The sequence below is a fragment of the Perca flavescens genome, chromosome 2 (assembly GCF_004354835.1).
Source record: "Perca flavescens isolate YP-PL-M2 chromosome 2, PFLA_1.0, whole genome shotgun sequence".
Taxonomy (NCBI): Eukaryota; Metazoa; Chordata; class Actinopteri; order Perciformes; family Percidae; genus Perca; species Perca flavescens.
In genome coordinates, this window is record NC_041332.1 from 14,256,142 (window position 1) to 14,400,320 (window position 144,179).

At 40.1% G+C, this 144,179-nt stretch overlaps 10 protein-coding genes across 10 annotated transcripts in view; 4 read left to right on the forward strand and 6 right to left on the reverse strand.

Annotated features, from left to right (window-relative positions):
• Window positions 1-100, reverse strand: part of krt94 (keratin 94) — a 3,345-nt gene extending 3,245 nt beyond the window's left edge. The window contains exon 1 of the mRNA XM_028593708.1: window positions 1-100. This exon is cut by the window's left edge and continues 443 nt beyond it. Coding sequence (XP_028449509.1) covers window positions 1-7 — 7 coding nt within the window. The 5' untranslated portion in view covers window positions 8-100.
• Window positions 101-15,109: 15,009 nt separating this feature from the next.
• On the forward strand, window positions 15,110-19,779 carry krt98 (keratin 98). Its single transcript, XM_028590908.1, has 8 exons — window positions 15,110-15,457; window positions 16,013-16,095; window positions 16,205-16,361; window positions 17,058-17,216; window positions 17,361-17,486; window positions 19,180-19,400; window positions 19,545-19,555; window positions 19,681-19,779. Exons 1-8 carry the CDS (start codon window positions 15,119-15,121, stop codon window positions 19,776-19,778), a joined length of 1,194 nt encoding a protein of 397 aa, XP_028446709.1. The 5' UTR covers window positions 15,110-15,118; the 3' UTR covers window position 19,779.
• A 3,453-nt stretch (window positions 19,780-23,232) lies between these two features.
• LOC114563905 (keratin, type I cytoskeletal 13-like) lies at window positions 23,233-27,881 on the reverse strand. The gene is made up of 8 exons (XM_028590896.1): window positions 27,564-27,881; window positions 26,751-26,833; window positions 26,478-26,634; window positions 25,868-26,029; window positions 24,611-24,736; window positions 23,779-23,999; window positions 23,624-23,634; window positions 23,233-23,508 (listed from the first exon to the last, which is right to left on the reverse strand). The coding sequence occupies exons 1-8, from the start codon at window positions 27,864-27,866 to the stop codon at window positions 23,411-23,413; spliced, it is 1,161 nt and encodes a 386-aa protein (XP_028446697.1). The 5' UTR covers window positions 27,867-27,881; the 3' UTR covers window positions 23,233-23,410.
• Window positions 27,882-30,931: 3,050 nt separating this feature from the next.
• On the forward strand, window positions 30,932-33,975 carry LOC114562308 (keratin, type I cytoskeletal 13-like). The gene is made up of 8 exons (XM_028588643.1): window positions 30,932-31,270; window positions 31,845-31,927; window positions 32,064-32,229; window positions 32,339-32,500; window positions 32,645-32,770; window positions 33,380-33,600; window positions 33,745-33,755; window positions 33,878-33,975. The coding sequence occupies exons 1-8, from the start codon at window positions 30,932-30,934 to the stop codon at window positions 33,973-33,975; spliced, it is 1,206 nt and encodes a 401-aa protein (XP_028444444.1).
• Window positions 33,976-35,360: 1,385 nt separating this feature from the next.
• krt15 (keratin 15) lies at window positions 35,361-37,825 on the reverse strand. The gene is made up of 7 exons (XM_028598520.1): window positions 37,225-37,825; window positions 36,854-36,936; window positions 36,563-36,719; window positions 36,276-36,437; window positions 36,021-36,146; window positions 35,685-35,902; window positions 35,361-35,573 (listed from the first exon to the last, which is right to left on the reverse strand). Exons 1-7 carry the CDS (start codon window positions 37,729-37,731, stop codon window positions 35,483-35,485), a joined length of 1,344 nt encoding a protein of 447 aa, XP_028454321.1. The 5' UTR covers window positions 37,732-37,825; the 3' UTR covers window positions 35,361-35,482.
• A 5,786-nt stretch (window positions 37,826-43,611) lies between these two features.
• Window positions 43,612-50,198, reverse strand: LOC114568891 (keratin, type I cytoskeletal 19). The gene is made up of 9 exons (XM_028598532.1): window positions 49,848-50,198; window positions 48,489-48,617; window positions 48,138-48,220; window positions 47,765-47,921; window positions 47,425-47,586; window positions 47,152-47,277; window positions 45,414-45,643; window positions 44,667-44,707; window positions 43,612-44,550 (listed from the first exon to the last, which is right to left on the reverse strand). Exons 1-9 carry the CDS (start codon window positions 50,148-50,150, stop codon window positions 44,444-44,446), a joined length of 1,338 nt encoding a protein of 445 aa, XP_028454333.1. The 5' UTR covers window positions 50,151-50,198; the 3' UTR covers window positions 43,612-44,443.
• Window positions 50,199-58,820: 8,622 nt separating this feature from the next.
• Window positions 58,821-59,314, forward strand: LOC114561964 (gastrin/cholecystokinin-like peptide). Its single transcript, XM_028588145.1, has 2 exons — window positions 58,821-59,064; window positions 59,238-59,314. The coding sequence occupies exons 1-2, from the start codon at window positions 58,821-58,823 to the stop codon at window positions 59,312-59,314; spliced, it is 321 nt and encodes a 106-aa protein (XP_028443946.1).
• Window positions 59,315-59,479: 165 nt separating this feature from the next.
• hap1 (huntingtin associated protein 1) lies at window positions 59,480-85,167 on the reverse strand. Its single transcript, XM_028588655.1, has 16 exons — window positions 85,146-85,167; window positions 84,536-84,853; window positions 83,955-84,143; window positions 70,990-71,066; window positions 70,611-70,727; window positions 70,404-70,498; window positions 70,041-70,149; window positions 69,413-69,491; window positions 69,195-69,325; window positions 69,038-69,112; window positions 65,807-66,018; window positions 64,918-65,148; window positions 63,816-64,153; window positions 63,064-63,252; window positions 62,102-62,204; window positions 59,480-61,245 (listed from the first exon to the last, which is right to left on the reverse strand). The coding sequence occupies exons 1-16, from the start codon at window positions 85,165-85,167 to the stop codon at window positions 60,849-60,851; spliced, it is 2,682 nt and encodes an 893-aa protein (XP_028444456.1). The 3' UTR covers window positions 59,480-60,848.
• A 14,347-nt stretch (window positions 85,168-99,514) lies between these two features.
• jupa (junction plakoglobin a) lies at window positions 99,515-121,652 on the forward strand. Its single transcript, XM_028590918.1, has 17 exons — window positions 99,515-99,617; window positions 100,094-100,232; window positions 110,741-110,790; window positions 111,165-111,332; window positions 111,937-112,184; window positions 112,596-112,834; window positions 113,201-113,402; window positions 114,269-114,413; window positions 114,591-114,694; window positions 114,814-115,152; window positions 116,449-116,601; window positions 116,744-116,863; window positions 117,285-117,435; window positions 118,406-118,527; window positions 118,794-118,833; window positions 119,617-119,752; window positions 120,635-121,652. The coding sequence occupies exons 3-16, from the start codon at window positions 110,778-110,780 to the stop codon at window positions 119,748-119,750; spliced, it is 2,178 nt and encodes a 725-aa protein (XP_028446719.1). The 5' UTR covers window positions 99,515-99,617; window positions 100,094-100,232; window positions 110,741-110,777; the 3' UTR covers window positions 119,751-119,752; window positions 120,635-121,652.
• A 2,615-nt stretch (window positions 121,653-124,267) lies between these two features.
• Window positions 124,268-128,516, reverse strand: LOC114567764 (Kv channel-interacting protein 2; the record flags this gene model as incomplete). The annotated part of the gene is made up of 7 exons (XM_028596873.1): window positions 124,268-124,574; window positions 124,687-124,749; window positions 125,992-126,096; window positions 126,202-126,309; window positions 126,774-126,844; window positions 128,155-128,224; window positions 128,376-128,516. Coding segments are annotated over 7 exons (606 nt in total), but the record flags the coding sequence as incomplete, so codon positions are not given.
• Between the last annotated feature and the right edge of the window lie 15,663 nt (window positions 128,517-144,179).

Here is a 144,179-nt window from a genome sequence, read left to right on the forward strand (position 1 = left end):
AAAACATGATGGCTGACTGTCTGCTGGTCAAGAGAGAACACGAGGAGAGAGGGCCGTGATACAGCTGTAGACTGTAGCAGGATTGTGGAGTTTGGTAAAGGGAGGCAGGCTCTTGATATAGTGCTGGACCTGGGGCGGGCCTGGCTGGGAGGAGGGAGGTGGAGAGGGTAGGAGGGAGGTTTCCTTTACAGTTAAGCCACGGGCTTGGCAGAACCTCCATTTGTTTTCCTTTAAGGATGGTTTCTTTCCACTCCTGTGAGGACACCGTTATGGAATGTGTGTTTTTTGTGTTTTCTGTGTTTATGTGTAAGGGTTTGGTCCATGGGGACCTCTCTGAGTGCTTATACGTGTGTGTGTGTGTGTGTGTGTGTGTGTGTGTGTGTGTGTGTGTGTGTGTGTGTGTGTGTGTGTGTGTGTGTGTGTGTGTGTGTGTGTGTGTGTCTCTATCTGCATATATGATTTGTGTATGCTTTCATTAATACCTGCAGGTCTATCTTTCATCAGTGTTAACAATGATGATAAGGTTGTGTTAAAAAAACGATCCAGATGAAACATTTAATCATCATTCAGTCATTATATGTTTTAAACAGAAGATAACACCAAACTGGTTTCATGAATCACTTGTTTGCAAAAAGATTATTTGTAGCATCATTAATTAATAGTAACATGATGTTACTTTGTGAGCAAATAGAGTTTTTTATACAGTTATTCTTTTAGACACAAAAAAGAGTACTAAAAGATAGAAGACTTTGATATTTCATTAAATGCTAATTTTACCTGAATGACATTGCGGTCGACCACATAAAATTAACTATTACTGATTGAAAGCTGCCCGAACACTTTGGAGCCTTGAACTAGTGAATTCGTCAGACCCCCATTGTTCACCATATCACACACAACATCCACCCTCAGTCCTATATCCTGTGTGTGTGTGCGTGTGTGTGTGTGTGTGTGTGTGTGTGTGTGTGTGTGTGTGTGTGTGTGTGTGTGTGTGTGTGTGTGTGTGTGTGTGTGTGTGTGTGTGTGTGTGTGTGTGCAGTCCATTTTGTTGGTTTTGGCCATTGTCACGGGCTGTGTAAGAGATGAGAGAGCGCCTCAAAGAATTCTGTGGGGTATCTTTGTGTGGGCAAATGTGTGGCTGCCTGGGTGTGCACACAAGTGTGTGTGCAAACACAAGTTTATGTTTTTTTTGTGTGTGTGTGTGTGTGTGTGTGTGTGTGTGTGTGTGTGTGCGCACATACCTGCATACGTGCGTGTGTGTGCGTGTGTTTGTTTGCGTGCGTGCGCGCGTGCGTGTGTGCGCGTGCGTGTGCGCATGCGCGTGCGTTTGTATCCTCCTTATCTCACTGTTGGGCTCTGGCCAAATTCTGGCCTCTTAGCAGAACATCTGGTGTCAGCTATAGAGGGAGGTGAGGGAAGCACATGGGGGTCACCTCTGAGTCAGAGGGAGAAGTGAATCATGCTTCTAATACTGCTTCTAATACTGCACCATGTAATCTACCTAAACAAATTTGGTGATCACAGACAAAATTAGAGGATTCCTTCTGGAATAAGATATAAAGTGTAAACCATAAACCCGTTTTAGCCTAAACTTCAATTTTCTCATCTAACTTTCAGCATATTTCCCAAAATGTCAAACTATTCCCTTAAGACAACACAACTACACAATTGAAAGTGTACTGCAACATCTTATTCTTTCTTCTCATTCCTTTCTGTTTTATTCTAGACACTTTTAGGCTTCTGTACATAGTTTTCTCCACCAAATGCCTTTTTAAGGGAAATAACTTTTATAACATTAAAATAAATCATTTTGGAAGCCTCTTGTGGTTTTGGGATTCATAACAGTCTAAGAATAGGATATGGGTCAAAGACCAAAATGTCCAATATGTGGTTCCATGGTTGTTCTTGCCTTATAGGATAAAAGTTAAAACAAGTCAAGTTTATTTGTGTAGCCCTCAATCACTGATATGTATAATCTAAGTGGGCCTGTCAGTACCCACATTATGAAAACAGTGTGTTAAAAAAGACTCCTCCAGACTAAGACCCTCGCTGAGAATAAGAAATAACTCCCACCAGGAGATCAGAGGGGGGAAACACACAAAACCCTGGGAGGTGCTGCTAGCAGTCTCAGGAGGGGACAGACTTGTGCAATGTTTAAATCCAGGTGAGTTTGCTGTTTGTGGTCCACAACATGCCACGTAAATTAATACATCAGAGTTTTAAGGAACGTTTTATGCTGAGACTTCCTTGCAGCTTAATCGGTGGCAACTTTGGCACAGGGCCCGAAACGTAGCTTTGTGTATAGGATGAAGACAAATTGGATGAGTTCATGTCCTCATGGGCTTGAGACCATAGATGGGTGTTTTCACTAAAACCAACCTCATGATTCATGCACATGGTTGACTGAAATCCAACCGTACAGTCTTACAAGAAACTCTTACCACTTTGTCTTTTTCATGTACTTCATTTGTGGTATCAATGCAATCATTTTTTATATTGTAATTGCCATGTTAAATGAGTAAGACATGTAATGACTGTGTATTTACAGCTTCTCATGAGAGCTTCAAACCCAGATTAAAAGTTACTTTTTGGTATCTAGCTCAGCATGATTGAGAACAAAGTCTGTCATCCTGAATATTTACTCAAAGCAAACCTGCAGGACTTCCAGTAACACAAAAGCCTAAAATAAATACACAGTATCTAATATCTAATCAGTGATTTAGACCGTTGAATCCTGTACATCTTTGAGAGCTTTACTTCTAACTTTATCTGAATCTTTGAAGTGTCTCCACTTGTCCTTTGTGGGAGTTTTTTAATGCATCATTAGTAATAAACTGTATGACTCAGCAGAAATACTACTCCACCCAGTGCCTACTTCAAATCACACTGCTTACTGAAACATATTGGGTAAAAGATAGATTTACCTATCGATAAACGCACTTCAACCTTTAAAAAAGGAGACAGAGCAATCTGTTGCCCGACACCTTTTCCTTTGACTTTTCCTTTCATGGTGCAGCTTGTTAAATCTTGTGTGATGTGTAGTATGTCATGATGTAATATGTTAATCAAAGTGCATTCTACTGTAATAACGAGGGCATGTAGCAAATTTCAAAAAGAAAGAAAATGCATGTGTCTAACTTTGAAAAGTGATTAAATATTATAAATCTGTCCCAAATCCCCAGTTCTCATGGCACTGTGAAGTAGACTCACAATGAACTGTTACAGGGAGGTTACCTCTGGCAATAACAGCTAAATACTTCATCCATGATGTTCTGTTCTTTCGGGCTGTGAAGAATAGAGGGATGGTATGATCTATTTAATGCAAAAACAAAGAGAGTCTAGCCTTAAGGAGACACGAAGGGAGGTCAACTGTTCTGTTTTTTACCTTAAGCAGGTCACCTTAAAGTTACCATAGTCTCAAAACAGTGCCAAAATAATTCACTGTTTGTTTGCAGCATAGCAACTACGAGGATGACAGAGTGTGTCACTACTTGTGCTTCAATCTCGTCTATTGTCTTGAGGTGTGGATGGTTTGGATTCCTGCACCTGGGGGCAGACAAATGCAGTACAGTGTCTTTGCGTCAGTTTTATCGTGCAGTGGGAATGAGAGTTCGCTGGCGTTCCCATGTCTATCACAAACTGGTGACTTCCTTTATAAAAAACACATATGTCATGTCAACATGGCACTATAGTGCACCATTGTCCTTTGTTTTAGAGCACTCAGGGGGCAATTCACAAATTATTTATTGCAGCAACTGATAGCACCATGAATTGCACATCAATTTATTTTGTATAATATATAAAATAATATGTATTTATTTATTCTGGATGTATGTTTTACATTGTTTTTATTACTATATGTACCGGTAGCCTATATATATATATTTGTGTTTGCACACAGCTTCCCTGTCAAACAAATGTATTTATTGAATTAAAAAATCAAAATATCAGATCGGGATATGATACTTTGTCGAGCCCTCTCTCTCTCTCTCTCTCTCTCTCTCTCTCTCTCTCTCTCTCTCTCTCTCTCTCTCCTCCCTCCCTACAGCAGTCCCTTCCAGCTCCTACCTCATAAAGTTTTTCTTGGCTTGTGTGGAGGCGAGTGGTGATGAACAAAAGACTAAGCTGCCAGTGTTTTTTTGTTGACATTTTTTATAAAAAAATATTTGAAGTGTTATTTATTCCAATAAAGAATTAAAATGATTTATGCCATTTGCAAAATAAACACGGTCTTAGTGAAACTATGTCCGTCTCCTTGGTGCAGTCACTTGTTCTAAATATACTTGAAACTAGTAAAACATGCACATTGTGGCAGAGTTTCCTTTATTGTTTGTGATTAACCTGATGAACACTGATCTTTGTGAATTGGACTGTTATTGCTATGTATATGCATAGAAAGGAACCAAATCCCTACCCCATTCACTCATCATTTTGGTGGATTATTATCATTTGGTAGTAATTTCAATTTGTCCAATGACCAAAAATCTGCAAAACTGATGGAATCCCCATGCTAATTAGCATACCATGCTAACACATTAAACGGAGATGATGAATACGGCATTTTAGTATTGTCGTTGTTAGCATACTTGCGTTTGGCATTAAGCTCAAAGCGCCGCTGTGCCTTGAGCGTGATTTATAGTCATACGGAGGCTCTATGCAGAGCTTTCGCCAAAGCCTACGCAAGGGACCATTCGGTATTTATGGAATGGACCACCGGAGGAAAATATGGGAGGGTCATGTCTTTTTAGTCTTTGTTGAGGGGAGGGTCACCCCAACAAATTTAGTCTGGAGGGGGGTGGGGAGGTCACCCAACTTTTGTATTCATGAAAACAGAAAAATTTTAATGTGGCTTGCTTGGTGCATTTTTTTCATCTAGCTCTTAGTCTCGGTCCTCCTTCGCTACCAGATGGGTCTGACCCATGAGTTTGCAGCCCTAAAAAATTAGTGGAATAATTACATCTGGCATGACCAGATATTTTATAAATATCTTAAATAACACAAAACAACTAAATGGTGGTAGGTAATAGATCTGATTTCATATACTGCTTTAGTAAAAAAAATATTACCTGGCTGACGATGGGAGCAGCAGGACGTAAAAAACGAAAATTACTGTTGCACTATGTCTGGACACCTTGCCGTGCCAACCTTGCAATAAAGGTTTCCTAAATTCCATGTATATAAATGTGATGTCAGCTTACTAAATGATTGCCGGTTTTGTGTAGATTTGGACTTTTATATGTTTATTCCACTTTGTTCAAACGGCGAAGTGAAGAGGCCTCGTTCACCTGTTTGGAGCTGGCTGGTGAATGTGACGTGCGTAGTATAGGCCTTGCTGGATACACCGTGACCCTTTTTGTTGATCTACTGATTGCTGTGGATTACTTTTTTTCCGTGTCATTGGATTACGGCAAAATACGGATCTTTTTCTCAACGTGTCTTAACATTTTATGTGTGACTGCGCTTTGTTTCTGCGTTTGGAGAGGCATCTCAACAGATTGTAGGTCGAACACTGATTGTTCACTGTTACATTTTAGTTGAATTATTCCGCCAGCTTCTGTCTGTTGCGTTCCAAGACAGCCGTGCCGCAATTGGATTTCATAAGGGCGAATTGTTAAATTGTTACAATGTAATTTAAAACTTGCTTTAAAGGTCCCATGACATGGTGCTCTTTGGATGCTTTTATATAGACCTTAGTGTTCCCCTAATACTGTATCTGAAGTCTCTTTTATATAGACCTTAGTGTTCCCCTAATACTGTATCTGAAGTCTCTTTCCTGAAATTCAGCCTTGGTGCAGAATTACAGCCACTAGAGCCAGTCCCACAATGAGCTTTCCTTAGGATGTGCCATTTCTGTGTCTGTAGCTATTGAGGAGGAGAGAGGGGGGGGGGGGGTGATCTTGACTAACTGCCACTTTGCTCGTTTGAAAGCCATGATGTCTCTCTCTCATGGGTCGGCCAAATTCTCTGGGCGGGCAAAGCAGAGAAAGGGGAGGTAACCTTGCTCCTTATGACCTCATAAGGAGAAGATTCCAGATCGGCCCATCTGAACTTTCATTTTCTCAATGACTGAGGAAGCCTAGTGAGTCCATAGCAACCAGTGTTTAATTTGTTATTTCCCAGTGTCCTTTGCTGAATGGTCTCATGTTAATACTAGTTTACTAGAGCAGTAACTTAATATTTGAAGTAATGCAGTAATGCAGGAAGTGTGCATTTAGTTTCCATGCTTATTATGTTTCCACAACAATGTTAGTGAGTAAATCTACTGAAATGGCCACCACACCATAACAGAGGAGTGGGATGTGTAAGATGAGAATGCAGAGGTTAACTGTGTGGCTGTAAAAAAAATTCAAATGGCATGTGTATGTCTTTGTTAAGTGCAAACTAGCTGGAGTGTCATGTCTCTTTTTGAAATCATTTTGGATGGTCATAGAAAAAGTATTATTGGTGAGGGGAGGGTCAAGTCTTTTTAGCCTAAGCGTCCCAAAACTCATCCGGTGGCCCCTTAACTAAATAACGAACAGTCCTAATTGGCCTGAAGTTTTTAAATGTGCATTGGTGTGTGTGTCGATCTCTTTAAGATAATAGCAAGGCCGGCATGTGTGTGTGGGGAGTGTGTGGTAGAACGAGTAAGAGAGTGACAGTGATTAGCTTCGGAGCGAGTACCGACCATAGAGGCATATTGGGAGAAACAAAGTGTGAATAAATAAATGAATGGATTATGTATTATTTCCCCTGGAGAGCAATGCTTTTTCTTCCTTTTCTTTTGTTTTGGGGAAAACAAACAACAATGCACCATGCACCACACTCTGGAGAAAGTGGCACAGCAAGCAGGACTGATCTCTGTGACATTATGTATTTTCCTAGGCTAGTATAAAAGAGCTTGCCCTTCTATGTGTTCTGTGAATCAGTTCCAAAGTTATATGACTTCTAGTGAGAAGCCATTCCCGCTCTGTGTGAAAAATGAATCAGTTATTTCTTTCTTAAGAACCAAACATTCAACAAAGCTTTAAGAAAATCTACTTTGAGTCTTTTGGAATGTCTTGTTTCCGAAGAGACGTAATGGTGCACATAGGGGCGTTTGACTGGGGGAAGGGGACTGAGTAGATACTAGAATGAATAGCCATAGATGCAGGGAGGTGCCCATAGAGAATCTACAGGGTCCAGAATACTGTGCTACGCCCCAGGGTGCAGCAAGAGCAGCTCTGTTCAGAGTTAGCAACTATGAATCACAGATGTGAGCCTGTAATGAAGCAACACAGTCCTTGGAGCCTCCTCTCGATATACCACACCCCTCCACAGACATTATCAAATCCTGCTTAACAATCAAGCATGAACTGTGCAATCACATCCCAGCATGACACATTTCTGACAAGAAACCTGGACTGAATCATTGACTGAACATCTGCAGTGAAATGTGGTGACAGGTCGGATTACACGCATCTGTGTGTGTGTCTGTGCGTGTGTGTGCGTTTGGGTGGGTATGTGTGTGCGTGTGTGTGTGTCATGGTGTGACATGTAAAGAGTCGTTATGTGGGACCAGTTTCTGCAAACATATATAGTTAAACATTCACCTGCTTATTGTATTAAATTATCAGCTGAGCATATTGACGCTTTCATTCTTCCACTGTGGCTCGAGTAAACAAAAGCCTGTTGTGACTCATTCCGGTAGTAGAATTATTGAAGATATATTAGAAGAAAGCTTGTTCTGTCTACTTCATATGCAAACGGGTTGCTTTTGCTGGACATTTATAAATCCAATAATACTGATGCACAATAAAGGATGTACTGTATGTGCTAAAGAAATGTGTCATGTGTAAGAAACTGAAAAATATAATGAAACCCACAAAAAGTTCATAAGTCTGACTAAGGAAAAAGAGGTAATAAGGTATTCAGGGGTTGTTACATCCCTCAGTTGACTGCAAGAGATTATCACACAGCCACACCTTTCCTCTACAACAGATTTCTGAATAGTGGAGGTGAGAAGCACAGCTGAAGTGCACCATCTAGTGATAGTCACTGCAACAAAAAAACTCACCGTGGAGATTGAGCATGTATCCTATGTAGGAGTCACCAGTGAATCGCAATGCCACACCCAGTGGAGTTGTGAAAGTTGTGAAATGTGAGAATTGTGAGAGTTGAAACTGCTGGCTTACCAAACTTTCGTTCCCTGAAAGCAAATTCATCAATCAGATTGTCAGTGTATACAAACGGTAAATGGGGTAAAGAGAAATATGAGATTCAAACCACAACACTGTTGTGTCTAAAGAAAACTATTTATACTTATTAATGCAATAATAATTAAATGTGTTACAAGACATTCACTGTAACTGAATGTTCCCACGAAAAAGACGGCCCACATTCACTGCACACATGCAGTGCACATACATAACAGCAAACAGCTGCAGAATGTGTCTGTGAGTGGCTGAAGGAATCTGGAGTGTTAAAAAGAGACAATGCAGTCAATCTACTTGTTTTTTTCTTGTTCTTGTCCTTTCTCTTGGTAACACATCATTTTGTGTCCACTTTGATCTCTCCACTGTTCTGTTTTGAAAGAGAAAGAATATGGGCATGGAGATCTGATGGGAGGTGGTGAGTTGTTGCTACAGGATTGGTCAGAGTGTTGTAACTTTTTTGGGAGATTAAATATCTCTGGATTTTTTTCTTTTAGTTTATCTGCAAATCTGGATGGATTTTAACCATTGAAGGATGAATCAAACCCAATTTGTGAGATAAATATGACAAACATATGACCACTTTCTGACATAACCTGCAGTGTTTTATTTTATAATAGAACTAAACACCAATGTATTTACTCAGAAACTGGACAGGACTACTTTATTCCCTTGGACTGAGCTGCAGGAATGTCTCTTTCCTGGGATTTATCTGTGATTATTTTAAATCAGATCTGATGACACAATGGGATTTATTAATCATTTTATCATTCTACACTGGAACAGTGCATCTCTGGACACTGAGTAAAAAGCTGCAATCACACAGAGGGTCCATGCTCCTTGTATAGATTCACTGTCTGTATATAATAGGTATCCAACACTGTAGTTATTATTCCTTTGTCTTGCATAGAAAGTGAATACTTATATGATCAATTGTTTATTTTTTGCATATTATTCATTTAGGTCTACAGTAAATATTGTTTTCAAATTGACATTAATGTATATTTCTTGTTAATGGGTCTAAAAACTCCTAATCATATCCACTATGGTTCAATGTTAAAAAGAAACAACTTTTTGCAGGCACAGAATGTCGGTCAGTGTATCTTTATTTCATTCGATTTCCTTGCATAAACGGGTATTAAAAAACTCAAAACGAGTTTTGTTTTTTAATACAAAATTTTAACCGAATCAGACAAATCTGCCGCACTCGTGTTTTATTCATATTTCCTTTTGCAGATAGTGATATGTTGTGATGCACTGATGCCAGGCAGGCTTGGTACTTGCTTTTAGTCTGAGTCTGTGAAATAACCAAACTTCCTTTGAATATAACGTGCAAATAAATAGAGACGGAAATAAATGTGTACATATAAAATAAGAGTCCCCTGAAATAAATAAAAATAAAATTTAGGCTATTAAATTATAATGATTAATGCATATATTTATGTACAGAGGTGCAAAAGACGGAAGATCAGGAAGTTAGGCTACAAGTTTCCCTCAACTGCAGCCTGGGTTAAAGCAAAACTGGTAGGCTACACCGGTGCTATTGCCTTGGAAATGCAACTTCTCAGAATATGAAAAAACTGGCATGTTGTTATATGAAATAGAAAATCAAAATCAAAGCATGTTTTAAATTTCTCTCATCCCCTTTTGACAATGAAAAGGAAAAAAACTCTTTGTATTTAAATTTTAAATTTTGTATTTTAAAACTAAAATCAAGCAACCACTCTTTTTTTTATACCTGTTTTATGAAAGGAAAATTGAATGACCAAAAGATACACTGACCAGTGTCTAACACACTCATGTCTTTGTGCTGCTAAAGTGTCCTTTTGTGATTCTGTCCTGAACATTTATAGCATTTGTCAACTGACTCTTTACATTTTAGAGTTTCAACTGGCCACTTTGCCAAACTACAAGGTCAGCTCTGTGTAATGAAATGCCCCAAATACAATATACAATTATTTTCATGAATAGAATAGAATAGAGAATGTTGCTACATAAAAACAATGTATGCACAAGCATGAGTACATAAAGGAGTGTTACGACATGTGAAATGCCTCTTGCCAATGAAAATGCAAAGGGTGTCAGTGTGGCACACAGAAGGCAGGCAGGGCAACATTTTTGTCTCCAGTGTTTGAGAGAAAACAAAAGAGCTTTTATACAATGAGCGAAGGAAAAAGTTTAACAGGACTAGGGTGAAATTGAGGAAGTTGTTTTGCAAGCCAATCATGTGTACTGGAGTACTGGAAAAAGGCTGAAGCTATAAAACTTATTATAAGTCAAAATAATTAACACAATAGTTAGATCCTATAGTAAAAACACATTGTTTAGATAAGATTTATGCAACAGTTGTACATAATAAAACAAAACCAGACTAAGCCTTGGGTGATATAAACCTTCTAATAGAAAGAAAGAACTTGTGTTCCGAGTCAATGCATAGTAATTATCTTATTAGTATAAGATAATTGTGATTTCATAGCAGACAGTTTGACATGTCATAGCAGGAAATGCTATGGGCGTAGCATTAATCCCTGGTATGATGCATGCTGTCTAACTGGGACACTTAAATGGAATGGAGCCATCTTTGATTTATTACACCTGTTTCTCACCTGCTATGACAGGTCAAAATGTCTGCTGGGAAAAAGGTCTGTTAGATGGAATAACATGCATCTTCATCATGTTACAGTACAAGCATCTGTCAAATGTGATTATTTTCAGCTCACAAAAGTAGTTAATTTTGTTCCCATAATCTACCTACTTTGCCTTTTTGTGATAGCAACTCAGTATTAATATGTGCAAAAATGCAGAAATGTGTCTCTGGTTTGCATGTGCAAAGACTACTATTAAAAAGGCTAAATTAAAACACACCAAATCACATCCAGAAAGGACACTTTATACAGTTACACAAAAGCTCACAAAAGATACATTAAAAGTAGCACCAGGTACTTGATAGTGAGGACTGAAGTAAGGTTAAACAAATAGATACAAAGTGCTGTTTGCTGAGGTTGCAAGCTGGCTTCAAAAGTGTCTGTTCTATAGATATTTTTCCCTGGGTAAGATGCAACACAGTCTAACATTTGAGAAATCTACAACTTAAAGTCAAAGACTTCAAACAGATATCATCCCACATTAGTCATTTCACACTGCAGTAAAATGTGTGACATTCATTTTCCACATTGATTTTTAAATGAACAGACTGACAGACATTCTTCAGATGCAATCAAACCATCAGTCATCCCCTTTTCAGACCTCACCCTGCTTATCGGTGTGAGTGCTGACTGAAGAGGAGTGTAATGGCAGCCTGGCTTGGTTGATGATAGAGATAACTGGAAGCTTATCATTTTCTACTGGCATGCTTCTGTTAAGTGTAGGCTGCAATGATAATCATAAACCAGTAAAACTAGCTTGTACATTTTTAATAAGTTAGACTTTTAGAAGTTGGCTGTGTTATTGTCGTTAATTAAAGTGTAACTCTCGCCAAAATGCAACCTAGGGTCTTTTTGTGAATATACCTGAGTCAAACTTTTGTTTAAAGCATAACTAGGAACGGAAGCAGCACTTTTAAGATTTACCGTATTCTCGTTTTCAGTCAAATAGCCTTTTGAATGGGAGTGCTAGGAGCACTACTATGATCGCATCAACATCGCTATTTTTAAAACACTAAGAAGGCTCGACACAACATGAAACTTTGCTCAAAGTATCACCAGGGGCTCTACACATGAACTCCAGCATTGAGAACACTGTTTATGTACACAGAGTTTACTAAGAACAACCAAGGGGGTAAGCTTCGCTTCAGAACTCGAACCTCCCATGGCGGCATTTTGATGCAACAAAGCGATCACCTCCCGTTAGCATTCCACTGACTAGCATTCATTTTGACGTCACTTGACAGTGAATAACTTTACATCTGAAGCATTTAAAGACTCTATTTGTCCATTGTTTATTTCTAAAGAAACACGGCAATGTATAAAACGCTCCATTACCTTGTACCTGATGTTATGGCTCCGTAGCAGACGTTTTTGTAAAAATAGGCTAACGATTGTGTCACATAGGAATTACCGTATAGTACAGGAGAAGCTGGCAGGCAGTTTCGACTTACATGATCTGTGTAGGTTTAATTTCTGATGTTAACTAGCATTTTAGTTAGCAATAATTAGCCTGTGCCCATGTTATCTCCTTACATATACCTACACTCTCCGTCTCTGCAAGATTGGGAATGATTGAGATTTCTTTTGGCACAGCTACCAGAAGACTTCCAACTTTCAGACAGGTTGTTTGTCACATTTACGTTGTCTCTCTCAGTTGGAGGCTGCGCAGTAACCCTAGCGATCACCGGAAAAGTGCTTCTAATAGCCTTCACTGGTCTCCGTCCAGAGCAACGGGATCTGTTGGTCCATTCTTATATAATGTCTATGAGAACAACTCACTTTAGCAGATGGTTTTTCCGGTTGCCGCCATCTTGCCAGTCAAAAAGTGTCAATCTCCGAATGCAAATGAACGAACTCTATAGGAGGAAATGTCACTACAAGGTCAATATTGTTTTTCACTAATGACAAAACAACAAATTATCTGTGCATTTATATGGAACTAAGCTTTAGGAGCTTTCCATCTTTACCATAGGCGTAGATTTCGGTGGGGACGGTGGGTACGCGTCGCCACCACATTTCGTCATGAGTAATTTGTACCCACCACTTTTTTTTTAAAACCTCGAGCTCAATTTAGTTACAAAAAATAAAGTTCATAACATATAGGCCTATTATTCGTGAGCGACAGATAACCAACAAATCCACAAAAAACTCGATCCCCACAGGACAGGACAGACACAGCCGCTCTGCTGCGGACCTTACAGGACATATGAGAACCGTGGGGAGTCAACCCACAGCCGCTCCGCTGCCCTGCTGAAAATGTGAAGCAGAAACGCTTAATGTCAGATAAAATCCATAATAATAGGACTTTCGGTTAGATTTTTTGACAGTTATCAGTGGTTATGATGAGCAATATGAGAGAGAAATTTGGTGATCATTGATTGTTGTTTAGGTTGTCCTGCTACATTCTGCCATTTAAGTTAAGCTTTTTTCTAATAGGCTCTAATGAAGCAGAAACGCTTATCAGATAACGTCCATAATAATAGGACTTTTCCAGTTTAACGAGAGAGAGAGGAGCAAGAGTGATTAGGAGCATCTTCAGCCAGAGGACATTATTTCTTCAGTTTCTTCTTGCGTTGTCACCCCGGTTGGACGTGGGGCTGGCAGCAGGTGAATTTCAAGGACTTTGCGTGCCGATTAATGGCCTCCAATGTTTATATTTTTTCTGCGAATCTTTAAATTAACAATCTGTTTTAAAAAATGAATTTAACAATTAACAAATTAATTAATCTGATACATTAGACAGCGTCTTTCAAAACATGACCTGCGCAAAAGACAAAAAAAAAAAAAGAATATCGTTGTACCCAGCCCTTCTGGAAATGCACTTCCAAATGCGTCTCTGTCCCCAGCAAATTCCAAACCAAACTGATGCCCATGATCTTTACTCTCCTCCCTGTTACGTTGCATTCGGAGATCGACTCTTATTGACTGGCAAGATGGCGGCGAGGAAGTGGTGTTTTTAGCGGTTGGTGCCGTAATTTTAAGCCGAGAAAGTGTGACTGTCAGTCGGGTAGAGAGGATGACGTGGTCATGATGTTTTAGCGGTTGTTGCAGAAATTTTAAATATAGTTTCTGTCTCCCCCATGAGGAATTCTAAGTAATGACATTGACAACAACACTGTTGGCATGTCCACATGATACAGCCTTCCGTGATCGTGCACGCGCCCCCACCCCTCCTCAACGCAGTTGCTAATATGCAAGGAGGACACGGAGGATTAAAAAAACATGATGGACTCTTCAGAAGAGGTAATTATCTTCACTCAAGCTTCTGGGGGGAAAGTCACCAATCTTCTGAGAAATACAGAGAGTTGTGTGGAGTTGATAGTCTTAATTAGCCAGTAGTCTTAATTAGCTAGCAACTCATTTTTGGCAATGGCTTGAATGTAACGGACGTTCATTAATATAAAAAAGTTACGCACTAAAGCTTTAAGCCGAGATAGGGTGGTTGTCAGTCCGATACAGAGCTCGCCGTGAGCGCAGGCTTTTATGACAACATAGCCAGCATCTAACGTTAGCTACTCCTCTGTACTGTGGAGTAATGTCTGGCTTTGTGAGACTAGTGTCTAGCAACATTGTTGGATGCTGCGTTCTCAACCTGGCAACCTCCGTGAACTTCGAGTCTGGGGAGGCAGACAACTCTCTCCAGTATTTTGAATTTGGACTGCAGTAACTATTTTAAACTCTAGAATAAAAACATAAATTCCTTCATTAATACAGTTAATTATCCCAATCTTGAACATCTGGCCCTTTTTGTGACAAAAATAACTTTGGCTGTCTTAGAACTGCCTTGCCCTCAACCTTAGGCCCCAAGTTTCACTGGAGCGAAATTGTCACTGGTATGTGCCATTTCTGTCACTGCCATGAGTGAATATTTTACAAGATAGCTACACATAGCAGTTTCTTCTATAGGAACGCATTATGTGAAAGTATGTGCCCCTAAACTTGCTTTCAAGCAACCTAACAAGGAAGGCTGCGATTACACACTTCCAAAAGTTCAAGATTAACCCTGTATTATTCAAAGGAATGTCCCTTCATTGAGAACCCTTAAAATGTGGAATCACAGGTTCGACCTGAAAAAGAAGAGCCCCTATCCACCAGTCATCACACCGGTGTTGATGAAGAGATTGCATAGAAGATGAAGGGGTAGCCTGTCAGCCGCATTCTTCCCTTTCAATACCCCTCCTAGCCCTTCCCACTTTGCTGCTTGTGACAGCTATATAACCAAGGAGACCAGGAGATGCTTTCAGCTGCAGATCAACTTCAGTAATCTACCTACCTACCTGATCCAGATACAGACCTTCCAGCATGTCGTTCAGCAGCCGATCCTACGGTCAGAGGACCATGAGTGTTTACGGTGGAGCAGGTGGCCATGGCACCCGCATCTCCTCATCCCAGCAGAGCTACGGAGCATCCTCTGGAGGCTTCAACCTGTCTGATGGCCTGGACCTCCACGTCGGGGCCAACGAGAAGGCCACCATGCAGAACCTGAACGACCGTCTGGGCTCCTACCTGGAGAAGGTGCGCAATCTGGAAAAGGAGAACAACAGATTGGACAAGCAGATCAGAGAGTGGTACCAGAGCAGAACTGTCATCTGCCACGACTACACCAAATACTTTGCCATCATCGACGACCTGAAGGATAAGGTGAGACGAAGTAGACAGATGTGTGTGCTTCTGTGTTTTCTGTTATCTTCCTCTTCTCATCTTTCACTGTGGGCGTGGGAAGAGATAAGTATCTGTTGGTATGTAATAATTGCAAAAGGATGCAATGTAGGTTTACTGCCGATGTGTCAGGTAGTTGATACTATGAGCCAATATTTTACAGTACATCAATTTGCACAGGCTGCAAATGTACATTTCTTCATTTAAGCATAAAAATAGTTATAAAATAGTATATTTATGATTTTAATGATGTTAATGTTGACATGTTAATATTTAAGTCATATTTGCAGTTACATTCCAACTTTGTACGAATCACATTTTAAGGGTGTCCTTTCCCAAAAAGATTAGAAATTGAAATCAACCATTAGATAAATCAATATAGCAGGTATTTGTTTTAGCCCTCAGATATCCGTCACATAAATATGATATTGGATATGTGGAGCCCATACTGTACTGTTGTGTCAAGTAAAACTGTATGGAATGTGAGGTTATTGTACTTTTTCTGACATGTTTCCCTGTTTTTGTTTTTCTCCTCAGATTCGCATCGCCAGCAGGCTTAATGCCAAGTCAGTCCTGGACATTGACAATGCAAAACTGGCTGCTGATGATTTCAAAATGAAGTGAGTGTATCCCCCTGCCCCAATCTTGGATGTTACAAAAGTAAAACTTTACATGCACATCAAAGCTAATCTCAACGACCCACTAAACTCTCCTGTGTTCCCCCATCAGGTATGAAAACGAGCTGTCCATGAGGATGGCTGTGGAGGCGGACATCTCTGGACTGAAGAGGCTGCTGGATGAGATGAACCTGGCCAAAATGGATCTGGAGAGTCAGTATGAGGCCCTGAAAGACGAGCTCATTATGCTCAAGAGGAATCACGAAGAGGTGAGAATGTATACAGTATATGGAGTAGTGGTGCACCCATTTGGCCCAATTTGTTGATGGCAGTTTCACAATCATCAAAACTGATGAGTTTGCATCTGTCGACACCCCTGATACATTCCTCCACATAAACACCCACTCCTTGATTGATTAAACTCATCATCAATAGCTCTAGAGCTAAACACAGCAGCCATTCACAAAAAGCATGATTGACCATTAATCAAAGCCTAACCTTAACCCTCTATTGTGGCCTCTGCCTTCCTTACCTCTGATAACACTGAGGAAATCCCATGTTAGGTTAATGCTTTTATAAACAGGTCTGCCGCCTTTTCTTTCTTTCCCCAGCGTTGCCCCTCTACACACTTCCTTGTATTGTTCTCTCCCTCCATTAGCTCATTGCTACTGTTTCTCTCTCTCTCTCTCTCTCTCTCTCTCTCTCTCTCTCTCTCTCTCTCTGTGTCTCTCTCTATATCTCACACACACACACAACACACACACACACACACACACACACACACACACACACACACACCTCTTCATGTTCTTCAAAGATCAAAGAACCAAAAGCAATGCAAAACTATACAAAAAGAAACCATTGGATGCTGTTGTTGTAATAATAACAAAATGATACATTATTTATTAATTTGTTAAGTTATTACACCAGCTGACTGAGGCATTGTCCTTTGTCCCCTACAGGAGTTGGCTCTTCTGAGGAGTCAGATGGGCGGCGAGGTCAATGTGTCCGTGGATGCTTCTCCCTCTACAGACCTGAACCAGGTTATGTCAGAGATCAGGGAACACTATGAGAGTGTGATCGGCAAGAACCGCAAGGAACTCGAGGCGTGGTACCAGAACAAGGTGAGAAGCTACAAATGCTTAGGATACAGCCACTTCGGCCGCCTTCAAAGAGTTAAATTGAGCTTATCTAGCTAGATAGTATAGTCAGTAATCTACCATAATTGTTGGGTGAAACAATAATTGCTGTTTCTCTGATCTGCCCAGATTACAGCAGTGGAGCAGGAAGTGAACACACACACAGAGATTCTGGTGACGTCCCGCACAGAGGTTAAGGACCTGAAGAACGCATTCCAGAGGCTTCAGATTGAACTGCAGTCCCATTTGAGCATGGTATGTCAACAAACAGTAGGCTATATTAAAGCAACACTAGAGAACTTTTCCCGCTTCGGTCCCCCTACAGGTTGGAAGCAGAACTGTTCATTACATTACATTATGCAAGTTTGCCAGATCAGGTAGCGGATCTGTAGTTTGAATGAACTGGACAGTGTAATGTAATGGACAATTCCGCTTCCAACCTGTAGGGGGACCGAAGCGGGAAAAGTTACCTAGTGTTGCTTTAACAATAAAGATGGTTTGTCCTTTGGATATGACACTCTGATGCTACTACACATATTAACAACACTGTAGATGTTTAAAGAAATAGTTTGACATTTTGGGAAACCCACTTATAATCTTTGTTGCTGAGAGATAAGAAGACTGATATCACTCATATCTGTGAAACATTAAGCTAATTTAAAGCCAGCAGTTTAGCTGGTTAGCTTAGCTATGCAGTTAGCATGAACACAGTAATTTCCAGGAATCCACAGTGTGTCACTTTTACACAGACACTAAACAAACAAAGATGTTGGGAGGGAGGCATATTTTGTTAGTGACTGAGCCAGGCTAGCTGTTTTACCAATTTCAGTCTAATTTAAGCTATAAGCTAACCGGCTGCTTGCTGCAGTTTCATATTTAGTAGACCATGGATGTATAACAAGAACTGGATACAGCGTTGGAGGCGGAGCCCCGTTATTTCCTGTCAGAGTTGCTCAGTGGTGCAAGAATCGGTGCATGAAGTTCTGCGTATAAAATTACCCAGATTAGCTGCGCAGAGTCAGCCTTATGTTCCCACAGCCCTATATTCCCACAGCCCTATCTTCCCACAGCACTATGTTCCCACAGCCCTATGTTCCCACATTTCTAGGACATTTTCAAAATTCGGTCTTGTGTTCCTACATTTCCCTTCAATTTAAGCCCTATCCTCCAACAACATTTTTTAGGGTTAGGTTTAGGAGTTAGGGTTATGGGGATAAAATCTGATACAAATTTATGATAAAGGAAATGTGGGAACATAGGGCCTAATTTTGGAAAAAAATCTTAGAAATGTGGGAATATAGGGTGTGGGAACATAGGGCTGTGTCTCCATTCTTGCCTAATTTTCTGTGAAAAAAACAATCTTAGAAATGTGGGAACATAGGTACGTTCCCAGCTGCGCTGCTTTCACATTATGCGCCCATAGAGCAGGCGCACTAGACATCTACCCCGCCGAGCCGTTTTAGCACTTTGCTAACTTGAATGGGGAAGAAATGATTTAAACGTGTGGCTCTTCTAGACTTTTCAAATGTTATTGAACTGAATGGATGCAATTCTTATAAAGAAACATATCATTTTGCGGGGTGGTTTGTGACACTCAAGAAAATGTATCCACTAATGTACAGATGTCTCTTTCACCATGTAATCCCATTGACCCCATGGAATCAAGTGATGGACAGAAGAGTTGTAATGCCACTGTTTGGCCTCTATGTCAAATTGGCTTTAAAATCCGCTTCACCTCCATGGGGCCTGTAGCAGACATGTTAGTGGATTCACTGTTCTCAAATAATTGCAAAAAAGCGAAAAAGGGTAATTCCAAAATGCACAGAACCACTTGCTGCTAGTTACACACTCACGCCAAAAAGCCTTGCAGCAGATTTTTACCAGCAACAGGTAACATCTCTGAATTTGAATCACTGACTGCCTAAATTTCTTCCACCAACCACAACAGAAAGCGTCTCTGGAGGGCACCCTGGCAGAGACTCAGGCGCGCTACGCTGCACAGCTAGCAAGCCTCCAGAACATGGTCACAAGCCTGGAGGCTCAGCTGTCCCAGCTCCACGCCAACATCACCAGCAACAAGCAGGAGTACGACATGCTGCTAGACCTCAAGACCCGGCTGGAGCTGGAGATCGCTGAGTACAGGAGGTTGCTGGATGGGGACGATCACAGGTGAGACCTGGTGAAGAGAGAGAAACACTGACTGGACAGGGGGATAACAGAGAAATAATATCCACTCCAGCTAAAACCATTTAATAACAATGTGGATATGTTCTAGACTAATGTTTTCTTTTTTCTTTTTCTCTCCATTACCAGTTCAAGACAAGGTGAGCATTTTTTCACATGCATATCATTTGTATTTTTTCCAGTCTTTAAATCTTCCAGTTTTAACTGAGTTTAAGAAAGGTCATGTGATTTGCTCATGATTGTTGCATCTTTTTGTTTTCCTCAGTGGTCAAAAAGGTCATCACAATGGTGGAGACAGTTGTGGATGGAAGGGTGGTCGAGAGCAGCAAGACCATTGATACGGACGTCGATGAGATTAAGTGATAAATTGGAATCAATAACAAAAATCAATAAAGATCATGAAGTTGAATTAAACATTCTTATGTATTTATTTTTACATTTTATAATAAACAGAATACTCCACATTGTCCCTCACTGATGAATAATATGATAGTTTAAACTTACTCATCCATGCGTTAATCAAAGTTTTTTTTGTTTGTTAGTAAAAAACGTGCAAACCATGCACTGGTGCACTTCGAGTAAGTCTCAACCCTTAAAGTTATGGTTCAGAGTAATTTACCCTAGGGTCCTTTGCACCATGACCTCGAGCCAAACACCCCCCCAGAAGCTTTTTTCACCTGGGTCTAACATTGGGCAAGTTAGCGTAGAGTAGCGTTAGCAGCTGAATAGCTTAGCGCAGGGGCTAATGGACCCACGTTTGTATCTCGTAAATGACTCCACTAATAATGCCCGAAATGATACCAAACTTCTACACTAGTACAAATAGGTTATGCATTCATAAAACGATGGATTGGAAAGTTTGTAAGTACACCAGAAGTTTATGAACACTTGCCTGCTCTCTTCTGCTCTCTGTTGCTGCTGCTGCTGCTACCTGCAGTTAGACGAGTGCTTAGGGCCGTCTACAAATTACTACACCGAAAAGAGATACAACAAAAATATTTATTAATTTAATGATTAAATACGGTAATGTCTCCAAACTTACCTCAATTATTACTTGTCTCCTGCTAGTTATATTACAGCACTTACTTAAAAAAATAAGTTAAATTAAAAAATATTTTTGTTGCATCTCTTTTCGGTGTTGTAATTTGTAGACGTCCCTAAGCACTCGTCTCACAGCAGCAACAACAACAGCAGAGAGCAGAAGCCAGCAGGCAAGTGTTATTTACATAAACTTCTGGTGTACTTACAAACTTTCCAATCCATCGTTTTATGAGTGCATAACCTATATATACTAGTGTAGACCTTTGGTATCATTTCGGGCATTATTAATGGGGTCATTTAAGAGATACAAACGTGCGTCCATTAGCCCCTGCGCTAAGCTATTCAGCGGCTAACGCTACTCTACGCTACTCTACGCTAACTCGCCCAATGTTAGACCCAGGTGAAAAAAGCTTCTGGGGGGATGTTTGGCTCAAGCTCATGGTGCAAAGGACACTAGAGTAAATTACTCCGAACCATCACTTTAAAGGGATATTTCACTTTTGTAGAACTTGTAAAAAATCAGCAGCCTTACCTCTATCTAAAGTCATCTACAGATAAGCTAGCAACCACTACTGTCCCTGTCGTCCTCTGTCAACACCACCATTCCTCCCAGGTGTCAGGCTTCTCATTCACTTCCATTCATTTTGAGGACTAAGTCTACATATAATACTTCTGAATTATAAACAAATAATACAGCAATATTATCTGTAATATTTTTTTCTGTGGTCAAAGGTACTTTGCTATTTTAGCTAATATTATAATTTTCAAATTATAAGTGTAGGAACTACATTGCACATACTATGTATTATAAATTATATACAGTATACCTCAAGAATTTCATTAATTCACTTAAAGCACCCTATGACCACTTAAAGTAATTTGGTAATAGTTTTTATAAATGTTAATACATTTTGACATCTAGACTACTGCAACTCCCTCCTGGCTGGTCTGCCTGCAAGTTGGAGGTGGTGATAGCGCAGTGCAGTGCAGTGAATATGACACATTCCTTTAGTGTGGGAGACCTGGGTTCAAATCCCACTGAGATACATCAACCAATGTGTCCCTGAGTAAAACACTTAACCCCTAGTTGCTCCAGAGGCATGCAACCTCTGACATACATAGCAATTGTAAGTCTCTTTGGATAAAAGCGTCAGTTAAATGACATGTAATGTAAATGTAAAAGTGCCATCCAACCCCTGCAGGTCATTCAGACTTCAGCAGCTCGACTCGAGTTCTCTCACACTACACCCCTCCTCCGCTCCCTTCTTAAACCTTATACCCTTCTGTCCACTCCGCTCTGCATCAGCCAATCTACTTGCTGCTCTCTCACTGTGAGGGCTAAAGCTGAGAGCAGGAAATATGTCCAAGCAACAACATATCTGAGTCCAAGCATAAAAAATTCAAACGCGAACAGTGGCTTTCTGAGTGTGAGAGCAAGGTTTTAAGCAAAATTATTACAAAATCTAAACGTGAAATCAATGAAAAATCATCTCAAATTGAAAGAACGCGCTCTTGAAGAAAGATAGGAATAAAACTTCATATCCATTATCCTGGCTCCTAAATGGTGAAATGAGCTCTGCTTTAACATCAGGACAACTGAAAGTCTACACATCTTCTGTGGCTGGCTAAAACACATCTCTTCCGACTGCACCTTAGCTAAGGAAATGATGCTTGTAAATGAAATGTAAATGAAACATTGCATTTACATGTTGTACTTACATGTGGCTCTATGTAGATTGGCTTTTTTAAAGTTAATGTACTTGTTCTCCATTCTTGCTGTTTGTATTTTGTACTTATTGGAAATTGCTTTGGATAAAAGCGTCAGCTAAATGAAATGTTATGTAATGTAAACATAAATACTTATTATTATACTTAAATACACTTCTTCAACCCGGCACCACCAACCCGGCACCACAGAAAATCACCACAGTTTCAAGATTGGCGTCACCAATTCAGTATCCAACCAAATGTGATATATGGTCACTATCTCCCCTTCTGTTCCTGAGTTATGGTGTTGAATAATGGCCATACAAGTGTGTTTGCACAACATTATGATGTCACAGTGAAGTTGACCTTTGACCTTTTGGATATAAAATTCCATAATTTCATAATTTTATCCTATTAGACATTTGTGTGAAATGTCATAATTAGCGTAGTAATACATGAGTTATGGCCAAAAACATGTTTTGTGACCATTGACTTCCAAAGTCCAGTCAGTTCATTCTTGAGCCCAAGTGCACATTTGTGCCAGAAGTGAAGGCATTCCCAATATGCCGTGTTCAGGAGAATGGGAGAGACGTGAGGTAACAGTGAACGTGACCTCAATAATTCCCTCCAAGGGTTCGACAAAAATGGGACTGACAGATACGTACAGATGGACATACGGACAACAAGAAAACAATGCCTCTGGCCACGGTGTTTGCCGACGCAAAGGCATAAAAATCTCTGCACCTCAGGGATATGGAGATGTTGAATATGACATAAAAGGTATATTATGATGTGGTATATGTTGGCTGCAGAGGTAGGTAAGTAGTGTACAAAGCGTTAATTAGAAATTATTTGCTATATAATTGGGTTTGTTGTGCTGTGATATGGAACTAAACGGTAGGCTAAATGTGCGGTAAAACAATGAGCTAAAAAAAAGGCAAAACGAAAACTGCCCCTTAAAGATGCAGAATTGTGTAATAACTCTTTCAGGATTTGTTGGTACAACATCTTTCTTACAACATGTATTTATTCATTGTTAACATAAAAACATTGATTAATACAGCTTTTACAGTGGATGAGTAACTTTAAGGTATTAGCAACCATGTCAGTACTTGTTACAGTACATTCATTGTTCATCAGTTATGAACAAAAATAGAAATGTGGAATTTTCTTTTCATTATTTAACACACAAGTTCGTTTATTCAATTGCATGATCTTTATTGTTTTTCGCTATTGCTTCCAATTTGTTACTTAATCTCTTCCACGTCCACATCAACAGTCTTGCTGCTCTCCACCACCTTTCCGTTCACAACTGTCTCCACCACTGTGGTGACCTTCGTGACCACTGAGGAACAGAAAAGACAATGATAAGCAAATCACATCACATTTCTTAAACTCAGTTAAAACTGAAGCATTTTAATGATAAAATACAAATTATATGCATGTGAAAAAATGCTCACCTTGTCTTGAACTGGTGATGGAGAGAAAAAGAAAGAAGAAAACATTAGTCCAGAACATATCCTCATTGTTATTAAATGTTTATACCTGGGGTGGATATTATTTCTCTTTAATCCCCCTGTCCAGTCAGTGTTTCTCTCTCTTCACCAGGTCTCACCTGTCATCGTCCCCATCCAGCAACCTCCTGTACTCAGCGATCTCCAGCTCCAGCCGGGTCTTGAGGTCTAGCAGCATGTCGTACATCTGCTTGTTGCTGGCGATGTTGGCGTGGAGCTGGGACAGCTGAGCCTCCAGGCTTGTGACCATGTTCTGGAGGCTTGCTAGCTGTGCAGCATAGTGCGCCTGAGTCTCTGCCAGGTTGCCCTCCAGAGACGCTTTCTGTTGTGGTCAGAGGAAGAAGTTAGGCAAATAGGCAGACAGTGATTAAAATTCACAGAAGTTACTTGATAGTGGTAAAAATCTGCTGCAATGCTTGTTGGCGTGAGTGTGTAACTAGCATCATGTGGTTCTGCACATTTCGAAATATAACCTTTATTCGCTTTCTGACCGAATTAGATGAGAAGATTGAAGCCACTCACATGTCAGCTAGACGTGAAACTGCAGCCAGTTAGCTTATAGCTTAGCATAAGGAATAGAATCGGTGAAACAGCTAGCCTGGCTAAGACTAAAGGTAACAAAATCTGCCTACTAGCATCTTTCAAACTCAAAAGATGTATGTATTCATAATATGTTGTTTGTTTAGTGCCAGTGGAAAAACACGTTGCGGATTCCTTGAAGTTACTGGTTTTATGCTAACTGTGAAGCTAAGCTAACCTGGTGCTGACTGTAGTTTCATATTTAACAGATGTGAGACAACAAAGAATATCAGCGTGTTTCCCAAATGTCAAACTACAAACATCTACAGTGTTGCTAATATGTAAAGTACCATCACGGTGTCACATCCAAAGGTAATTCATCTTTTTTTGTTAATATACTGTTTGTTTACATACCATGCTCAAATGGGACTGCAGTTCAATCTGAAGCATCTGGAATGCGCTCTTCAGGTCCTTAACCTCTGTGCTGAACGTCACCAGAATCTCTGTGTGAGTGTTCACTTCCTGCTCCACCACTGTAATCTGAGCAGATCAGAGAAACAATATTCATTGTTTTATCCAACAATTTTAGAGGATAACTGACACAATGTCAGCTTAATAAGCCTAAGGGGCCATCCACACGGAAACGTTTTTTTGTGCAAACGCACATGTTATGCATCGTTTGGGCCGACCGTCCAGACGAATCCTGCAAACGCACTGCCTGAAAACGCACTTTTTTGAAACCTGGTCTCAGGGTGAAAAAATCCGAAAACGGCTCTCGTTTGGCTTCATATGGATGGTAAATACGGATCCGTATCGATGATGTCATCGCCACACCCCTCTTTTACACCCTCTCCCACGGCCGCTGACGCCCACAACTGCGGTGAAGCTAAGCGAGCATGTCCCATCTCCGTGGTCAAACCAGCTCACTTCATCTAAATACTGTCTCTGCTCCCTGACCCTTCCCTCTGGATTCTACACAAGATATATTGCTAACGTTATGTAGCCAACGTTAAACATCGCTAAAGTAGCTGACCACTCCAGCAGCGAAGTAATGTTAACGTTAGCTGCTATGGCGATCTGTTTATAAAGTGGAAGTAGACAACTTATCAACTAGCTAGCTAATCTGTCTGCTTATAAACTCCTTGAACGGATAATAGTAACTTTTACCACGGCTTATTGTAGAAAGGCTATTAAAAAGACATCATTCATGGATTATTGATGTTTGTTTGACTGCCGATGTTAGAGACGTTAGCTCGCTACTAGCGTGCTGCAATCATGCAAAATAAAAAGCAATCCAACAGCACATTATACAATGTAAACAAAGACACATTTTCTTGCGGCGGCCGTCATAAAATGAGCAGTGGTGAAAGGTATTATAGTCCACGGATGTATTAAGAGAACGTTTTAATCTAGCTAGTCATGTTATGATGGGAAGTGGAAGTGACTATGCTCTTCTTCTCCGTTTTTTGTGAATGTCTGTAGCAGAAACAGCGCCGCCTATAGGCCTGGACTATGAAGTAGCATATTGAGTCATTTACAAGTGGATTCGTTTGGACGCAACTATTCTTGAAACGAATCCAGGGAAGACGGGTAAAAAAAAGACGGGGCCCTAATGTAGCTATATTGAAGGTCTCCAAAGTGGCTGTATCCTAAGCATTTGTAGCTTCTCACCTTGTTCTGGTACCACGCCTCGAGTTCCTTGCGGTTCTTGCCGATCACACTCTCATAGTGTTCCCTGATCTCTGACATAACCTGGTTCAGGTCTGTAGAGGGAGAAGCATCCACAGACACATTGACCTCGCCACCCATCTGACTCCTCAGAAGAGCCAACTCCTGTAGGGGACAAAGAAAAATGCCTCAGTCAGCTGGTGTAATAACTTAAAATAATGTTGTGTTTGTGTGTGTGCGTGTGCGTGTGTAGCAGAGACAAACAATAGCAATGAGCTAATGGAGGGAAATAAGAATACAACAAGGAAGTGTGCAGAGGAAAGAGGGGCAATGCTGGGGAAAGGGTGAAAAGACGGCCGACCTGTTTATAAAAGCATTAACCTAACATGGGATTTCCTCAGTGTTATCAGAGGTAAGGCAGAGGCTGTGATTTCAGGCCAGAGTTTCCTGCGGTTTCAGGTTCTGTGCCTTCTAGGAGTGGGTGTTGTTCTGTGTTGAAGAATGTATCAGGGGTGTCGACAGATGCATAACCGTTCTGATGATTGTGAAACTGCCATCAACAAATTGGGCAAAATGGGTACACACCACTATTCCCTGAATTAAACATTCTCACCTCTTCATGATTCCTCTTGAGCATGATGAGCTCTTCCTTCATGGTCTTATACTGACTCTCAAGGTCCATTTTGGCCAGGTTCATGTCATCAAACGTCCTCTTCAGTCCATAGACGTCCGCCTCCACAGTCATCCTCATTGCCAGCTCATTCTCATACCTGATGGGGGAACACAGGAGGGTTTAGTTGGTCATCAAGAGTATCTTTGATGTGCAAATGTTAAGCTTAATTTATTGTATGTTGCATCGTAGTGTTGGGCAGGGGGATACACTCACTTCATTTTTAAATCACCAGCAGCCATTTTTGCGTTGTCAATGTCCAGGACTGTTTTGGAATTAAGCTTAGACGCGATACAAATCTGAGGAGGAAACAAAAACAGATGTGAAAAAGTACCATCAAGCTCATGTTCCATACTGTTTTACATTACACAACATACAGTATGGGGTCCACATACCCACCAATATGGGATTTATGAGAGTATCTGAGTGTACCTGCTATACTGATTTATTTAATGGTTGTTTTCAATTTATACACTTTTTAGGAAAGGATCCTTTAAAATGGTTGGAATATAACGGTATATATCAACTAAAACTTAAATATTAACATTTACATCAATTCAATAATATATACAACCTTTTTTAAGCTTAAAATAAGAGTAGTATTTGCAGCCTGTGCAAAATGTATGTACAGTACTGTAAAATATCGGCTCATACAACTTCAGATACATGAGCTGGGCTCTACAGTAAACCTACACTGCATCCTTTTGCAATTATCACTGTAACACTGAACACTGTCAGCAGGATGTGACACACATTTGGAATAAATCTGGTATGAAAATATCAACTGTACTGCTTTCCGTTTGTGTCATGTTCTTCCTGATGAGATGGCATACTACTACACAATGTCAATGATGGGTTCCTGGCTCTCTAACTCAAATGTCAAATGTCGTAACCCCACATACAGTATACATACCAACAGATACTTACCTCTCCCAACACACTCACAGTGAAAGATGAGAAGAGGAAGATGAGAAGAGGAAGGTAACAGAAAACATAGAAACACACACACATCTGTCTACTTCCTCTCACCCTGTCCTTCAGGTCGTCGATGATGGCGAAGTATTTGGTGTAGTCGTGGCAGATGACAGTTCTGCTCTGGTACCACTCTCTGATCTGCTTTTCCAAGCTGTTGTTCTCTTGCTCCAGGTTGTGCACCTTCTCCAGGTAGGAGCCCAGACGGTCGTTCAGGTTCTGCATGGTGGCCTTCTCGTTGGCCCCGATGTGGAGGTCCGGGCCATCATACACGTTGAAGCCTCCAGAGGATGCTCCGTAGCTCTGCTGGGATGAGGAGCTACGGGTGCCACGGCCGCCTGCTCCACCGTAAACACTCATGGTCTTCTGATCGTAGCTCTGCTGGGATGAGATGCGGGACCCAAGGTCTCCTGCTCCACTGCAGACACTCGTGGTCTTCTGGTCGTAGCATATGTTTCCAAACGTCATACTGGAAGGTGTTGATCTGGATCAGTTAGGTAGGTAGGTAGATTACTGGAGTTGATCTGCAGTTGACTCCTGGTCTCCTTTGTTATATAGCTGTCACACGCAGCAAAGTGGGAAGGGCTAGGAGGGGTAGTTGAAAGGGAAGAAGGTTACCCCCTAACTCTTCTATGCAATCCCTTCATTAGCACGGGTGTGGTGGCATTACCTTTTTTCAGGTGGAACTCGTCATTCCACATTTCAACTTTTTTCAACGAATGGACATTTCTTGATTACTCCTCAGTTCATCTTGAACCTTTGGAAGTTTGGAATTGGAGCCTTCATTGTTTGGTTTCTCGAAAACAAGTTTAGAGGCACAGACACATATACTTTCAAATACTGTTTTCTTACTGCCGAAGTTGTTTTTGTCACATAAGCGTCTAGGCCAGATGTTCATGAAAAAAAAGTATTTTATTAAAGTGTTATATACCTGTTATATGTGTTATATGGCCGACTTACCACAAGCCACTTACATTTGGAAAAAAGAAAAAGGAATGTATGCAGCATGGTACTGTATCTGTATATGTCAAAACATATCAGATATAAACTTAAATTAATCACACAGTGCTTTCATGCTGTGATGGTAAGCTTTGAACAAAAACTGAGCAAAGATCATGTTATGAATGAACAGTAGACTATTTCATTGTCAACATCATACAAATCACACAGGTGACATTTTCTGTCCTCTTAATTGCAAACATTGTAAATAACACAGTATTCTCAATTTTAAATTACAGAGAAATCACTAACACTGCAAGGCAATGTATTCCTATATACATTTTACACGTATTGTAAACCAAACTGTGATATATGTTTAAAATATCACCACACACTGCAAGTTGTATGAGAAATGTGATTTTACATGACAATATCTTCATGTAAGCAACTTGGGAAATCAGTTAACATACTGCTTAAATATATTTGCTTAGCAGCCAAGTACATCATTTTTTAAACATACTTTTAATATTACAAAAACATATAATTGCCTTAACCGTCAATGGCTCTAGCGTTATAGGCTGTAGTTGCTACTAAGTACAAAGTACAATTTTGAGGAACTTCTTCTAGTATTTCTATTTTATTCTACTTTATACTTCTACTTCACTTCTACTTCCAGTGCAAATCAAATTGTTTGTAAGATTTCATTAAGATTCATTATCATTTTCCATGATAAGTTGGGAACTTAGCTCAATTTCTGACAGGGACTTTTGGAGAGTTTCTGTGCTGACTGCCACCTCCTTGTTCAGCGTATCTGACTTCAGTGGACATGGGAGACTTTTAGAAGTTGGTCTTAATTATTACAGATTGTTTCCAACATTTCCAAATGTTACAATGGATTTAATGAAGGCATGTGATGGTGGTGTGAGTGCACCAGTGAAACAAGTTTAGTTTTTCAGTAACTTGTCAGGCTTGTCCTACTATTTAGTGGGAGAAACTATTCAAGGAAAACTACATTTCTGTTGTATTTATTCAATCTCAGTGTAACACCCTCTATGATGCAATCCCAAATTGCAGTGGTGGAAGAAGTATTCATATCTTTGACTTAATTAAAGTAGAAATGCCACAGTGTAAAATACTCGGTTATAAGTAAAAGTCATGGATTCAAAATGTTACCGAAGTAAAATAATGAAAGTATTGGCATGAATTTATACTTAAAGTACAAAAACTACTCATTATGCAGAATGGCCCATGGCTCATATATATTATATTTCTGGATTATAATTATAAATGCATTAGCTTGATTAATAGTAATACCTCATCATGTAGTAGTTGATTCATATTTTGCATTAATATTTGGAATCTGCAAAGTAACTTAAGCTATCAAATAAATGAAGTGGAGTAGTAGCATAAAGTGGCAAACATAGAAGAACTTAAGTAAAGTACCTCAAAATTAAACTTAAGTAATTGAGTGAATGTACTTAGTTACTTTCCACCACCGGGCAATTGTTTCTTCTTTGTGAAGAACAAAGAATGGCCTGCATAGAAACCTACAGCCTAAAACAACTCATAATCACCTTTGCTAGATACAGTTTCACCATATTTAAAGAAGTCTAGCTTACAAATCACTTATAGCAACTACAGCCTATATAATGCTAGAGCCATTGTCGGTTAAGGCAGTTCAATGTTTTTGTAATATTAAATGAAGGTTTAAAAAATGATGTACTTGGCTCCTAGGCAAATATATCTAAGCAGTATGTTAACAGATTTTCCAGGTTGCTTACATGAAGATATTGTCCTGTAAAATCACATTTCTCATCTAACTTGCAGCGTGTGGTGATATTTTAGAGATTGTTTTGGTTTAGTAAATGTGTTTAATGTATATATGAATATGTAATGTAATAAGTCCATGTAGGCTATGTAATACCTATACCAGGTATGTAACACTTGAATAAAAACATAAATTCCTTCATTAATACAGTTAATAACCAAAATCTTGGCCGTATGTGTCAAGTAACTTTGGCTATCTAAGAAGTTTAACTGGTATGTGCCATGTCTGTCACTGCTATAAGTGAATATTTTACAAGATTATAAACACAAAGTATATGTGTCTGTGCCTCTAAACTTGCTTTCAAGCAACCTAACAAGGAAGGCTACAAACTTCCAAAGGTTCAAGATGAACCGAGGTGTATTGAAAGGTATGTCCTTTCGTTGAGAAAAGTTGAAATGTGGAATATCGGGTTCCACCTGAAAAAAGGCGGATGAACCCCTACCCACCAGTATTGACACCCGTACTAATGAAGGGATTGCATAGAAGAGTAAGGGGGTAGCCTGTCAGCCACATTCTTCCCTTTCAACTACCCCTCTTAGCCCTTCCCACTTTGCTGCGTATGGCAGCTATATAACCAAGGAGACCAGGAGATGCTTTCAACTGCAGATCAACTTCAGTGATCCACCTACCTACCTGATCCAGATACAGACCTTCCAGCATGTCGATCAGCAGCAGATCTTACGGCCAGAGGACCATGAGTGTTTACGGTGGAGCAGGCGGCCGTGGCACCCGCATCTCCTCATCCCAGCAGAGCTACGGAGCATCCTCTGGAGGCTTCAATGTCTCTGATGGCCTGGACCTCCACGTCGGGGCCAACGAGAAGGCCACCATGCAGAACCTGAACGACCGTCTGGGCTCCTACCTGGAGAAGGTGCACAACCTGGAAAAGGAGAACAACAGATTGGACAAGCAGATCAGAGAGTGGTACCAGAGCAGAACTGTCATCTGCCACGACTACACCAAATACTTCACCATCATCGACGATCTGAAGGACAGGGTGAGAGGAGACAGATGTTTGTGTGTGTGTGTGTGTGTGTGTGTGTGTGCGTGTGTGCGCGCCTGTGCGTGTGCGTGCGTGTTTTTCTGTGTTACCTGTTATCTTCCTCTTCTCATCTTTTACTGTGAGTGTGTAGTGGGGGTTAGGTATCTGTTGGTATGTACTGTATGTGGGGTTGTAACAGTTAGAGAGCCAGGAAACCCATCATTGGCATAGTGTAGAAGTAGGCCATATTATCAGCAAGCATATAACACAAGCAGAACGCAGTACAGTTGACATTTTAATATCAGATACATTCCAACGGTGCATCACATCCTTATTTAAATAGTTGTATATATGACTTTTTGATGCACGATAAAATTTAAGTTTTGTGTTGTATGTACTGTTATCATCCAACTCTTTGAGAACCACATTTTTAAAGGATCCTTTCCCAAAAAGAGTAGAAATTGAATAACAAACATTAGATAAATCAGTATAGCAGATATTTGTATTTATTTTAGATATTGGTTGGTAAAACTGTATGAAACATGAGCTTGATTGTACATTTTCTGTCTTGTTTGGTTTACCTCCTCAGATTTGTATCGCCTCTAAGCTTAATGCCAAGACAGTCCTGGGCATTGACAATACAAAACTGGCTGCTGATGATTTCCAAATGAAGTGAGTGTATCCCCCTACCCCACACAACGATGCTACATAACTGAAACTTTACATGCACATACAAGCGTTAACTCATGCCTCACTGACAACTTCTAATCTCAACGACCCAATAAACCCTCCTGTGTTCACCCATCAGGTATGAAAACGAACTGGCCATGAGGATGGCTGTGGAGGCGGACATCTCTGGACTGAAGAGGATGTTTGATGAGATGAACCTGGCCAAAATGGACTTGGAGAATCAGTGTGAGACCCTTAATGAAGAGCTCATCATGCTCAAGAGGAATCACGAAGAGGTGATTGTGGTTAGATGAGGAAGTAGTGGTTCACCCATTGCAATTAACCCAAAGTTTGTTGATGGCATTTTTAGTTATTACACCGGCTGACTGAGGCATTGTCCTTTGTCCCCTACAGGAGTTGGCTCTTCTGAGGAGTCAGATGGGCGGCGAGGTCAATGTGTCCGTGGATGCTTCTCCCTCTACAGACCTGAACCAGGTTATGTCAGAGATCAGGGAACACTACGAGAGTGTGATCGGCAAGAACCGCAAGGAACTCGAGGCGTGGTACCAGAACAAGGTGAGAAGCTACAAATGCTTAAGATACAGCCACTTTGGGGACCTTCATAAACGATACATTTAGTTTATTTGGCTTGACAGTATGACAGTTATGTACTATAACTGTTGGGTAAAACAATGGATATTATTTCTCTGATCTACCCAGATTACAGTGGTGGAGCAGGAAGCGAACACTCACACAGAGATTCTGGTGACGTTCAGCACAGAGGTTAAGGACCTGAAGAGCGCATTCCAGATGCTTCAGATTGAACTGCAGTCCCATTTGAGCATGGTATGTCATAAAAAAACTATATATTAACAATAAAGATTGATAATCTTTTGGATGTGACACGGTGATGGTACATATTAACAACACTGTAACGTTAGATAGAAATAGTTTGACATTTTGGGAAACACGCTGATATTCTTTGTTGTCTCATATCTGTTAAATATGAAGCTACAAAGCTACAGCCAGCAGCCTGTTAGCTTAGCTTCACAGTTAGCATAAAAACTAACTTCCAGGAATCCACAACTTGTAATGCCACCAAACAAAGAAGAGAATATGAATATGAAAAGTTTTTGGGCTTTAAAGATGCTAGATGGCAGATTTTGTTTCCTTTAGACTGAGCCAGGCTGGCTGTGTCGATTACATTCCTTATGCTAAGCTATTAGCTCACCAGCTGCAGATTCATATACTGTATAGCTGACATGTGAATGGCTTCAATCTTCTCATCTAACTCAGCAAGAAAGTAAATAAGGGTAATTCCGAAGTGTGCAGAATCACATGATACTAGCCAACATTTGTTTTACATTTTCAACATTTTTACCACTATCAAGTAAGTTCTGTGAATTTTAATCACTGTCTGCCTATTTGCCTAACGTCTTCCTCTGACCACAACAGAAAGCGTCTCTGGAGGGCAACCTGGCAGAGACTCAGGCGCGCTATGCTGCACAGCTAGCAAGCCTCCAGAACATGGTCACAAGCCTGGAGGCTCAGCTGTCCCAGCTCCACGCCAACATCGCCAGCAACAAGCAGGAGTACGACATGCTGCTAGACCTCAAGACCCGGCTGGAGCTGGAAATTGCTGAGTACAGGAGGTTGCTGGATGGGGACGATGACAGGTGAGACCTGGTGAAGAGAGAGAAACACTGACTGGACAGGGGGATTAAAGAGAAATAATATCCACCCCAGGTATAAACAATTAATAATAATGTGGATATGTTCTAGACTAATGTTTTCTTTTTTCTTTTTCTCTCCATTACCAGTTCAAGACAAGGTGAGCATTTTTTCACATGCAGATAATTCATATTTTTTTCAGTAAAATGTTTAAGTTTTAGCTGGATTTAAAAAATGTAATGTGATTTGCTCATGATTGTTGTATCTTTTTGTTTTCCTCAGTGGTCACAAAGGTCATCACAGTGGTGGAGACAGTTGTGGATGGAAGGGTGGTCGAGAGCAGCAAGACTGTTGATGTGGACGTCGATGAGATTAAGTGATAAATTGGAAACAATAACAAAAATCAATAAAGATCATGGAGTTGAATTAAACGTTCTTGTATCTTTTTATATTTTATAATGAACAGAATACTTCACATTTCTAAGTACATATCAGATACAGATGCTAATGATTAAAACTTACTCCTCCATGTGTTCATAAAGCCGCTTCCCTACTTCACGCCCCCGTACTCCGGGCGCTTGGACCACACCCATTTTCGAACTTGACCATTTTGTTCTCGACTACACACCTGTAAAGTTTTCTAACTGCATTTTGCACTGTTGCAACACCATCACAGTGACAAAATGTGGCCTCAGACAAATTAACACTTGGTAAATTATACTCAAAATAGCCTCACTTTGTGTGTGTGTGTGTGTGTGTGTGTGTGTGTGTGTGTGTGTGTGTGTGTGTGTGCGCTGGTCGAAGCAAGGGCACCTGAAGTAGTGGGATAGAAAGTAGGGAAGGGTCCCCCTAATTTCCGCCCCTGGCCGGATTTGTTGATTTGGCTGGTGTGATCCCTTGCAAGAAGAAATTTTTTAACTGTTAATGTTAAAAAAATCATTCTAGAACCTATAAAAGCAAAATTATTATAGTAGTTTATAACAGTTTCAATTTCATAAAATACTGTACATAAATGCTCTGCCCCCTTGTTGCTAAACATTGGTTGATACAGCTTTAATCTGTGTAAAGAGGGACTGGGACCTGTCCCAGCATGCATTGGCTAAAAGTGAATCAAACTTCCTTGAGTTGTAAAGTCCAGTCTAACACCAAGAGAGTTGACTTCATGCGTACATCCAAATGTGCACGAGGACTTCTGGAGGAAGGAGATTCAAACCCAGGACTCTATTGTGAGGCATTAAGGCTACATTTTACATTGTATATATTGGCACTCCTAATAGTGTGTTTTCAAATGGTTTTAAATCTGAATTTATCGGAGCATGCATGCTGTCTACTTCAGACCTGTATGACATGTACGCCTGTATTGCTGAACACTGTGTGGCCTCTGAGGTTTAAGTCCTGAAATCATTAGTATCTCGTACAAAAATGTTGAACAACGGAGAAAGAACTATTATTCTTTGTTAAATTTTTCCAACCACCCTCAGGATATTAGCAACTTTATATTCAAAGCCTTAATTGTTCTATTCTTTTACATCCAGATAATAATGTGGCTCACCCTCAAAGTTTTTACGATTTCATTCAGCAGGTTTTACACAAATATCTGTTAAAATAATGATATATCAGACCTACAAAATACCCTAAGGAACTCTTGTCAGGATGAAGCTGAACATTTTTGTTTTATAAAACCTATGGTTCATCTCAAAACCATGCCACTATCAGGACACTATTTGTAATTGAAACACAAATAAGTCAAAACAGGAAAAAATGGTAGTCAGCAAACTGGCAGCCTTTTATTACATTCACATGTGTATATGAAGGAAGTATTGGAGTCATTTGTGCTTGTGGTCCTCAGGTGTGGCCTCTTGTGTTGCGTTTGCTGCACGAGACAGATTAGGAAGTGGAGGAGGAAACCACCTTGCCATCCTTCAGTTCCTGTGTGACCACTATCACCTTACTAGAGGATTTCCCTTGAGGTACGACACTGTGAAGGGGTACAATCACAGTACTTGCATTAAATATCAGTATAATGTTTCATTTTACAGAGTGAGAGTTTATCATGAAAGGACAGAACTGTTCATTGCAGATAAATTACCTGCCCTCTCCGTCCATCAGCCTCTTGTATTCTGCGATCTCCATCTCCAGCCTTGTCTTGATGTCGAGCAGCATTTTGTATTCTTGGCTCTGGCGTTCCATGTCAGCACGCAGGTGCATCAGTTGTTCTTCCAGGGACGTCACCTGCCTCTGGAGGCCTTGGAGCTGCATGGAATACCGTGACTCGGTCTCAGCTAAAGTGCCTTCCAGGGACGCTTTCTAGAGGAGGATGGCGAAGAGAAGAGGGATGGAGAAGAGAATGAGTGAGTTAAGTGAAAGAAATACTGCGGGTGCATCAAATTGTATGTACGATTTGCCCTAGATCATCAGCATTTACCATGCTAAGTTGGGACTGTAGCTCGATCTCCAGGCCTTGCAGGGTGCGTCGGATTTCGTTGATTTCTGACTTTGACGATTGGAGAGTTTCTGTGCTGACTGCCACTTCCTTGTTCAGCGACTCTGACTGCAGTAGACATGGAAGAACATCAGTGTCACGTGTAACTACATATGTTACATACATACCAGTCTAAATAGGCAATGACAAATTACTTATTCAATTAATATCATCACCAGGATTTGGGTCCAGTTTTACCTTTGAATGGAACCAAGTTTCAAGTTCTTTCTGGTTCTTTTTTGCCACACTCTCATACTGTTCACGCATTTCAGCCATGATGCTGCCCAGGTCTGGCTGTTGTTTAGCGTCCACCTCCACGTTGATCTGTCCACTCATTTGATTTCTCATAGATGCCAATTCCTGGTAAATAAGAGGAGTTTGGTTAAAGGTTTAAGTTTGCTGACTTGAGGAAATTTTGTTCTGCATTCAAGACAGCACATTGAATACAAATCCACTCAGATGACTGTTATGCGTTTGCTACCCACCTCCTCGTGGTTCTTTTTTAGGTAGATCAGCTCCTCCTTGAGGCCTTCTATCTGCATCTCCAGGTCTGATCTGGCCAGTGTCAGCTCATCCAACAGTCTCTTTAGACCGGCGATATCTGCCTCCACTGATTGACGCATGGCTAGCTCATTCTCATACCTGTGGGGCAGCAAGAGATCAGATATTTGCACCTCAACATCCACATCATGTACACATATTCCATGTATTGCTTCAGAGTAATTTCAGATTTTACTATGTTACAAACTCCTTCTGTCTCTCATCCTTATACTTACTTGGTTCTGAAGTCGTCTGTTGCCAGTTTTGCATTGTCAATAGACAGATAGATGCCTGCATTGTTACAAGTGGCATCCTGGATCTGTGTGATGAAGCAAGGTTTCAGTTAGTACATTTCTTTCATCCAAGTGTCTCCAACTGCAAAGATACTCTGTAAACATCAAGTATGCTGTGAACAACACTTCACAAAAGCATTGCATGTAACACAAGGATAGTAATGGTCTTTACAAAATCATGCACACATATTGCCTCTCTGGGTCGGTTAAAGTTCCAATGCATCGTTTTTAACATGTTAATCTGATAGTTACATTGTTTGGTAAACTACAGAGAGACATGCTTTTGTATCTCATTCAAAAATCAGAAGTCATACTTTTCCTTGCAGGTCAGCAATGGTGGCCTCAAAATGTGAGTAGTCACGGGCAGAGGGGCCGGACTTACTCTCCAGGAACTGGCGGATCTTGAGCTCCAGCTCAGTGTTGGCCTTCTCCAGGTTGCGCACCTTCTCCAGGTAGGAGCCCAGACGGTCGTTCAGGTTCTGCATGGTGGCCTTCTCGTTGGCCCCAACGTGGATGTCCAGGCCATCAGACAGGCTGAAGCCTCCACCTCCGCCTCCACCTCCAGCTGCTCCCAAGCCAAAAGTAAAACCTCCACTTCCACCTCCACCTCCACCTCCACCTCCACCTCCACCTGCTCCCATGCCATAACTGCTACCTAATCTACTGCCATAACCGGAGGAAATAGATATTTTTGCTCCTGAGCCACCTGCACCACCATACACGCTGGAACTATAAGACTTTCGCATCGAGCCTCCAGAGCCACCAAAGCTACCACCTTGGCCGGCACCTCCAAAGGAGGAATAAGACGGGCGTGTTGACATTGTGAAGTGAAGACTGCTCAGGAGATCTGCCTTGGAGAGAATAAGATGGACTGAGATGCGCAGTTCTGCCTCCGTCCCCTTTTATCCTGCTGCTGCTGCTACTGCCTCTGGTGAAGAAGGGGGCGTGCAGGACTGAAGGGAGGAGCAATACCTAAAATGGTTGCTCTGCCTCACCCATCACACACACTCTTCAGTTTCATTTTTTTTTTCATTTGTAATGATCAGAAAAATAAAGAGGGATTAAACCTTTACTGAAATCCTTCAAACCTCACAACTACCTGCAAACCTCATACAATAGCTACATTATTCCATTCATCCTTGTATTCCCATGTGCCATATTAATGTGCATGAAGACAGGGTTTCCATGTGAACCTTTATCTTTTATTTCCTCAAAGCATACTGCCAACTGCCCACTGTAAAACAGCCACGCCTGTTATTGTCAGGGTCAACTTTGTTATTCAGTCAAATCTGGCAGATTTTCAACATTAGGTGATGTGTTTTTATTGAAATTTGTGCCATTAAAATTGAGCAAGACTGCCATACCGTGATGGCCAAAGTTATGTTACCAAGGCAACAAGCATTGCAAACACTGTAAAATGGATAAGTATATGATTGATATGTTTTTCTACTTGACTTCTCACACATTCTTTGTCCTTTCACTCTGTGTTATCTTGCATTGAAATCACTTTTTATGTATTCATTATTTTGTTAGTCACAGTTTTAGTTATTTTTTAAATATTAAACCTGACAATTTTATACATTCTCGTTTGTTTCGCTCACTTATAGCCTGCAGGGTTGCCAGTAAGAACCAAGTTTTGTAGGCATGATGTCAGTCCATATATGTCAGTCGATACCTGTCCTTATTTAAACTGCGTAGAGTTGGAAACCTCACCACAGATATTTATTTTTCTTGGCATTGTACTTTGCCCTGTGCATCATGCCAAAACAAGAACAAGCCCTTGCTTGTGTGCTTTTTTCCTTGCTTCACAATATTTCTTTCAAGTATTTGCAGGCATATAAACCTTTCCTTCTAGTTTGATTATAAGAATAATGGATGTATTATTTTGAACATTTTACTGCTGGATAAATCTAACAAAGAGCTGTTTTACTTCTAACAAACAAATGACTATTGCTGACTGTGCACATCTACAGTCTGAAGTAATACAAACCAGATGTTTCTTGTCACTGCTGCTTTTCATTTTAAGGTTGCAAACTCATCTCATGTGTGTGCTAAACATCTATAAATAATGTCCAAGATAGAAGAGAGATTGAAAATTGAAGATTGAATCCCCAGTAATACAAGTGAATATATTTTTCTCTCTCTGGAGATAGCAGTTTCACGCCAATACACCAGCTTCTTGTGTGTACACACTGTAATGTATAGCTCTGAATAGCTTAGTTGCACTTCATTAAGGGTTTCACTGCTCCATTGACAGATGTCCAAACTCTTGCTTATTAGGTTCATTTTATTTTGCCTGCAAGTATTTTACAACAACAATTTTTACAGCTATGTAAATTTACATAGTGGTGCAAAACCAGCAGAACCAAGTGGTGTACGCATTGTTAGGTTTGTGCAATCAGACATCCCTGTGATAGAATAACATAAGGGTGTGGCACCAGGGAGGTTTAAATAGAGCATAGTTCATGTAAAGTTAGTTCATGTAAAGTTAAAAAAGTTTAAAAGAGCAATTGTCAATGGCATGTTAATGTGTAAGACACTGCAACACTGTGAAAAACATACTTCACTGTGATAAAACGAGCAAAAGAATTCATCTGTTTTCTGTAGATTGACAAAAGTTGTGAGAATAGATCACACTTCATAAAATATAATGCTAATGCCCTAACCCTAAAACATATTGACACACACATTGCACAACTTGCAAATAGCACTTTAGTAATACAAGCAAAATAGAAATATGCCAATATATAGGACATTTAGCTTTCTTGATATTTTAATAGTAACTGGCAATTGTCAGGCAGCCATTTTTCCTCCCGGTAGACACCAATTGCTTCAGCCCACATAGCACTGATTATCAGAGAAGTCTCACTGCTCTGCTCTCACAGCACAGGTGCTGAAACGTTTTCATTCCGTCTGCATTAATATTCAGATTATCTTGTTGTTGTGTGAAGTAAAACACAAAAGTGTTAGAGCCTTTATATATTGTTTTAACACTATTACCTTTGTATACATCTCTTGTCTTAATATGCTTCCTTGGTGTTATCAAGCTACACTTTATAGGTAGACAAAAAACAAAATGATTTTTAATTGTAATATAATGTTTCGCAACAAATATACTCTGTATCACACTCTGCTCTGATTAAAAAGGGCAGAGTTGTTTATGTGAGCCGAGTGATTCATGGTGATCGTACGTGTTGTTATCAGGGCAAGGTGTAACTGCGGTTCTTGTGTGTGAAGCAATGAATGAATGAGGTATGCATGCTTTTTATTGAGATACTCCTGCATACTGGTGTATTCGCCATTCACTAAGAGGGATTTTCAGCTTTTTAGCAGATATGATTAAAACATATTCAAACCTCTCCGCAAACTAATTGTTTTGTTGTGCTCTGTATCTCGTGACTATCTGCTATGCAATGCACGTGGCTTGTGTGGTAGTTGTAATTGCACTTCATCTTGCACGGCCTTTGCCAAAAAGACAAATCAATCAGGTCTTTTTGACACATTTACTGTGTCACATACCCCATTCACTTTTCGTGTGAACGGGAATGACTTCTCAGAACGCAAAAGGCCCATTCAAGTCTGAGTACGAAGTGCCCCGCTGACACATATAACTGTAGCTTGTGGCGTACACAGTAACAGTATGCTCAAAATGCGCTCTGACATGAAAATAAGCCCAGAATGCTTTTACCTGGGTGTGTAACTGCCACGCATGAGCCAACACAAAACAATATCTCCCTTTCTATCTCATGTAGGGAGTGCGATGATTCACCGCAGCATCATGTGTTCTTTTTTGACAATGCTCGTCTGCCTTTGTGTTTACTCTATTTCAGGCTCAGACTGGTTTCTGTTGGATCTTGTGATGCCCTGCAGGTATGAACCGCACCTTCTACAGCAGTAATCTATGCAAAACCTCGGATGTTCAGATGCACAGAGGGATTTGGAAATTTACAAGATAATTCTTGACTCAGAACTGAGCAGATTCAATGAGGGCTCAGCTGAGGGAAAACCTCTACTCATGTGATGCACACCGCCACGAAGTAACACGACCTAGCGTGTTTTGTTGGAGTGGTTCGTTTGGGCAGGTATGAATGCAGCAATTGCACTCGGATGCAAACCAAATCTTTATGGTTCAGCATCCAAACAGGTTCATAATAGCAAACATGGTTCCTCATTTCATATTTAAATAATATAATGTTGAAGTTAAAAAGTTAAAACCCGGCTTATGTTTTAAAAACAATGTACTTGCTAGATCTAATCAAATAACTACACTGATTAGCATTGGTCTGGCTCACACCGTCTGTAGCTTCTAAAGAATTGATCAGGTCATGTCTGACATTTAGCATATGAAGAAGACTCATTGTCCACACAGGAAAGATAACTAATGTTTCTGGTTTTGGGGAGCCAATCCCTGCAGGGCCAGGCGTGATTAGACAGAATCGGCACTACCATGTGAAACGACCTTTATCTGTGACCTGGGGTAAACCTAAAATCAGAGGTGTGTCTTTAATCAGAGACCCACAATTCAACAGGAATATAATTCGGAAACTGAGGTGATGTCGGCACTTCAATCTGTGACCCCGCAAGAGGAAGCAATTGGAGTCCGCTGTTTACAGCGTATTGTTTGTCATGTCACATGACTGTTCTTCTGTAACTCCGCAAGGAGAAGCATGAGATCAGTCCGCTGTCAGCTGCAGTGTTTTAGTGTTTTATGTTTGATTGTGTTTTGTCTTGTCGTTTTCACGCCGTTCATTAAACCTTTTGCTTAACTTTCAATTCGACCCCAGCCTCTCCTTCCTCCTCCAGAAATCGAAGAACACGTCTTTTAGTTAATTCTTAACAATAACCAACAATTAACATCTCATTAAGAACTTTGTAAGCCTCTGTTTTTGAGATGTGCTTTCCGTAAATCAAATATCCACAGAGTTGATGCAACCGTAAAGAGCACAAGAGTGTTGACCCCTCTACAATAGCAGCTGATGAATGCATTCATGGAGATGGTGTGTAGGCTACTGTCTATATCTGTATGTGTTGCTATAATTCAGAACGCTGCTGCTCGAGTCCTCACTAAGACCAAACTCCAGTTCTGAAATCTTTACACTGGCTACCCTGTGCCTCAAAGAATTGATTTCAAAATACTTTTGCTAGTTTATAAATCACTAAACGGTTTAGGTCCAAAATACATTTCTGATCTTCTGCTAGACTATGACCCACCCAGACCTCTCAGGTCGTCTGGGACAGGTCTGCTTGTTGTCCCCAGAGTCAGAACTAAACAGGGGGAAGCAGCGTTCAGTTTTTATGCTCCACATATCTGGAACAAACTTAGGTTGCATTGTTGAAACTATGAAAATCGATATAAGCATATAAAGAGAAGACCGGTGGAACCGGCCCGTTCTGGGAACGGCAAGGATTCTTGTATTTTATCTTCTTTTATATTTTTAACTGTTTTTAACTGCTCTTTGATGTTTCATTTCTTGTACTGCACTGTAACTTTTATTCTTGTATTTTAATCGTTTTTATGTAAATCACTTTGAATTGCCCTGTTGCTGAAATGTGCTATACAAATAAAGCTGCCTTGCCTTGCCTTGTCTATGTGTATATTTGTATGTTTCTATGAACTGGCTGTGAAAACAAATATCCCTCAGGGATAATAAATCTAAATCTAATGTGCAGGGAATTTTCTCACCCTGTATGACAACTTTTTTACTTTTACAATGAGGCATGAAGTTTAACACCAGGAGGGCAAATTTAACGTTAGGATTTCAATTTAAACCGGGACTTTTCTGTATGTATGTTAGGTGCAAGTTGCAAGGTTCCAACAACAGTACACAATGTTTTTTTTTTAATCTCTATGTCTTGTCTAGTCATACACAATCATTCAAATTTTAGGGTGTAGACAGTGAGGGAAATTAATCTGATCCTCTTTGCTTAAACTTGATATTGCTCTGCTGCACAAAACTGAAGGAACAAAAAGATCGAATTACATTTAATAGCACCGTTGATAAATACCAATAATGTGTTAATAGAGTGCTGCCCAGAAGCAGTGAAAGGAAGGAAGTCTTTAAAGCTGAGTCATTCTGACCAAGACATTAACTCTGTATCACCGATGTTTGATAGTCTCTGCTTGATTCAACTCCACTTAGAAAGAAAGAAACTTAGGTGAGTTGTAAACCTCACAGAACCAAATCTACACTTAAAAAAATAAGGTTTTCAGCTCTGCATGTTACTGTGAAAATCATATTCAGTATCACACAGTATTATGTCCCTATAATGTACAACATGGCATCAATATTGTGCCTTGATTTTGTGCTATTTGTGGACTATTGTTTGTTGTCCTGTGACTAAAATAATTGTGTTTTTTGATGTGTCTTGTGCAGCAAAAATCTGTTTCCACATAAGCAAAATACAATCTACAAATGTCGAGGACTTTACTTTTATAGATAAAGAGTAGGGGGACACCTAGTGGGCGTTAGTGAAATTACACCCAAAACATTTTCCCTTAGAATCAATGTCAGATGTTGCTTTATTTTGGTGTATGGTTGTGATTATCGGCAAAGTATCTGCACAGGGAAAATACAGGAGGCCCCAAGCCTGAGTTTCAGACAACAACTAAAACATTATTGAATTTTTGCCCATGAAAACCCCATGTAAACTATAATCCACCTATCTGGATTGTAATACACATTTGTGATTAAGAATACACATGCAATCTGGTTTTTTATTCATATTTTGGTCTCACACTTATCAGACCGAGCATCTATCAGGGAAAAATCATCACTTGCTGCAACCTTGCTATATATAATTGCAATCGAAAGAAAAGAAAGAAAATGCCAAAGTAACCTACTTAAAACCCTTAAGTGCTTTTTGATTATATATGTGATTTGTGTGGGAACTATCGTGGTACATATGAGGGGTGGACGTAACAAAAATGAATTAATAAAATGGAGGTGATGATAATGCATGTGAATTAAAAAAAACAGAGCAGTAAAAATGCATGTGAATTGAAAACTTTAAAGTGTTTGAATTCATTTAAAGCTGATTTGATTAAAACGGTCATGAACGGAGCCATGTTTCATAATTTTCCCCGTCTTACATTCATCATTCATCATTCACAACATGAACAGGCTGAAACAGTGTTTCTCTTATAATCAGCTGGCAATCAAGTTCATCAAATCAACTGGCAATGTATCACTTTTTTTCAATTACTGTTTGTTACTTCCAGTCTTATTGAGGCCAAGTTCCTTAAATGGTGAATGGCATATTTGTGTTGTGAACGATGAATGATGAATGTAATACGGGGGGAAAGTATGAAACATGGCTCTGTTCTCAATATACCACGGCCGTTTGAATCAAATCACTTTTGATAATTTATCAAATTTTTTGTTCAGTTGCATTTTCATCTCCTCCATTATTACTAATGAATTTTGTTACTTCCTTGTTCATAGGTCAATTTAAATTACAAGTTAAACACTGACTTTAGTAAATTATTCATTAAGCAGGTATTATATGATTTAGCTAGTAAATAAAGCAGAGGTGTTACTGAATGTCCTCCACCTGGGTGTCAACACTGGAGGACACCACCTTCCCATCAACAATCTCCTCCACGATGGTCTTCACTCTCCTCTCGATGTGGGGTTTATGCTCTGCAGAGGTTGACAACAAACATAATGCATCATGTGTGCAATGAGCCAATAGTCAATGATATTGTTACAAGATCAGAAAAGTTGGTTTTGTTTTGGTGAATGATTGGGATTCTTACCTTCCACTTGCACTTCCACAACCTTGCTGATGACCACAGCCCTATGGAGAGAGGGAACATTATTTTAAAACACTAGTACAGTGCTCGTTTGGAACGGCCTGATTGCTTGGCCTGTGGTATTGCTGCTTGTAGCTTTCTCCAGAACCATTGTACCCCAAAAATTGTTACAGAAGGACCCCAATGCACCTAATATTCAACTCCAAAGTAAATAGCCTACTGCTAACTTACTGTGTACTTCTAATTCAGAGAAAAACATTGTACTACATTTACCTGACAGAGAACAATGCAGATTCAGATTTTACTAACAAAATATCACAATTAAAATGTGGAGTAATCACAGCCATATTGTAAAGGATAGACATGCCTTTTCATTGAGTTTCCTCTTAGCAAAATGCTCTGAGTGAATTGAAGCTGGGCTTTTAATGTGAAGGGTTGACACAAAAGAGCCAGCGCTTTTTTTCTCAAAATGTTTTCCTCAACCTTTATTGTTCGGCCATTTAGTTTAATTCACAGTTTATTAATTTCCAATATCCAATGCTGTCCAAACTGCTCCAAATTCCAAACCCTAAGTTCATTGGGTACCCAGAAAACCAAGTGTGAAGTAGATTGGATGAACGGTTTATGAGATATTTCAAAGACAGACAGACACACACACACATACAGAGATTTCCCCATTTATTAGAGATATAGTGTATTGCTTTAGCTATTGGCCTGCTACCTTCACTTTAAAGAAATGAAACACTCACTTTTTTTTGTTCATAGCTCTCCCCCTCCAGCAGCCTCCTGTACTCAGCGATCTCCAGTTCCAGCCTCATCTTGATGTCCAGCAGCAGGTTGTAGTCGGCTTGCTGCTGCTCCAGAGAGACTCTCAGCTGCTGCAGCTCTATCTCCAGCGTGTTGATGGTGAGCTGCCGCTGGCTGAGCTGCATGCTGTATCGACTGTTCACTTCTTCCTTATTCTGCTGCAAGCACTGAATCTGCAGGACAGACAGGAAAAACTATTAAAAAGAATTGCCCCGACAGGAAATGATAAAGTTATAGCTTCATGATGTACAGTATATCTGCACAATACTAAATTAAAGAATTGCCCAATCAAATACATGCAAGCGCACATTACTGGTATGAACCTCGTGATCCTTGTGTTGAAAGATAAAATAGTTACTACAGGACAACTTGAGATGTAAAATCCTGTCTGGATCCTGAGTCTTACAATCCATCATGCAGTGTTTTTAAACATGTGTTCTATTACTTCAACTGAACTTCCTGGATCATATTTCATTGTTGGTACCTTTTAAACAGCATGCCCCCACCAACACAGCCCCCTGCATTGCTGTAACACAGGACTGTTTTCAGTCTAAATCCTTACTAACCCAGACTGCTAAAGCCTTTTATTCACTTCAGATAAACTTTGGCATATAGTTTTGCATTGCACCCTGTTGATGAGTAACCTTGATTGGATTCAAGGTCCACCATTTCTTCGAGAACCAGAGCATCTGTGTCAACTACTATTCCAGTTGGTACAAACTAAAAAAAGGCTGTGGCATGGGTGCTCAAACTCAAGGCAATGCTGAAGCAAATGAGTAAAACGAGAAAGGAGTTGTTAGCAAAAAATAGCTACTCCCAAAGTGGTCGAATCAGACAAACAATGCATGCCTACAAAATGAACATGGAGAAAGGAACTCTTAACTGTTGAAGATCGAAAAGAGGCAGAGAAAGAAATTATCCGTTTCTGTCAAAACCAAACATTTCATGACGAAGTCTCAAGTTTGGAAAGGGGAAACCATAATCTAAAGAGAAGCAGCCCTCTGTGCAAGCTGGATCCAGTGCTTCAAGATGGGCTTTTAAGAGTTGGAGGCCGTCTCAGCAAATCTTCTATGCCAGCGGAAGTCATGCATCCAGTTATTATACCTAAGAATTCAAATATCACCACTCTGATACTTAGGAATATTCATGAAAGGATTGGACACTGTGGAAGAAATTATATGCTGTCCCAGCTTTAATTTTGCCACTACACACCCTATTACTAACATTAAATGTGCATTAGGAAAGGATCTTGGAAATCCCATTATGAACTGACATGTGACATTATGAATGACACACATGAATGACAGACACCGCCTACCAAGAGTCTGGGTCTGCCGAGGTTTCTTCCTAAAAGGGAGTTTTTCCTCGCCACTGTCGCAACAGCCACTGCTAATGCTTGCTCTTAAGGGAATTACTGTAATTGTTGGGATTTTGGAATTTATAGAGTGTGGTCTAGACCTACTCTATCTGTAAAGTGTCTCGAGATAACTCTGTTATAATTTGATACTATAAATAAAATTGAATTGAATTGAATTGAATGTACATATGGGCATGGGAGTGTTTTTTTTAAGACAGACTTGAAAAAATGTGAATCAACCTTACACTGTATTATAAGTACGATCAGTTAACACTGCACAGGGAAAGTGTGCTTTTGCATTCTGTCAGTCCATCTGTGGCCTACCTCTGTGAGGACGCTTTGCCGACTTATCTCCAAAGTCTGGAGGGTCCTCTTCAGCTCTGACAGCTGCGTGTAAAACGTCTTCACCTCTGTTGTACATGTTGTGATTTGAGTATTGAGAAGCTCCACCTAGTTTTACACACACACACACACATACACACATACACACACACACACACACACACACACACACATATATATATAATAAATATCATCACATTGCCATCTGTAAATCTTTCACATTTTCAGGCCCGTTGCCCTGCTCTCCCGTCTCACCTTAGATTGGAACCATTTCTCAAGCTCCTGCTTATTCTTCAGCACCACAGCTTCATACTGCTCCCTTATCTCCTGCAGGACCAATGTCAGATCAACAGACTTTGTGCTGTCCACCTCTACGTTAACCATGCCAGTCTGCTGGATTTTCAGCTGGCGCTTCTCCTGCAACATGAACACATTTTTATCTTATACAGGTTTGTGAGTCATGGATGCCAGCACACCAACAGATGGCCCCATTGTACTTAGAAACAGAGCAGACAGCGAACCATCCTGCTGTTTTTCTTTTTTCTTCTTCTTTTTAAACACTACAACAGGAGGCGTTTCTCTGAATGGTTCTCACTTCCTCGTGGCTGGTCTTCATGTAGACCAGCTCCTCTTTCAGACCTTCTAGCTGCACCTCCAGGTCACTGATGTTGAGAGTCAGGCTGTCTCGGACCCCTCGGAGACGTAACACGTCGGCCTCCACCATCATATGCATGTTCAGCTCCGTCTCATACCTACAGAAGGAAGTTAATTGAATGAGTGAAAGAAAAAAACCTCCACCTACATCTTCATTCATTCTCATTCTGTGCTGATCCAGTAGAGGACGTACATGTTATTCCAAGCCATATTTTTTTTCTTGTCTTGAAATTAGTTTTAAAATGTTTGCAAATTAAATTATTGTATACTGCATATGGATTTCATCATGATTCAAGGGAGGAGGGTAAACCTACTTTATTTTAAAGTCATCTGCAGCCAGTTGCGCATTGTCAAGCTGCAGGATGATACGTTGATTGTCTAAGCATTTCCTCATGATCTAAAAGGGGAGGGGGGGTGAAAAAATGTTGGCTTGTTTTATCAGACAGATTCATCAGTACATGTATATGCTATCTTTACAGTAGCAGACACCAAAAAATGACAGGGTATATTTCGGAAACATTATTTTCTACAGTGGATTTCTAAATTAGTTTGAAAGCTAGATAATGAAGTGTTTACGTGTCATATATGCTTTTGCTGTGTTTCTTGTATTATAGAACAGTTTTGTTAGTTATATATTTTTAAATGTGTCATGATGTGAGCGGTACCTGAGCTCGGAGTTCAGTGATGGTGGCGAAGTAGCTGGTGAAGTCACTGGAAACAGAAGGAGCTTTCTTCTCATAGAACTCTCGGATCTGCAGCTCCAGCTTCCTATTGGCTGACTCCAGTGAGCGCACCTGCAGACACAACCACAGTGTGACGCATCACGCAATGACAGATGACAAATGACAGATGACAGATGTGTCCATTCATAAAATGCCTTAGTACTGGCTCATTACTCCCGAGTGGCGCTTGGAAGCTAATTTCTTTTTTCATGGGCTGGCCAAATCTATTTCGAACCTAACTAAAACATTGTGCCATTTACATTTTTTTTCCGCCATGAACCATCCGATCTGTAATCAAATCTTTTTCTTTATTCTTATTTTGAAGTTATGTAAGTACAATTAACAAAACGTACTACTCAACAGTAGTATTGCAGAGTAGTAATGCAGATAGCTGCATTGTGTTTTAGTACTCACTGATGCATTCATATGTAAGAAGCATTTTAATGTTTTAGCTCTGTCAAGATGGAGCTTATTTCAGGGTTCTTTATTTTACAATGATTTTTACTCATTATATGGTTATGGGTTAGAATAATCTGTAACTCAATCAAAGTAACTCCCAAATAAAGAAAATAGAGTATAAAGTACAATATTTGCATCTAAAATAGTATAAAGTACTCATTTCACAGTGTTGTAAATAAGTACAGTCAGTACTTAAATACATGTACTTTCCATCACTGACAACCCAAATTTCTGGAAACCCCTGAATTTTTTACTAATCGTTAAACGATCAAATTAACTTACCAAAACAGTCTTGATCCAAATAAGTTAATACAACAAAGTCTTACTGTATATTTATTCAGATTTGAATATTCTAAAGTTTATCTGAAGCTAATCTGAGGGTAGAAAATTGTAATTCAAACTGCTGAAGCCTCATATTAATTTCAGATACACTGGAATATAATATGATAATAATATACACATACATATGTTTGCACAGAACGAGAGCTGTGGATTTTGTCCCCCATCACTTACATTGAAAGTGCATTAAGAAGGGATCTGTTAAAGGCCAGTGTGAACAGGAGGAATTATTACAACAATGAACTTGCTTTAGGACTTAAAGCTTACCCTTTGTGGGTATGCGTGAGTCCCCTGCACATGCAGGAAAGTATTGAATGTGTGTGTGTGTGTTAGGTCAGATTATATAGTGTGTTATATGTGTTCATCAGGCATCTAATTATGAGGAGCAAATTGAGTTTTGATTTAATGCAGATAGAATTTTTTTTTTATAATGGTCTAATAAAAAGTCAAAGGAATGTGCAGCAATGTGAAGTTATCATCATCATCATCATCATCATGGCTTACCTTGTCCAGGTAGGATGACAGGCGGTCGTTGAGGTTCTGCATGGTCACCTTCTCGTTGTTGATCACTGCAGACTCGCTGTACGGGGTCAGCGACCCGGAGGAGGAGAAGGCTGACTGGGAGATGCGGGTCCCGTAACCTCCCGCGCCCCCGTACACGCTGGGCGCGCGCCTCTGCAAGGACCCGGTGGAGATGAGGGTCTGGCCGCCTCCGACCAGCTGCACCCCCCTGCTCAGGCTGATAGCGCTGCCACTGGAGATGCTGCTGGAGCTGTAGCTGCTCTGACGTCTGACAGAGACCGACATGGTGAGATATGGAGCTGAGCTGACGTGAAGGTGATGAGCAGAGCTGGAGAGTCTCCGAGGAGTGCTTCTGCCTGTGACAAGTGGCCATTTTTATAGGACTGACAAGGCGAGACAGCCTGGCCCCATGCCACAGCAAGGTGTGGTATGTCAATAAGTAATTATGTTTGTTATTTTACTAACCTGTTTATTCAGTGGCATTAGTGACGCTCTGTTGAAGACAGGTTGAACATCTAGTTTGGCAGCCAGGATGGGTATCTGACATCCAGACAGGCATGAAGATAATTGTTTTTCCTTTCAATGTCTGTTATACTGAGGCTGTGAGGCAGAACGTCTGCTCAGGCATTTTATTACATTACATGTCATTTAGCTGACGCTTTTTATCCAAAGCGACTTACAGTTGTTACATATCACAGGTCACACACCTCTGGAGCAACTAGGGGTTAAGTGTCTTGCTTAGGGACACATTGGTTGATGTATCACAGTGGAAATCTAACCCTGGTCTGCCACACCAAAGGCAAGTGACATATCCACTGCGCCATCACCACTCTTTTCTCATTTCTAATCACACACAGTGTAATAACAATAATAATAATACATTTTATTTGGCGGACGCATTTCTAGATACATAAGGACATCTTACATGTTCAAGAGGGCATACAAGGAAAAAATACAATACCATACTTTTAGCTTCAACAAAATAGACAGCATCTGAAAAGTGTTAAGAAACGTCAGAAAAGCAGTAAAAAAAAAGTGTAGACAGCCTCTACTGAGATAATTTCTTTAAAGTGACACTATGCCATTTGATAGCAGACACATTTTTCCTTTTACAAATAAAAAGTTTAATTCATAAGCAATACAACAAAACATTTCTTGATTCACTACATTCAGGGGTTTCATGTTTACGGCCTTACTTAATCTGGTGTGATCAGAAGCTTGGTGGTTAATGTTAGCAATTCATTTCCGTGCAACTGACATTACTGAGCCAATTATCTGGCTATTGCTGTGTCTCAATTCACGCACTTCTGTTTTTTAACTTGCTATTTTGAGTGCATAGTACGTTCAAACTGACGAAGTGTAGCAAAATGCATAGCAACTATGAGTACCAGGATGCTGCGCTCAACAGTCAAAAAGTGGTGTGTGAGGGCACCTAGGTAGCTCACTTGGTAGAGCGTGTGCCCCATGTACAGAGGCTCGGTCCTTGCAGCAGCGGTCGTGAGTTCAATTCCAACCCTTTGCTGCATGTCATTCCCCCTCTCTCTCCCCTTTCAGTCTAAGCTGTCCTGTCAAATAAAGGCCTAAAAATGCCACACAAAAAAAGTAAATAAAAAAAAAATGGTGTGTGGAACGCTCGCTAATATAATACATCCATGGAACGCTGAGGCCAGAGAAGAGGCTCCTACTTTGATCTGTTGCTGTTCTTTGCTTATGCTGTTATCAGTTATTATCAATGTTTGTGCAGACAGGTGATGGTTGGTGATGTTTTTCATAATATCGTTTGAAATCATACTTTCACACATTTTGGTTTTATTATCACCAAACTTGCTGTGTGTGGTTGTTAAATAAAGTGTCTTGTGTTTATGCTCAAGTGGGCTCAGTGTTATGTTAATAACAATATTATGGTGTTTTCTGGCTCAAAGAGGGAAAACTGTATGTCTCGAAAGAAACTAATGCATTTTGTGATGTAGATTACCTAGATATTACACTTTTTTTAAATGAGACTCTCTATAAATCGAGGGGATGGGGGGCCTACAAAACCTCTCAGCCCCGGGGCCTAACATTAGGTTAAGGCGGCCCTGCCTAGAATTAATGGAATTACTGCTACAAATGTAAGGATGACATTAGTCCAGGGCACTTTACAAAAAACAACAACATTGAGTCTACACAATTTACACCAACAACCTATTTTTGATTCAAAACTGCGATTTTGGCTGAAAGGTGACAATTGTGCCACCCTTGCATGAACAACTTCTTATTTTCTTTGGTATTTTTGCCATATAAAGATATGTAATGATGCTTGCTGGGTAATAGTCTACTGTATGTGTGTTGACGTTGTCTAATGTCACATCTCTATTTGATCATGTGACTACACGATGGTAGCTAGTAATCCCTATGTTCCCACAGCCCTATGTTCCCATATCCCTATGTTCCCACAGCCCTATGTTTGCACATTTCTAAGATTTCTTCCAAAATTAGGCCCTATGTTCCCACATTTCCTTTTTCATAAATTTGTATTCAATTTTATCCCCCTTTCTCCCAATTTGGTAGCCAATTACACCCAACCTATTATCCAGTAGCAATGGACTACAGATGGAATGTAGCTTTTAGCTAAATCTGGTGCGCCCATATCTCTGTTTATTGCAAACATTTAATGTAAGTGCACATTGTCCTTTTAAATAAACAAACTAAACTAAGTAGCACAGAGGCTTTGCATTGACTAGCTTCTTGTCAGATCAGTTGAATGAAGCGCACCAAACCCAACCCTAACTCCTTTGAAAATGTCCTAGAAATGTGGGAACATAGTGCTGACCCGAAACCATCACAAAATGGTTCTTTTTAATTGCTTTCTGGTTCGTTTTAAACATTGAAGATATTCATATACTTTCCAAAGAAGCAAATGGTGTAGACAAACCAGTTAGTAGTTATATCATTAAGGGGAAATTACTTTCTAAGCATTCATAGGAACTCAACGCCCAAAAACAAAACACACACACAAACACACACACACACACACGCACGCACGTACACACACAAAAAAAAATCACAGTCACACCTTTTTCTTATCTAACATTTGGCAGAATAAACTTTCCTGAAGTGATTGACACAAGAATAATTAATCATTTACTGTAAGGATGAAATTCTCACCTGTTTGTTCAGTGGAAAATTTGTATTACAGATGCAATTGTAGATCTTTGCAGATTGGGTTGCACCCTCAACCCTTCCTCTCTCAATGAGAGACCATGATTCACAACATGGTCAACAATTTCAAATCAGCCGTGTTTGAAATGCAACAGCTGAAATCCATTCTGTTTTGAATTTCAATCAGGAGAGACTTTGTTGCAGATATACAAAGACTTATTGTATGAATGCATGATATGACATGTACGGTCTTTGGAGATTAGACTCCATCATTATGAAATTATATATATTTAGGGGGTTATATAGCCAGAAGCTGATCCCCCGATGGAGTCTAGACACTGATGGTGGTGTGAGGAACCCGAAGACCGAACCGAGGAGCCAACGCAGTCTTGCCGGAGGTGGAACCCGGAGCCGTGCATGACGAAGACTAGAGGAGCAAGGGGAGGAGGAGGGTTGTGCTCTTAGCCTGAAATGACAACTGAGCAGCAGAGAGAGACCGGTTTAAAACAAGGATGTCATGATTGTGATTGGCTTATGAAATTCAAGGCAGCTTCTGATTGGTTAAAATAAAAGTGAACGCCTCTAACAGCTGTTCAGTTTAGAAGAGAGAGAAATGGGAATGCTGTAAGTTTAGAAGTCTTCCTGCAAGAATTTACGCTGAGCTCCATGTGTGTGGTTACAGTTTCTTCCAAATTGCTGACACACAATTTTGCAAACTAGGCTGGTTTTATCAAAATACTTAACACAATTCACAAAACCACACACCCAAACTGCAAAATACTAGCCTGGTTGACACCAGACCCTTCTCAGCAGAGCAACTCTCAAATTTGCAGGAAGTTCGTCAGGGTTTTCCCAGGCTAGAAAAATACCTCATATATCCTGCAAAATGAAGCACTGCAACTAAAACTACATATAGCATTATCAAAATCAAACTTTTGCACCAAATGGCACACACTTCATTCATATTACCAGATTTTTCTCTAACCAACTACACACTGTTTGGCATAATGAAAAGCACAACTCATCTTTAGTGTGCTTTGCCATAATACTAAAATTGTTCACATTATAACATTCTTCAGATTGTTCACATGCACAGAAATATTTGCAGATACACACACATGCTGTTGAAACATTATTTTTCACCAAACAAGTCAGTGCAACATATGCACAGCAGATATAATTACAATGGACTGAAAAAAAAATATGATCACAAAAAAACAGTAAACTGAAAAAGAAAATTGCAGAAAGAAGTTGGGCTGCACTCTCTGTCCAGCCTCTCGCATTGTCAGCCCATGGTTGATGACATGATCAACTAAGGTTGCTCTGATTTCATTTGAAAGTTGTTGTCTTCTTTGGCCATGAACTCCTCCACCAGCTCTACCCCTATCTCTCACTCTTCCTCCCCCTCTCATTCTCATCCTCCCTCTTCCTCTCTCTGCAACATCTTCCATTGTTATTGTAAAAAAAAAAAAAAGTGCTCACCTGTGGTCTTTTCATAGTGCTTACTTCCTGATTGAAGTTGTAACAATTAACCATTGACGTGTTTGGCCAGATGGCACATGTATTGGCCAATTAGCTCATGTAGTGTCATTTTGAATGGCAGTGTTTTGAAATGGCAAATATGTGACTTTATGTCAGATTGTGTCTTATGCAGAGAACCGTGTTCAGTGCATTTAAAACGTGCCATTTTGAATTGCAAAATGTGTGTAAAGCAGAAAATGTGTTTAGACTTTTGGAGACTTGAGAAGAGGTTTTGCTCTCTGTGTGTCAGTTTAAATAATTGTGCTACGCGTGTCATTTTAATGTGTTAGCAATTTTAAAAAACGGTAACAGTTTTGACAGCAGTTTGTTAGCATTTGAACAAAGTGCTGGAAATCCACTGTGTTGTGCATGTTGTGGTTAAAGCCATTGGATAAGTGTGTAGACTTTTGAAAACTGTGTTCAACCAAGAAAAACAAGTGTGGTCCACATGAACTGCTGCTGTGCAGACTGTGTGAAGAGTTTTGCACGTGGCTCCAGTTGTGCCCACTGTCGTTTAGCAATCGAATTCTTTTTAATTGCTTTCTGATTAATTTTGAACATTGAAGAAAATGATATACTTTCCAAAGAAGCAAATGGTGTAGACAAAGCAGTTAGTAGTTATATCATTAAAGGGAAATTACTTTCTAAGCATTCCTAAGAACTCAACGCCCAAAAACAACACACACACACAAACACACACACACACACGCACACAAAAATCACAGTCACACCTTTTTTTTTTTCTTATCTAACATTTGGCAGAATAAAATTTCCTGAAGTGATTGACACAAGAATCTAAAAAAAAGATCTAAATTTGCTTTGGACCGCACCCGTCAGAGGAAAATGACAGTTAGCGCTTTGCACGCCACTATTTTGTGACTTTCACTCACATCCAAATTTAACTTTACTTTGAAACATCACTCTTTTACAGATACTAGCTCAAATTTGTATTTAGTATCATAATCCAAGAGTTTGTTATTCTTGGTTTCATGTGAAGCATAGATGAATTCAAAATAATTCAGCAACTCGTTATCACAGTATTCGGGTTATTATCAATAGTTCATTTTGTACAAGCAACAATGTTTTCATCCCAATCTCAGAAAATGGCATATATTCAACCTATTTCACTTCTTTTTTACAGCAGTGAATATTTTTATTGAGTACTTTATTGTGGATTACAGTTTTTGGTAACACTTTACTTGAAGGTATCTACATAAGAGTGACATGACAGTGTCATGAACACATGCCACTGTCATGACACAGTCATGACACATGAACCCTAACCATAACTTTTCATGACAAACACCGAATGACACTTACTAAACGTTTATGGCTTGTTTATAATGTTTATGACACGTTCCTGACAGTGTCATGTCACTCTTATGTAGATACCTTCAAGTAAAGTCTAACCCAATGGTTTTCAAATGCTAAACAACAGTGGTCACAGCTGAAGCCACAAGTGCAAAACTCTAACCACAATCTGCATTACCAACAGTCAAGAAGAATCGGGATGATTTAAAAATATTTGTCAAACCTTTCTTTTTTTAAATATTGCTGTTACTGTGTACTTTTATGGGACACGATTACGACCCCCAAAAAATGAAAGTTAGACCAGAGAGATAAGCAGCTACAGAAACACTTAACCATGAATGTATTCACACTGTAAGTAAAAGGCCCATCATAACCTTCACCAGCCCTACAAGTGCTGCAGCTTAAAATTCCAAGAATTCTCTTAGAGGAGCATCTGCAACAATAAACAAAAAGCTGCAGAGCGTCTGCTGCCACCTGGCCTGATAACGTGGGTGTGTACTCGTTTGGACCTGACCAGGGTGACAGGTCGAAGTAACAAGCTGTCTATACTATGTGTTGTCTGGGCGGTTTATCAGATCTTGTGATGGGTGTGTATCAGATTTCAGCGATGGGTGTGTGTGTGTGTGTGTGTCTCGGCATCAGTGTATTAAGAGCATAAATGTCAAATGTGGTGTGCGAGAACTTTATCAGATTTCAGTGATGGGTGTGTGTCAGTGTATTAAGAGCATAAATGTCAAATGTAAGACTTTCCATTTCAGGGTTATTGGAAATAATCTTTAAACGTCCAGGGATGTAGCATTTCGGAAGGTACAGAGTCTGGTGTGGGGAATGGAGAGCAGGCCAGCAGGTTTCAGGGTGGGGTGTATGGATGGAGGAGGTCGGAGAGGTACTGTGGGGCTAGGGCATGGAGGGATTTGTAAGTGAGAAGGAGGATTTTATTTTTGATGCAGGACTTAAAGTGCTCATATTATGCTTTTTGGCTTTTCCCTTTCCTATATTGTGTTATATATCTTTTTGTGCACGTTACAGGTTTACAAAGTGAAAAAGCCCAAAGTCCACCCCAAAGGGACTTACCATCTTCCAGAGAAAACACTGTTCACAAACTGCTCCAAACAGCTCTATTGTAGTCCAGCCTTTACTTCCGTGACAAACGTGCGTCACTTTGTAACACACGATATAATGCTCGCCTAGCTGCTAGCATGGCACGCCCTCATACTCTGCAACTGACTAGCTAGCAGTACTTATTGCGCATGTGCGACTTCCAACAAAGATGGTACAGAAGTGGGATGTCTCACTCTGTAGCTAAAACAGAGAGGTCAACACACAGGGTGAAAAGAGGATCTGCAGCAATGTGCAGTACAACAAATATATGGTGTAAACCACATAACCACATAAACATATTCTGGTACAACCTCTAAATACAATTATGAACCTAAAAATGAGCATAATATGAGCACTTTAATTGTGAGCCAGTGAAGGGGGATAAGGGTTGGGGTGATGTGCTGCCAGGTCTTGGTGTGGGTGAGGACCCTGGCGGCAGAGTTTTGGACATACTGGAGCCTGTCTAGGGTTTTGCTGGGGACCCCAGACCGGACTCCATTGCAGTAGTCCAAATGGGAGGTTATGAAAGCATGAATGAGGGTTTCTGCCATGGAGTCAGATAGTGATGGCCGGAGTCTGGAGATGTTTTTGAGATGAAAAAAGGCTAATTTGGTGATGGATTTGATGCGAGAGGGTGGAGTCCAGGATTACACCAAGGTTGCGGACCTCAGAGGATGGGCAGATGGCGCACCCATCAACATCCAGGATGAGATCTCCAACCTTCTGGTACAACGCCTTGGAGGCCACAACCAAGAGCTCAGTTTGATAATAATGACTCAAATGTCACAAAAATTTCAACAACCAATAGAATCATGTTTCTGCGGGGTTTAATTTACTGTAAAGCTGCTCAGATTTACCCATTAGTCAAATGATCTGTGACTTCTCAGCTTCCCATTGTGTTGCTGTCATTTCTACTCATGAATCAAAGTGGGTAGTGGCGTAGGTCATATGTAATCACTCTGTAGAGTAAATCCAGTTGATAGGTGATGCTTTCGCAGCCTGTGAGAAAATATTTGTGTTTCTGTTTTTCTAGGCATTATACATCACATGTTGTCAGTGGCAACTGGATACACAACAACTGGGCCACTTGTAGAAAATCTATACAGTATGTAAACAGCGTTAATGTCAACCACGTTCTCTGTGGTATTTTTACTAAAAGGGTAGAGTGTACGTCATCTGGAAAGTTCAGGCCAATCATTAAATTATACACACTTCGCCTTTTTTTCAAATGAGATAGATGTATTATTTAGCTCTACCTAAAACGGAAAATGAAAAACTGTTGTCTACAGCCCATACACGGTTGAAATTACACACAAATGCTACGTGGAAATGGGAAATAATTTTGTCTGTCTTGTTCCAACATGTGTTAATCATTAGAATAATAGTAACTGTTTAGAGTGGAGATATCTGATTCGAGGAAGCCAGTTAAGAACACCAGAAAATCACGTTCTTTTTTTAGTGGCTACACAGTTACATCAAATCCTCTGTATTGGCCAAAAAAGGCTCTAAAGGAGTATTGGATTCCTTATGTAAACACATAGACTCGTTTTATTGTTATTGCAGTGCAAAAGAAGGCCTTTGCAGGTAAGCGAAAAGCATAATAATGGATTTGTGGGTATAGTGGTCCATCGCTTCCTTTACGCACATCCTGCCAATGCATCTGTCTACCAATCAATCAGTGAACACTGTTATCTGTCCCTGATTTGAGGCTATATCGCTCACACCAAAGTTGTGGTATAAAAAGAGCCGATCTGCTCATTGTGCACCAGAAGCATCACACTTGTTCACAGGTAACAAGTAATTTTTTTTTTCATTCAATTCATTTTTATTTATATTTTGTCACTTTGTCACTAACTTCTATTTTTCTTCTTGTAGGCAGACATGTCAGGGAAAGTTATTGTGGTGTTTGCACTGTTGGTTGCACTGCTAGTATCCTCTGCAGCTGGAGAGGCGGAAGAGACTCGTCTACTACAGCAGCTTCTAGCCAAGAGGGAGAAAGTGAGAGGCTCAGCTGACAGACAGAAGCCGGCGCCTCAGGCTTCCCCTGCACGGATGGAGAGACGGGCACACCTGTCGGAGGATGAACGGGAGATTATGACAAAGCAAATAATGCAAGCAATTTCAGGTATGCTGTGAGTTGGGGTGTGAAAGTTCTGCTCTGATTGATTTGTTTTGCTTGTGTCATTACACCATTTGAGTGATTGCATGATTAAATGAGTTGAGAGAGATCTAAGGATATGCTCACATCCGTGTACTGCACCCTTGTGTGTGGTTCATGTAGGAATGGTTTGTTCACAGAGATGATGAACTCTGAGTGCATGTCGGATCGGGACTACCAGGGCTGGGTGGACTTCGGACGCCGGGACGCAGAATGAGACACACAACAATGACAACAACGACCCGAGAGCTCAGACTTATATAAAGCCAATGTTTTACTTTCACTGCAACTTTATAAATAAAACCATTTTGCAGACTTATCACAATAGTCCTATCTGTCTTCATCGCTGCCCGGAGGTAAAAGAGAGACGTATTAAACTTTAAAGGATGGAAATGCCAAGTTTTATTCACAGGTGGTACAATTTACACACACATTATACAGCTCCGATGTTAACACAGGACAGAGCAAACAGTAGTGCAGAGAAACAGTAGTTTGGTTGATTTAAATCACAACACAAATTATTAGAACTTGTGTTCATTATTTCTTCCCTTTTTATCCACAGTATCCTATGCCTTTTTTTTTTTTTGCTACAGTTGATTGTTCAGAAAGATTTGAAAGAAACCTATCGTTTAAATAATTAGGACCACTCTTCTGCTTGTCTTTAAATGAGGCTGCCCAAAACTATTCGGATTTCATTTATGTCCCAGCAATTTCAAAATTCCTGATAACGTGAAATGCAGCAGATTTGTACAAGCAAGAATTTTCAGTCATCGCAGTGCAGTATTATATACATATTGCTTATACAAATCCCATTCACTGTCTTTGATGCAGCATGGCAGACCTGATTTGTTTTTGTTGAGGTTTTAATCAGGATAAAGGTCAGAAATCCCAACAGCTTGCAGGTGACACTGTACTGTATGCAGCCATAACATGTGCTATGTGAAAGCAGGAGATGAACTGCAGAGCAGCTGAAGGATGTCATCATCAATATTTTTCAGTTCAGTCAGTGCATCATCTGTCATCGCAATGCTTCTTGATCAGTCTCTTAAGGGTTTAATTCAGTATAACATGACAATCTTATGTACAACATGCTTTTCTCAATGTAGCAGCTAATAAGCAGGAAGACCAGAGTGTACTTTAGTGCATTTGAAAGTTCTTCAGTGTGACAGCATTGGTTTGTGGTTTCAACTAACAATAATTTACTGCACATATTTTTTACTTTAACTTTCCCAAATGACAACTTTGTTATATACACATAAGTGATGTTCCACTTTGGAAACAGCAAAATGACAGATGAGGTTGTTTTTTTTTTAAAACCAGCGGCAGGGTAAACGTGTAAAATGACAATCACGAAACAAGGTATAAAACGTTTTTTCTTCAAGACGTTTTTTTTTTTTTTGTAAAAAGAAGCTATTTCTGCAGGTTGCAGTCAAACAGACTGGTGATCAGGTAATCAGAGGTTTTTCTTGGGATGAAGATGCCACACACACACACATACACACACACACACACACACACACACACACACACACACACACACACACACACACACACAACTACTGTACACACATTCATAGAAAAGAATATTACTGTACACTACAGACAATTTAAAGTATGGCTCTAGCAAATTCTGTGGCTTTTGTTTTCAAAACACCAGAGCTGTGGGCCCTGAACTGCACAGTGGGGATCCCACGGCTGGATGTAAAGTCCCTACGGTGAATGAGAGAGGAGGAAGTGGTGAACAGCCCTCATCAAACATTCAGAGGATGACTGACTGCTTCTCTCTCCTTCTTGCGGCCCGTCGTCCCCCAGGCTGCCACTCTGTGCAACCCCAGACCTTGAAGCTTCTCCACCAAGTTCAAACTGAAAATGTTCTTTCTTCCCTCATTTCCCGATAGTGAGCCTCCACATTTGTCTTTTGCTGTGGAGGGGGAAGGTTTTGTTCTATGGCTGCAGTGCAGGGGATATGGGAAGGCTGAGATGCCACGCTCATGCAGCAGCTGCAGGAGACCCAGTGATGAAGTGGTTACATCTGTGGTGGTGGTGGTGGTAGTCCGGCCTCCCAGGCCAAAGTGCTGCTGGTACGATGACGATGAAGTGCTCATGAGCTCACAGTTCCGACAAGATGGCAGGCCGAAAGAGCGAAGGCTGCCAGAAGAAAAAAAAAAAACCACAATAAATAGGAGCGGTTTCTTTTCGCACAAACATGCAAGCTCATAATAATAAAAACCAAGACCATTTTAACAGTTTCAGTTAGTTTATTTGTTGTTAGTGTCTGTCTATCATTGCTGTGAGATGGATAAACACGATGTTAGTGTGGCAGCAGTGATGAAACAGGATCTGGCGGTTTGCTAAGATGGAAACCTAGAAAGGCAAGAGACATTAAAACGTGTAGTGTTACGAGCCAAAAATATGTGGAGAGTACAGTACAAACAAGTTAGAGCAGTGTTAGTAGGAGGAGCCAGAAGCACGGTGCATGACAGTCCCATAAAGTAGCTATTATCATTTCAATTAGGTCCGAGCAAATGTTCTTATACAAAGACTTCTTAATTATTAAGCTTTGTGTTATTTAATTAAACAGACATGGTACTGGGCCTCGGGAGTTAATACTGAAATCCAGCATTCGTATAGTGTATCCATAACCCTAGACTCTTACTTTGCCCCGAAGGCTCCTTTTAGAGTTGGAGAAAGAGCCTTGACAGACGATTTCTGCCACTGTGGGGGGTAAAGAGCAGAAGGTAAAGGGGAAGAAAAAGCAGCACGGAAGAAAGGAAATCTGGAACATCCACACTTATTGAATGAAAGGGACGCTGCATAAAAAAAAATCATTGTGGATTAGTGAACATAGAATACTCTTTTTCAGGAGTTCATTGTTCAGAGTTTACGGTAAATCAGGTACATCAGCACATCACAGCGATACAAAATCAACTTAACTTCAGGGCTGTGGAAAAATACACAAAGACAACACAGCATGCTAATTTGTTTACAACATGTATATTCTTACCTAGTGGAGAAGGAGGGGATGAGAAGGGAGGGTTGGAGGACTTGGCAGGTGGTTATGGTATGTGTGGGAGAGGTCTGAGGGAGGTTGGGACCGGATGGAGAGACTGCAAGGTCATGGAGGCAGAAAAGGAGCATTATACTACACATGATGAAAATGATGTCCAGTGAGAAACTACAAGAGCTAATAAAGCTGGAAACTAAAGTAACACTACACAATTAATGGAGAGAAAGCAGTTAACATGGATTTTAGAGTGGATTTAATAAAGGGACAAAGCTAGTGGAACTGTGTAGCGTGTGTGCGCGCGTGTGTGTGTGTGTGTGTGTGTGTGTGTGTGTGTGTGTGTGTGTGTGTGTGTGTGTGTGTGTGTGTGTGTGTGTGTGTGTGTGTGTGTGTGTGGAGAAATATTTTATTAACAAAATGTGTGTATCTGTGTTCGTGGCGCATAGAACTATAGTTTAGTCTTTTATGGCATAAGAGTGCATTGTGTACCAGACACATACGCAGAAAAATAGGAAAGTTAAGAGAACAGACAAGGAAATTGCACCAGACAGAGACCCCGACCGTGGTGTGTGTGTGTGTGTGTGTGTGTGTGTGTGTGTGTGTGTGTAACAGTTTCTGTCTAGAAACTAGAAGACACCCCCCTGTGAGGAGAGAATAAAAACACAGGGAAAGAACAGATCGGCATTCATTTGAGAGGACAACTTGGTGGACCAAGCTCTGACTTTATGTCTGTCGCTGTTTGTGAACCCACAGCTTTGTTGTAACTCTTATGCTGGACTCAGTTTGCTTAACTGAACTTTTCATCTCAGATTGATCCTTGTGTTCTGATAAACTTAAGTCCGATGAAAGAAGGCACGGGAATTAATAAATTGGAGTCAGATTTAACAGGCCTTAGGGACTTATTTCGGACAAAATGTGTGTATGTGTGTGTGTGTGTGTGTGTGTGTTTAAGTGTGTCCTACCCATGCCATGTGCCCCAGAGAGCTGCGACAGGTCCGGTTCATCCTCCTCCAGGTCGTTCAGACTGTAGACATGTTGTAAGTCGACCTCGAGCTCCCTGAAGTCTTTAGTTAGGACGCCCGGACGTGGATGTAGGATGCCTCCCAGGTTTGGTTTGGCCAACTGCTGCCACTGGTGCAGAGTCACCGAGCCTGACAACCATGTGCAGTTACAGGTTATTTATAAAGTTAGAAATGAATATGATTTAGTTCAGATTGTTTGCCTCTTGAGCACAAAAAACGTTAGGGAATTTTTTTGCATTTTCACACTGGCAATGGGAGGGACAATAGAACACCTCAGGCTCCCCATGTCAATTGCTCCATCTCAGAAATGCGGTACAATTAAAAAAAATAATAGGCCTAGTGGGGCTTAGGTAGCTTAGGTATGGTAAACTTTGGGATTCATGACCCTACATGGTAAATCACACAATTGTCACAACATTATTTTTCTTGCCCCAATTACCCGGCGTTATTCAAACATATCAGATTCAAACTTTATTCAGAAATAAATTCAACTACAATAGCTGGCATGGAGGGAGAGAGGGAACGAAAAACTTACGCGATTGACTGATTGTCACGCTGACTAACGTAAAAAATTATTCAGCATTCTTCGTCTTGTTTGGGTTTTTACCATCACATGCTCCATTGTGACTCTACATAAGCCGGGATGAGCTCCAAGAAATAGATAAGACACAGTATAAAGCCGAAGCTTTTACCTTCCAGAGGTTTGACAATCTGCAGGCGGTCAGGCAGGTAGGACCTGGATCCTCCTGAGGAGCCACAGGACGGCCGTGAGCTGCCATTGGAGTAGTTGGTGCCTGTCGATGCTGCTGGGCTGGAGACCAGGCTGTCATTTGGTGTCAGGAAGCCACTGGAGCCCTCGCCCTCTTCACAGTCTGCTGCCAGGGCATGGAGTTTACGCTCCCGCTCCACTTCAAAGAAAGGCCGCTCAGAGGAGTGGTTCTGCTGGCGGGCTGAGAGGCTGCGCAAGGCTGCCTCGAGGTCCTGGCCCCCTGGTGTGCCTGGCTGGCCCAGACGCTTTGGCCCACTAACACTGGGGTGAAAAGATTTGACAATGTTTAAAGGTCCCATTACATGGTGCTCTTTGGATGCTTTTATATAGACGTTAGTGGTTCCCTAATACTATATCTGAAGTCTCTTTCCCATAATTCAGCCTTGGTGCAGAATTACAGCCACAAGATCCATTCCCACAATGAGCTTTCCTTAGTATGTGCCATTTCTGTGTCTGTAGCTATTGAGGAGGAGAGTGGGGAGGGGGGGGGGGGGCAAGGTGGAGGGTGGGAGTATGGCCTTGATCAACTGCCACTTTGCTTGTTTGAAAGCCATGATGTCTCTCTCTCATGGGTGGGCCAAATTCTCTGGGCGGGCAAAGCAGAGAAAGGGGAGGTAACCTTGCTCCTTATGACCTCATAAGGAGAAGATTCCAGATCGGCCCATCTGAGCTTTCATTTTCTCAAAGGCAGAGCAGGATACCCAGGGCTCGGTTTACACCTATCACCATTTCTAGCCACTGGTGGACCATAGCTAACAATAACAGATATTAATGTTAAAAAACCTCATAAAGTGAAATTTTCATGCGATGGGACCTTTACGCTGCGGCAACCCTGTGTTCCTTTAAGTGGGTTAATCATTTTCAACTCATGTTGCAAAATTATTTGAAACTTGTAGTCAAGAAGGTTTCTAAAAATGCCAAATATGCACATAAAATGGTCAAAAATAGATTTTCCATTTGATATAATATTCCATGCATAACTATGCACATACATATACACTGCATGTATGCACACACAAACACACCTGTTGTCTTCCTTTTGAGCACTATTGGAGCTGGGCTTGTCCTCCAGAGTAAGGCTGGCATTGTCTGAGCCATAGTAGCTGGTACGGGGGGTGCTGGTACAGCTGGAGCGAATGGACACAGGGCTGGAGCCTGGCAGCCCCGGGGAGTGGCACTGAGACCGCAGCCTCACGGCCTTGTTCACCACCTTGTTCACCACCTTCACAGTTTCAAACACACGCCACGGGTGGTTCCTGCCAGGAGAAACAGGGCATGAGTGGCCATAAAAAGATTACACACAATCTACATTATTCATGTCAGTTGCGGACCTGTTTGAAAAAAAGCATTCTCTACTACCCCGTAATGCAATCACTTTATTTTTCAAGCTGCAGTAGGCAAATTGTATGACTTGTTAATTTTTTTAGAAGCAGCAAATGCTGTGTATAGCCATGTTTATTAGTAAAACAAAAAGCAGGGCAGCATGTCATAAGCTCAGAAACAGGTGTACTTAAATTAAATTGGTCTTCTCATTTTCAAAGTAAAATGCACAGGATCCCATCTAACCAATGAGAAGACTTAGGGAGGAAGCAAAACTCTGTCCAGTCAATCACTCCATGTCAGTTACCTGGTCTGAAGCCAGGAGGGTTGGGAGGTTGCCCACCTCCCCCTTTCAGTCCCCTTTGCTAGCGTCCACTTTGATTGATAATACTTAGAACGTCAACAAGAAGTGACGTCACCAAACATTGCTTAGAGCACTTTAAGCTAAAGGTAAGAGGTTTTTGAATTGTATCAAATAATTACTCACATAAAGTAAATTTGCTGGGTTTTATCCAGCTAGAAATGGAATGGTTGAGAACATTTCAAGCAAAGCCTTCCACATATGAGAGCACACGTACAAAAACACAGACTCACTTGTACTCTGAGGGTGCCGGAGTGTCCAGGCCTTTGCGGAAGGTGCCCTCTATCTCGGCTGCCAGTGAGTCCATGGGGAGGACAGAGGCCAGCGCAGTGTACCGCTGCACCGTGCTGTTGGGCAGGCTCTTATTCCTCAAGTTCTTAATGTCCTCTCGGGCCTCGCAGAGCATGTCCTCACACTGCGAATACTTGTCCCGCAGGTCCTTGAGCTGCAGACAGGGGGAGACATATCTGTCAAACTGTAGTACAAGAAGAATACATACAGTAGTAACATTCACAACGCCAGAACTGAACATCCACATATAAAGGCTTAGGTATGGTTCGGCAAAGATGCATATAAACAGGTCTGTGTGGGGACGCACAGAAGGGGTTTCTGGGTAAACATGTGAAGGCTCTCAGAGTAACTGATGTATATGGTGATGGTGCACAATAACCAAATCTCAACTACACACTGTCTGAATGTGCAGTGCTGTCTGACACACAGACCTTCTTATCAAACTCACAGACGTCTGCTAAAAACTATTACTATTGTGTTATCTTAGAACATCAGTAGCAGCTGTTCAATTGGAAGTAACTTTTAAAAATGCCACCTTCATAAACAGCACTTCAGTGCACAGGTAAACATTGGTAAAAGTCTAATGACACTGTATCTCTGCCCTTTTCTAACAAAATTAAGTGCTTGACTTATTTCTTCTTTTTTTCAGATGATTGACAAGAGCTGGCAGAGCTGGAGGCCTGTTAACAGACTGACTGGTTGAGTGAGGAATGTCAGGGCTCTGGACTGACATCTAACAGAAAGAAGCTTTCAGATTGTTTGTTCTGAACATTGTGGTTTGCTAAATGTTGACATGTGACACCAGTGCTTGTTTGACTGATGATTTTAAAACACAAAAGCATGTTATAGGTGTTCACATTCTAACTGTAGCCATTTGGAAAGGAAAATGAAACTGAGCTCAGGTAAGAATGTGAAAGGATTCTAATTCAACTAAGCCGCCTACACATAATCCGCGGCAAAACTGCGAGGTAGGGCCCAGAGCAGAGAGGCAAAGCGCAGCCCAGGAACATTCTGAAATTGGTTGGTCCTTGAAAGGTCAGGGACAACGAGGTCAAAGTTTAAATAATTTTAACTTTGAGTGCAGCACTCTGCGGCAAATCCGAAGGTGGTTTGCAACACCAAGGTAGCGCTGCGCCTAGTTGAGTGGCACCACTCTCCCCATAGGAAAAAAAATGAAACAGCTAGCACAGAACGGTTTTACCGCGCATCATCTTAAGGGAGTGTATTTTGTCAAAGTGATTGTTAGGCTACATTTACATTGCTACGTTTTGGTTTTTAAGCAGCTATTTGAGCCAAAAGCAAACTCCGTGCACACAAGTAGCTCCAGTAGAAGAACTTATCTCCGTTTAAAGTAAGGCAGCAAAGCATGTATACTCCGCCCGTTGCTGGTAGTTGCCATCGTAAAAGTTAGAAGCTTAGTAGTCTCAGAGAATGAGACGTCATGGCCCCATAAGGCGGGGGAAACATTGCCGTCAGTGTTGGTGTTGCCAAAGGTCTCCGTTTGCGGCCGTTAAGACTGCAACACAACCCCAGAGATTCCAAACCAAAACAGGTTCAGAAGTGTTTTCAAATTTCTCTGGTTTGGGGGCTCTGAAACGCCAGAGCACTGTGAACGCGAGGTATAAACTATGGATGCACCGAATCCAGGATTCGGGTTCCGATTCAGCCAAATATTGGGCTTTTTGACGGGGTTCGGTTTCTGCCGAACCTTACACTTGCACTACGCTGGTCGACGTAATGACGTTGGCATTGATTACGGGAAGGTGTTTATGTAGGTGGACCGTTCAATGCAGTATGCTGTGAGAAAGTGAAAATGGAACTTGTGAGCAAAAAAAGTGTCAGCTGGCAGTACTTTCAGTCAAAAGAAGGCCATTCAAGTCGAGCTACACGTTCAATTTGCAATGCAGATTTGTCTCGTGGTGGCGAAGACCCTAAACAATACACAACATCGCCGCTGTTAAAACATTTGCGTATGAAACATCCAAAAGAATGCAAGTTGTGTATGAAGGAATTTACAGACAGCAGCCAAAATGCAGCAACTTCAGGTATGGCAAAGGAAGGACAGTCACAGCTAAAAACTTGTGTTAACCAGACAGTGCCTCTCCCAGGCTGTCAGCCGTTCTCTCTGCAAATGACAGCTCCCCACAGTGGGAGCGGAGCGACTGAACGGCCGGCTGCTACTAGTTAGCTAACGCTAACTTGTTAGCTTTCTAATTTCACCCACCCAACATGCCTTCATCATACAATGGTTAGCGAAAATTTGCCAAACAAAATTGTCACTCATCTGGCGATGTGAAAAGAGCGTGTGAATTCAACATTAAGTTGTTACATTTAACACACATAGAATACTGTAACAACAAAACCTTGCTGACTGGTCATCATACATCAGGGGTTATAAGCACTAACAATTATCCAATGGGGGGAGCTTCTTCTGATTTGGACTTATCTCTTCCTCAATTTCTGTTTTTCTACCAGCTACTGAACAAGCCAGCATTACTACAATAGAAAAAGGCCGGAAGAGCAGACGTTTCACTTATAAGAGAGATTACAGTCTGATTTGTTTGATATCCACATGTACTTTTAATAAGTTAGTTGATTTTGCTGTTTCTGAGCAGTTAGCCAAGAATCGATTTGGCAAACAAATCACAGTACTGTACCGGTACTGTTAAGTATCTTTCCCTTTGATTCTCTATTAAAAGTTTCTGTTTTTTGTTGCATTTCTGGATGCACTGATCTAATGAAAGTGGATTATGGATTATAAGGATTATTATTCAAAGATTACATAATGATGTAAACAAGTGAAAAAGAGAGGCTGCTCTCGTGAACATACCCTTGTCACATTTTTATGTTTTAATATGAACCTGTAAAAACACCAACAACACACGCAGACTAAAAACAGTGAAAAGAGCGTGTGAATTCAACATTAAGTTGTTACATTTAACTATTTTAGAGGCTGTGGACATTTTTTACTTCATTAATGTGTTTACTGTGTTAATGGCCTGAGGATGGGAGTAGGATTTGGTATTTCTTTTCAGCAGAATCTTAACCAGTGGATTCAGCATTCGGCCGAACCCCAAAAATCTGGATTCGGTGCATCCCTAGTGTAAACGTAGCAAAAGATATTCATTTTTAAACAAAAATGTAGCAATGCAAATGTAGGCTAAGTGTCTTGCCTCTGATTGAAGATTAAGCTGGCTCTCACGAGAGGCACTCAGGTGTTGGTTCAGCTCCTCATTCTCATGGGTGAGCTAGAGGGACAGAGAAGAAAATTTGTTTTTACTGTGATTTGACACAAGTCCATATGTAGCGAACATGGAAACGGTCTCTCACCCCTTTGCAACGGGCCTGCAGGTCAACAATCTGAGCGAGCAGTGAGCTGATCTCCTCCTGTTGTCGGAAAGAGTCCTCGACCTTCCGAGCTAGCTCCTCTGACAGGTCGACTACCTGCTTATTGACGGATGCTGAAACACACAAGTCCCGTAATCACACCTGGAGCTGATCGTCTATGTGTTATTTTCATATATTGAAACAAGACTGTTAACACTTACAGAGTTCTTCTACACACACCATCATCAGCTCCTGTTCTTGCTCCTCGTAGTTGGCCGTCTCTGTTGTGAGCTCATTGGCCTGCAGAAATGATGCCAGTGTCTAAATGTCTTACTTTAAACAATTTAAACATGACATATTCTATTAAACTGTAAAATACTTTTTGTGAATCATTACATTTCTGATATTTGTCGGTGTCATTTCAAGGTACTACATGCATTTCGTGTATTTGTTCAATTCAACCAACAGCACACCTGATTCAATCCTAACACACATACAAATCCATAATAAACAATAGTTGTTGCTTCACTAAATATTGACTGAACGCCTCCTTAGCATCACATTAATGACTTATTCATAGTTAGAAATGTGTTTATTTTGCATTACGGTATGCAATGTATAATTAGCATACTGCCTTTTTGGTATTTTCAAGCAGTTTTTGCAAATACATGTTATAGTATGAATGAAAATATTTGTTTAGGATTAAAATAAAATGTAGTCAGTAGTTCATAAAACAATTTCAAAAGCTAGATTTTATACAGACGTGACCATACAAATGAAGATGAACATTTTCAAGTGTTTTATTACATCTTGCGTGTAGGAGCAACTTTCCTTTCATTTAAAACTTACCTCTAATCTCAGTTTGCGGTTCTCGTCCTCTAAACCCTTCAGTTTATGCTGCAGGAAGTCGTGGTGGACCAAGTTGCTGAGAGAGCTGCAGGATTCGTTCCTTTTGATTCTATGACAAGAAAATACACTTTTGCATAAGGCATCTTTCTGTTTTTCTCGGCTGAATAACTATTGTAGGAAGGGTGTTTTTAAATGATTTTGATAGAATTGTGTGGTAACTACTCAAGTAATTAGCAACGTGAATCACATTAATTCTTTATATATATATATATATATATATATATATAGAAACAAACTAAATGCTATACTAAATACTATACTGTAAAGCAAAATATGCGTGTGTGTGTGCATGTGTAAACTCACGGTGAGCGCAATTCAGCATTCTCGATCTCCTCAGTGCTGGCATAGAACTGAAGGAGGTCGTCTCGCATTGAGAGCTCATGGCGAAGTTGAGCAATCTAGAAAATAAAGTAAACTCATATCACCTGAACAGAGTGTATAAGCACCACATTGATAACATAACAGATCATATATTTCCGTGTGACTGAATCATGTTGACTTTGTTTATACCTCTTCCTTTGCAATTTCAAGCTGTTCGTCGAGCATTTCATTGCGTTCGGTTAGTTCGAGGTTCTGCTTCAGGAGGGATTGACCGATTCGTGCTGCTAACTCGAGATCCCGCTCTTTCTGCAAAGTGATACAAAAATACTGCATTGTTTAAAGCACATTTATATATTATTTTGTGAAAAATTGACAGATATACACTGACCATCTTAGTGAGGGAAACACAAATGTTTTTTAGTTTTTTTAACTACATTTAATTGACTTTCTTCTGATTGCATTGACAGAAACAAGAGTGCTGAAAAGTGTGACAAACAGTGACGGCCAATGAGGCAGAGACCTTTAATCCTCTATAATCCTGTTCATCTGCTGTGTGTCTCTCTCTTACCTCCTCCAGCAGGTGGGTGACTGCCTTAATGTCATGATACGTCTTGGTGACCTGACCCACTCTGTCTGAGCACAGCACTGAGGGCGGAAGGAGAGAAGGATTTAATGAATGGATGAAGAGACTGAGCTGTACATGGCACACATAGAATACTGTAACAACAAAACCTTGCTGACTGGTCATCATACATCAGGGGTTATAAGCACTAACAATTATCCAATGGGGGGAGCTTCTTCTGATTTGGACTTATCTCTTCCTCAATTTCTGTTTTTCTACCAGCTACTGAACAAGCCAGCATTACTACAATAGAAAAAGGCCGGAAGAGCAGACGTTTCACTTATAAGAGAGATTACAGTCTGATTTGTTTGATATCCACATGTACTTTTAATAAGTTAGATGATATTGCTGTTTCTGAGCAGTTAGCCAAGAATCGATTTGGCAAACAAATCACAGTACTGTACCGGTACTGTTAAGTATCTTTAACTTTGATTCTCTATTAAAAGTTTCTGTTTTTTGTTGCATTTCTGGATGCACTGATCTAATGAAAGTGGATTATGGATTATAAGGATTATAATTCAAAGATTACATAATGATGTAAACAAGTGAAAAAGAGAGGCTGCTCTCGTGAACATACCCTTGTCACATTTTTATGTTTTAATATGAACCTGTAAAAACACCAACAACACACGCAGACTAAAAACAGTATTCTTTGTATGAATGAGAGTGTCGAGTACATCTTGTTTCTTCTTAAAGTTCCCACAGCTACAGACCACAACATCTCCACGTGCTCAGCCAGATACTGATCCTCTTAGCTTGATCCCTTTTAGCCCAGATAAGACAGCAATAAAGACCTCGTTCTCCTCTATACCAATATAGCTCAGTGAGAGAGACTGCCAGGGCTAAACTGACAAAGTGTTCACACCAGCAGGACATGTGCAGCATGGAAGGGATAACAGCGACTGGCTATTGACCTGCAACTTTGTTTACATCCTAGAGAATGGTCTGTTTATGTCCACTTTAAAGTCAATTAGGTTAAAGCGTTGCGGAAGGTCAATGAGTCATTTTCTAAGTTAAGACGGATCTAGTATGTGGTTCTAAACTTGGAAGTCATTATTGTACTGTATACATGAGCCAAACACTGAGAAGTTATCATTGTTTGTAATTTGTTTATCACCCAAATTTCATCAGAATTTCATAAAGGACTTGCGTAATAAACCATTTAGAATAATACTGTGTTTTAATGTTGTGCAACTTTTGTAATACTACCTGCAATTGTAGGTTTGGTGGTTTTGGAGCAGAACTCGTTGACTTAAGATCCATACCACCTTTTAACATCTGATTTTTCTGTTAAAGGATGAAGTAGATTTGCCTGGACTAGCGTGCAATTCTGAATGACACTGCTAAACCAAAATCTGTTGTGTAATCTTACTTTGGTAGAAAGCTTATCTGGACTAAAAAGATGGTAAATTGCCATACAGCAAAGTAATTAGATTAAGGTCCTTGAATTTGGCCTGGAAACACAGATTGGATAGCTGTATCATTGTCTAATCAGCCTAATGGAAAGAACCTAACCTTGGGCACAGTGTACTGTAGCTGACCATGAATTATATAACATAAGTCTAACACAGTCAGAGGTGATTTATTGTAAATTTGATGTTAGGGTTCCATCTTCACTAAGAAGATTAAAGAGTAATGAAAAACAAACGCATTTTAACCCATTACAAATAATCACAAGGCTTTGCCAGATAAATGTCAACAGTCACTCCTGTTAAAGCTGAATCTGTGACACCAAGATGACAAAACTGACAAAGGATGTTGGAAACTCCCTCAATTTAATTTAACAAACTTGATCACTAAATCTCTGATAGGATACATCTTGCACCACTGTCCAACCATCATCAACATCTCCACAACAGCTACTAAATCAACCTTGAGGTAAAATGGTTTGCCATTTCGTCAAGAGGTCAAGAATTAAGCTTGACCCTAAATTCATTCAATCAAAACCACATATTGAAAAGGTACAACAGTAGTACAGTACTCACATTATCCACCTTTAACAGCCACCTAATCAACAGCAGTGTCAACATGTCTATTTCTGATGGCAACAAGATCTTGCTGGCTGGTCATTACCATTCATTAAATTACTTTAAATCAGGGGGGTACACCAAACAATCCTGTTAATAAACCGTAAATTACAGCCTTACTTATACATAATTACGTTAATTGTGTAATTACCAAAAACATTCTATAAATTAACAAAGGTTAATCAGATAATAGTTCAACTTCCTCAAATCCTATTGTACTTAAAGTGGATTGCAGCACTTGTGCTAAAAGCAAACTCAGCAGCAGGACTGTCAGCAGGTATCAGAGAACGCACAAAATAAGATTCAGTTCACTAAAGTCATTCAAATGCTGTCAACAGTAGGGCTGTGTATTGGCAAGAATCTGGTGATACGATACGTATCACGATACATGGGTCATGATTCAATATATTTCGATACTGTGCGTAAGGCGATATATTAGGATTTTCTTTTTAAGTATAATATAGGAAAAACACATGATGTGCATAAAGGTCAAAGAAGTTTACTTTAGGTAAACAATTCAGTACACAGAAAATCAAACTGCCAGTTTGGGATTGTGGTTCACAGGTTCTTAGTGAGCTAATTTTTATATGCTAAAATAGGCCAAAGTTCAGCCATAGCTACATTGTTAGCTTCTAGCAAAAAGTCAGGCACGGTTAGGCGAGGACACTAGTGGTGCGTCTCAGCATAGCCATCTAGCGGTAGAGGGTTTAAACACAACATGTACCACTGTCTTGCATGAATATTTTTGCACGTAAACTAAAAAAAAAAAATCAATATAGTATTGCTAAATAAAATATCACGATACTCAAGTGTATCGATTTTTTTTTACACCCCTAGTCAACAGTGCAGAAAGTGCATTCAATTTCATTCATTTCATGTCAGTCTACCTCCAGAATATTAAAGTGAAGTTTATCAAAAGGCTTTTTTGCACTTATATTAAAGAATCCTTCAGCAAGCACCGAAACTGTACACACAGACACAAAGTCTCACCGGCTGAAATACCGGACCTATTTCCTCCTGACCTGACTGCCACAGCGTAGAGCAGATCAAGGAAAGATATGCCATTATGCCAGCTAGAGGTTTTAGGGTTTGGGTTGAGCTAATGAATAAGCCTTGCTGACTTAGGTATACTTATGACATCTGTTATCTCGTGGGGATCAGACAGGCATGGATAAGCTCCTAGAACAAGATTCACAATGATTCCCTATTGATCTCTATTGTTGTGAAGGTGCAGACTTGACCAGATTTGCCACAGCTAAACTTTGTCTCACAAAACTTTTTACTGTAAATCCGTCTGAACATATTTTTAGAGCAGTTAAAGAGTTCTTTAGTGTATACACATTTTACAATGGTAACATCAATTTCACTATGAAGAATTAGGAGGATTTATCAATAACATTATCCGTGTCAGATCCGTCACTAATATACCTATTAACTTTAATTACTTATACTGCACTGTAACTTTTATTCTTATACTGCACTATCAATTTTATTCTTGTCTTTTAATGTTTTTAATTTGTTTATTATTGTTTTTTAATTGTTTTCTAACTGCTCTTTAATGTTTTATGTAAAGCACTTTGAATTGCCCTGTTGCTGAAATGTGCTATATAAATAAAGCTGCCTTGCCTTGCCTTGCCTAATAAGTTAGAAATAACAGCTGGATTTTAGCCTAAAGATCCAGGCAATATAGAAATATCAATACACAGCACACACAACAAAGTGCCCAAAAAAAAAACAACTAAGGTGTGCAGCAAAAAAATATCCAATTCATTTATGCTATTGCATAATAAATAATGTTTAAATGTATATATATTAATGCCTAAATGCTGCATAAATGTTTGTTTGAGTGTTTGTTTTTTGGAGGGGTGCCCGTGTCGCAGTCTTCATGCGGGTGCCAGCCACATGCCCATTTAGACAAAGAACGCCCAGAACTGATGAGGAATACCGGAGACTCCCCGCTCTCAATAACTGCTCAGATCAGTTTTTAATCTTAGATGTACAACAATGTTCTTCATTTTAAAGAATATTGTAACAAGATTAAATTGTGCCAATATAAACTGCTCTTCACAATGAGAGGCAACAGCCTTAAATTATCTTATTTTTTGGGCATATTCATTGAAAGTATTAAAAGTTAAAACATTTTATTACAGGAAAAGCAAAGACAACTGACAATACTGGACTGAAACGAGGGCAGCAGCACAGTAAATGCACCTGCACTCTTTGTTCTTCTGGACCACAAACCACAAAGTAACCGCATTCATTTGTTAGGAAACGCATTCAGGTCACTCCTTCGGTCTCATTTGGACAATTTTTATTAATTCGTTTCCAAAAGCACAATTCCCCTCTGAGATTTAAAACATTGTCAGAGAAGAAGAAATCCCCAAAAAATGGAAACCGTAGCATTAAAATGCTATTCCCTAATTCTATGGATCTGCCCTCCATATAATATTATTAACAGCACAAATTCACAATGCTGCCAATGACAACTGCTTATATGCACACAGGGCTTGATTGAGCTGCTGCAGCGTGCACGCGCACACATGCGCGCGCACACACACACACACACACACACACACACACACACACACACACACGCTCATTGACCTTCCCCACACTAAGAGGGAACTGAAAATATTTACACATCTTGGGGCACTTTCATGTTGAACTAAAGCAGCCTTATGAAAAGAGCTGCAAAAACAAGCCGTGTGTTGGATGTAATCATCATTTGCATGATGCACCTTCAATGACACCACTGCGTCATGCAGAACATGCAGTACACTATAAAGTATTAACGCCGTTAGATAACAAAATCCTTGACATTGCAATGTACAGCAAAACACACCAGATGGCAAGATTTGACTTGCGGGGCAGAATAATCATTAACCATGACATTTTATACTTCATGCTTTACAGTTAATGTCTCTGAACTCACTCTTCTTAACAAAGACTCTGCAGATCACTGACCAGTCTCTTTTGCATGCCACCTGCCTTTTCCTATCTACCTCATCACGCAATGCCTTATCTCACCTTGTGTCACCTCCCGGCAAAGGCTTTCCTTGTTGCTGTTGTTGTTGTTATTATTATTGTTATTGCTGCCCAGGCATTTATTCTCCTCCTCCACTACTACTTCATCCACAAGACTGAAAGTGCTCTTCTCTTCTTCCTCCTCAGATGCAGAGGAGCTCCACACTTCCATGGTAACGGGAGAAAAAGAGCCCTCTGCCGCTTCGTCCATCGGTTAAATCCCTTCTTCTACTTCTACTGTTTGTATGCTGTGCTGTCACACAACCATTGTGTCTCTGGCATCATTCTGCTGGCCTGTGTGTTTGGATAACAGTATCTACTAGCCTACATGAGTGGGTGTATACACCTGTGTTCCTGTGTGCGAAAGAATCTGAGCTGCTTGGTGTTAATAAATAATCCCTCAGATTGTAAGGGCCATCTGTCGTCATGCCTGCCTTCGTTCACCTGGCCACGTTGGACTACCGGGTAAGAAAAGAGGGGAGGAAGAGGAGGAGGGGTAAGGAGGAAGAGAAATCTAAACCACAAGCCACAAAAGCTGATATTGATCACATGGACCTTGTCCTAGCACAAAAAGATAAGCATCGTTAGCTATAATTGAAAAAATAATTCAGGATAGGGATACTGAAGCAGATTAAAAAGGATGCTGTATTAAGCCCACCCACCCCTGTGAAATTGAGGGAGATGGTAGGTTCCGCCCCTGCCAATGACTGTTCTTGTTCTGTGCACATACGTCATAGCAGATAGAGAGACGGCTCTGCGTAATACTGGTGCAGACAGAGTCACACCCACTTTACAGGGGTGTGAGTCTGAGATTGTATGGGTTTTGTATGGTGTATGGTATATGTCTCCCTGTACTTAAATAATAATTACATATACACACACACACACATATATATATATATATATATATATATATATATATACACACATATACATATATACATACACATACACATATACATATATATATATATATATATATATATATATATATATATATATATATATATATATATATATATATATATATATATATATATATATATATATATATATATATATATATATATATATATATATATATATATATATATATATATATATATATATATATATATATATATATATATATATATATATATATATATATATATATATATATATATATATATATATATATATATATATATATATATATATATATATATATATACATACATACATACATACATACATACATACATACATATATATATATATATATATATATATATATATATATATATATATATATATATATATATATATATATATATATATATATATATATATATATATATATATATATATATATATATATATATATATATATATATATATACACACATATACATACATACGTATGTATGTAATACTTAAAGAATAGAATAAAAAGTTAAAATTAAGTTAAAGTTGAATTAACTATAAATAATTCAATAAAAAATGTAACAAAATCCATGCCATTCTGAACATTAGAGGGTTGCTTTCTGTGAGCAGATAGCAAGTAAATATCTTGTTTACCTACATTATTAGGCGAACCATCATCTTGTATCAATTTTATTTTTGGGATCCAATCAGGAAAAAAGCATTTCCAATGAACTTTCGAGTGAACTCCATTGATGATCCCGGCCGTCACATTCACTGTCCTGTCTCTGTCCGTCCCATGCCCTTGCATTTGCTACCCGAGACACAGCAGTTTTTTACAATCAAATATTTACCTCCTCATTAATTTTTCACCCACAACTGACTGTTTCCAGGTCAAATGCAGCAAGCAAGAGACAGCAGAGACACAACTTTCACCATCTGCAATATCACATTATCTTTCTGCACTCCGTCTTTGCAAGCATTTATTGTTTGCAGAATGAAATCTTTGACAGCAGCACATCTAAATGAAACTTAAACGATTTAAGTGGAAATCATATCACTGTCTACATCATCACCTGAGGAAGCACCAAAGACATGAGCCGTCAACACCCAAAAAAGCACCAAAGGCAGCTGTTGTTAGCATCCGAAGAAGCACCAAAGACGAAGCTTTTTTTTTCTTTATAGAATTTGTTTACCACTTAAGCCCTTGTATAAATGTTTATTGTTATTTGTCATTGCACTTGTTTTGCAAAAAATTATATCATGGCATTGATCGTTCAACAAGTTGAAGTTAACAGGCCGGTGGTATAACAAATATAAAAATAAAAATAAAAATGCGTCAAGGGAACAAGGGTTATAAGGAAGTAACGTCTCAAGTACTTTGCCCACAATAACAAGCAAAGATCTTTAAGTCACCTCCTAGTAATAAAATCAACACTCTGCTTTGACATCACATCACCTGGATCCCTGAGATGAACTAACTATTAACATATTCACGAGAGGCAGTTCGCTGTTTTTGTTTCAAAACACAGGCAATAAAGAACACTTCAAATACAATTTTGATAAAATCAAGTCAATCCACTACTGTAAGTCAATGTGACAATATAAAAAAGCTTCATATATCACCAGTACAAGTCTCTGCAAACTGAGAGCTGATATCACTGGTCAATATTTGTCTAAGGAAACACCCTGAAAGGTCATTTGCCACATTTTTTTGAACCACAGCATCACGTAGCGCTTGTATTTCTTATCTAATATATAAACAATCATTATTTATTAAAGATCAGACATGCTCTACCAGCTCCCAACTACAAGAGGCACACATGCTGCAGGCAACGTTTAAAATGTAACCAGTTACCAAACAAGTGAGCTCCATGTGATGTGTTGTGCTGTATTGTGCTGCACTGCACATCCAAGTTAATTCGGGGGTACTTCGTGGATTAGAGGTTTTGCATTTCATTATTGTTATTTTAGGTGTGACTTGCAACAGTTATCTATTTACACATCCACCAGACACGGAGCAGCTTAAGCATTTATTTTCATGTTTGTGTACACCTGACAAATGTAATGTAGAACCAACATTCACTCTTCTTTTAGTCTCCACCAGCTTCTGAGTGAAATATCTGTCTCTTTAGCTGCTACGTGCTCCACTGCGTTCACCAGCTAATCCCTAACTTTGTCTGTCTGCCATTTGGTGCTGTACAGGAAGTGCAGAGTGGGTTTATCAGAGCTTTTGCCTGCTGTTGTGACTGGAAACAAGGTAGATGAAAGGAGTGACACTGAATCATAACAGTAAAAGTTGTGGGCTGTAAAACCAAAACAATGAACTGAGAAGACTGCCAAGTCAAGGGTAGGACACAAACACTGTGCAAGACTAGAATTAAAACACAAACAGATGGTGCAGAGAAGGAAGCAGTGCACTAGAGCAAAGAACACCAAACACCATATGCCACCTGCAAAAAGGTCAAACACTGCAGCATGGCACAATCTGCACGGAACAGGTTAGTCTGTCCTGGACCTGACTTTAGCTCAGTGTAGTTGGCTTTAGCTCAGCGTTTAATACAATACTCCCATACAAACTGATCCAAAAACTGAGCGACTTGGGCTTGAGCAGTTCACTATGCTCCTGGATATGGCAAAGTCACACTGATCAACTCTGATCCTGAACACAGGAACGCCACAGGAAGGCGTCCTCAGCCCCCTCCTCAACACCCTTTTCACGCACGACTGCTCCTATATTCACCCCTCCAATACCATTATCAAATTTGCGGACAACACCGCCGTAGTTGGACTCATAACAGACAACGAGGAAACAGCCTACAGAGAGGAGGTACAACATCTGGCTCAGTGGTGTCAACATAACAACCTGGACTCAACACAACTAAGACCAAGGGAGGGGATAATAGATTTCAGGCGGTCAAGGCGTACTTTGTCTATATCCACGACGTTCCACAGCACGTTTTTCTCCCATCCCGGGAATGCTGTGTGGACTAGCCAGACCCTCCTCCGCTGCGCTGTGGAGGAAGGTACTGAACATCCCACCCTCTGCATACAGAGGTAGAGAGGTTGGAGAAATTTAAATTCCTGGGAGTTCACATCACAACAGACCTCACATAATAACCTAGTAACATAATAACATAGTACCTCTCCAGCTACCAGTCCACACTCCGTACTGTACGGGGACTTGAACCAGTGACCCTCTGGTTCCCAACAGGGTGGGAAATTAGCACCCGCCACCAGCCAGTGGCTTGTATACCAGCCACAGTGGCGGGTGGATTGTAAAACATTCCTTGTAACGGACTGGACAGCTTTTGTCAAAGAATACTGTTGCTAAGTAACAATGCAAAATGCTTATAGGAGTCGCGTTACGTTACTGCTAATGAATCCCCAACATTTCCAGATTTTGCTGCTTCATAATAAAAACATTCAAATACCAAAATAACAGAGGACTTTTCTTTGACCATGCATAGTTGAGTAGTTTTCAGCGCTAGTCCGTGACACCATGTAGCTGAGCTGAGATACAGGCGAAAGGAAAATTATCTGTTAAAATAATGTGGCGACATATCCCCGGTGTTAAGAGGCCCGCCGTGGAGTCAGCAGTAGCTATGGATGTACAAACTGTTGAGGGAGAAGTAAAGAAGAGAAGGTACTTTTCGAACAAGTGGTGCAACTGACAAAACGTACAGCGAATGACCGTGCAAAACATTTCATACCGTCCTGCCAACCTGTATAGAGTTTTACATCAATGTAGACTGTAACGATGTTTAAGTCGCTGAAAGCTGCTGCAGTTTTAATCTTGTGGGCTCTCTGCTGCTCAGTTCTACCCCGCAACTGATTTTTTCTTACATCCCTAGTCCCTAACAGTGCAGCAAGTGAAGTCCTTTCCATCTGCAGTACATTCAATTTCATTCATTTCATGTCAGTCTACCTCCAGAATATTAAAGTGAAGTTTATCAAAAGGCTATTTTGCATCAAAAGGCTATTTTGAAGAAGGCCCAGCAAAACTATACAGTCTCACCTCACACAGCAGCTGCTGGTGAACTTTTATCGTGCCACCATGGAGAGCCTCCTAACCTACTCCTGCACAGTGTGGTACAGAGCTGCACCACGGAGGATCAGAAGGACATATACACTGGCCGACTGAAAAAGAAAGCCAGCTCTATAATAAAGGACTCATCTCACCCTGGACACTGCCTGTTCTCTCCCCTCCCCTCTGGAAGAAGGTACAGAGCAACAAAATGTATAACAAATCGGCTGACAAACCACTTCTTTCCAAGAGCTGTAGCTTATGTCTTTGTATCGCTATAAAAGCAAGGTCATCAGGAGTAGATCAGCAGATCTTTCCTGAGAAACTGTTAAAAAACACCTACACAATGGCCCTTATTATTTACTAAAAAAAAACCCGTAAAAGTATGTTTATGGCAATGCAGTAGAAGAAATAAAGTAAAATCTACTGCAGATTATGAAAAAGATCAACACTGATTAACTGCTACAGCGGAGCAAAGTTTCTTTACATATCATAACAAAGTAAATATGGCAGATATTTGCACACTGTGTTGAATGTTACCACTGATTTACAGGCTTTGTATCATGAATATCAAACTGTTCTAAAGTGAAGCTCTCTCTCTCTCTCTATATATATATATATAATCAAATACTAAAAAGGGTCTTTAAAAAAGGTAAGTTTAAACATTTAATACACTTTTAATGACTACAGAGCAGAACCTCTAGCCTGGTCCTACCAGACTCTCGTACATTTCATTTGTACAGAGAGTCTGGCCACTCTCCATTGACAAGACCCTACAGTCACATTAGCTACAAAAGAGAGCGACATGCACTCGCTTGATGGGCGCTCCTGGGCGTGCCTAGCCTACCCCTGGTTGCTTGGCAACAGTAAACAGAAATTCTCCGGCGCTACCTTCAAGCACGTCTTAAAGGTTTACTTCAGAGGTATTGTTTAGTTACAAAAACAATGTTTTTGGATTTAAAAGTATTTATTTCTCGATAAAAGTAACAAAATATATGAGATGAAATGCCAAACATATCAGATATATACATAAATTCGATGTCCTGAAGCGTTTTCCGCCATCTTGAATTATTTTCTTCGACTTGAGCCACTGACATACGTCACGCTGCCCTCACGCTACCTTTACTCCGATTGGCTGTCGCTTTGTCGCATCGCTCAGCATTTGCATAAAATAGACTTCTTGTCTATTTTGGCCCCACCTTGCTTGTGGCAGCGGCAAGCTCTTCGCTTGTCGCTGGCAAACGGCCACTCCCATTGAAAATGAATGCTAGCCTGTCGCTTTGTCTCTGTCTCTTGTAGCTAATGTGACTGAGGGGTTAACTTCCTTGAAGGCGGGTACTCTGTTGAATTTTAAAACTACTGGATCTGCCCAGAGCCACTCTGGATCTGCCATAACCAATAGCAAACGTTTGACGTATGTCACGCGCATGTGCAACAAGAGGGGAGACCAATAACTATCGGCTTATATTTAACATTAGCATCGTTAGCGTTAGCCTTAGCCAACTCCTTCACCACTAACGGAGCGAGCTGGAAAATCAAACTTTTCCCGAACCCCATGGGGAGGAGGGCCACAACATCATGGCCACCAACACAACTCAGCCAATATTGTTCTTGATCGGGCTTTAACTTCTGGATATTCAGCAGAGTTGCCACAACGGCCCAAATGGCTTCGCTCGCATCTTTCTAACGCACTTCCTCAACGTCATCATTCTCAGCCACTCCCTCTGTTCGCAAATTGGACCGCTAAATATTTGTCCGAAGAACACCATAGACAGTATATAAACTGGATCAACAGATTAGGATTAGATTAAACTAAAATGTTAGTTAACATTAGTAATTAAACTTAAACAGCTAATGTAAGTCGAAACTGCCTGCGAGCTTCTCCTGTATTATACGGCAATTCCTCTACTACGCGACAGCAAGTTGCATGGTTATGACACAATCGTTAGCCTATTTTTACAAAAACATCTGCTACAGAGCCATAACGTGAGGTACAAGGTAATGGAGCCTTTTATACATTGTTGTGTTTCTTTAGAAATAAACAACGAACAAATAAAGTCTTTAAACGCTTCCGATGTAAAGTTATTCGCTGTCAAAGTGACATCAAAATTAATGGCAGTCAATGGAATGCTAACGGCAGGTGAGCATTTGGTAGCATCAAAATGGCGGCATAGGAGGTTCGAGTTCTGAAGAGAGGCTTACCCCCTTGGAGAAAACCCAAGAATATACTGCAAACCCAGACGGAAGTACGTAGGAGGGCAGAGCCAGGCTACAGAACCGCTAAGATTTTAAATCTACTCACTAAAAATGATGAAAAATGATCCCATATACACAAAGCTTCAGTACTAAAGCAAGCCTTATAGTAGTTAAGATGTGGACGTACACCACATCCCATTACCCCACAAATCTAGACAACCATTGCATCTAATCATAAACCCTTTCTGGGTTGCTGCAGCTACTGACAGAGTGGCCACTGGGACATGGCGTCTGCGGCGCTCTAGTGGAAACTGCTTAGGAAGCCAGGTTAATCATCTTGGTGACATTTGACATCTGTGACTTACACATGTGGCAGTGTGTGTGGAGGAGAGGGAAGGGGAGATTAGGCCTCACACACTCAGGCCATTACAAATACACACACACACACCCTTGAGCTCAATCTTATGTCTGTTTCCTTCATTCAAATGAATAAAGCAAAAAAGCATTATTATCCTACTGATCAAACAAATAAGTTGAGAAATGTAGTGACCAGGGTTAAAAACTAGACTAGACTTAAACACAACACATCCAGTCCCAAACATTTTCACATCAAAGGTCAAAAGGTGATTTGGGTAAAAAGAGGTGGGGCTTAATTTTAAATTAAGGCCACAGAGCTTATCACTGGTAACTCCACCACTACACATCACTACACTGCTAAATGAATTAGTACTTACAGAAGTACTTGAGCGTCTCTTCAATCTGCTCGTGTGTGAGTCCCAGAACGACTGTTGGTGGCAGCAGAGGGGTGTGCAGCCAGTCGTCATTGTCGTATCCAAACACACTGTCTGCTCGAAGAGTGTAGTTGGGCTGACCCTCTGATAGGAGGCTCACTATCTCCAACTCTGGCAGGTTTGAACAAAGGTCTAAGTGTGGGGAATGTTTGTTTGTACATGTGTGCATTTGTATAAAGATCCATGAGATCCATGATGTATGGGTTTATGTATGAGGATAGAAAAACAAAGAAAGAGAAAGGTAGCAGCATTTTAACAACGACAATTGACAACTGACATGTCACATACTTTCCAATGGCACACTGCCCTCTGTTGATAGATCTATGAACCTACATTGTTTCCTTACTCATAAGTGTACACTATTCAACAGATAACTGAATTAACCTTTGGTGCTTGGTATTATCAACATATAAGTAATTTGCAGTTAGAGAAGTTATTATTTATACAATAGATAATGCACTTATTTATATTTATCTTTCTAAAAGATATAAAATAATAAAAGATAGCTCTCCTTTGCGAATTACCTGTTAAAGTTGACACATCATGGCAAGTTCGTTGTCCCAGGTCCCTGAGGTTCTCAGGTGAATTAAGATGAAGAGGCTGGGGGTCCACATCCAGGGCCCCCGGCGCCTCCTCCCGCCCCTCATGGAGGGAGAAAGCTGACTGGGAGTCCAGGTGGGCCTGTGGGGGCCAGAAGGGAGGAGAAGAAGGAGCAGGAGATGGAGGAGAAGAAGAGGAGGGAGAGGAGGCAGGGTGGGACAGCTTGACTGGGGTGGGAGGGTTCAGGGTGAAGGCAAACCCAGAGCTGGCTGTCCCGCTGTGGGACTGAGGCCCCCTGGTGGCTCAGGGAGACAACACAGGCTTCCAGGGCATCAGGCTGATTGGCTGAGAATGGCAATGACTAGAGAGAGAAAATTGCAAAGAGGAAGAGAGGGTAGAAAAGAGAGTAGACACATTAGAATGTTAGGGAACTTTGTGCAGAAATGTCTTTAATAAAGCGCTGCAAGACACTATTATAACAATTATTTTGCTGAACATTGCAATCATATACAGTACTGTATGCCAAACTGCAATATGGTGCAATATACTAGACAGCAAATACACATATCTAATGAAAAACTACTTCTTACTTACTCTGTAATGTTTTGTTTACCATGGCGATTTAATAGACACACAATTGGTCCAAGAAATTTGGTATATGTCATCTTTCATACTAGTAATCTAGTAATCTGATTTGGAAATTGAGGTGGGTTATACTGTATTTTGTCCGGCTTTTTTCTTTTATTTCTGCAGCCCTAATCTAACATACTTTGTATCTGTGATAAAACAGTAACTAGAAAGGAAAGTGTCATTAAATTATATATCATTAAAAAACTTCAACTCCAATGATGACATTTTTTATTACATCATGTAGGCTAAGTAATTGAGACTCATTTATTTTTCAAAAGCTCTGCACTCTATGAGCATCAAACCTTTTGTTTGATCAGAGATTTTCTTTGGAAGCCAAACAGGGTCTGGCCTTCTGTCTCGGTTTTAGGGTCACAAAGATAGAGTTTCCACTGCCTGAAGCTAAACACAGATCAGGTTCCTCATAACTGTAACAACCCTTTTAAAACACACACAGCAGGAGGCAGTACATGCTATATGGATGTTAGCACCAGTACAGTAGCTACAGATAGGGAGAGTGTGTCTTATTCCATACTAGGGCTGGGATGATATGCTTTTGTCCCGATTCGATTCTTTCACGATACATTCGATTTGTATTGCAATATTTATTTCTTGTGATTCTAGAAGTATTGCGATTCAATGAGTATTGCGATTTTCTTTTCTTTCTTTAACAAAAACAAAAGTTAGTGGCCGGTTTGGATCAGTGGGTAGAGCAGGCGCACACATAATTAGAGGTTTATGCATCAACGCTAGGGTTGGGTACCTTTCGCATCTGAACCAATACCCGTACCTTAAATTCGGTTCCGGTACCCAACGGTACCGAAAAACGTCGAGACAATATATTACGAGACATTTCAAAAAATGTCTTGTTTTCTAAAAAGATTGCACATCACGTGTCAGTCAGTCTGACATTTATTTCATTTGTAAAGAAGTAAATAACACATTATACATGTATTTCTGAATTTTCTGCTTTCGGTCGGTTTTGCTGGAAACGCATATGATGTAGCAGTTGGCGGCTGTACCATATTAACAGAAAATATTTACGTGAATCAAATTTTTGCAATTTTTAATAAACTAGCAACTGTGTGTATAATGTATGCGGTTTTGTCTTTAAAGAAAATGGAAACTTACAAACAGATGTAACAGTTTATATAATATCTGCCAGCTCAGTACCATATTTGCATTCTATACAGGCAACCATAATTGTCGGAATATAGTACAGTACACCAGTGGTTCCCAACCTTTGTGGTCTAAAGTACCCCCAAAGCCCTGTTAGATGAACTCACGTACCCCTTCATCAATTCCCAATGTGTTGCAAATGTACCAACTGTTAATCAATTACTTTTAGCTAATTATTTGAACGGTTTAATCAGTACTTTTAGTAATCCATTGCTGCCGCATATGCAATACTTTTAGATATGTATTTTTACTATTTATTTATTCATTACTTTTAGCTACCTGTTTAAACTTCTGTGTCCAGGTGTAACAGCTGATATATTCTATTAATCAAATTGTAATTACAATTTTTTTCTTCAAATTAGTGAGCTGCTCCACAATGCTTCAAGTACCCCTGGTTGGGAATTACTGCAGAACACTACATAAAAACATAAAACATAAAAGCATAAAAACAAAAAACATAATATTGTGTATATGCAAGTGATCATAATCATCAAGTCAAAATACACAAATACTTTAAACTGTACTTTTTATGACATGTACTGAATCTTACAGTTTTTCTTATAATAAAAACTCTATTCATGTATTCATGTTAAAAAAAAAAGAAGCTCTTCTCATCAATTCAAGTCACATAATGGCTTCATGCTTTACCAAGGCTGGTAACAAAAGGACACTTGATACCTTGACCCAGTTATTGCCGTCAATAAAACATGCTGGCCAGAGGACAAAGGGTTAGGTCCAATTAAAGCAACAGCTACTAGCCTATCGTGTTAAATACAGGGCGAGGATGTGCACATACGCACATGACACACACAGCTGAAGATTGCAGCTGTGTCCCTATCATAACACACCCATCCGATTACACTTGAATTGAATTGACCCCCCAGCCCCCAGCACCAGTATCACTATCACCCCCAGAAGCCCTTTATTTCTCTTTATCCTTGTTGCTCAATTCCCCTCCCCTGCTTTTCATGGCACGGTTCATCCAATCAGCTGAGTGTTTTGGTTTGTGGCCAATACTTCCCCATTAACCCTCTCTCTGTAGATGTCAAGAGGAGTCACAGCACCTGCACACACTTCAGCTTTTATATTCACCGCCATCAGACGGGCCGTTTTTGACAGTAAATCTGCAGTGTGTGTGGTGTGACACCTACACAGAATAACACTCACTAAAAATTGACTGAAAATATCTTAATTTTACATGCACACAAAACATAAGCTATGTACTAATGTCGAGAAAAAAAAAAGAGACAGGCATGTCCAAGCTTTTTCACATTAACACTGTCAGATCCAATTTAGCAGTGAGTGAAACACACTGTTGTTTTGTTAACCATGCAGTCAAGCGAAACGCTGTCAGCCACTTAGGGGTGACACCAGGGGACTTGGTTATTAGCTAGCTCCCCCTCCTTTGTATTCTCATCTTTTTACTGTGCTAGGCAGTATGCCAGAGTGGAAAAAAACTAACTGTAAGCTGAGTAATCAGCTAGAGCATCATTCATACAAAACATAATGGAGCTGCAAAGAAGATTAGCGCAGCAACCTCTGTGTTCAGAAACAACAACAGAATAACTGGCCAAAACAAACTTAAAATGCCATCAGTTTTTTTTTTTAAAGTGAACTGTAACCAGAATCAACGTAGCATTAAATCTGATAAAATAACACAATCACACAACATGAACTAGAGTAAGAAAGGCTGGTGTTTGGTGCTACAGGCTTTAAGTCACATCTGCACTCTGAACTGAACCGGTGTATCCTGCCTTCAACTTTGAAGCCTGGACTGGCCCGGAGCTGAACTCAAGGGAGGTAAAGGGTGTTTGAAAAGCTCGACGTTGGTACTGTGTGCAAACAATGCCCCTACCAGAGGGTGTGTACGTGAGCAGAGGCACACAGGAGTGAAAGAGAGAGGGAAGGAGGAGGGGAAGGGAGAGTGGACACACTACACTGAAGGGGCTGAAGGAGGGGTGCATTTGAGACATAGGTACTCTCTTGTACACTAGCAGATTGAGTCACGTTCTGCATGGTAGCCAAAAGGCTATTTTCTTTTGACCTCTTCTGTAGCTAGTCGAAGGGATCTACAACTTATCGCTGCTCAGAAAAAGAGGAAAAACTGCCATTAATGCAGCAAAGTCCTAGCAGTGTTGGTCATCTTAAACATATAGAAATCAGAAAAATATGAACAACCACGTTAACCATGTTAAAACTTTAAAAGAAATGTAGGGGAACTCAGGTGAACGCACATTTAGCAAATGTAGGCTATGTATTTAGCAGTTTACATCCGTTCCCCAAGGTTGTTAATATGAGAGTTGAAAGAGTAGAAAATGAGACTGCCTTTGACTAAACTCCAAGGACATCTGCCAGATTAACAATAACAGTAACAGTAACAAGGGCCTTGGCATACAATGCTTTAAATGCCTTGGAGTGCAAACAAACTCACTTAACTCCAGCATGCACTCCACTACAGGACACTAGAGAATAATGAACACATGGGTCTGGGCAATTGCAGCCATTTAATGATTAAATGTGAGTGTTTTACTCTACTGAAATGTTTAGCATAAACTACTTTTGGAAAATATCTCATGTTATAATATATGGCAACCATTTTTTTAACAATACAGTGAGACATTACAAAGCTAGCGCTACAGAAAATCATCTAAACTTGTGTTACATGCACCAACAACACCATGACAAATTCCTTTTATGTGTAAAAAACGTACTTGGCAATAAAGCCCTTTCTGATTCTGATTCAAGTTCTTCAAAAGCTCCAGTTCCACTTTTTATCATCACCACCTGACGCATCTGTGCCAAGATCCAAACATCAGGCTGGAGTAACTATTTGAACCTAATCAGCCGAGAGGATAAGATGACCCAACAGTGCATCTGCAGTATGTTACAGTTCAGAGATAAGCGGACGTGCATCAGTTCACGATCTGAGCACACCATTAAGTCCACAAACAATTCATCATATACCTGCAACCTGCAATAAGACCTTTATGGACCAATTAAACTGCAATATGATGTTTGACGAGTAATGCATGTCTATCGTGTTGCCAATGAATTCGATATTCTGCTGCTCAGGTTACAATATCAGTGACATTCAGACAAAACTGAACAATCATATTGATCCTTGATTCTGTTTTAATGCACACAAGGAGGCAAAAATGTAGAAAGCAAAATATAGTTAATAGTTAATAGTTCTGGACAGTATGTCATCAGATCGTCTTCCTGCTGGGCTGCAAACTTTGGATGTTAATAAAATATTGTTTAGTTTTAGTAGTGATCACATTATATGACCAAATAACCACAAATCTTTCTGAGAAACATAATGTTGTATACAGTGTAATAAATCACTCAACACTGTATACCTTTAAAACATTTAGCTTGCCATCTTTAAGTCCAGTGAGTAGAGCTGGGCAATATATCGATATTATATCAATATCGTGATATGAGACTAGATATCGTCTTAGATTTTCGATATCGTAATATCGTAATATGGTACAGATGTTGTCTTTTCCTGGTTTTAAAGGCTGCATTACAGTAAAGTGATGTCATTTTCTGAACTTACCAGACTGTTGTAACTGTTCTATTATTTGTCTTTCCCCCATTAGTCATTATTATCCACATTACTGATGATTATTTATAAAAACATCTCATTATAGTCAACACTACAATATTGTTGAGGTATCGATATCAAAGTATTTGGTCAAAAATATTGTGATATTTGATTTTCTCCATTTTCACGCCCAGCCCTACCAGTAAGATGTAAACTTAACTATAGCCTGGCCGAAAAATGGTGCGATATTAGCTCATTGCAGAAATGTTGTGTCAGCCAATGAACTTAAGTACAGAAATGTTAAAGATACGTTTTAGAACCATGTCACCATTCTATAGTTTGTAGAGTAGTGACCGTTTTCAACTGCCCACAACATTTCTTTTCACAATTAAAAATCCTGTATCGGTCGGGCTATAGCCATAACCAAAACCTCCTTTTCGATGTTATCACTAACCAGCTACACGCAGCCATAATAATTATAATCCCATGAATGACATCATGCACTCATTATTGTAAATGACAGTTTCTCTCAGGCAGCAAACTCATAGCGTTAAATTACGAGAATTGTGTGGTCAACCATTAACAACTCATTCGTTCTTTGCCAAGTTTTCATAAAAGGACATGTTTATTACTCATTCTGTGATATCAATCTCATAAAAGGTGAGTGGGGCAACAGCCGAGAAATTGAAATTTAAAACTTAAGACAAGGATTTTCAAACAGCAGTTCTAAGTTTTCCCTGATCACTTTAATATAAGATATATTGGAAAATGATATCTCAGATATCTGTTATACTATCTATCTATCTATCTATCTATCTATCTATCTATATACACACACACACACACACACACACACACACACACACACACAAACACACACATATCAGGCTAAGGTCAGCACAATGCAAACACAAAGCCTAACATGACAAAAGACAGGATATGATGCCTGATGCAAAATAAATATTGAAGTTTGCCACATTAAAGAGAGCTGAGAGGCTTGGGAAATGGACAGGTGGCTTGGATGAAAACCCAGAGAATGACAAGAAGGAGTAGAAGTATGGTTATTTGAAATACTGATTAATCTGTCAATCGTGTTTTAGAATCTATCGATTAATCATTGAATCATAGAAAACAGTGAAAAATGCCCATGCCCACCACAATTTCTCAGAACCCAAGGGCTTAGATTGCTTGTTTTGTGTGACTAACAGTGCAAAACACAAATATATTTAGTTTACAATAATCTGAAAAGTAACAAAGCCTCATACTTAAGAAGTTGGAACCAGTTATAAGTGACAAATATTTAATAAATAATTAAATTTGTATGTGATTAATCAAGTAATTACTAGGAAAGAGTATGTTGTTTAGATGAGTGGGCTGAGAACAAATGAGAAAGACATTGCAACAGCTCGACAGTTTCAGAGATAGAGATAAAATAGACAAACGGGAGGAAAAGAGCATAGGAAGAAAAAAAAGAAACAGGCCAGTGTACAGAGGGCCTTAACATGAGCAAGAATTTCACCCTGACAACTGGAAGAGCTATATCTGGACAGCAACTCCACATGAAGAGAAAGTGGTCACAAAATCGTAAATACCAATTATACACTCAACATGCTGTCCTTTAAATCTGCTCCAGGAGCTATAAGGGACACGCAAAATCAGACCCATATTCCAACTTACTCACCCTGAAGGTCCTTGAGATTTGGGCAGAAATAACATGTCTGACTCAGAGTTAAAAGTTATGCTAGCGTACAACAGAGAGCCAGCCTGCTGAGTTGCTGAATGCCTTGACCTTTAAAACAGAAATGTAACAGACCGATCAAGAGGTTAAAAAAAAAAAAATAATTAAAATTCAATTCTGCAAATTTCCATTAGTAGTATCAAAAACCCTGTCCCCTGTCAGATGGCGAACAGGATTTTGACTTAAAGAGTGCCATTATGTTGCTAAAACAACAGATTATGTCAGAAGGAGGCAGTACACTAGAGCACTTTTTGAATCCACTTCAATCAATTATATTACTAATTAATTATTTATACTTAAAATACATATAGTTGTATTTACTTAGCATAACAGTCAGACAGAAAGCTAAACACAGGGCCTAACATTTCTGCACTCGGCTTCAAAAGTCATTTTTGGGAAGGATGCAAGAACAAATGTGTATTTACCGTCTACACATTTCAAACTACATTTGTTTCTCTATTAGATTCCTCTGTTAATTGGTCAAATAATAAACTGTAATACACTTACAACATGAGGTCAACATTATGTTATGAGTCCCAACTGCTCAGATTAACTGCTAGGCATTCTTATGTGTTGGGATGAGAAACAGCTGAGCATAACAGACGTCAGATTAAAAGAGGAAGTCTCCCCTCACTTTGTCACATCTGACAGTTCAGAGACAAACATAACAAAGAGACAAGCCTGAAGCAAAATTTAAAAACTACTGTGATTGATCAAACTAAGACTAAAATAATCAACAGAAAGTAGCATATGTAAATCCCTCATAAATTAAATTGACACAATAAGGTGGACAAAATATCCATAAGTACACTGAGGGGAGAAAAACAAACAGGTAAAGGCTTCTGTGCTGGATCAAGTGTAATCAATATAGATTTAACAGACACAGATACATTAGCTAAATGCTAATAACACTGGACAAGCCAGCAAGCCATGGAATTAATTAAAAACTGAAACAGACTTACTGTGGTGCTGCTGATGCAGTAGTTATCTTAGCATGTGATGTTCTGTGTACGTAGGGTACTGTCTCCTTTAGTGTGTGTTCATCAAATGAAATGCTCTCTGGGCTGCTTTACCGGCCGGCTTCTGTCCTGTCCTGAATGTGCCCTGTCAGAAGGAGAGAGAGAAAGCAACAGTGAGGCCGGGTGGAGGTGGGGCTGAAGGGGGAGTGAGAGAGCAGGAGGAGGAGGGATGTACAGGAAAAGGCGTGCTGGCTTATCATGGTGTGTGCCTGAGAAACAATGGACAGACAGAAGCTCAGAAGAAGAGCAAAAGATCTGTGAGGCAGCACCTGTACAGGTTATTGTGCTACAGCAGCAGGTTTAGGATGCCCCACTTCCTCATGGATTTAGTTATTTGCATGAACCCAATAATGCAAAGCTCCAGGCTCATGTGTCTACTGTACTATCTAAATTAGATTTACACCTAGAGTTCAGCCTTTATCACAGCAACAATGCCAAGTCTGTTTCCCGGCACTGCTGGCCACTGATTTACATACAGTAATCTGTGATTAATTAACTATCTGAAACACTATACTATCTTGCTAAACAGGCCTATAGGCTACATCCTGGGGGAGTATGTAAACACATTCACTTATAACATCAGTGGGGTACAGTAACTAGTTTAACATGAAGATAACAGAGGCCACCACTGTTTGTTAAATCTGGTTTAATTCTGGGGACAAAATCACACTGTACTGGTTCAGTCATAACAACAACAAGAACACTGGAAAGAAATTATCACAAAACTAAGAGTGCTATTTATGCCATTTTACTTTCAAAAGTAAAACCTGAACAAGATTCTGGTCTGAATGTTTACATTGCATTTTTATGAAGTCTTATCTAAGGACTGCATGTTTACCAAAAAAGGGCATTGTAGTTTCTTCTGGATCTTCCACTAAAATAGCAGCAAGACTGCCACCTCCTCTCTTATCTAACATGTAACCTAATACAGTCATGATATCATAATAGCTAAAATATTTAATTACATCACATGAGATGTTGTCCAAAAAGGAGCTTAAATTCCTCAATTATGTTGAACTCTTTGAGCTGAATGTGTTCTTAAAGAAAGCACCTCTACACTCTACCAACATGTTTACTCTCTGAAAATAACTAATATATAATAATTATTTCTTTATGTAAAATGTGGCATTCGGACAGCATTTAAAGTAATAATTTTTTTTAAATGGTTTTGCTTTTCAATCCCTAAGTAAAAGGACAGAAAAAGAAACAATTAAATCAAGCAAAATAAATGCAGGTTAAACAAACACAAAAACACCTAGTGCAGACTGCATAAAATAAAAATCTAATTGTGGTTGAAACCAAATTTTTGCATGCACTGCACAAAGAAAGATGAGACAGTTAAAGCTACTCAGAAATACAGAGAGTAATGTTGGTAATAATGTGTTGCTGCCAAACAATAATCAGAATTCAACTTCTCAAATAAAAAATAAAAAATCAAATAACCTTAATAATATGATCAGGGGAGTCCGGGCTTTGTTACTATGTTTGTAAGGGCACACAGACAGATTAAAGTTTCTCTTACAAGTCAAAAACTAAAATGAAAGTTTGTGTTCAAGCAATATTAGAGAGCCTTAATCTCTCTCTATATCCAATAAAAGTACATTTGTTTTTCGTCCTTTTTTTTTGATCAGGAGAAACAAACCCTTAAAAGATAAAAGCTGTGGGAGAGTGAGAAAGAAATCATGCTTAAAATGAATATTGAGGGATACGAACATGTTTCCTTAAATAGAATACAGTTTAATATTGGCAAAATATAGTATGATTTAAAAGCCGAAACTGTCTGATCAAAACTTTTATAAGAATGAAAACAAAATATGGATCTGAGCAAGCGTTCGATGCCAACTCAGTTTCCAAAATGATATGCTCTAGACCAGGGGTCACCAACCTTTTTGAAACTGAGAGCTACTTTATGGGTATTGAGTCATACGAAGGGCTACCAGTTTGATACACTCTTCTGAAATAACAAATTTGCTCAGTTTGCCTTTAGTTATATATGATTATTAATGATTAATGATACTCATTTATGTGAAGACACTGGTCATGTTAATGATTTCTCACAATAATTATCAACAATGACTTAACAAGGTGGGTAACCGATAATATCAATATTCAATTTTCATTTTTAGAACAGGCCTGAGGGCTACTCATGTGGTCCTTGGGGGCTACCTGGTGCCCGCGGGCACCGCGTTGGTGACCCCTGCTCTAGACACAGTAGAAACTGTTCTATTAATAACAAAGACAGTATTCAGTGCACTTGTGCACAAATGTTTTAATGTATTTTAATGTTACTCATTTTAACAGTGTTCTTTCACACAAATGTCTTTGTTATTAATGTTTTTATTATAAGCAAAAAGTTGTTTGAAGGTTAAAAGAGACATAAAGACAGAAGCTCAAGGAAAGAGACAGACAGGTTGAGACAGATTAATTATTATTTCCCCTTACTGTATTACATGAAGGGTAATCATGTGCTTCTTACTTCATACAGTATATAATACCAAGAGCTCATTTTGTGTCAGCAGGGTTTACTATTCTGCCTCAGTGATGGCATTGTTGAATACACAGTGAATTATGTGCAGTTTATACACAAAGGTGCCATTCATTTCCCACCAGTTTGTAGAGAGGCGGTGCACCTTCTGAGTCTCCACTGTCTGACTACACAGTCAAACTAAAGGTAGGCTATACAGAAGCCATTGTTACTGCAAGCTCCCCACCTGCAGGATTACCAAGGAGGGGATGACTTATTTTAACCTCAAGTGCTGGAGTTTTTACTCTTAATAGTCTAATGGTTACTGACAAAAGTGACTGAGTTTAACATTTGGCTGTAAAGTAACAAAAACTATATTTAGGACGCATAACGTCAAGGGCCGAGTTGACCATTGATTCTGACTTTCAAGCATTAACGCTAGCTATTAAGTTATTCATTATGATAGCTAGCTAGCTAATTAGATAACATAACTAGCAAAACCAGCAAGACTGAAGATATGTTAGCTAGCTTAGCTACAAATATACCTTATTAGAAATTGCTTCATCCACGCCTGACTAAAAGGTCACTAAAGTCATCGTTTAAGTCCAAGTGTTGGTCAAAAGGTAAGTGTTCAGAAGATGTTAAAAACAGGACAACTTCAACCGTATACTAAACACTTCCACCCCCGGAGGAATCCCACCCTGCAGCAGCGCTATGGAAAGTTCCCCTTACCAAGTATGGACAGTTTAAGAAACATATTCCAAAGCGACAGGTCTACAATAGAACTGTCTATGAAATGACAGTGAGAGGTAAAGAAACGGGAACAGATTCAACTTACATGTTTATTTCATTCGTGTCTATTAGGTTGTAGTCGGCGCTGAAGTTTCCCTCAGCAAACTTGAAGTTCAGCTGTCACAACGGCTGGTCCGCTTTGTGTTCCATTTGGTCATCTTGAAAGCGAGGCATCATGGGGCATGTAGTTCTTCAACGAATTGCGTTTTTTTTCTATCACACAACATTACATCTGGTCAAAGGTAAATCATTTATGATAGTTTTTTTTTTTAAGAAAAGAGAAAGCCTATGACTGTGTATTAAGTCTAAATTATGGCTTTAGTGTTCAGATTTCCAGTCACACCTGCAGGTATTTCCTCTCTTATCATTTCAGTGTATGTCATTTAAAAGAGAGCTATGGGCTCATGTGGGAATTAAACAAGGCTCTGTATTAGCAAGTGGTCACATGCAAAGTATTTTGAGCCAGATAAATCACATCACACCCTGTCGATATTTTTGGTTGTTCTATCTGACACAGAGTGTTCACAGAGTGTATGACAGGTGACACTAGCTGCTGGAGAAATACCTAAACACTATAGGCAGATGAAGGGCTGCACTGCTAATAAATAAACAAAGATTAGCTTGCATTTAGGAGACGCAATAACAGATAGAAGTGTTGATGATGCTGCATATCTCAAGCAGATTCTCAACGACCAACAACAACGATCTTTACAAGCTTAACATCTGTCAGATTATGTGTGCCATAAAAAGAACATCTTTGGTTATTTTCAGCTGCCTCTCTTACTTTATCTTCCCAAACTAGTAAGGACACTCACATGTGACTGAACCAAATGCTGAGCTATTTTAACCCTGACAGCCAACCACCAAGCCCGCCTGAGAATGTGCACAGACATACTGTGCACCCTCAAACTTTCACACATGGAAACTCACACACATCTGATCTTACCTCAACAAAATGTCTCCAGTCTTGCTGAGTGTTAAATTATTGTGTGAGTCTCTGTCTACCTCTAGTGGTAACAGTCTGAATGAACATAAAGATTGTATGTCATGATTATCATCTGGTTCCAAGATCTCTCGCTCAACTATGTTAACTTGTGTGGATATCTTCATTAAATAAAAAATAAAAAAAAAAACATAATTTTAGATATTAAAATACTAGTTTGCAATTAAGCTGGTAGATTTGTCTTGTGGAGTTACAAAAGCTGTATATACCACAAGATTCACTGCTTCTCTGCATCTCACAAAACAATAAAGTAAGTGGACCTTGAGTGGGGATCATTTTGTCTTCTGTTCCAAGCTACTAAGCGAACATGGACAAGAAGTCCACGTGGAAGGACAAGTGTTTCAAATAATGTAAAGTTTGAACATCTATAGTTCCATGAGAAGTGAGCAAACTCGATGAAAATGTGTAATAAGGTCAAAAGCTCCAGAAGTAGCGAGGAAGTGATCCTTGAGTTGAGATTGTTTGTTTGTTTGTTTCCAAGGTCAAAAATTAGCTGTCAAGCTCACTTGGACTGACTCTGGTCAAATTAAAAACATGTTTTTCGTTCTACTTTATGTCCTTGCTTCGTTTTTACACTTATCTAAGTCAGTAAATGCTACATCCACTAAAACATATCTTTATACTCCAATTACCACAGTATTTCTACCCTGGTACAGGTGGTAAACTGCAGCTCTATGTGTCCATTGTTCCACAACATTCCTCCGTGGACAGCCAACGCCACAGTATCTGCATGTCTTCCATTTGTAAGTGATGATTAATAATTTACCACAGTCTCTGTCAATCCAGTGAGCTAGTGGTCTGCTGCAGGCGACTTCCTCTCCCAAGGACAATGGGGCCATTTCCTGTGGGGTCAGAGGCAGAGAACCAGCAAGAGAAAAACAGGCGAGTATTGTAAAGCAGGGACATCATATCAGTGTGTCCTGCCCTTGGAGTGAAAGACAGACTCAAGCTTATAGTGAGAGTTGTGGTCTGTTTGCTGGGAGTTTACAGCGAAAGACTGGAGCCAAGTCTGCCAGACACCAGTGCAGACATTGTTCTGACCCCTGTCTTCAGGATGTTCAGAAAACATTCTGACTTTGTAAATATATCTATGATGTGACATATTACAGAGACAGAAAGATAGAAAGAAACCATAAGGAGAACTTCCTATACATAAGATCATAAGTGCAAGCAAGCAGCCTCTTACTTATTCTCAGTGAGAGAGAAATGCTTCAATATGCTGTTTTATAAAAGAAATGGACATCAAAAGCTTGAATTAGTGCCGAAAACCAAAAAGTCAGGTGTTTTTGACAGGTTCAGCCTGAGCTGAAGTCCCACATAAATCCCACTCTTTTAAATCCTGGCTAATTTTCAAAATAAAGAGGCTGCTGTGTTCAAAACAATGGCTCCATTCATGTCACTGCTGCCCCTGTGTCCACTATCCAGGGATATCTGAGAAAGCCAAAACAAGTCAAAGACATGCAAAATACAAGGACAAGTAACAGCTCTGCAGTATGAAGGTATGAAGCTACTGTCCCATTCAATGACTAGTCTAATAAACATCAATTCCCTCAAGCAACACATGAAAACCCAAGAATGTCAATTGGGCCTGAAGTTATTTTTAAAGAGAGGGCAGTCAGTCCACACATTCACTCTGACAAATATAATGGCCTATATAACCAGCAGTGGACCAGCATGCCTTGTCCCTCTCCGTCCCTGTCTCTTTCATTCTAGGAGGCACAGATGATAATGACTGTCACAAATTTGGCCACAAAGGAGAGAGCCATAACAGTATGGCCCAAGGCAGGACATATTATACAGCCTGACCTATCTCAGTCTGTCTTCCAGTCGGAGTGTATCACATACTGTAGGCAGCTTAGCATTTACTGTTTCACATTTAACTGCACCATCAGTGTCTATAGGTGGCTGGATTTAATTCCCCCCACTTGTATAGGTCTAAAATGAGTCAGCAAAAAAAAAAGATATATTTTGTTGCATGTTGTATATTTCAATCACTCTATCATTATAAATGTCATTATTTTCCTGTGCAGGAAGGAGCGCTGACATTGTTACAGTGGTGCACAAGGGTGTAGTGGACACAGGGTAAGGGGGGGGCATAATAATAATAATAATTGTTTGAGTAATTTTTTAAGCCAAAACTCCCAGAGAGAAAGTAATTAGATTGATCAATGTGGAAAATAATTGTTACTTTTATTTTTGTGATTTTACTGATATTACAATCCAGTTTTATAGAAGCAACAGTAAATCATGAGAGTGTAACACAAAGCCTTAAAATGCCAAGATCTAGCCCATCTAATTAATTTAAATTTAAAAAAGGTCTCTCTCTCTCTCTCTCTCTTTTCTCTGTCTGTCTGTCTGTCTGTCTGTCTCTCTCTCCCTACTAGCCCCTTCAAAATAACTATTGTCAGACTAGGTAGGGAAAAAAAAGATTGTGTCAAATGCATGACACAAATACACACACAATTGTATCTCTTTCTCTGTAAATAGCGCGAGCAGCCCCTCTGCCAGCTAATCGTTTCCCGGCTGCAGTGACTCACCTCTCATTTGGTTTCGGGTTGTAATTAAAGGTGTGGCCATGCAGGTGAACGAAATGTTTGCACGACACACTGCGTAGTTGTAGTCTCTTTGAAATGAGAAACAAAACGAAAGAAAACACCAACATTAGTTATATCGGCTGCTACTTGAGCCACTCAAAAGGTTATAGCCTACTTTACATTTGAACTGTGGTTTTATTACTGTAATATCGCTACCTATAGCCTATTTCTAATTTTCTTGTCAGTGTTAGTCCACTCTTATGTATGCAGTGAATATTTTATGCTGAGCTGTATTTATTTAGCACATATTACAAGCATGTAAATGTATAAAAGTAAAAACATTATAGACATTTTTGATAACGTTTTAAAAAGCCTATGTATCCACTCTAATTCCATAAGCATGGTCTTTTGTGATAATCTTTAAAAAAAAAAAAATTAGACCTACAATAAGCGATGTTGCCTAAGGCAAATTTTAAGAAGTAAACTTCAATTTGCTGTTTATTTGATTGACTACGGTTCCCAACAATAAAACCAGCTGTAACCCCTCTCGGTGTGTGGAGCTGTGGCAGGGTGGGGTCGCGGGGGGAGGAAGGCGGAGTCTGGGCTGAGGTGACGCTTCTTTTACTCATTTTTGTTCAGAGGACTGTCGGCCAGCAGCAGCAGCAGGCAGCATCGGAGCGAGTGGAGTGAAGTGAGGAGAAATACAGAGAATTGTCCCATCCTAAAGAAAACAACACTGACCTGGAATAATCTATAACGCGTCCGTGTGTTTCGAAAGGTAAGCTTTAATGAATGTAAATTCACTTTCTCCAACTGCTCTAGTGTCCTTTCATCGACTTGTATCCTATGATAACGTCGTTTTCCCAGTATGTTCCCAGCGTCTAGCCTAGTTTCTGTACTAGGCCTTTCTATAAGCATGTATGTTCGTGTGGGATATTGTTTGGGTGAATTGTTCATCTTTTGCTTACCTGGGTGCAAATCCAGCCTTGTATTTGGAGTTCATTTCCGCATGCCTCTAACTCAAACTGGCCGTTACTTGCCTGTTGTTACGGTGAAGCGCGAGCTCTACAGGCCCCAAAAGTTTGCTTTCTTACGTTAAACATTTTTTTACTCTTCAAAGTGTAAAATATCTCTTTCTGCCTAGTCATAACCATGTTTTTGGCCCCAGTATCGATCATTAAACTTGACGTCACTTGTCAATAGTGTCATTAGTGGTGTCCCAAGTATGCGCGTGTGTGTGTGCGCGTGCAGGTGAAGAGGAGAAAGAGGCTATTACCATTGACCTACTGTTATTGTAGACAATATGTTAAGTAAAAGGTTACAATTTACAAAATCTTGTACCAGAGTGATAATCTCACACAAAATGGTATGGACACTTAACACGTTGGCAAGACAACAACAAAGCATTTATCTTCCAGCCAACTCATAAATATAAACCTAAATAGATCTGAGGTGATTAATTAATTTGTCAATACAGACAGACCATTTTTTATAATTGATTAATCATTGAAGTCTGTTTTTTTTTTAAGTAAAAATGCCCAAAAAGTACTGGTTCCAATAAAGTGTTCAGTTTTTCTTAGTCCTCTATGATTAAAAGTTGAATATATTTGGGGTTTGGACTGTTGGTTGGACACAAAAAGCATTTTTAAGACCCACACAGTTTTCTGACATCTTATAGTCCAACGATTAATCAAGAAGTTACTTAATCAGCAGTTTAATTGATAATGAAAATAGTTCCTAAACTGTAAATAATTCAATGAGCTAATGCTGTACATGGGCAAGTAAGTTCCAGGTCACACACATCTGCAATGTATGACAGTGAATATTGAATCATATCCCTAAAATGTGTTATGCCGTTATTATAGGATCCATCCACTCCCACACAGCTGCTCATGCCAGCAGTGATGTCTCCAGGTGTAGCCAAACCTTCCATGATGTCATTAACTTAGTTTAGAGATGCAGTTTTTCAATCCTGCTTAGTGTCTGCAGGAGCACATATTTTTCTTCTTTTTATTACATTTCCATGAGTAAATCCACTAAAATCGGCAGCACCCATTTTAAATTACTTTTATCCGCTTTTTTCTTTTGGGATTAGGTCATTTGTGGTGTCCTTTGCGCCACCAACTTTAATAACTGTTATTTAAATTTGATATGGGTCACATTGGAATCAGAAGTTAAACAGTTTTGTCTCTCTTGGAATATTAGATGCTAAATTAAATTACATATTGTTGTCTTGTTTGAATTATCAGCAAGTGACACCATCACAGTTACTGCAAAGAACAGCACTAAACAAGTGTGTGTGGCATCCAACTTGTTTCTAGACCAACGCGTCCATCTGATGCTTTTGAATGTGTGTCAGGACGAATAGGACAGCGTGCCAATACGTTCTGCCAGTCAGTCCTCCACCAAGCTTGCCCTGGGTCTGTGTCATCAAGTGGTGCAGCAGCAGCAAACAGCACCCTGCTTGGAAAGCTGTTACTGTCTGCCCCAGGGGAAGAGGGGTGGATGGGTGGTGGGATGGCGACGGGTGTGTGCGGGGGGGGACTTACTGTAGATTTTGCTACAGCTGTGGTAGCACGGTGATAATCTCCCCCCTCCTGCTTAATTCCCTGATACTGTCCTACATTAGCAGAGCAAGAGGCCAGGAGATCCTTCAGTGTATATAAATAGGTCTACACTTTGCAGAGGGGATTACTGTATGACATATATCCTAACCTCCTTTGTTTAGCATGAAGGATTTCCTTTTCTGTGGCTTCACTGTCTTATTACCTCACCCCTGTGTCTGTTCAGTGGTGCCTGATGGAGTACTTTCCAGGGGCTCAGTTACAGCCACTCAGGTCACACGTCGTGTGACCTGCTGTGTGTTTGCATAGCAACCTGCCTTTGTGTTTAACTGTTCCCATGGAGAAGGGGACGGAGAGAGATAACGTTTTCCCATCAGCTACGATAAGGGTCTTTATGGTTGAAGTCAAAGGGGAGTTGGTATGATGGCATCAAAATCTCCCCGTGGTTAATTCCCACAGGCTTTAGAGGAAATCATCAGACAATGCTGTCGTCAAACCCTGCAGCCTCCCAGACACCCAGTGCTTTATTATTATTATTATTATTATTATTATTATTATTATTATTATTATTATTATTATTATTATTTTATTATTATTTCTGACCAAAGAACATAGCCTATAAAGGTTAACCTGGCAGGTGCAACTAAACCCTAGATTTCCAAAGAAATCAAGCCAAATAATTTTGATTCTCTATACAGTAATTGATTAAATAATTGGCAGGCTCATCCGAAAACATCCATGTAAAAGATTTCTGCTGTTACTGCTAAAAACAAATAATCACAAGCTTCTAGCGGAGCACAGTGGTATAATGCTGAGCAAGTAAAGCTGGCACTGCCCAGCTGAACAGTCCCTGAAATTAATTATTTACCTTTTTAACAGTTCTCTTGGTTGGATAAAATGAGGACAAGAAATTGTCCCTTACTTAAAATGTCAAAGGCCTAATGGCGGTTTCTTCCCATCACTCGCATTTTTAAAAGCTGTATGAATGTCGACAAGGCTTCAAGTCAACTCTTATCATAGCTCTGTCCATAACACCCATGAGTCAGTCTAACAGCATGCTGGATATAGCTGAACCCTGCTGTGTTTTCTTCATGAATACATTTGCCTTTTTCATTTTTTTTCCCCTTACTTATCAAAGCAGGGAGGGAACTAGATTCCAGCACTGACTCAAAAGACAAAGTTTTCACAGTTGGATGATTTGGCTGAGTTGTACTTCTCAGTTTAGTGACTCTGATGAGTCCTGTGGTGTCTGTTTTTCTCCTCCTCCCTGTCCCTTAATTACACTTCTGTGAGAGATTAAGGAAAGTGAGGCCAGCAAGGGTGTGGTTGAAACCGAAAGTGTATCACCAGGATAGCTTGACTTGTTAGATATGCAGCATGAGGAACATCAACATCTTAACATGGAAGTTGTTTGCGCATAAAAATCTCAACTCAGTTTTTGATTGTGTTCTTTGTTTCAAAGATGATTTCATGCTCTCTTGGATTGAGAAAGTTGTGCAACCCTGAGGCCTGTGCATATTTTACAAAACACTAGATAAACTGAAAAATGCATGGGTGTTTGAGACTATCAAGGCTGTTACTCCTCCTTTTTCATTTCTTCTTTTTTCCTTTTTAAAAAAAATGACATTTTGGAGGTTTTATCAAGACAACAGCAGTTTATAAAAACTGTTGTCAGAATAAGTCACTCACTTTTTTATAATGCTAGCTTTCACTCTTTCAAATATTTGGATTTAGTTTCTTTTCTTAAGATTTTTGCTCCTCTCTTCAAAGCACCCCCCTCCCACTCCCTCGTGCCTCTAATCTCCCTGAAAAATTAATCATCTGTCACATCGCCTCAGTGCTCAGCCATACACCGATGCGTAGCAGTGGCAGTTCAAGAGAAAAAAACTCCCCAGTCAGGCCTTTAAACAGGGCTTTGGTGGCAGGGTTGGACACCAAACTTGGCCAGTGAACACACAGAGCCATCTTGATGTGCTTAAGCCTTTTTGGTTGCATCCAGTGGGGACACTTGAGACCCGGTTTCCTTTTCACTGTGACAGCAGTCAATGGGACAATGTGCCTACTCTTTTCCTCTCTACCCCAAACAAAAAAGTAACACAGAGGCTCTCTGTGCTGTATCAGAGACTTTTAGTTCATCCTCTTCCTTCCTACCGTCAACCAAACAACAGTGATACAGACAGACATCCTGCTTACTGTAGATCCAAAGACAAAATCCTCACCTTTTTTTTAAAGCACTTTTTTCAAGTAACCGCTTCAAATGTTCTGGATTTATTTATTTTTTGAAGTGAAATGAAATCCAGCCATTTGATTTCCATATCTTTATGATGTCTTTATTGTTCTCCTGATATGGGAGACAATCTTTGGACATACTTCTGTCCCTCCCACAATGTCTGACATGTGATGGACAGTTTGGTTTGCTTTTTGATGTGGGCCTTGCAAAATAAGGGTTTATTGTCACACAAGGGTACACCCCTTTTTACTCATTCCCTCCTTCTTCATCAGCTTTGTGTAATCTGATCCTGTTCTGCACTAAGGCACCTCCTCCAAGACTGCTCACATTTCCTTTGATTCACAGCAAGGTCCCACAGGGAGTAAACAACTGCACTGCCAGTTTACAGCCACCAAACTGCATCTACTACCTTAATTTAACTCATTAAAAGTAGATCTAGTGAGTCAACTGACAGATCTGCGGCCGTTATCCCTTCTGCTGCTTATTTTTATTCATTGGCATACTTACTGTGGTTGGCTGTGTTGTTGGGAATGTTTCCAGATCAGGCAGGGAAGGGGACTGTGCTGTATCCTCCACTCTCAGACCGATCCAGTTTATGTAGTTAGTGCACACCAGCAGTATCTCATTGTCTGTTCTTTCTCTGCGGGCTCTTGGCATGCTGGCGTTGCTATGGTCTGGATTTTATCAACTGCCTGTTACAGTCAATTGACAAATGCTCCTGCTCAAAATGTGGACTCGGAGCTGCATTCGTGCTGAACTTGGCGCATGACGTGACACAGCTTACAGTAGTTTGTCACCATAGGTTTGTGTCTAGGAACAGTTGTAAAAGTGCAGCTTCTCCTAATATACTTTCCCTCTCTGACCAGACAGCCCAGCGGTTGGTGAGTCAGATAATGTTGACCACCACTTCCTGTCACCCACCACAATAAATCCATTAGCTGTGCACTGCTTCACATCCTCTCTTATTGATTTATATAACAAACAACTACCCAGTTAGCCCCTGCTGCCTCCATTACAGTGCCATAACGGCTATTGTTGGACGAGTGGGGGATACGGGATGTGTGGTTTGGGGATGAGGAAGCCTGTCTGCTCTGGAGGCTCAGCTGGCTGCGCTGGCCATTTACTGTGTCAAGAGGATTGGGCTGTGTGAATGCAGGGTGTTGGGTTAAAGTCATCTCGGAAACACTTAGTTTCGTAAGAGGAGTGTGGGTTGCATGTCAGGGGACATATATGTGAAAGGGTGTGTGCATGTGCATGTGACGGCAGCCTATATGTCAACTGGTTTATCAGTGCAGATGGTGCAGGAAGCTTTACAGATGTCTGGTAACATAATCTGCGTTATTTGCATGTCAGCCTAAACATGACATTAGCAAGCCTGTTGGATATAACAGACCACCAGATGAGGTTAAGTTTCTACAACAAAACCCTAATATTCTGACAACCATTAGACTTTGCAATTGACATTAACAAAAGACAATTGGGTTTTTCTTTTTTGAGAAGTGAGTTAAAGGAATAGATCGGCATTTTTTTTCTTGCTGAGAGTTAGATGAGAAGATTGATACCACTCATATGTCTGTACGATAAATATGAAGCTACCGCCAAGAGATAGTTAGCTTGGCTTATTGTAAAAACTATACATCTTAATTGTACAGGGGCTTATTGGTTTAGGACTATTTCCTGTCATTTTTACTCTTTGGTTTTAACAAGTACACTTTAGAGGTGCTGGTAAGGTGTAGTCTTCTGTTATCGCTGGACAGAGCCAGGCTAACGGTTTCCTCCTGTTTCTAGTCTTTATGCTAAGCTACCTGGCTGCTGGCTCTAGCTTCATATTTAGGTGACCGACATGAGAGTGGTATCAATCTTGTAATCTTGCTCTTGGCAAGAATGTGATTAAGCGTATTTCCCAATATGTCAAGTTATTTCTTTACACTTACACTAATTGTGCAAGCTCTTCTCAAGCAGACATGTAAAAGCCCAGGAGAGCGCACAGCAATGGTGACATGTTACTTACACCCCTGCCTACCAAACAGGCATGAGGCTAAATAACAAGTCACTATAAAACTCTGCAATGTATGTTAGGAGCCACTCTGGAATACGACCAGAGTACATCTCCAGCCCCCTGGGCCTCTTCCCTGACCTGAATTCATTCCTGCTGTGATACAAAGATGAGCTTAGGCCACCAAAGTCAAAATCTGGAATGCTGAAAAAAAAAATTCTGTTCGATCCTTTTTTTTTTATTGCCATGATTTACCGAGGAGAATATAGTGTCAGAATCTACAGTTTAGCCCTTCTAGCAATTAGGTGTATTCAGCCTCACCCTGTTCACTCATACACCCACACACTCTGCTGCCACACCCTTGTTGAGAGCTGCTGGTGAGACACTCCCTGTCTGACATGCCTGTGGGGGGGGGCAGCATAGTGTGAACCTGTTCTCATGATTGAGAACAGAGTTACTCATCACTTGTCACAGCAGCCCTATCTGTTAGATTAAGCAAAGTATGAGTAACTCAGTGAGAAGTCTAAAAGAGTTTTAGTGTTAGAAGAGTGAAAAAGTGTGCGCTTTTTACAGCACAAGATTTACAAGGGGACACAGGACAGATTGAATAAACTATGTTACTGTGGAATGTCACACCAGTGTTTCACCATCGTGGCTCTAAACCGTATCCATCTCTGTTGTTCTTTTGCAACTCGTTCACTGGCAGCTTGCACTGATTCACATTCCTGTTTCTACTGTGCCTGGTTTGTTTTTAGGAAGAAGCCCCCTAAAGTCATCCACAGATTGTTGCTTAACAAGATAGTGGGAAGTGATGAGTGTGAAACTTGGGTTTTCTTGAGTAAAAAGAGTGCCTTCATTTTCCTACGCATTTGTGTGGGTGGATAGATTGTGGAGCAAAGTACAGTAAGAGTGAAAGGATGAATCACTCATTAACTGGAAGAGAGCAAAGTCCAGTCAGAAGTACACAATACAACAAACAGCTTTTAGTCAGCACTGGACAATGGCGAAGGTATCAGCAGATAAACCTCAATACTACTAATGTATGCTATCACCATAAAATACAAAAAGTTTAATTTAAATGTAGTTATTTATTCGCTCAGCTTTAATTTTTACTTTGCTGTGTATTATTTTTAGTCAAAATTTTGAATGATTTTCTTTGCTTGGACGGTGACCACAGGCATGGGCATTGTGGGCATGGAAAGAAAAATTACTGTATGAGAACCCAAGAGGGAACAGCACTTATCAGCAAATATGCGAGCATAGCTTCAGACATCAGATGGGTCAGCAGATAAAAAAAAAAAAAAAAACACAGTACAGTGCCTGAGCAGAGTTTCGGTTACCTAGGCAATATGCGGGGCGTGTCGCAGCATTGCAACAGTTGGCTGAACCCGCTGCCTCGCCCAGGAAAACAAAGACTACACAAACACTGTCCCTGATTTACAGAGAACAGGAACGTTCTGTGTGGACATGATACAAGCTGTATTTCTCCTTGAAACAAAAAGGCACGTGGGCTTTGTTTTATATCCGCTGTATCTGTGCCTTCAGCAGTGGATCAATACAATGTTTTTAGACAAAATGTATTTTATTTTTTTGAAAGCCTTTTGTAATACGCTGAACTTAAATCTGGGGTGTGTCTGTCTATGCATCAATATGGGCAATTAATCAGCCAGTAGTCGCTTACCATCTCAACGGACAAGCCACACCTTTAGCTAGAAAGGTAGGTATACACAGTAATACAGTAATTGCAAGCATAGTTTCTGTCTTGAGTCAGTGCAGCATGTAGCTGCAAGTGCAGCATGTAGCTGCAAGCACAGACAGTCTTCTGGGGCCAGGTCCTGGAGGATCCCGTGCCAGACTGACTACAGCTGAAACTCGCTGAGCTGCTGCTCCCTGTGAAGGCAGAGAGTGAGATAGAGGGACATGTTGGGGCCTTGCAAGAACATCAGGTTCAGGAGAATGTATTTTGAGCACATGCATATGAACAGTAACTAACAATGAAGGCCAAACAAACATGTGGGGACTTGTGAGTTACTAGCCCATTTAAGTGCCACAGTGAGGAAAAAAAGAGGACCGACACAAACTAATGAGAAACATGCAGTACGTACACACTATTGTCAGTGTTTTTCCGTTTGTGTGAAGAAGTGGGGGGGGAAAGCCCCCTGCAGAAGCTACAATGACACACACACACACACACACAAATATGCCTGGGGGAGAAAAAGTGGGCTGGGTCAGCCGAAGGACTGAAACGTAACACGACACATCCTTATGCAAAGCCGGAGGGCGAAAAGATGAGGGAGTGGTGCTTTACATCATGAAGGGCTCCAGTGTAAGGCAGAGAGACAAAGCAGTTCAGCTTTGTAAAAATTCCTTTCCTCCAAACCCATTGATCAACTTTGATAACCGAATACTCACTTCAGTACATTAAGTTGTGAAGGTGATAATTTAGGGGTTTATAGCTCATTTTGTGCAAACACAGCAGTTTGACACTGTGGCTTTTAGCCCTGGCTTGTTTTATTAGTCGTTAAAGGAACACCCCAGCGTTTGTTGAAATAGGGTTATTCAACGTCCCCTCTATATGTATAAATGTGGGCAAACGCATGCATGATATATCTGCACCCGAGTAGCAGTGCTTTGGTTGTAGCCTACTTCCACCCAATGTAGTCCCAAGTCAATATCTGCCTAGGAAATCATCTAGTCTTAATCTGCATTGCTTTTTGTACTCGTGAATACGCAGGCCACAAGAAGTAATTAGGTTTTGTTTTTGTTATTGTTAGGTCACTTTTACTCACGACATGCTAACCGGCAACATAGGATTCTATTCACTACGCTAAGCTAAGCTAGCGCCGGCGCTGCCGGACTAAGATGATGCATGCACTGACACAAAAATGCGTCTGCCCACCTATATAAATATAGAGGAGACGTTGAATAACCCTATTTCAACAAACGTGGCGTATTCCTTTAAGACAGAACATAAGTGTGTAAGTTTATTGCATGGAATCATGTTCTAAGCTTTACCCAGCTGTCATGGCAATATTTTCCCTTTTTTTTTATGTTTTAAGCCTTTGTTTGTTGACTTTGCCATATGTATAGCCCGCCGGTACCTTCAGTGCATCTGCACTGCCTGCAGAAATCAGCAGCTACACTCTTACAGTACACAAACACACAATGCACCCCTGCAATGTGCTCTGTAAAGAATCCTGTCAGTAACAGTCAAACATCTGAAAACACTTGTAACCAGCACAGTGAATGCATTGTACTATCGATCATATGTCACATGCGATGGCAGGCAGCTATTATGAATGCAGATTTTTCTGTGATGAGAGGGGTTTTTGTGGTCAGTGACATTCAGGCTGCAGAAGCACACATATTGAAAACATCCATGCATGGTCTAACAGTGAAAGGTCATTTTGGGTGCTCATAGCAAGGAAGTCTGGAAAGAGTCTACATTAGAAGGTTGCAAATTAGAATATGAGATAGAATATATTGTGTGCTAATGCGACCTGGCCATTACATTATAATATAAAGTGCATGTAGCAACATATTTATGAATATTCTTTAATATTTGATACATAGTCCCATATTATTTTTTGACAGGAAGTATGCTTTGCGTTATCTTCATAAACTCTTTCAAAAAGTCTGGGATTTGCATGTATGACCCGGTTTTGTCATTTTTACTCAGATGTGCCTATATTTAGGTAATGTATATAAACATTTTAGCCCAGTGTAACAATGTTTATTTTACTAGGTGATACAGTGTATGATGTCTGTGTGGACCTAATACCTGAGTAAATGTAGCAAGAAGAATGATTTTTATCAGAAGTAGGAGGTGTAGAACAAACTTGCACCAACAAGTAGAATGACAGTTACACAATCTGAAGGACCGTTACACTAAAACTGCCCAAGATGCCTCAGGATGTCAGATTAGTAGAAACCTATTCAATGAGAGCCAGAAGGCAAGTAAATCTTACAGATCATAGTATTCGAAATAAGACAAACAAGTAAAAGTCAAATTACAGTTTTTCTTTTAAGAAGTTTAGTGTGTGTGACGAAGAGTTTGCTCACTGTCTACACACACACACACACACTCACTCATTCTCCCTAGTCTCTAAACCTGACGAGCAGGTTCCTGATTGCCATGCGTCAGCAGCAGGCTTCTCCCAAGGCTGTATGGGCGGAGGCCCGGGTTGAAAGGTCATTTGGTCTGGCTGACATTCCTGACTTACAGCTGTCTCTCTGCCCTCTTTGCCCTCCTTTTCCCATGAGCCTCTGCTGCTGCTCTCTGTTGTCATTTTCAGGTCAGGGTGCAGGTCTGGGAGGGGAGGTAGGGGGTCATCTTGTGAACTGTCATACTCCAATTGCATACAAAAACTGAAAGACAATCCCTCCTTGGAATACTAATTAATTTATGGAGAGAGCTAGGTGTACAGTGAAGCTTATCATCATCATCATTGAAGCTTGTGGGAATATTTGACTTTGGCTTTCTTTCTATTTTTAAGGTTTGCTCCATCGTTGTTTTGATAACGGGAGGCAAGGATGGCAATGCGAAGTAAGTAAACGTTCACAATTCAGCTCTAGTTTTGAAACATTTTTATGTATTTTTTTGTCAATTTACTTTTTAGCTTGTGCATTTGAAGGTTCACTTTTGTTTTTGTTACTCATTCCACAGTACGTTTTTAAAGGAGACAGTTTCTTTGATCATGACCTTTCCTACTTCCAACTATTGTTTTCATGTATTTATATTGAGGTCACTTCCTTTAATACATCAGACAGCTGAAGGTTACTTCTGTAAAAGGGTTTCTTTATGTGGAGTTTTTTTTTTTTTTTTTTTTTCACACATTCCTCCATGTTCATCATTAGTTAATACATGACTTTGCTCCAACATCTCTGACGTGCCACAATTCCTCTCTTCGTGCTTGGCAGTGGGCGAGGACGGCAGTGGCATGGCGAAGGTGGCAGAGTGGCAGCAAACGATGTACAGCGTAGACTCGGGCATCCAGTCTGGAGCCACCACAGTCAGAGATGAAGATGTCGACTACACCACCTCCAAGCACTACACCACGACGACCACTGTAACATCAGTACATCCTGGTAAGGCAAGCAAGGGCCAAACAAGCCGATATCCATATATTGTAGACCTTTCTTAAACCCTTGTGTTGTCCTTCTGGGTCAAAATTGAAAATTATTTTTGTTTTTTACGTTTTTTTTTGTCTCTATTTTCTATGTTTTTGCAGCATTTTTCGAAGTTCTCTGTGCTTTTTTTCCACTACCACCAGTATACACTATTACCACTCATTTTACACTCATAAATGTTCATTAAACCTCATCTAGCCTGTTTGTAATTATATCTAATTTTTGTGTTTTTAAAAAAGCAGAAAGTATGAATTATTTTGACTAATATTTAAGATTAGAGGATTTTGGATAATCTCAGACTGTCAAAATTTAGTCAGAATAATGCTATAAAATCAAATAAAACACTCAAAAGTGAATGATGGTAGTGAACTGATCTTTAATTTGACTTGTGAAGAGCGTTATATGTAACCGTCCGTGTTACTTTTGGGCAATTTGGTTGAAAGAGAACCCGAATTTCTGCTATAGAAACATTGAAAATGGGTCAAATGTGACCCGAAGACAACAGGAGGGTTAATTACATATGCGCTGTGATATCATCGTCATCATCTCACTTCCTCTATAGACATGGATGCCCCCCACACCAGAGCAGAGCGGCTGCGGGCTGCAATGTTCCCAGAGACGCTGGAGAGAAACACCACCATCATTTCGACTCAGATAGACCCGTCCCAGATGACCAACGTCCAGCAGCTGGCCGAGCCCTCCCAAATGCTCAAGACAGCAATCATCCATCTGATCAACTACCAGGACGACGCCGAGCTGGCCACACGCGCTGTGCCTGAGCTCACTAAACTGCTCAACGATGAAGACCAGGTGATGATTGCAGTATTTTGGTCAAATTTGCTGTTATGGGATACATTATTAAGGTTCTTATGAGATAATTATATTGAGTTAAATGCATTACTGCTGCACAAATGATTAACAGTAAACCTTCCCATTTTTGGAAATATGCATATCGAATTATTCCTTTCATTTTGATGATCCATTAAAAGTTTAAGTAATTTAATCAAGAAACCTGCCACTTCCTGGTTCCAGCTTCTCAAATTTGCTGCTTTCCTGTTTAATGTCATTTTAAAAAATGTATTTGGTCAGACAAATTGGAAGGTAATTTGAAGCCTTAATGTATAATTATAGAATTATAGAAGAAGCACTAAAACCAGGCACAGTCACTTTCAAGTGCACATAAAAATGAACTCTTCTTTTCCCCTCTTCATTTCTCATCAGGTGGTGGTCAGCAAGGCAGCACAGATTGTCAACCAGCTTACACGCAAGGAGGCGTCGCGGCGTGCGATGATGCAGTCGCCTCAGATGGTGGCGGCGGTGGTGCGAGTGATGCAGAACACAAGCGACATGGAGACAGCGCGGGCCACAGCCAGCATCCTCCACAATCTGTCCCACCAGAGAGAGGGCCTGCTCTCCATCTTCAAGTGTGGAGGCATCCCTGCTTTGGTCCGCATGCTCAGGTACTTCCGGACAAAAAGAAAGAGAGAGGACGTAATTTGTCTTCAGTCACTTATGACTTTGATCCTTGTTGTGGTCTGTATATGTTGGGAAATGTACTCTTTCTTATAGTGTAGGTATGAAAGACAAAATCCATCCTAAAAACACTTTTAGAGAAGACCTTTTGGCAATGTCGATAGCAGACTCAAGTAGAAGTACATGAGGCAGGTGGAAGAAAGTAGGTCTAACGAAAAAGTAAACAAAAAAATACTTCCAATTACTTTGTACATTTCAAGTGATGTGTTATCTAACAGTGAGGACATTTCATGTATGGCAACTGGACATGCCATTTGTTGCTGACTTAACCCACCTGTGTTTCTCTCCCACAGCTCTCCCATGGAGTCTGTGCTCTTCTACGCCATCACCACGCTCCACAACCTGCTGCTGCACCAGGAAGGAGCAAAGATGGCTGTTCGTCTGGCTGACGGGCTGCAGAAGATGGTTCCCCTGCTGAAGAAGAGCAACCCCAAGTTCCTGGCCATCACCTCAGACTGTCTGCAGCTGCTTTCTTATGGCAACCAGGAGAGCAAGGTGTGTGTCTGTGTCTGTGTCTGTCCGTGTGTGTGTGTGTGTGTGTGTGTGTCCAACCAGCCACGTACTGTAATTCGACACTGTTGTGCTTGTGTGTGCATGCATTTAGTTGTGGGTGCGGCATGTGAACGGAGTTGTTCAGGTGCTGGCATAGCGGGGGTATGGGTGTGGTTATTTGTTGAGAGTAGTAAAATGATTAATTGGTGTTTATCTGCCTGGACGGGTCACAGCTTTGTAGACTAGTTCATTGTGAACCGTAAGGTTTTCTTTTACAAAACGTTCCTAAGTTTAAAAAAATAGTTATAAAAGTTAAAGTGCTCATATATTCTTATTTTCAGGTTCATAATTGTATGTAGAGATTGTACCAGAATAGGTTTACATGGTTTAATTATCAAAAAAACACCATCTTGTTGTGTATTGCATTGTGTTGAGCCCTCTGCTTTAGCTACAGAGTGAGGCATCACACTTCTATTCCATCTTTGTTGGGAGTCGCACATGCGCAGTAGCTAGGTAAGGACTACTAGCCAGTCAGAAGCAGAGTATGAGGGCGTGCCATGCTAGCAGCTAGGCGAGCATTATAACGTGTGTTACAAAGTGACGCACGTTTGTCACGGAAGTAAAGGCTGGACTACAATAGAGCTGTTTGGAGCAGTTTGTGAACAGTGTTTTCTGTTGGAGATGTTAAGTGCCTTTGGGGTGGACTTTGGGCTTTTTCACTTGGTAAACTTATAATGTGCACAAAAAAGATATATAACACAATAAAGGAAAGGGGGAAAAAGCTAAAAAGCATAATATGTGCACTTTAAATAAAGTTATTTTCACCCCATCTGCACTTTGTATACTCACACAGTCCCTCTCTCTCACAGCTGATCATTCTTTCCAATGGGGGTCCTGAGGGCCTCGTTCACATCATGAGAAACTACAGCTATGAGAAGCTGCTGTGGACCACAAGCCGTGTGCTCAAAGTCCTCTCTGTGTGCCCCAGCAACAAACCCGCCATTGTAGAGGCTGGTATGTAATTGTGTGTGGGTGTGTGTGTGTGGGTGTGTGTGGTAGTCCTACAGGTGTGTGTCATTTTTTTGGTTCCCTTAAAACACAATGTTACTGTGTCTACTTGTCAACCTCAGCGCTACATGACAGCTAAATTAACGACAGAGCGGAGTGATTTAACTTCTCCGTTCCCTGCAGGTGGGATGCAGGCTCTGGGTAAACACCTCACAGGCTCCACCCAGCGTCTGATGCAGAACTGTCTGTGGACGCTCAGGAACCTGTCTGATGCTGCCACCAAGCAGGTCTGTGTCCACACTCTCACTTTAACCTTTTTTCTTCTACTCTTGAAATTCTGAATTTGTTCTTTGCCATAATTCGGCATCCGAGAAACTTTCTGAAATCTTTTCTCTTCCTGTTTCAGGAGGGCATGGAAAGCCTTCTGCAGGTGCTGGTGGGCCTGCTTAGTTCAGACGACCTCAACATGCTCACTTGCGCCACAGGCATCCTGTCAAACCTCACATGCAACAATGCCCACAATAAAACTCTGGTCACCCAGGGCAACGGCGTAGAGGCGCTGATCCACGCCATCTTGCGTGCCGGTGAGAAGGAGGACGTGACTGAACCTGCCGTTTGCGCTCTGCGCCACCTGACATCCCGCCACCAACAGGCTGAGGTAGCGCAGAATGCTGTGAGGAGATACTACGGCATCCCCGCCATCGTCAAGCTGCTCAACCAACCCTACTACTGGCCTGTCATCAAGGTAAAGAGAAGCGAGGGAGGGATTGGGGGGCGGGGGGGATAGTTTGGGCTCAAAAAAGGGTCAATGAGATTTTAAGCTTTTGCAGTGATTTTCGTAAATCATTAAATGATTAACCTAATTTTTCATCCTGTCAAATCCCTATGCAAAAGAGTGATATGCGACCACAGTCTTTGAAATTACATTTAAACTAGAGCACGACCGACAATGGAGTTTTAAAGCCGATACCGATACAAATATTTGATTTAAAAATCCGATATTCCGATGCATCGGCCGATATGTATTTTAAAAAAAATCCAGAAATGCGTAACTTAAGATATGAAACTTTTACGTCCTTTGAACAAAAAGACAATAACAACAACAAAATCAAAGTGTTGCCAACAGGGACGTTGTAGAGCTTCCTCTGGTGGACAAACTATGCAACGCCAACACTCATAACATGGTTTTGTCCGTTTTTTATTTTATTTTTGTAATATTCAATTATCAGAATCATTTGTCATTTGTCATTATAAATGATTCTGATGAATGAATATAAAATAGAAAAAAAAGATTTTTTTTTATTTTTTTTATCGGCCATTATAAATGTTGATACCGATTAGTTGGGAAATGCCTAATTTATTTTTATTTAGTTATTTAACCCTTGTTTTGTCTTTGCGTCAACCTTGAAAAAAACACTTTTTTCCCTGACGTTTTTGACGTTTGTTTTTGCTTTTCCAACGTTTTAAATTGTTAAATTTTTCTTCTATACATTTTCAGCGCTTATTTCTACGTCCCATATTTTCTGATACAAAACAAAAATTGAAAACTGGTCAATGTGACTCAAAGTCAACACAAGGGTTAAGCCCATAGGTTAGTGTAGATGGGGGAAGTGAGTGTTTTCCTACTAAAGTGGGGGTTTACAAAAGATGGTGGGAAGCCGGGGTAGACTGAAAGCAGGTGGTTTGAGGGAACATAAGTTAGGACTGTGAAACAAACCCATTGAGGAGATAGTGGTTTGGTCCAAAGAGAGAGACTGGGGGAAATGGTGGGACAGATGGACAGAGGGGATGGCAGTTCCGGCAGAAGGCCAGAGTCTCCATCAGCCTGAAAGAGCATGAAATGACATGACAGCAGGAACAGTATGTTTTATAAGACAAGGCTTTAGGCAGGGAAAATGATCTAAATCTCTTTTATTTATTTTTTTAGTTTGCATTTCTAATGGAGAAGCTTGAAGTTGTCAGCCTTGTTTTACTTGCTGACCAATACAGTAATGGTGAACAGTATCATGACCGTATGTCTTCCTGTCTTCACTGCCTGAAGGCTGTGGTTGGCCTGATCCGCAACCTGGCCCTGTGCCCAGAGAACCAGGGCCCTCTGAGGGACGCTGGAGCAATCCCCCGTCTGGTCAACCTGCTACTTAAAGCCCACCAGGATGCCCAGAAACATGGTTCATCCACCCAGCAGACATACCAGGTACATATGGGGCTAGTTTAGGATGCTTATATTCACTAATTACGTTGTGGGTTTAAGGGATTGTGGAAATGAGTAGTTGTAATTTATTAATGAATTTCTGTATCCCTGAGTGACATTTCTTCTTTCCATCCTGCTCCGTCAGGATGGAGTGAGGATGGAGGAGATTGTGGAGGGCTCCACAGGAGCTCTGCACATCCTGGCAAGAGATCCCATCAACAGAGCGGAGATCGCCAACCTGCAGACCATTCCTCTGTTTGTTCAGGTAACTTAGCTCTCTCTCAATATATCAATATTATATGGATATAGTGATATAAGACTAGATATCGTCTTAGATTGAGGATATCCTAATATGGCACAAGTGTTGTCTTTTCCTAGTTTTACAGGCTGCATTACAGTAAAGTGTTGTCATTTTTTGAACTTACCAGACTGTTTAAGCTGTTCTTATTATTTACCTTTACCCACTTAGTCATTATATCTACATTGTTGATTATTTATCTAAAATCTAATTTTAAAAATATTTTTTTAAAGCACCAATTGTCCACCCTACAATATCGTGATAGAATATTGTGATATCCGATTTTTCTCCATATCGCCCAGCCCTACTTCCTTGTCTTGATGATCAACTTCCTTAGGTTTTAGGTTGTTTTGTTTTTACTCATTTCCTTCCTCCTCCTCCTCTCCAGCTCCTCTACTCTCCGGTGGACAACGTGAAGCGCGTGGCAGCGGGCATCCTGTGTGAGCTGGCCCTGGACAAACAGTCAGCTGAGCTCATCGACAGCGAGGGAGCGTCTGCTCCGCTGATGGACCTGCTGCACTCCAACAACGAGGGCATTGGTAGGACACCCAGATAATGCACTGCCATTAGCTTACCGTAATGTAGCATTTACTCATAGGTGGAAAGGAACAGTCAATTTACCCAAGCGCTGTACTTACTGTAAATGCAGTTTCCAGGTACCATGTCCATTTTGTGAGACTGTATACTTTTACTCCAATGCATTTCACTATGACATATGGTTGGCTTTATTACAATAATACAATCTGATCACTAAATAGGGTGCAGTGTTAGTCTGAACTACCTTTATGGGTAGTAGGCACATTAAAAAATACACATCGAACTTTAGGTACAATTTCAATGAAGGTATTTACTTATCTTTTATTACTTTTTTGTTGTTTCTTGCCAAGAGTTAGATGAGAAGTTGGTATGATACTGCTCTCACCGACGAGAGTGGCATCGAGCTTCTCATCTAACTCTCGGCAAGAAAGTGAGTATGGTTTTATTTTCCAAGATATCAAATTTGGTTATTTTACCTCGCCACACTATTTGTTGGTCACATTGAGGGGGGAAATGTTCAAAATGGATTTTTAGCAAATTTTTAGCAAATTTCTTGCTTAAATCACCAGGTTCAGCTACTTAAAAGTATGTCTTATATTACATTTACATGTGGAAGTACCATGGCTGAATTAGACAAGGCTCACTAACATTATGCTGTTAAGGCTTTATAACTGATGCTTTGAATGCACCACATCCATAATGCCTCAGGGAGTTATATAAAAGTAAAATACTGCAAGTCACTCATGTAGTAACTGGTGTGAGCACTAAAACTATTATGTTTTCGCTGTTACTTTATCTTTTAACCTGTGGTGCTTTTCAGACTAAAATGTGGACTTGGATTTGTGTTCCTTTCAATACACCAACACTATAACTTATTATTATTATTATTATTATTATTATTATTATTAAAAAAAAAAGGAGTGTATGGTTTTTGTACATTGCTGAATATGTCCTGATTCTTTTCCCCCTCAGCCACTTACGCTGCAGCTGTGCTCTTCCGTATCTCCGAGGATAAGAACTCCGACTACAAGAAGCGAGTGTCTGTGGAGCTCACGCACTCTCTGTTCAAACACGACCCCACTTCCTGGGAGATGGTGAGTGTCTGGCGCCCTCCACTGCCAGGATAGGACAACTAAACATTAAAGTAGACATTTTTTAAACTCCCTTTAACTCTCTGCGGTTACATCTTACATGTTGGCACCTTAATAGAATACTGATAGCAGTTATAAAGTACATTGGTTTTCAAGAAACTGGTTCTTCATTATATCATCTTTTAATAATACTTTTTAAGGACCATTACAAAGCTTTAAAAAAAAAGTGCTGACTTTATTTGACCTTTGTCCTCTCGTTACCCCTGCAGGCCCATAACAGTGCCCCCATGGATGGACCCTATCCAGATGGTGAGTAACTATGACTGAAATGTGCACATGCAGCACATTCCTCCGCACTGGGTCACTCAACCACAGGGTAATCTGCAGCCCGTAAACTGTAATCTGTTTACGGGTTTCCTCCCTGCTGCAGCCTAAAGATCCTATTTACCATCATCATTTGGTAGCAAAAATTTAAAAGTTAAAAAAAAATATTATATTTTTATATTTATTTATAATATTATAATATATTTAATGACTCAAGCAGCACATGCCTAGCTTTGATTTTTTTTTTTTTTTTTTTTTTTTTTTTATTCATATTGTAGTTGTCAGTGTCTGTTTCACATTGTCACATTCTTATCTCATTCACTTTGCCTTGTCTTTGTTCTCTTACTGTATTACATCACTACCTATTTCTCATTGCCAAGTCTCAAAGGTCTCCTTCCTGGTCTTTTCCTTATCTATGTTTGCATCTAACTCCTAATTCACGTCCTTTCCTTTATAACTTTTCTCCTTGTATGGCCTTGGTATTTTCTGTGTCTCAGAAAAAAAAAAGAGACTAGGCTCTCTCTCTCTCTCTCTCTCTCTCTCTCTCTCTCTCTCTCTCTCTCTCTCTCTCTCTCTCTCTCTCTCTCTGATCACGGTGTGCCTAAACGGTTGGATGATTTCCACTAGCTAATACAATTTATTATGCTGCTGTTCATGACCACAGCAGTAACTAAACCCTATTAAGTGCAAAGGAAGCTAAATAACATCATCTGTTGGTCCAGTGTGTAACAAGTAAAGAAAAAAAAAACATATTGTAATCTCTTGCAGAGATGGACGCTGGTTTCCCAGGCTACGTAGGGTATGCAGCTGACGTGCCCATGGACGGCATGGACGGAAATATGATGCACGAGGATTACGAAGCCAGCTTGGCCTACGAGAGACAACCGTACCGTGAATTTTAAGGGTCAGTACATGCAAAACGTTACCTCAGCCAATCGGGATCGGTTGTCTAAAATATAAAACTTGTTTTTAAAAATTGTTCTCGATAAATTTAAATAATGAAGACTTAATAAGTTGGGGGGGAAAAAAGAACATCTGTTGGTATTATTTATTAAGAGTATAACACTCAGGTACACAACTGTTATGATACAGGAGTGCTAATAATAACATATTCTACAGTGCACTATAAAAGTATGAATAAGATAAAATACAAGAATAGATTAAACATGAAACAGCGGTTTCTTGGTTGAAAACGATCGATCCAATGAGTGCCACGGCCGGGGGAATAACGATTAGCCAATCAGTGGCCGGGACTAATGATGATGTCAAGCTCTCTCAATATCCCCCGACGTCATAAAAAAAATGACGTAATGTCAACTTAAAATGACGTTAGATTCAGGCGGATACGTTGGTCTCTAGTGTTGGGTTGAGGAAAATTTGAAGTTTAGGCAATGCCAGACTGAAGATGGAAAAAAGACAATTCTGTCTAAAATCAGGCAACATCTGGAATGCTTCTTCTGCCAAAATATAAGTGACTGTTATCCTGATTGGTTTAGGGAAGTATATGACATCACCTTTTTTCCCGCCCTCTTAAAACCAGTTAAAGGAGCCCAGACAAAAACACAAATGCAGAAATTTCTCTTGTGAATTAAAAGTAAACGACTGTTTGAACTTTTGGCAGAAAATTTTGTGTTTGTGCTGGAGCCCATCACTCATAGTAAGAAGCTTGAGTAAGAAAGTAGATTGTCAGATTGGCCTTTTAAAGTCTGATGTTTGTTTTCTAAAACATAATAACTTGATATTGTGAAATCAGCTCTGTGGGTTTTTCTCTTTCCTCTTCTTACAGACCCGGGGGAGAAAGGGAATCGGAGGAGCTGACATAGGACGTAATGGGGCAGAAGAGAATATAGTCGTCGGTAGAGATTACTCCCTCTGCTCTCAGCCTGATGTAATATATGCAATTATCACTGAGTACGGGACTCATAATCTTAACAGGGCTCAACTTTGTTTTATAGCATAATTTTGCTGATAATAATGACGATGACGATGCTTTTAGGTTTTTGTTAGAGAACCTCTTTAAGAGTGTGTGCGTGCGCATGTGAGTGTGTCTGTGTGTGTTTACGCTTTTGGGTGGGTATTCTATGCCAAAGAGATTTTTATTTTGTGATGATAATCGTGTAGCTTCCTCCTTTCTTTTAAATTTTTTTTTTTTTTTTTTTTTTTTTTTTTTTTTTTATAAAGAAAAAGGGGGAAAAAAAGAGAATAATAGTTGAAAACACTGCCAGAGTTGGCTCAACATGCACGGTGCACCTGCTCACCGCTCTCTTTCTTACTTAACGCCTTTGTAACAGACACTGCTGTTTACGCTGTAGTTTTAACACGATATACTGTCAACTTTCTCCCGCTGTGACCCAACAGTTAAGAGTCGGTTAACACACTCATTCTGTCTCGCGGCGCTAATTCAGTAGGAGTGAACAAACAAAGAGATGGGGAGAGACCTCTTAGAGAGCAGTGTAGGGCTGCCAAGAACCACCAAGATGGTGGTTTGTTTTTAGGGATAGTTTCTCATCTTTTCTAAGTTATTGACTGGGAAAGGTTCACACATTATCCGGCATTACCAGAATATTAACAAAGATGTCTTTTTGTTACGAACAGAATTTAAAGAAAAGATCGTATGTAACCGTGATTGATTTGCAGAACAACAATGTGGGTACAGTGGTTTTACAGATGTTTTCAACACGTGATGATATAGTTGGGGACGGCCCTACAGCTGGAGCAAACTACTGACAGGGAAATTTGTCTTTCTACTTAAGAGTTTTTACTGAAATTTTGTTTAATAAAAATAAAGGATATATTAAACCTATTATTGGTGTCCATGTTTGAAATGATTTATCTGTTTTTTCAGTTCATTACAATAACTCAGGTATTCTTACACCCATAATGAAATTACACATTAGTTTGGTTGTTGGTATGACATTATTTATCAATTCATCAGTTTCAACACGTTAAGTCTTCAGGGTGTATAATGGTGTGTTCTCCCAAACAGAAGTTAAGGATAGCTGTGATTTTTTTCTTCATTTTTTTTATTATTATTTAAAGGTCCTGTAGGTAGGATTGTGAAGATCCAGGACTTAGCCAAAGAATTTGAACATCAACAACTTCTCAGTCCCACCCCCCTTTCTGGTAAAGCCCAAACAGTCTCCTAAGCCCCTCCCCCCACAAGGGAGAATGAATGAGTTTACATGACCAGTGATTGACACACAGACAGTTTAAGTGCAGCACATACAGTACATATAAAATGAACCCTTTACTGGCTCATACCTCCCATTGATGGGATGCGGTCAAGTTCCGTATTGGTCTGTCTGAAGCAGCTGGAAAAGGCTCCTTTTTATGATCTGATGAATCAAACAGAACTTTAAACCATAGAAATACATATTTTTTGCTTATTTTAGTCAAATGAAGTAAGTGTTCTAATCCTTGAAACACAAAATGGTAACATACGGTTTTTTCCTCTGGTTAATTAGAGGAGAATTGGTCTTTAAACAAAAAAAAATCTGATTCTATAAGGGAGTTTATTTCACCAAGTGCCGTTTTTTTTAAACCTTTTTATTTTTAACATTTAAAAAAAATACATGTATATAAAAAAATAAAATATTGGCCGATATGTAAAACATACATTTATATTTTTTGTCTAAAAATGAGTAGAAAGGACCCTTGTGCTTACCGTATCTAGTCCTACCCCTACAGAAAATCGGCCTGTTTTGTTGCTTCCTTCAGATCTTCCATTTCCTATTTTTTACCAGATTGGTGTTTGTCCCTTCTACAAAGATAATAATGTTTGTTTATATAATAATGTTTTTGTGCCATTGTTCTTGCCACAGTGGGCAGATATTAGATACTGCTGGATTGTGTTGAGGCTCAATCAATTTCCATCTTTCTATTTTTACAATTTTTGATCTGCCTTTTGCTGCATCTTTTATTTCTCTCACTCTCTAACCATATTTCTGAGTTGGTCAGAATATATTTTCTTTTAGTGGTTTTTCTAGTGATTGTGCTCTTTCTAAAAGTCAATGTTGGTCTTTCTCAAAGTAGCTGCAGGTCTCAGTTCAAAGCATCTTCATGCTCCCCAGCTCCTCTCTTTCTGCACCCCCCACACACTGCCTCTGTGGCTCTGCTGCATGTTTGTTTGAGATTAAAATGTAAGATTTGAATAAGAAAAAACTTTCTTATGTCTCTTTAACTTGCTCTCTGTTTTGGTTCATTAGATTTTGCAAAAGAAAAAACAAAAATGTCAAAGATGACCTCTGAACTTGTGGATAGAGAACCTGTAACAAGAAGAAGCCAAGGACAACCGTGACGTTACTGGATCATCCAATAATAATCTGCTTTTGCATAGCAACTGTGTAGTTTTATTCAGCTTCATCATCATTGTTACCACATCCATATAGAAAAAATATCAACACTTTGATCCAACATTTGAATGGCCAGTCAAAACCGACATGCAGACACAATATATTACAATAAATGTGAGTGGTGACAGTTACTTTAAGATTATTGCTTGATTTCAAACTTCATCTCTTCATTAGAGCCGTCCCTTCATTGTAGTCTAACTGTGAGTATAGACAGTGTGTGATACTTTACAACAAATTAAACATTGTTCAATTTGTTCCATGTGTCTGCACATTCATTCATGCAATAGAGAAAATATGATAAGTTGATAGTCATTTGTATGAGTGAAGAGGTCTGTCACCTACTGTATCTGCTGTTTTTGAACCATCTGTTCATCAATGCTTATTGTTATTAAAGTGCCCATAATATGAAAAAAACACTTTTTCTGAGATTTGGGGTGTTATTTTGTGTCTCTGGTGCTTCCACACGCATACAAACTTGGAAAATAAAACATCCATGCTGTTTTGAGTGAGATACGGGTTTCTGACTGTCCTTCAGTTTCCGGGTGAGCTGCTCAAAATCTGCAGGTCTTTCTACGTCAGTAGCCAAGACGAGGTGGCTAACCGTAGCATGCTAGCGCTAGCATGCTAGGTCGTTCTCAATGGCAAAACACTGCTACAACACACACTAGTTCACCATAATCTACAAAAGAACTACTTCCATGTCCCTGTTCTGCAGGTATTCCACGCAAAGTTGGAAGTGCACTCTCGTTTAGAAGAAGTCTCCCGGCTAATCCTGCCTTGTACTAACTTAAGTTGTTGAAACAAACAGCTAGCTGATGTGATCCTATAGCTACAGCGCATGTGCGCCTCCCAACAATGATGGGATAGAAGTGCGATGCCTCACTCTGTAGCTAAAACAGAGACCTGAACGCAGGGTGAAAAGAGGATCTGCAGCAATATGCAGTACAACAAAAATATGGTGTTTTTTTGAAAATTAAACCATGTAAACCTATTCTGGTACAACCTCAAAATACAATTATGGACCTGAAATGAGCATAATATGGGCACTTTAAGCTTTGTTTTTACAGCATTAAATATGCTTGTTCAAATCAGTCTACAAAATCTTAAAACAGCAAAGTCCACCTGTTGATGCCTTCCTGTACACGTTTAATAAAATAAAACATTTCACAAGAAAAGGTGGTTTGGGGTTAGCTATCCTCAGGACAATGCCCTTTGCACCCTGCCCCACTCTGTTTAGGGCCCAGAAGCCCCGTTCCACTCTGGCTGGCGCAGAATGACTGTAGAAGAACTCCAGGCAGCAGGGGAAATGTTATGTCTATGTCCACTTTAGATCACATTGTCAAACATGTGCATGGACTGCATGATGCTTTCATCCTGGATGGAGAAAACAAGGTTAAATTCCTAAAGAAGTTGCAGATGGAAATGGAGGTTTTGTAAGTCATTAAATGTGCATTTGGTATTGTTGTAAAAAATTGATGCGGAAAACCTTTTGGCATGTATCCAAGAACTCCTCGATGGTGACCACTCCGTCATTGTTCTTGTCCATTTTCTGGAAAATACAACACACACGGCAGAGAGGTTAACTTAAAGGTACCCTGTGGAGTTTGCTTGCCGCGTTAACACCAACGTCTGTAGATCAGTAGCCTCGTGAGACCGTCCTGATCTCGCAAGCTCCAGTTTTCCACTCGCAGATCAGTCTGGCATCTTGAGGCAGAGAAAATTTGGAGCCGTTAGCCAAACCACCGGGCCAATCAGCGTTGGTTTTGAGGTGGGTTAGGTGGTGATAGACCGATGGTTTATCCAATCAGCTAACCAGTATTTTCAGCCAGCGGTAGCCCTAATTCTGTTAGCCGCTCGCTAATGCTTTTTTTCTCTTGGATCCTTCTTTTGGAATATGGTCCGGGAACTTGAAATGGTGCCTTTTATTCCTAAATTCTCGTTACACAAATGGCAAATATCCTTTACCGACATGTTGCTTGCATGCTGAGCTAACGAGCTATGCTTTGCCTGCAGCAGCAGGGGCGGGCTTGTGGTTGTATTTTCATACGCTTCGTGGATCTGATTGGTTGATTTGGCCCGTCTTTCACCAACATAGGTGATAGACAGATGGTTCATCCAATCAAATAACCAGTATTCCGCCCCTTCCCAAAAGTTCGCCAACGGAAAGTTCCCAGATGGATATGCCGAGCAAATGCGAAGCAATCCATCTGGCGGAGTCAGGTTAGTAGATCAGTGGAGCGGCCTGAAACTAGCGGCGGGAAAGCATTGCCACACACTCGTGTGCATGCATATGCATCCTTATGCATTTGCAAGACATACAAATAAATCAGGGACCTGCTCATTAAAATGTTTCTCCATAGCGCCACCTGTGGCCTAAAACCCTACAGGGTACCTTTAAGAATCCCCAAAAAACATACAGAGAAAAACAAATAAACCAGAGTGTTTTAGGTGTTCATTTTCTATCTACAGTATATGTCCTGTCCTCTAGTTAAATGACTGAATATGAATAGTGCACAAAACATGTTGTACCAGTACATTATAATTGATGCTTTAGCTGAGTAATTCTGGTGAGATATAAAACAGTAATAACCTTTATTTGCAGTACATACAAACTGTGTAAAAGCACAATTTAAAGTTAAAATACGTTTTAAAGTGAATTCCAAGTGGAACATTGCAAAAGGAAATCAAATCAAACAAGCAGGGCATTTGTTTTGAACAGATTCTTTGTCTCATGTTGAGTTTAGTGTTGGGAGATGTGGAGCGTTTTGGTTTATTGGTTTGTGTGTTTTACCTGGAAGAAGTTGTCAACGTGCTCTTTGGGAGCATTATCCCTCATGCAGGGATCAGTATACTTTCCCATCATGTCATAAATGGAGTCCATGATGTTTGTCATCTCCTGGACAGACAGAAGGGAGGGAAACGAAATCAGAACGAATCAAGAGCCACCAAAAGCTGCCGACATAAACACAAGACAGAGAGAAAGAGAGAACGATTCAAATACCTCTCTGGTGATGCAGCCATCTTTGTTAAGATCGTACAGATTAAAGGCCCAGTTGAGTTTATCAGTAATGGAACCTTTTAAGATGATGGAAAGACTTACGACAAAGTCCTAGGGCAAAAAGAAGATCAGGAATGTGACAGTGGCATCAGAATGAGTGAGTCAAAAGGTAAAGATGAAAGCAAGAGGAATAAGGTACTAAAAGAGGGAAGAGGAATATTGACATTTTTATAATTCAACCTTGTGTGTGTGTTCTGGCCAAGACAATCTATATGAAAAATGTATCTTATGTTTTTTTTTTGTATTTGAATAATTGAAATATTTTAGAAAGAGTTATTATACCTAGAAAGACAGATGGTAGTCTAGAGTAGCAAAAAAGAACAAGTAATAGCTTTACGATAAAACAACAGAATAAAAGTAGGAGCATTCTTTGAAGAGTCTTTGTGCTGTCTGTCTTTTAAAAGTACAGAGGTGCCACTATGGAGCAGAAAGGAAGAAAACACAGAAGTGAAGAAAATTAAGGAGGAAACAAACATTTGGCTGGACAGCAGAGAGTGATGGGATGGAAAAGTCACCTCAAAGCTGACCGATCCATTGTTGTGGATGTCAAAAGCTTCAAACAGGAAATGTGCATACATACTTGAATCTGGAGGAAAGAGGAAATAAGTCAGCAAGGTTTCGAGATTGTGAAATGATAATCTTAAAGGTCCTATGACATGTTGCTTTTTGGATGCTTTTATATAGGCCTTAGTGGTCCCCTACTACTGTATATGAAGTCTCTTTCCCGAAATTCATCCTTGGTGCAGAATTACAGCCACTAGAGCCAGTCCCACAATGAGCTTTCCTTAGGATGTGCCATGCCAGGTGGATGGTGGGGGTGTGACCTTGACCAACTGCCATGCTTCGCTTGTTTGAAAGCCATGATGTCTCTCTCTTTCTCATGGGTGGGCCAAATTCTCTGGGCGGGCAAAGCAGAGAAAGGGGAGGTAACCTTTCCCCTTATGACATAATAAAGGGAAGATTCCAGATCGGCCTATCTGAGCTTTCATTTTCTCAAAGGCAGAGCAGGATATCCAGGGCTCAGTTTACACCTATCGCCATTTCTAGCCACTGAGGGACCATAGACAGGCTGGGGGAACTCATATTAATGTTAAAAAACCTCATAAAGTGACATTTTCATGCCATGGGACCTTTAAAGCCTGTGGTTTTATATCACCATTTGTGAACGTGAAAAGACTTTACGTGACAAATTAATGTTTTGAATGTTTGTGGAACAGGTTTGTAGTTATAGAAACATTTGATAATGTCTAAATAAAATGTGTGCAGAAATTGAATCAACTGTGAAACACATAGGCTGTGTAAAATAGCTGCTTTGGGAAACATGTGACTACAGATTTAAAGTAGAAAGCTGTGAGTTCGACTCAGCACCCAAAGCCCACAAACGACAATGAACTTACACACATATTTAATAAAAAAGTGTACATTTTGGTCCTGCTTTTGGTTGTTAAAGCAGGGTCAAAGTTAAATGGGGAGAGTTTCACACGGTTCTAAGTAGTCAATGTTTTCCTATAACTACAAATCTTTTCTACACATTCACAAACCTGAATTTGTGATTTTTTTCCCCCACAGGTCGACAAAGAGTTATAAACTATACACAGGCTTTGAAATTATTTGTAAACATGATTTTACAAGCTCAAGATATAATTGACCCTTGGACCACAGATTGTCAGTCTTAGCAAAGACGAATGCAGATGATGAGCACAGCTTAAAGCAGAGAGCATGACCTGAAACAGGGATAATGAAGATGGAAGATTTACAATTATTCCTTATCAATCTCTTACTGGTTCCTATTTGGACTGTTGATATTTTAATACCAGAAAAATGCTGGTAAAAAGTTGGCAAAATAAATGTAAAATAAGGATTCAAAATGTGATTGATGAGGAGGATCCGACTGACCTCCTTGAGGGAAGAACTTGGAATAGATGCTTTTAAAAGTCTGTTCATCAACAGCACCACTGGGACACTCCTGTGGAAAGGAAAAAACACAAAATGATGTCAAAGAAAAACACACACAGGCTTTCTCGTGCATATATATAATTCAAAAAGGAGTAAAAAAAAAAGAAAGTGCACAAAAAAAGAGTGCACAAATCAAACATTGACAGGAATCTTTGACTGACATTTTTGAATCCCCGGTAGAGGACCTGCAGCTCTTTCTTGCTGAAGTTGGTCTGATGTACGAGATGGTCGAGCCTCTGCGGTCGGTAACGTACCGTTGACAGCTCATCATCATCAGTTATATTACCTGCATGTAGGGATGGAGAGAGTTACTCCCTAAAAACACCTTGCTCAGAGAAAAAAGGCGGTGAAAATAAAGTAAAGTAAGAAAAATGTAAGAGTGAAAAAAATGATCTCGCTGACTAAATTCATATGAAGGGGAATCTGATTGATGATGGACTGTGTGTTCTGATACTTGCTTTGAGAAATTGAAGAGCTGGAGCTAGAGCGACAGCAGGGGAGAAGTTTGAGGAACCGCTGCTTTAAGGTCTTTTTATTGGGTTTGGATGGTGGATTACCTGGAAACAACCAATCACAGCAGAGATTAGAGGCAAACCACTGGCCAAACCACACTCATGTACTTTGAATCAATTTTCCATGCAACTTAGTGCGCACAAATGAGTTTGCTGATCTGGCTTTGAACCAGTGTGACCCATCAGATCAAAGCTGTTTGGAGAGCATCCAGCATGTAATGGCTGAGTGAAATGACACATGACTGAAGTCTGAGATCAGAGATACAGAAGATCTAAATGGCCAATATTACTCTTTGTTTAAAGATATAGATAAAAATAGATAAATTATAGAAAGAAGATCCTTTATTTAACCAGAAGGTTTCTTGAAATACAAGATATTTTTACACGTTGGACCTGGCCACTAATAAATACATTGAGTTTGAGCCAAAATAAAATTATTTAAAATGAATTTGACACCACCAGCTTCTCTGATGTAAATAATGTGGTAATGTTTTCGCTTAATGCTAATGCAAGCAAGCTAACGTGTTCACAATGACAATGCTAACATTCCAATGTTTAGGTATAATGTTTACCATGTTCAACATCTTGGTTTGGCATGTTAGCATGCTAACATGTGCTAATTAGCACTAAACACAAAATACAGCTGAGGCTGATGGAAATTAGCCTGGGTAAACCCTGACGAACTTCCGGCAAATTTGAGATTTGCTCTGCATGTCAGTCTGGCGCAGAGCCCATTCAAACCCATTTCCAGTGTCCCCAAAATCGAGGCACCAATCACAACCGCTGAGGCGGGCTTTACGCGACGACAATAGCGCAGCAACGGCGAGCAGCTTTTTGTTTACATTCAACATGACGGCTACCGAAGCGCAGCGACACCCAGATCATTGGTCTGATTGGTTGAAGGACTATCCAATGAGCCCAGAGGCATTTGAGCGGCGTCCGTTGGTGACGCCCCTTTGGAAATGAGCTGTCAATGAACCTTTCCCTGACCAACTCTCAGTTACAGCTGAGAAGGGTCGGGTGTCAACCAGGCTAGATGGGAATGTGACAAATTAAAAAGTTGACCCCCATAACACACCATTTTTCATTACTTTCTCTATTATACTGAACTTTCACAGAGCTAAACATTCAAACCCATGTCTCCATGTTTCTATGGCTGCATCATTCAATCAAATTTATGCAGATTTCCTCAAAATTTTGGCAGACATTGTTGACATCTTTGGGAACTTTCTAATAGAATTTAAAATAAAGTTCTGTAAATTTAAACCAAGTTTGGCTGCACAGCATGAGTTTCTAATGACCGACCCACCAACAGTTCATAAAGTGTTGAGATGAAATGAGAAAGATGGGTAGCAGTGACACACACACACACACACACACACACACACACACACACACACACACACACACACACACACACACACACACACACACACACACACACACACACACACACACACACACACACAATACTCCTTGCTGTAACAATATAGTGACTGGACACCCACCATCATGGTCCAATTGTCTTTACAGACACCACAGCACAACACCACAACAGGAGTCTCAGCACCACACCTGCAACCTCCGCTCTCTGTCTGTGTCCAACAACACATAAGTAGACACAGCTTTTCAAACTGTTATTTCAACAACCATAAAACTGAATATGGGTGATTCAATTCCACTTAAATGAATGTGTCATATTCAACGGGAACACATCAGGACTCAATTATTAGTGATTAACTAATTAATATGTTCACACTCTCGATAACTTTGAGCTCCAGCCCTGTTTTGCTGTCTTCTTAACTTTGTCTGTTGTCCTTCCTCATTTTTTGTAATTAGTCGTTCTCTCTGAATGTTGCCAGCTGATAACTTGCTCCAAAGCTGCATGTGAATCAATCAATAATCCTGATCTAATGGATTACAATCATCTTCATTAAGCTGATTATTGAACAAAGCAATTTGTGTGCATGTGTGCATGTGTTCCTTATCCCATCCCGGCTCAACTCCTCCCTCCTCCTGTACAGTCAAACTTCCATCATCTTCATCCATCTTCATCCTTCTATTCTGAAGCTTTGCCTGCTTCTAAATTCTTTTTGTGTTCTGTTTAAAGGTCTCACTTTTTGTGTTTCTGTTGCAATAGGCATCTTGTTTTGTAGTCTCTTTCATCCAAAGTCAGTCACAGAGACTTTATATCGACCCAAGGACAAAGAGACACTGTAGACTTGCTAAAAACTATGCTGACACAACTTTTGCATCTCCAGACCGTCATGTGTTATTTCCTGCTACTAGAGGGCAGTGTTGAACTACATTCACATTACACGCAACTGTTGAAGGCCTCAAAGTCAGAGATATAAATATAAAAAAGCTATTTATTGTGGCCGGGTTGGCTCAGTGGGTTTAGAGGTTTAGGTGCACATATATTTAGAGGTTTATGCATGTCTTCTACCCTCTCTCTCACCTTTCAAAAAAATAATCTTAAAGGTCCCAGGGTTTTTGATGCTTTTATATAGACCTGTGGTCCCCTAATTTTTCCTGCATGTCTTCTGTATCCTCTCTTTTATATAGACCTTAGTGGTCATCCTTTCAAAAATAATCTTAAAGGTCCCATGACATGTATCTGAAGTCTCTTTGGATCTGAAGTATCTTTTATATAGACCTTAGTGGTCCCCTAATACTGTTTCTGAAGTCTCTTTTATATAGACCTTAGTGGTCCCCTAATACTGTATCTGAAGTATCTTTTATATGACCTTAGTATCTTTTTATATAGACCTTAGTGGTCCCCTAATACTGTTTCTGAAGTCTCTTTTATATAGACCTTAGTGGTCCCCTAATACTGTATCTGAAGTCTCTTTCCCAACATTCAGCCTTGGTGCAGAATTACAGCCACTAGAGCCTCATAAAGTGAAATTGTCATGCCATGGGACCTTTAAAAAAATACATTACAAAAAGCTATTTATATATGATATAAAAGTAGAATTGATGATACAGCTCCACTCCAACTGCTATCCAGAGAGAAAACCTGTGGACTTGATTTTCTAACAGTGAAGCTCATATATCAATGAAACCTAACTGTGATGGAAATACAGATACAGGTGAATGAACAGTGGTGGAAGAATGTATAAAACCTGTAAGACTTTCATTTAAGTTAAATAAGACACTGGCACAGAAACATCTCACAGGTAAAAGGTGAGATAGGTGCGCACGTCTCTAAAATCTTGAATGATCTCAGAAACAGCAGTGTTTAAAACAGTCGCATCTTACAACTGCGTCGTCACGAATGATAACTTCCACTATAAGTAAATTAATAAAGATGACACCATGTTGTGCATAATATATCAGAAATATCTGGAACAACAAAAGAATCCTGTTGAACAGCTGCACTGCAGCAACACAGGGATTAAATGTTTTGCTCAAGGGCATATCAGAAACATTCACTAAAGAACTTCCCACTTACTCCTTCGTGTTATATCACAGGGGGAAAATAAATTCTAATCTAACGCCGGTGTGCGTACAGCTTCTGTAAATAAGCATAAATTATTAATATGATTTCATTTTGCAGGAACAAACCAGTTGTTGCCCTGCCTTTATGTAAGATATGTCAATCAAACTATCAAATACAGCAGCTGCCCAACTATGGAAAAACAAACAAAGCTTCACAGATCCTCTCTCAAACGCGCACACACACACACACACACACACACACACACACACACACACACACACACACACACACACACACACACACACACACACACACACACAGAGCCATGAGGATGATACAAACATCTCTGCTTTTTCATGCAGAAAAATACTGGAGAACTATTTTGCAGGAAGACAGAGACAACAAAAGTTCCCTGCTGTTTCCTGTCTTTCTAGATGGTATTTTTTAGACGTGACAGAGTGCAGGGCAGATATTATATATATATATATATTTTTATATTTTTATTTATTGAAATGCTTTCTAAGGGCAGCTGTTTGATGTGACTTATTTGCACAGTAATCCAACAAAAACCGAGCGGATGGATGTTCTCAAAGAGAACACAGCTTATTGATGTCTAGCTCAGCTGAAGAATTATTCCAGCTGTTATATAAGATCATAAACATCAGCTGGACAGAATGTAATGCCACTCACTGTTCCCCAATATGAAATATTTGTTCATACTGTTCACAATGTGTGTATGAGCAAAAGCAACGTTGTGGTTTGATTGAAGTCTGTGTGGCATCTTGCTGCAGTACGTAACCTTTACACCGTCCCACGGCACAAACTGATCATTGAATATCGCTCGGTTACGTTGTAACCTTGGTTCTCTGAGTGAAGACACTGTCTCTCCAGCTGTAGGCCGCTCGGAGACGGTTCCGATCAAACTATCAGTGATTCCACGCCAGCAGAGGTGCTTTATAGGAAATAGCATAGGGCGTGGCCAGGCAATCCGGTGTGTCTTAAAGAAGTACTGTACCTGACCTCAGGGAGATCAGCCCCGTACATATGGAATATGTAACAGTAGAGAGATAGTCTCGATACGATAGAGAACTCCGGGGTTGGACTGCTGAGTAACACTGACTCAGTTATTTCAGCAGGTGCTGAGATCATCCAGCAGCCTTTTCTCAGTTCTGGAGATCCTCTGGGTGACTTTGATTGTGGGAATCAATTTAAACAAATGCAGCCCTCTGAGGCAGATCAATACACTCTTTCCTGCTGTTATCAACACATTGAAAGACTCTTTTATCTGCACCTTTTATCCACTGGCGCAAAACACTCTAAGATGAAAATACTACTAATACTACACCTCAGTGTCCTCTATGGACCTATAAAAGACCAAACTTTCTTCCCAAAAGTTAATTCTCCTTCCTTAGCTAGAAAGAAAAGGCAAGCATCTGCTGGCATTAATAATTGAAGAAGGAAACATAAATGTAATAGTAAATGATTTATTAACTATGAAATAATTGGTTAAAAAAAATGCTCATGGGGGGCGCGCTTGAGCATGAGTAGTGAGTATCCCCAGTATCAAATTTATACATTTTGGACCTCGTAACCATTCAACAACTCCGACGGAAACGCACACTAAGTGACTTTACTACCTTATGAGTGGATGAATACCTCCCAAACAGGCCAAACAACAAAGTGGGAAGACCACAACACGAGGCGATTCGAACTCCTCGGCTAGCGTTAGCGCAGACACAGGTGCTAATGCTAACAACATGGACGCGCTGGCAAATGCAGTTACTGCTGTGCAAGCCTCTGTCGACTCGTTTCGGGAGGAGAACCGGGCGTCTATTGCCTCTCTACATTCGATCCTGAGTGTGTATGGCCAACGAATTAATGATGTGGAGGACGGGCTGAATGAGTTCGACAAGAGACTGAGCAGCGTGGAAGCTTCCCATACTTCGCTGGCTAAAGAGAACGATGCTTTGAGGGAGAAGGTGGCGTACTTGGAAAACTACACTAGACGGCAGAATATACGCATTGTGGGGATATCAGAAAATGCAGAGGGCCCACGACCAACAGAATCTATCACCAAACTACTCATCGATGTGCTTGGGGAAGACAGTTTTGAGAAGGCGCCATCGGTGGATAGAGCCCACAGGAGTTTGGCTCCAAAACCAGCTGATGGCATCAATAAACCGCGGCCATTCATTGTCAAGCTCCATCATTTTCAAACTAAAGAGTTGATCCTACGCCTCGCCAGACAGAAGGGCCCGCTCTCCTTCAACGGATCAAGATTTCACATCTTCCCTGACTACAGCCCGGATGTCAACAAACGACGCACAGCCTTCTCCGAGTCCAAAAAGAAGCTCCACGCCGCAAAGATCCAGTTCGGCCTCTACTACCCAGCCACTCTACAGTTCACACACAACGGGAAACGTATGAAGTTCACCGACCCTGCGGGGGCGCTGGCCTACATCAATAACAATGTAATCGATGATAACGGACGCCCTGCCTCACACGCTGCGGAGAATGGTGATTGAGGTAATTTCGATGATCGGGCCAATGACTTCAGTAATCATTTAAAAGAGACGGTGGTTTCATTTGATATGGCTATTCTGTCATGTTTTCTGACAGTATTTTCTATGTTTATAGTATTATTTTGTTAGCATTGTTCATAGTGGCAGTGGACGTTTTGTGTATGAAGGTGTGTATATACATCATACGTAACACTATATATGTACGCCCTCCTAAATGCTTTTTTTTTATTTTTTTTTATTTTTTCTTTGGGGGGGGTTTTCTCTATGATCACCACCGGTCTCCCTACAGTGACCTTCTGCGATCTATGGATATCTTATGGATGTCACAGGTCACTTAATATACTGTTGGAGAGGTTCATCAATGGTTAAAAAAGTATCCATCGTTGCGGGTAGCATGCAAATGCAGTTTTGCAGTAGTTTGAAGTTTTCTGGGGGGGGATAGCCTTCTTAAGGCTTGTTTATGTGTTATATGTAGTAGTTTTGATGTGGCATTTGTTCTATATACAGTTTGTGCACCTATTGCAGGTATTTTTGAATTGAGTGGTTCTAATGACACAGAGTAATTCACATCTTGTCCCAGGTAAAGATGACATGAAAATTATAAGCTGGAATGTGAAGGGTCTGAATCAGGCAATCAAGAGAAAAAGGGTTCTCTCTCACTTACAATATCTTGGGGTTGGTATTGCTTTCCTACAGGAAACCCACCTTCAAAATCGAGACCAGCTTAAAATTCACTAAGAATGGGTGGGGCAAATGTTTCATTCACAATTTAACTGTAAAGGTAGAGGAGTAGCTATACTTATTAATAAAAAGATTCCTTTCATTGTATCAGACACTATACTAGATCCAAATGGCAGATATGTGATGGTTGTGGGAGAGCTGTTTCAACTTCGCTTAGTATTGGTCAATATTTATGGACCAAACTTTGATGATGATAGTTTTTTTAAAAAGATGCTAAACTCCATCCCTAATCTGGATAGTTATCATTTGATTATGGCTGGGGATTACAACCTGGTGATGGACTCTGTCTGGGATCGCTCTTCTCAGTCTGTACCAAGACTGTCTAAATCTGTGCAAACAATCCAGTCATTTATAGATATACCTAAACTTATAGACCCATGGAGATTTAAACATCCCACTAAGAGGGAGTATTCGTATTACTCTAATATACACAAGTCATTTTCCAGGATAGATTTTTTCTTGGTTGACCCCTATTTGCTTAATGCTATTCTATTACAGATTGCAAATATGATCCAATCATTATTTCTGATCACGCCCCAGTTAATTTTAAGGTAACTCTTCCGACTCAGAGGACAAAACGGACATGGCAGCTTGACACACTCCTAGTGGCTGATTCAGACTTTGTGAAGTTCATTACAGAACAAATAGATTTCTTTCTGCAGGTAAATAGGACTGATGGCGTCTCAGCCTCAACCCTCTGGGAGACACTTAAAGCGTATCTCAGGGGACAGATTATTTCTCGCTCTGCTTATATTAGGAAGATGAAGTATAAGAATATTGAGGAGCTATCTTCAGAAATCAAGGCTCTGGACGGGCTCATATCTGGTTCTCCGACCCCTGATTTGATTAGGAAGAGAGTAGGCTTACAAACTGAAATTGATCTCTTAACTACCTCCCAAGCAGAGAGCCTCATCTTTAAGTCCCGTAGTAGATTCTATGAAGAGGGAGATAAACCTTCCAAACTATTAGCTAGTCAACTCCGCCAAAAGGCGGCGTCCCGTATTATTTCGCAAATTGTGCTACCTGACAGCTCCTCAACGGAGGACCATCAGGCTATTAACAACTGCTTTAAAGAGTTCTATTCTAAATTATATTCTTCAGATTCAACTCCTGATCACAACCAATTTGACGCTTTTTTTTCTAATCTGAACATTCCTACTATTGACCCTGACTCTAAAGAACGATTGGAACAAAATTTGACACTGGAAGAAATCAACAACGCAATAATGTCCCTTCAGAGTGGAAAAGCCCCTGGCCCTGACGGGTTTCCAACTGATTTTTATAAAAAATTTAGAGATAAACTTGCCCCTCTTCTTCTCTCAATCTATGCAGAAGCACTGGAGAATAACATCCTTCCGCCTATGCTTCGCCAGGCGTCTATTACACTGTTATTAAAGAAGAATAAGGACCCTTGTGATTGCTCATCTTATAGACCAGTCAGCTTGACAAACTGTGACGGCAAAGTGTTCTCAAAAGCCATTGCACTCCGGCTTGAGACAATTCTTCCTCATGTCATTTCGGAGGATCAGACTGGGTTTGTCCAGGGCAGACAATCCTATTTTAATCTGAGACGATTGTTTAATATCATCTATACTGATTCTAGCACTCCATCCCCAGAAGCAGTAATATCGCTTGATGCCGAAAAGGCGTTTGATCGGGTTGAGTGGGGTTATCTTTTTTATACACTTGGCAGGTTTGGTTTTGGCCCTAACTTCACTCACCTTATCAAGCTTATTTACACTGATCCAACTGCCTCAGTTTATACCAACGGTATCTCGTCTGAGTATTTTCCTCTTCACAGAGGGACAAAACAAGGGGATCCAGTGAGTCCGTTACTTTTCGTTTTAGCTATAGAGCCACTTGCCATAGCTCTTAGATGCAATGATAGTATACAAGGTATCTCACGTGGTGGCCTAACTCACACTGTCTCGCTTTATGCAGACGACTTGTTATTATATGTCACCAACCCCATCACAACTACCCCTGAAATTTTAATAAGAGCGAATACTTCCCCATTAGTAGTAATGCCAGTGAATATCCCAATCTGCCTTTTAAATTGTCCGCCGAGTCCTTTACATATCTGGGTGTAAAAGTCACCAAATCCTATAACAGTCTATTTAAAAGTAACATCACTCCTCTGCTGGAACAGTGCAAACAAGATATTAAAAGGTGGTCTATTTTACCACTATCTCTTATCGGGAGAACAAACTCTGTAAAGATGAATATTGTACCCAAGTTTCTATATTTGTTTCAGGCACTGCCTGTTTATATACCACAGTCTTTTTTCAAGGCATTTAATCAAATGATTTCCTCCTATATATGGAACAATAAATCAGCTCGCATAAGAAAAGAATTCATGGAAAGACCAAAAGATGTAGGTGGGCTTTCATATCCAAATTTGCGCACGTATTATTGGGCTGCGAATTTTAATGCCATCTCTCTGTGGTTAAAAGATTGGAATGATAGGATCCCTGCGTGGCTCCAGATTGAAAGGGTTAGAAGCAGCCCACATTCCCTCCCTGCTTTACTTTGCGCATCTCTACCATCACTAGTTAATAATATTAAGGATAATATAATTGTAACTCAATCACTACGCATCGTAAATCAGTTCAAAAGGTGTCTGGGTATTCAAAGTATTTCTATTCACTCACCAATAATACACAATCACCTTTTCCAACAATCCCTAATGGACAATGGCTTCAAAATTTGGTATGACAAGGGCATTCATAGTATTGAGGACCTGTATGTTAATGATTCTTTTGCTAGCTTTGAACAACTATCCAGAAAATTCGGTCTGACAAATAATAATTTTTTCCGATACTTGCAAATTAGGGATTTTACTCATAAAAAGTTTGCTAACTTCCCTACACTCCCCTCTCCTTCTTGTTTGGATTCCCTATTGCGGGTCAATATACTGGCCAAGAGAAGAATATCATTTATTTATTCCCATATCATGGATAGCTGCAACCTCTCTATTTCACATATTCGAGAACAGTGGGAAAATGACTTGGGGGCGCAACTGTCTGATGGGGAATGGGGCATGGCTCTTACTAGAGTCCATTCTTCTTCCATATGCTCCAGACATTCTTTAATACAGTTCAAAGTGTTACACAGGTTGCACTTCTCAAAAGCCAAATTAGCAAGAATATTTCCAAACGTAGACCCATTATGCAATAGATGTAAACATACGCCAGCTCCTATCATATGTTCTGGTCTTGTCCGAAACTTGTTTCTTTCTGGTCATCCTTTTTTGAAGTAATCTCTAATGCTTATGCTTATAACATCTCACCCTCTCCCTTGGTTGCTATTTTTGGTTGGTTTTCTGATTCAACGGGATCTGCTCCCCCTGGTCATCTACAGAGGGTCATTGCCTTTTCTTCCTTATTAGCTAGACGCTTGATTTTATTTAAATGGAAGGCCGCTACTCCTCCATCACACCACCACTGGATCAGGGACATTATGCAGAATGTTAAGCTGGAAAAAATCAGATGTACCCTCAACGGTTCCATCAACAGATTCCACAAAACCTGGGACCCTCTGATGACTTATGTGAACAATTTACCTGGTCTGGAACTGGAACTCTGAATGTTTAAACCTGCCCTTGGTCGATCCTGTCATAACGAACGTTAGGTGAACTTGTTGTTATTTTTATTTTTATTTTTTTTTGTTTTGTTTTTCTCAATTTTTCTCAATTCTTCTCAATTCTTTTTTTTGTTTTTTTCATCTCCTGTCAGTCTGTTTTCTGTGACAAGTCTATCAGGTTGATTTTAGGTTTGGTATGTCTTTGTCTTCTTGGGATTGTTTTTCTATGATTATTTGTAAGATAGAGAATATGATTGTTTAATGTAATAACTGGAAATGTACAAATAAAGTGTTCAAAAAAAAGAAAAGAAAAAGAAAATGCTCATCAATGCATAAGCCAAATCATTTTATTATGACCCTAAACCTGAACACCTCGTTCCATGGTAGCATTTGTGCTTATACTTGGGAGATCGTGGCAGCTTCAGTAGGGTCATGCAGCGCTCAGTGAATGTTTGTAACATAATGTTGCCCGGGCAACAGCCTCTGTGCTTACTATAATCCTCAGAAAGGACGCAGTTCAGATTATAGACGTCTCATACCAACTCACACACTCTTTCTCTTCCACTGACATCATGAGCCCTTAGTGATTGTCATATATATATATATATATATATATATATAAATATATATACACATACATACATGTCACTTATTTTTGACCTCATGTGTCCTCGCACTGAGGCACATGTCCACCAGCACTGATTATTTGTTACACAACATTGATTTTGAGTCCAGCCAAATCAAGTTGCCACCTGACATGGAATCTATTTTGCTCTGAGGGGCTTTGATGTTGAAGTCCACCATGTAACTAAGTTATATAAATGCAATATTTATGTCATCAGTGTTGACAGTTTTTGATGTATTAGGGGGAACTAAATCCCTTGAGCGCTCTACAAAAATGTCAGGAATGAAAATCCTTTCTCATGCAAACACACACAGAGTCATAAATGCAGGTGCACTAGAGATGATTTTACGATATGTAAACGTTGAGACTGTCACAACACTGAAGACAATATTAGTTTGTAAATTCCATTAACCGAGAAAAGAGATTCAATGCTTATCCACAAATTAGAACATGAATCTTAAAGGAATACACTGTAAAAAATTTTTATAGTGTATGTTTTTTTTTTGTTTTTTTTAACCTTTATTTATCCAGGTAAGTCGATTGAGAAAATGTTTTCTCATTTGCAACGACGACCTGTGTGTTACACATTCATACCTGGAAGCTGCCCAGTACAACCACAGTCTGATCTGCTGGTCACTGAGCAGCTCCACTGGAGCGGTTGGGGTTAAGGGTCTTGCTCAAGGGCACCTCAGTGGTGATAATGAGGGAGGGACAAGTGCTGCTCTTTCACTTTACCCACCCAGATTTGATGCTGTCGGACTGCATATGTATGTCCTGGCAGAAAATTACCAATTACCTTTTCCATTTAGTTTACGGACAATTCTGTTAATCCAAAAACAGAAAATTCTGTAGATTTACAGTATAGTCTGTGCCTTTAATGGACATTTCTGTTCATCCAAAAACAGAAAATTCTCTAAAAACCTGTGAAAAATTGTAACAGAAAATTCCTTTATATTAACACAGTATATAAGCTCGTATTTCTACGGATTTTTTTGGGAGATACAGTCGTACTTCGCTTTCTTGTCAAGCATTAGAAAAGATTGATACCACTTTAATTACTGTACATTAGGCCTAAATATGAAGCTACAACCAGCAACCATTTAGCTTAGCTTAGCACAAAGACTGAAAACAGAGGGGAACAGCTAGCCTGAGTCTGTCTAAAGGTAATACATAAAATCCACCTACCAGCACCTCTTAAATTCACATTATACCTTGTTGGTTCGACCCGCACAAAAGCCTTGGTGTAAAAACAAGTAGTTGCATTGTTACAGGCGGTTATGGCGAGAGTGCTAACTGCTCGTTTCCAAACCAACTGCTTCTGGACAAGAAAAAAGTCCGGCACATAACCCAAGGTTAACAAAAATTTGTTTTTAGTCATTGGTTTTTGTACGAAACAAACAAGAGCCAGAATGGCTGATTCCAGTTTCCAGTCTTTAATGCTAAGCTAAGCTAACTGGCAGTGTAGCTTCATATTTACTGTGCAGACATGACATCTTATTCTCACCGTAAAAGAAAATAAGTGTATTTCCCAAAATGTTGAGCTATTGCTTTAAAAAAAAGTCTTTCCACATGGCATCATGGTTCAGCTGCACGTCAGCAGCAGCAGCAGTCAGTCAGGACTGACATGTGAAGTGTACAAAGTGATGACTTGAAAAGGATCCAGTATCTATAATGTATGATCAGTCAGGAGAACAGCTGCACATAAACACATTTTTCCTGCTCAGTTTTAGATATAGCTGATAAATAATTTAAATGCATTTTAACAGACTTTTCCCATAAGCAGTTGTTGTTGCTTCCTCATAAACATCAGCTGGACGTCAATATGTTCAACATAACTGTTGGGTACTTATTTGACAGATACAATAGAGTTGAACACTAAAGGCTGCAGTTTTGTGCCTCAGGCACCACCTTTAATTCAAAAAAAAGGCCTGTTTGTGTGATCCTGAAAGCCTCTGTGTTCATGCACCTGTTCGCTGTTTGGTTAACCTTCCGCTAAATGGATATCACACTGGCCATTACTGTAAGTAAACTTTCATCTTTATGCTACATGGGCCTACTATATTAAATACAGTGGTTCAGAAAGATCCTGCAAAGTAAATGGGAACAACACGGCCACTCTTGAGTTATTTTTACACATTTATTTTTAAAGGAAAAGACTATTTTGGGAAGTTGTCACAAGAAAGAGCACCGCGCGCGAGCGTGTGTGTGTGTGTGTGTGTGTGTGTGTGTGTGTGTGTGTGTGTGTGTGTGTGTGTGTGTGTGTGTGTGTGTGTGTGTCTGTATGTGTGTGAGAGAGAGAGAGTGCACTCATGAGGAAATTAAAAGACTGAAAAGTCTAACGAACGGATGAGCCTCACTGATGTAATTAGACCATAAACACGCACACTCACAAGTAATTTTAGATGACAAGAAACGGACGAGTCTCCTTTTTTCTTAAATCGTTTCTGTTCTGTACTCTCTACTCTTTAGGCCTTATCAATGCGTTTATCTGAGCGACTGTATGCCTACGTTCACACCACCAGAGGATACTATTGATGTTCATCTGTGTGACCTTTGGTCATAATATGAAGTTGTTCTCACATTTGTAAAGCACATTAAGCTTTCCGTTTGGTTTTCTCTTTCATTTGAGAGAGGGCATTTACCTCTGCAATATCAGTTTTCACCACAGTGCGTTTGGTCGTTTGCGCAGCATTTTTAAAGCATTGCATGATAACAAACATGTCATTATAACATAACTAATCGAACCATTTTTGCAATCCAATAATCATTTAGCCTTTTAAATGTCAGAAAACAATTAAAATGGTCCATCACATTTTAACCCAAAGTTACTCAATTTACAATGAAAAAGGAAGTAAACTCTCAAATTGTACAAGCTGGCACCAGTTATTATTTGGTTTGATTTTTCTTGATAAATGTCTTCAACACTAATCGACTATTCGTGTCAGCATTATTACCAAAGATCAAAAAGGAGTAACAAAACACCTGTTTTCGGACCAATGCTACACCTATTATGTTACAGAATAGCATGAATGGCATTATTGGACCGTCCCTTTGCTTCACTTACAGACTGAAGTTATTTGTGACTGATGTGATTCAAACAGCCATGTGGACATGTTGGCTTTATACCCAACACTTACATTTAAATGTATATCTGCTAACTGCCAAATCTTTTACAAGAGACCACCCATCACCAAACATATTTCACAAAGCTTCCTGTGTGTTTATTTTCCTGTTGATCTGACCTGCATGATGATGATGATGATGATGATGATGATGATGATGATGATGATGATGATGATGATGACTTGTGGGTGATACAACCAGGGGCGTCGGACTGGGGGCGGGGGGAAGGGGACTGAGTACCCAGGGCCCTCATGTGAGGAGGGCCCAAAATGAATAGCTGTGTATGCAGGGAGGGGCCCATAGAAAATGCCTTTCTACAGGGACCAGAATTTTGTGCTACGCCCTCTGGATTGTTTTTTTTTTAGGAATATTTGTACATATTCTTTTATATGTAGGCTATAACAGTTAGCAGGCTGAAGCAATGCTGTTTATCTTAAATAATAATTCACTAAGTAATTTAAATGGCTGCTCAATTGTCCCATTCACACACTGAACTGTGGCTGGTTTACAGCAGCTGGTGACAGATGATGAAACAGGATTATGGGGTTTTAAATACTCACTCAGTGTTTTATTTTTATTTTTTTGCTTTTTTGACAGAGCTAAGTCCTGAATACTATTTATTTAAAAGGACCCTAAGTCGTCTACTGTAGAGTAGACTATGTGGCAGTTTACTGTTTAAAAAAACCAAAGCAAACTTTCATGAGCTCAGAGTCACTGGAAATATCAGCCAGGTCGGCAAACAGTAGCTGTAAATCAAGCAATTGTTCAGTTTCCCATATTTAAAAAGAGATGACAAAGACTGATACCTGTAAGTGGGTCGTACGATCTGTCCAGCTCTCTGGAGTCAGACAAACTCTGGTCCTGACTCCTGGATTTCATGTTTTGTTTCAGTTCTTACCAGACCACCGCGCTGGACCTGCAGGATCTGTGCGCGCGTCGGAGCCGCAGCTCATCTACGACTTCATTCCTGTTCGCATGTCACTTTTCTGCAAGCATCAGCTTGTGTGTGTAGTGGTGCTGCAAACTGGTCGCATGCAAAAAGCTCGTGTCTCTCTATCCAAACGTGCTGCTCCCGCTCATCAGCGCGCGCTCACATCCATGCACAGTCCGCGGTCACTTTGAGGCTTCCGCGGGTTTAAGGTTCAAGTGGAGCCTAATGCTGATCCACAGCAGACAGCTGATGACTTTACTTTGGTTGTCCAAAAATATCCAAAAATGAAATAGAGTAGGTACGGCTGCTGTCAGCTGGAGCATCTGCATCTGTCCGAGCTGAGCGAGAGAGAGAGAGAGAGAGAGAGAGAGAGAGAGAGAGAGAGAGAGCATTACAGCTAAAGAGTGATGAAGCAAGACAGACAGACAGACAAACAGACAAACAGACAGGCAGGCAGTCAGACAGACAGACAAACAGACACACAGGC

What these genes read in the sequence shown, in the direction of transcription:
- krt98 (XM_028590908.1), top strand. Translation starts at nt 15,119, where the DNA reads ATGTCGTTCAGCAGCCGATCCTACGGTCAGAGGACCATGAGTGTTTAC. An exon ending in TCGACGACCTGAAGGATAAG is followed by an intron (nt 15,458 to 16,012) that starts GTGAGACGAAGT and finishes TTTTCTCCTCAG; the next exon opens with ATTCGCATCGCCAGCAGGCT. An exon ending in TGCAGTCCCATTTGAGCATG is followed by an intron (nt 17,487 to 19,179) that starts GTATGTCAACAA and finishes CAACCACAACAG; the next exon opens with AAAGCGTCTCTGGAGGGCAC.
- LOC114563905 (XM_028590896.1), bottom strand. Translation starts at nt 27,866, where the DNA reads ATGAGTGTTTACGGTGGAGCAGGCGGCCGTGGCACCCGTAGCTCCTCA. An exon ending in TCGACGACCTGAAGGACAGG is followed by an intron (nt 26,834 to 27,563) that starts GTGAGAGGAAGT and finishes TTTCCTCCTCAG; the next exon opens with ATTTGTATCGCGTCTAAGCT. An exon ending in AGGCGTGGTACCAGAACAAG is followed by an intron (nt 24,737 to 25,867) that starts GTGAGAAGCTAC and finishes TGATCTGCTCAG; the next exon opens with ATTACAGTGGTGGAGCAGGA.
- LOC114562308 (XM_028588643.1), top strand. Translation starts at nt 30,932, where the DNA reads ATGTCGATCAGCAGCAGATCTTACGGCCAGAGGACCATGAGTGTTTAC. An exon ending in GCTGATGATTTCCAAATGAA is followed by an intron (nt 31,928 to 32,063) that starts GTGAGTGTATCC and finishes TTCACCCATCAG; the next exon opens with GTATGAAAACGAACTGGCCA. An exon ending in AGGCGTGGTACCAGAACAAG is followed by an intron (nt 32,501 to 32,644) that starts GTGAGAAGCTAC and finishes TGATCTACCCAG; the next exon opens with ATTACAGTGGTGGAGCAGGA.
- krt15 (XM_028598520.1), bottom strand. Translation starts at nt 37,731, where the DNA reads ATGTCAACACGCCCGTCTTATTCCTCCTTTGGAGGTGCCGGCCAAGGT. An exon ending in ACAGACGACTTCAGAACCAA is followed by an intron (nt 36,720 to 36,853) that starts GTAAGTATAAGG and finishes GCTGCCCCACAG; the next exon opens with GTATGAGAATGAGCTAGCCA. An exon ending in TACAGTCCCAACTTAGCATG is followed by an intron (nt 35,903 to 36,020) that starts GTAAATGCTGAT and finishes ATCCTCCTCTAG; the next exon opens with AAAGCGTCCCTGGAAGGCAC.
- LOC114568891 (XM_028598532.1), bottom strand. Translation starts at nt 50,150, where the DNA reads ATGTCGGTCTCTGTCAGACGTCAGAGCAGCTACAGCTCCAGCAGCATC. An exon ending in AGAAATGGTTCCAATCTAAG is followed by an intron (nt 47,278 to 47,424) that starts GTGAGACGGGAG and finishes GTGTAAAACTAG; the next exon opens with GTGGAGCTTCTCAATACTCA. An exon ending in TGTGGAAGTGCAAGTGGAAG is followed by an intron (nt 44,551 to 44,666) that starts GTAAGAATCCCA and finishes CAACCTCTGCAG; the next exon opens with AGCATAAACCCCACATCGAG.
- LOC114561964 (XM_028588145.1), top strand. Translation starts at nt 58,821, where the DNA reads ATGTCAGGGAAAGTTATTGTGGTGTTTGCACTGTTGGTTGCACTGCTA. An exon ending in AATAATGCAAGCAATTTCAG is followed by an intron (nt 59,065 to 59,237) that starts GTATGCTGTGAG and finishes GTTTGTTCACAG; the next exon opens with AGATGATGAACTCTGAGTGC.
- hap1 (XM_028588655.1), bottom strand. Translation starts at nt 85,167, where the DNA reads ATGGTAAACAAAACATTACAGA. An exon ending in GGTGTGTGTAGAAGAACTCT is followed by an intron (nt 69,326 to 69,412) that starts GTAAGTGTTAAC and finishes TGTGTGTTTCAG; the next exon opens with CATCCGTCAATAAGCAGGTA. An exon ending in ATCCCCTCCTTCTCCACTAG is followed by an intron (nt 61,246 to 62,101) that starts GTAAGAATATAC and finishes TTCTTCTGGCAG; the next exon opens with CCTTCGCTCTTTCGGCCTGC.
- jupa (XM_028590918.1), top strand. An exon ending in ATGGCAACCAGGAGAGCAAG is followed by an intron (nt 113,403 to 114,268) that starts GTGTGTGTCTGT and finishes TCTCTCTCACAG; the next exon opens with CTGATCATTCTTTCCAATGG. An exon ending in ACCCCACTTCCTGGGAGATG is followed by an intron (nt 118,528 to 118,793) that starts GTGAGTGTCTGG and finishes TTACCCCTGCAG; the next exon opens with GCCCATAACAGTGCCCCCAT.